General features: G+C 42.4%; 1 protein-coding gene across 2 annotated transcripts; it reads left to right on the forward strand.

Annotated features, from left to right (window-relative positions):
* Positions 1–384: 384 nt before the first annotated feature.
* On the forward strand, positions 385–119,643 carry FCHSD2 (FCH and double SH3 domains 2). 2 transcript variants are annotated; one of them, XM_059466595.1, is made up of 21 exons: positions 385–573; positions 2,734–2,831; positions 25,870–25,915; positions 60,374–60,450; positions 61,523–61,667; positions 64,498–64,631; positions 65,489–65,543; positions 65,918–66,046; positions 87,658–87,780; positions 91,463–91,558; positions 92,613–92,684; positions 99,864–99,980; positions 100,679–100,783; positions 110,390–110,551; positions 113,229–113,363; positions 113,647–113,730; positions 113,838–114,015; positions 114,677–114,897; positions 115,839–115,968; positions 116,100–116,182; positions 117,292–119,643. In XM_059466595.1, the coding sequence occupies exons 1-21, from the start codon at positions 553–555 to the stop codon at positions 117,373–117,375; spliced, it is 2,295 nt and encodes a 764-aa protein (XP_059322578.1). In that variant the 5' UTR covers positions 385–552; the 3' UTR covers positions 117,376–119,643. The 2 variants fall into 2 exon arrangements, with proteins under 2 accessions (XP_059322578.1, XP_059322579.1); XM_059466596.1 differs by lacking the exon at positions 92,613–92,684.
* The last annotated feature ends 473 nt before the right edge of the window (positions 119,644–120,116 follow it).

The raw sequence follows: 120,116 nt of genomic DNA on the forward strand, positions 1-120,116 counted from the left end.
CTCCGCTCCCGCTGGCGCCCCCCCGCGGCCGCCGCGCGCCCCCTCACCCCCGGCGCGCGCCGGGGGCGTTCCCGCCCCGCCCCTGCCCATGGCGGCCGCCGGGGGCGGCGCAGGCCCCGGGGAGGCCGCTGGGGGGCGACCGCGGCCGCCGCGCTCCTCTCTCTGCGTCGGGATTTTTATTTTTCTCTGGTTTTTTTTTTTCTTTTTCCTTCCTCCTTTTATTTTTTCTTTTTTCTCCCCCTCCCCACCACGTCTTTTCCCGAAGTCTCTCCCTCCGCCGCCTCGTTTCCCTCCCCGCTGCCCGGCGCCGGGGCGCCGCTCGTGAGGAAGAGGCGGCCTCCCCCCGCCGCCCCTCCCCGCCTCCATCCCTCCCTCCCTCCCTTCCTTCCCCGCTCCTCCCGCCGACCGGGACTCGCCCCGAACCGGGAGGGAGACGGTCGCTGCCCGCTCCTCCTCCTGCCGCCGCTCCTCCTCCTGCAGCGGGGGCCGCATCCTGCTGCCGGGGGGGAGGGAATTGATGTGGATACCCAGCGCAGCACCACCGCCACCACCATGCAGCCGCCGCCGAGGAAGGTGCGACCCCCGCCCGGCGCAGGGGGGCCGTGCCGGAGGGGCCGGGGGGCGGCTCGGGGGGGTTCTGGGGGGCTGGGTGTGGGCTCCGGGGGGATGCGGGGCTCCGAGGCCCGGGGAGGGGGCGCGGGGTGGGCTGTGCGCTGTGGGAGGCTGCGGGAGGTTCGGAGAGGGAGCGCGAGTGTTGGGAAGGGAATGGTGGGTTCACGGCGAGCTGGGGGCCGGGAGGGCTTTGGCCAGGGTGGCCCTGCAAGGTGGGTCCTGGGGAGATGCCGGGGGGTGCTGGGGACTGGGTGCGGTGGGATGGGAGGCAGGACAGGGCAGCGATGGGGACGCGGTGGCGCGGATGGAGGTGCAGGGGGGCAGCGCTCCGTCAGGGACCCCCTCTCCGGCGGGGGCTCTCCAAAGGCACCCGGAGGGCTGGGAGGGGGGCACTGGCTGCGGACGGCTCGGCTGCACGGCGGCGCGGAGGTCGTGCTGCTTGTGGGGGGCTGCCACGGGAACTTGGGGGGTTCGTGCGGCGCGTCGGTGCCAGCAGCGAGGGGTTGGTTGTCTTGGGGAAGAAGGTCACGTCTGGAGTTGATCCAGGGACGCAGCCTGTCCCGGCGTGTGCCAGGAGCACACACATGAGCAGGGGCAGCGGGAATCGAGCGGCGTTTTCCCACCGGTTCCCACGTGCGATGGGAACGAGCTGCCGATGCGCCCGGGAGGCTCTTCGGGTGACCCTGCGCTCCGTGGGCATGTGGGGCGCTGCCCGCCGGGGGGACTGGCGTGGCATTGGAGGCAAGCGGGGATGGAAATTTGGGATAAACGCGGTGCCCCGTGTGGCCTGTCTGGCTAGGCAGGTTGGTATCTGGAGAGCTGAGCTGCCTGCAGCTGCTCCGCCGTGGTTTTTGGGCTCCTCCTGGGGGTTGTGGAGAGGGTGGAGAGGCTGTGCGGGCAGCAGTTCTGTGGGGCTGAGACCTGTGCCTGCTCCATGTCCCGCTCTGGCTGTGATGGAGATTTTGGATGTGGGATTTCTCCGTGGGGAGAGGGGATTGCCCAGCTCTGCACCTGGCAAAGCCGTGCCACAGTGCCCGGGAGAGGAGCAGGATTCCAGGATTCCCTTGCCATGCCCAGAGCTCCCCAGCAGCCCTGGCAGGCAGCTGCAGTGAAGGGCTCTCATTCCTGCCTCCCGGCCTCTTATTTCAGGGGCTGACTCTGCTTTTGTCAAACAAAACCAATTTAATTTCAATTATTTCACTTTTAATTTATTCATTTTCTTTGCCTGTACTATTTCATTTGAGCTTATTTCCATTACCTGGCTTGTGTCGTATGGGTTTATTTATTTTTAATTTGTTTTTTTAAAACATACAGATAAAGCCAAAAATGCTGAAAGTTATTAAAAATAGTAAATTTTTCAGCTTGAATTCAGGGGCGTACATTTGATTTATTTTTCTGGTGTCGTGTGAAAAACTTGTCTTTAGGTGATGTTGTGATTAAAGGGTGCTTGTTGCTGGGGCATGGTTTTCAGAGTTAAAATAGGGAAGCTGATAAGATCTAGGGTTTTATTTTTTTTGCCTGGCTAGTGAAGAAGAGGGAGATGGGTACCCTCTTCCTCTGTGAATGTCTCTTCCCTCTGCAGTAACAGTTTGGCGTTTCTGTCCTCATGCATGCGTAATGTGCTCAGAGATATTGGTGATCATTTTTTAGGCCGATATGTGGATTCCCTGTGATCACTAGAGGGCTTAAATACCAAGAACTCATTTTGAATAAAAACCCAGAACAAAACAATTCCAAGGTTCCCTTCCAAAACCAAATCCTTCCCAGTACCTGGGCCATTGGTGCTCCTTGCCAGTTACCAAGCAGGTTCCCAAAGTATTGGACTTTTGGCTGTGCAGGATCACAAGGCTCAAAGGAAAACTATAACGGTACTAAAAATGTAAAGCCGCCCTTCTGAAGCCTCTCCCAGTTTGTTTGTTTGTTTTCTTGTTGAAATGTGACTTAAAGTACAGAAAATATAAGTGGTCCTTGGGTTGGTTTGTTTGTTTCCCTGATGAAATGTGACTTAAACGACAGGAAATATAAGTGGTCCTTGGGCTTGTTTGTTTGTTTTCTCGCTGAAATGTGACTTGAACTGCAGAAAATATAAGTGGTCCTTGGGTTTGTTTGGGTTTTTTGTAGGTGAAAGTTACGCAAGAGCTGAAAAACATTCAGGTGGAGCAGATGACAAAACTTCAGGCCAAGCATCAGGCAGAATGTGACCTACTGGAAGATATCAGGTAAGGCTACAGAAAATGTTACCAAAATTCCTTTAAGGTCCAGTTTTTGGAAGAGCATTTGAGTTACAAAATTCAGGAACTGACGATGGAATTTCCTCTTTGGATTTCCTGCTTTTAGGCTGTTAAAGTTTTGACACAGCTGGAAATTATAACTGGAGCTAACACAATGCAAACCCTTTTTTTCTTCTCTTCAATGGGGGAAATGTTAAAAGAAACTCACAAACAACATCCAAAAAAGCATTGGTCTTTTCAGCAATATTTATTTACATAATATGCTGAGACTTTGATTTGCCAGTTGTAAAAGGCTGCTAAAATTACTAAAATATTTTAAAGCCACTGATGATTTATGTGTCTCTGGAGATAGCTTTGAAAAGCACTTTCAAGCAGATTGCATTTTTTTACCAGAAAGTTACAAGAAGATATCTGCATTTATAATTTAAAACTCTGCATGGGTTCAAAACAATAGAGAAAATCCACACAGCATCCGTTGTGGGGGTTTCATTATTCCTTTTACTTAATGTGATTTGCTTCTCCTGAAATTAAGGGTTTGCTTTTAACAAAATATGGTGGGAGTGGGTACCTGGCATTATATGGAGGATTAATCATTCCATTTCCTGTAAAATATTCAGCAGAAGTCCATGGCTGCCCTGCTCTTTTTGGCAGTGGATGGTCCACATGTTAATTATTTAAATGAGATTTCCTGCTTGATGTTTGTGTATTAAATGCAAGTGTTTGGCTTTGACAGATGAAGTTCTGTTTATCGGTGTCCTCCATAAATCAGAGTGTCAAGGCTGGAGCCTTTTCTCCCCCTTGTGTTTTTGGGTGTTGAAACACTTGTTTTTTGCCTATGGGAAAGATCACAGCGTTCATTTCCTCAGATTAAGATTATTCTGGAGAGTGTGTAACACGCAAATGCTGAGTAATAAGTAACAGACTGATCCAAGGAATTTCTCCCCCTTAGATGGAAACTTATTTTTAGAGCATCTAGGCCGGGTACTGCTGCCGTAGCCCAGGTTTTGTTAGCATTTGCTGTTTTTCAGGAGCTTATGATCACTTCAGCCTGTATTCTGCTGAAAGATGTCATAAGCCTGTGGATACAAACCCAGGAAAACGTGAAAATGCCAGCTTAAAATATCTTCCTTTAATGTAATTCAATTTCTGCGGTTAATTAAATTTCTGGATTTTAATGTTGGGGATTAGGAAGCTGGGTTAATATGTTTAATTCACTGCCGTGGTCACTGAGTGTGCTCAGCACTCTGGTTGCAGAAGTGCTGTGTGGATTTACAGATGAAACATTCTTTCAGAGTGGGGTGATGAGATGGGCCATGGCAGCTCAGTGCTGTCAGTGATTTGTTCCAGTATCAGACAGGAGAATCAGAACCAGGGAATTTGGGGTTAAAAGCATTTGCTGCACCAGCCCTGATCCTGGTGTGTGATGCAGAGGCCTGTGGATTGGGAAGGGGGCAGCTTTGGGGGCTCCGTGGCGTTGGTCAGGGTGTGATGCTCCTGGGGGAATTCGGGTGTCAGCCCCGCCCCAGTATCCCATCCTTTCTGGCTGCATTCAGGATGTGCAGCCACCGCGGTTCCGGAGCGTTCCAGAAAGCTGGAACCACACACAGGATCTTGCTGTCTCTGGAAGGAGGGTTTGTTTTCACAGAAAGCCCCTGCTGCTATCCCAAAGTATGGAATTTGAGCACAGTGCCATTTGTTTATCGAGGCTCACAAGAGTTTGGGTCCTTGGGTGGCGTTTCTGAAGCTTTTGGGCACTGCAGGAGCACAGATTTGTGCTTGGAATTCCAGAAACTGGAGTGCTGCAATGGCAACAGGAAACACTGAATCAGGGCTCGCAATCCAGTGATTAAAAATGCATGTTTGAAAAAGTTACTTTATTGTGAATAATTGCTTGGTTTGTTGGCACATAAACGCAAGCGTTCAAATCACATTTTTTGTATCGCTTGGGTTGGGTTTTATGTGCAGCTAAAGAGAAGTGATAGGAGGAAAAGATCAGAAAGTTCTCCAGCAGAATGCATCTATTGTCTGGTGTATTAGCAGATGATTTTTGGCAGCCTACCAGCCCATAAAGCATGCTTGCAGTACCAACAGCTTTGATATCTTTATGCAAAACTGGGGAATCTTGGTCAGGGTTGAGGTTTATGTGTGTAACTACCCTTTTTTTTTTTTTTTTTTTGATGGCTTTTGACACTATGTAAAATTCTAGTATTTATTTCAGTAAATACCAAGTGTCCATTTCATTCTTAACAAACTGTGTTGTTCCTCTGTGGAAGCTCAGTAGCACTAAAGCTGGAGTATCTTTCCATGACTTGACAAGACTCTAATAAAGAATGTGTTGAAATGTGTTAGCAAATAGATTTAAGAATACATTTCTGTGTTTATACTCTCTGTTTGGCTCTTCTGTTACGTTTCTTCATGCTCAGTGATTGGGGAGTTTGGGGAACAAGTGATAAAGGATGCTTTCAGGGTCTTTGGCTTACTTTCAGGCATGACATGTGTTTATCTTCTGTAGCTCACTAAAGCTATCTCCTGCCTTCATGTGGGAGATATGTGTTGGCATTACCATAAAAAAGGTTGTCTTTCTGCCACTGGGATGGAGGAAAAGGGTTTATTCCTTGACAGGTAAATGTAGGTTTTGTTGCTGTGGTCTAGAAACCCTTCAACATTCATGGCAAGGAGTCCTTCACTCCATCCATACTGGCTGCTTTTAGGCGCTAAGTTAATTATTTTTTGGTGGCCTATGAATGGCTGAATTTATTAGAGGTGTTAGCAATATTAATGTATTTTATTTTAGTTTTAAGATTGCCTTATTTGACTGATGGTAGTAATTAAGTCACAGCCAGGGGCTGCAAATACTCTTGGTTTGCTGGGACACAGGGATGCTTTCCTTTTGTGTGTGTACCAGTGCCTGCAGAATTGTGAAGAACTCTGTATGATTCACATTTTAATTCAACTTGGCATTTCTGTGAGGTATTTATGTGCTACAGACTTTATAAACTCATGAAGTGATAATTGCTTTACATTAAGCATTGGGCCTTGCTCTTTCAAAGGCTTGGGGTCTGCTTTTCCAAAGCACTTGTGGTGCCTTTTCAGGTTTTGCTTTAGAAAGGTATCCTAAGATGTCCTTTCTAAAACTTCTTCACATTTGTGTTTAGCTAGAGAGAATGAAGTTGGGTTTGCGTGCCTGTTTTAATTTTAGTCTGGACTCAAGGTGTAAGGCCAGGTCTGCTGGCCCAGCTGATTCTGCTGCAGCACAGGGTGGGTGAATTCTGTGGATCAGGGAGCTCCCCACCTGAAATCAAACCTTCCCTGGCTTTTCTCCCAGGTTTTTGGATCAATCCAGTGGTCCAGCGTGGCAGGGGAGGGAGCAGGGATGGTGAGCACCTGAGGGAGCAGAGGGAAGGCGAAGCTGCTCAGCAGCAGCCCAGGTTCACACGGGTTTAAAGTCACTGTGTAAGCCCGGCCTGATGCCCCTGTGGAAGGCACAGCTGCTGCTTTGTGAGTTACAGCTCTGGAAAATTCACCTCATTTAAGTCTCAACTCGTTTTGGCTGTCTGCATGTGCTGATCTACGTTGCCTCATCCTTTTAAGTCATTTGAAATGAGATGTAAAGATTGCCTGATTTCTGGCTGAGAAGGAGTAACAATGCAGTCCTTTCATTTGTTGGCTTCTGATTTTAGTTTTTTTTCAGGCGTTTTTTTCCCTCATTCATTATTTAAAAGGAATTGCCAAAAAGAGAGGCTCACCATCCCCTTGTGCAACTGACAGAGATGTGAATCTATGTACAAATACTTGCTTCTGCTTCCTTCCCTCTTCTGTCCTTGTGGTTCCTGCCTCCTGACACGTTCTTTCTGATAAAGAAGCATTTCTCTGTGTTATTCACCTTTCTTCTGCTGCCTTGCATTTGTGGGGTGTCCTTGTGGGTCCCTTCCAGCTCAGAGTATTCTGTGATTTTCTACCTTCCACCCTCTCCTCCAAAGCTCTGCCTCCTGGCAATTCCTTCCCCCTTCCGATTTGTCAATTTATTTTCTTGTTTTTTTCCTCCCAGGTGCTTCATCTCCTCCCTTTCTTTATCCAGTTCTGACCTTGTGAATTTTAATTAGTTCTCTATTCCTGAGACTCTTTCCTGTTTAACGTGCAGCAGGGCCACTGAAGATGTGTTAAGCCAAGTGAGGAGATGTTGTGGCCCTTCCTTCCCAGCGTGAGCCCTTCCCTGTCTTGGATGCTGTCGCTGGGCTGTCCCTCCTGCAGGCGGGGAGGGAAGCAGCAATTCCAGGGCAGCATTTGTGTTTCTGTGCCCAGGATGAGGACAGAGAGCTCCTTTAACTCCTCAGCCTGTCATAACAAGCCGGAGCGAGCAGCGCAGGTCTTTAAAAAAAGAAAGTAAAAGTATGAATGAATTTACATCTGTAGCCAGCCAGTTCCTGCTCGTTTTAACATGTCGTTTTCTGTGCTCAATTATGCTCCGTGGAAGCTTTTGCTGTTGGATACACTTTGTACTCCCCGGTGGAATTTGTGCTCCTGGAATCTGGCTGGCTGTGCTGGCAGGTTCCTGATAAGGTTTATGGCAGCTGGGGCTGAGTCTGGAGCAGAGACCAGCAGCAGTTCCATTTTAAATACTGCAAATCTACGAGATCCCTTAAAGGATTCTGTGTTAGGGAAGAGCCTTGTGGAGCCGTGGAAGGAGGAGCAGATGGAGAAAAAAGCTGTCAAATAATATGTATTTACATGTGTGTGCAGCCATGTGTATTAGAATCCGTAAGAGATTCTGAATAATTTGGAGAAATCTCTGCTTTTCCTGCCCCCAGGCATGGTGGTGGTGAGGAGTTTACCCTTCTTCCTGTTCTTTGCAGTCTCCAGCTGCAGGGAATGCAGTTTATTTGGGTATTCCTGAACCTGGGCTGCAGAGCATGTTTGCCTCTGGCTAGTGGTGTCTGATAAAGCCCCTTTTTAAAAAATTCATCTATGCACGAGCAGGTCCATCTCTTTTTCCCTTTATCCTGCTGAGAAATGTGTCCTTCCTTTTTCCCTCAAGGTCATTCCCTGCATTCAGCAGATGCAATCCTTGCCTCTGGTGTTTGGGGCTTTATTTCAGTAGGAGCAGAGTGATTTGCTGTGCTTACAGTTCTGAAACCTGCAACCTGCCAAAGAGGAAAGCAGCAGAAAAATCAGAAAAATTCCCCGAAACAATGTGCAGAACGTTATTTTTCCTGGGTTTGACTCGCACTTGAGGCTTTCCTTCTGTGACTGGAATATTTATTTCTTTAAAACTTCCGATCTTCTTACGAGCTGATGACATTTCTTTCTTCCTGGGTTGATCTTTCTCACCACTAGTGATTATTGTGACTTTGTTTTGTACTTTCTTTTTTTTTCCCAGGCTCTGCTAATTAGTTGAGGACACAAAATTCTTTGCTGTAACACTAAATAAGCAGAAATTTCAGAATTTTTGAGAGAAGTTGGTGCAGTTACTTCTGAACAATATTCCATATAAAGACACCACAGAATCTGTGGTCTGGGCACATTACCTATAATTAGGCAGGGCTTTAATGAGATGCTCACATTCTTGACGGAATTAAAATCTGGTGATGTTTTGACTGGAACTGTTTGAGGGAAGCTTGGAATGTACTTTAAAAAAAGCTGTTGCCTACTGGGTGTGGAAATCCAAGTTCTGAGCAAAAAAAAGAAGAGTTTTATATAAACATGGCCACAGTGTAATGATTCAGGCCTGTCTTGGCACAGTAGAATTGAGAAATGGACCACATTCCTCCTTCTTTTTTTTCATCCCTGACAGACAAAAATTAATGGACCCCCTGTTTTAGTGTTTCTGAGTATCTTTGAACTGATGAAAGTTAAATAATCAAAAGACTTTTTTTGTTTGCCTTTTTTATAGCAGAATAGTGCAAAAAGGCCCAAAAAACCATTTCTCATATCAGAACAAAAATTATTTTTTCCCCATTTTTTTTTCTCTGAGGTTTGCATTTGAATGAGGTTTTTGTTTTGGTGGTTTTTTTTTTTCTTAAAGCAATTCCAGCACATGCTCTGGAAGTTTGATTTTTAAGGACTTTCAGGAGACCCTGGGCTTGTTCTGTTAAGCTGTGGCTTTCGTGTGAGTTTGTCTTCCAAGACATAACAAGAGGATTTGGGTTCTGAGTACTCCTTGCCAAAAATTGCATTTTCACTTTTGACTCATGCCCCGTTTTTTATGAAGGAACTCTTTAGTTTGCACAAAGTCCTGTGGGTTTGATTTCTTTTTTTTTTCCTGATCTGTATCCGAGCATGGCTTTTCCTGGACCCAGCTCTTGTTTTTCACCACGATGAGCTCTGGGATGCCAGCAGCTGCCATGGAGTTCTGCAAAGTTGCTTTTGGTACAGATTTTCATGGGGACAATTGCAGTGTGTGTTAAAATACATGGCACAGGGTGGTTCTAAAGGAACAGCAATTTATCCTTTTGATCCACTTGTTCAAACTCAAGGTGTTCTTGGGTTTACTTTCTTCTCCATCACATCACTTCTGTGGTGAAGGCTTTCCCTCAAGGCTTTTCATCCCAGCTCCTATTGGAAATCCCTGTGTAAGGGGAATTGCAGGGGACATCCCACAAAGGTCAGGATGGGCTGTCATGGGGAGAGGAAGAGCGTTCTTCCCATTCCAGGCACAATCAGGGTGGCCTGGCCTGATTCCCTGTGGTGGTGGTGAGTTGTCACAGGGTCATGGAATGTCCTCATGGATGTGGAATGGACCCATCAGGATCATCCAGTCCAACTCCTGGCCCTGCACAAACACCCCAAAACCTCCCCATGTGCCTGAGAGCATTGTCCAGAGGCTTCCTGAAGCCAGGCTTGGTGCTGTCACCATTCCCTGTCCAGTGCCTGCCCACCCTGTGGGGGAAGAGCCTTCTCCCAGCACCCAGCCTCAACCTTCAACCTTTGGTTCTGTTTAGTTTGGTGCTAAAACGTGTATTTTGCAGATTTTGCTGCCTTTGTCAGTATCCCATCAGGACACCTCAGAAACCTTGTGCCTTGTCAATTCCAGCATCCTGAAAATGATGGGAGTGGGATTACCAAATCCTACACCATGTAAATATTCCTGTAGGGAAGGCAGAGGTAAAAAAGATCTTGTGGGTTTGTTTTGTTGGTTTTTTTTTCCCAGAAAAGGACTGATGTACCATGGTTATCTTGGCTGCAGAGAACTTGGTGTCCTTACTTTTCTTTTCATTCCCAGCTGGTCCTTGAGATCTGCCTCTCCTTCTCCCAGTCAACTTTTGACCCAACTAATATCTTATCTTACATGTGGTGAATTTGGTTTTCTGATGAATATGCATCTGATTTTTAAACTTTTTTTTTTGCTTAGTAAAATCATTGACCTTGTTTAATCATCTTGATTGCTTTTTGCATATGAAAGCACACAGAAAATTGATACTTACACTGCATTTATACTTTTAAACACTGGCAGTTAAAAAAAGGCTAAAACCTTATTCAACCCAAGTTGCGCTGGTCAAATGTTTGCAGTATAAACTGGTTTATAATGGCTCAATGTGGTACTTTTCTGACTGGTTTTTATAGTAGGTTTTAAAATTTAATAACATTTTTCCTAAATGCACAGTAGGACTATATTAAGTTGGGGGCTTGTTATTGATTTTAAGCTTGTAAGTGTTGGGTTGTGCTTATTTATGGAGTAAATGCAATATTTCCAATTAAAACTTGAGGAAAGAGAGGGAAAGTATGGAATTAATGGCTGTAAGCCTTGGCTTGTGTTTATTTAGGAAGCAAATGGAATATTTCCAATTGAAACTTGAGGAAAGAGAGTAACTGCAAAAATAATCTATTGAAATCTAGGGTTGGTATTTTGGTTTTTTTTTCGGTGTGTGCTACTGTAAGCATGGAGATTCCATTCTCAGACTTCTGAAATGATTGCTAACCTTCGGAGCCGCTCCTGTGAGAGCCTTTGGGGCTGTTTTGAGCGTTCCTTTCTTTGTGGCACGGTGAGAACGGTTTGGGCCAATCCCCAGTGGCTCTGGGAAGCTTGTTCACGCACTCCTCTCTCCTCCTGCGCCGGCTCCACCAAACATCCCTTTAATGAGACACACAAAACGTGCTGGTGTCTGATTTTATGAGCAGGGCTCAGCCATGCAGAAGACTTTGGAAGATTTATGGTGGTAGAGCCACTGAGCAGAGTTATTTCTAGCCAGATGCAAGCCAGTCTTAGTGGGGAAGATGTTGGCGCTTATGGCCATGTTTAAATGCATACAATCCTGAGCATAAATAAGATTTTTTTTGAGGGGGCTCTGCTGCGTTCTGTTTGCATTTTTGAAGGAGAAAGAAAAAAAAAAAAAGGGAGGAGGCAAAAAAACTGAGCAAGCCACAATTTTTCTTGAGGGTATGATACTCTGAGATGAGCTCAGATCCGAAGTGCCTTTGAAGAGCTTTGAATGTAAGAATGAATCAGAGATTTGTGGAGGGGTTTTGGGTGGGAGGGGGATGTTAAAACTCATCCATTCCCACCCCTGCCATGGCAGGGCCACCTCCCACTGTCCCGGGCTGCTCCAAGCTCCATCCAGCCTGGCCTTGGACCCTGCCAGGGATGCAGGGGCAGCCACAGCTGCTCTGGAAATCTGTGCCAGGGCCTGCCCACCCTCCCAGGGAGGAATTCCTTCCCAATATCCCATTTATTCCTTCCCTCTGGATGGCCCCGTCCTTCCCTTGTGTCAACTGCGCTGCTCAGCTTGGCATCATCTGCAAACTGGGAATTTGAGAAATCACTTAACTGTGTGAAAGGTGGAATTACTTTGCTCTTATTTCAGAGTGACAGAGATGAGGGGCTGAAGTTCTTGAAGAATGAAGTAAAATTGACCCCTATTTACTCCTTTCAGCAGGGAGTAAAGTGGTTGTAATCTCTTGACATAATTGGGAATTTCTGTCTCGAAACATTGCCATGGGCTAGGCTGCTGAATTTCTGTTAATGTTTGACCTGAACATCATTGCCTTCCCATCCTAAAGCCAGCCAGAGGCAGAAAAGACAGGCTAGATTGCCTTGTGAATGAAAAAGAATATTCAGAAAAGCAATAATAAGCCATGTTATGATGCCTTGATTCTAGCACCTGTTTTTTCATAGTCCTGGTGTGTTCCCAGGCTGGTTTTAGCCTGTCTTATCTTTAAATGTACTTTTGCTCGTTTTCAGCTGTGTTGCCACTGGTGAGAAAGGGAGTAGATGGCAGTGGTTTCCCATGTTATTTTAATGTGCTTGTTGTTTATGAAGTTTTCTTTCATGTTAATTGATTTTGTGTGATTGTTTCTAATTATCTCTCTGTGATCTGAGCTGGCTGAGTAAGAGGACAAGTACATATCACTGCCTAATTAAGAAAGAGGTCCTGCTTTTGAAATTCCTCTTTGTCTTCTCATTCTTCCTCTGTTCTTCTCAACGCTGTTGAGCCAGAGTTGTGTGAAGAGAGACAGGACAGGGAACGACTGGAGAGGATCCAGCAGAGGATACAAAGATGTTGAGCAGGAACGCCTCAGTTCTGGGCAAAGGCTGAGGGAACTGGGCTGTTCAGCCTGGAGAACAGACAGCTGAGAGAGGATCTTATCAATGCATGCAAATATTTCAGGCCAGCTGCCAAGGGGAGGGGGCCAGACTCTTTCCAGTGACAGGACAAGGGGCAACGGGCACCAACTGGAATGCAGGAAGTTCCCCTTGAATATGAGGGAAAAAACTGCTGTGAGATGACAGAGAACCTTCTCAGAGAGGTTTTGCAGTCTCCTTCCCTGGGCTTATTCCAAACTGCCCTGTGTGAACCTGTTTTGGGAGGGGTGTTGGATTGGGGGTCTCCGGAAGTCGCTTCCAGCCCCAACCATTCCATGGTTGTGTGATTTGGTGAGATTAAGAGAGCACCATCACAAGGGTGGGGTTTTGCTTGACAAGAGTCACAGCAAAGCACAAATATTTGAATTGAACCTGTTTATTGAACCATCTCCTGTGGCATTGGCTTAAGGTGGTAAACTTAAGATACCTCACTGTACCAACAATACCAGGGTGCTCTTTAAAAGTAAATTTGTCTCCAGGGCACACCTCAAAATGCTGTCTCATCCAACCCTACAAGGCAAAGGAGCCTGGATGAAGTTACCTCACATCTGTGTCTTGAAAACCTCCACAATGGGGACTCCATGCATCTCTTGGGAGTTTGTTCCAGAGACTAATGCTCTTTCTAAAATGTGGCAATTTGGGAGCAAAAGATTCAAGGCTCATGATGTGATTTCCTCTGGATCTCTGAGCAATCTCATCTTTTCTTTGCAGTTAAAAGATCATCAGTTCTCTGTAGTATTAGCAAACATTAGCATTTTTGGGTACTTGTACAACTAGTGTCTTTGGGATTGTTAGTGGAATTGCAGCTATTCCTTGTATCCGACATTTCCCACACAGTAGCAGGAGACAGATGAGAGAAAAGTAATTTCTGCAGTTGCAGTAAGACTGGTTTGTACCCCCTTCTTAGCTCTCGTCTGTGCATTTCAAATCAAAGCAAAGGCTCAGAATTGTAACAGTGTGGGAGGTGTTGAGTCTCTCGAATCACTATAAATAGTGGCAGACTTGAGAGGACTTGGGGAAGCTTGGGAAGTGCACTGGTTCTCCTTGGGAATCTCATTTCTTTTCCCCTATGATGTACAGGCTTTCAGGGGAGCATCTGCCTAAACCCTTCTGATTTGGCTGAATGTATGCAGAGCTTGAATGATGTACATTTGTTCAAATAGGTTAAAAGTGCAAACAAAAGTTTTGTGGACGTTGTTTGTCCATATTTATATTAATTGATGTGAAAGCATGTTGTAGTTAATTGTTATGAGCTAATCAGCTGTGTAGAAAACAAAGAAGGCCCTATATTCTAGCTTTTCTAAGCATTTGGAGCTTAGGCTTTTCTGCTGAGGAGGTGAAGGTAATCTTTGTGATTACAGGAGTTTTTCATTTGGAAATATGCAGAATTTTGGTTGCAATATCCAAAAAGTGGTTGAAGTGCAGTCTGAGGTGATGCAATCTGCCTCTCGTCGGCGGAAAGTGGCTGAACTTGATCCCTAATGCCTGAGGAGCTGAATCTTGTGTCTCTTGGGCGTTTGGGCTCAGGTCCTCAAGACATAGTTTTAAAAACCTGTGTAAAGACTTTGATCATCCTCAAATGTGTCACTGATAAAAGTGTCCTTTGCTTGTCTGCGCTTGCTTTCCTGTGTGCTCCCTCTCCTTTTGGCAAGCACCCGCTCTCCTTCTGTCCATCCTAACAAAGCGCAGCACAAGGAGGAGCAAAGCCACGTTTCTTTTCCCTGGAACCGAGCATGGCCGTGTTGTTATTCCCATTTCCTGGGGAGTCCTGGCCCTGTGGCTGGCGTGTGCCGCAGCCGGGGCTGTCTGTCTGTCTGTCCGTCCGTCCCTCCCCGGGTCTCTGCGGTGCCGCAGGAATGCGGCTGCACGGCCTCGCTGCTCTTTGTTCCCGGCTCCTTCGGGGGTGCTTGGAGCACCCAGGCCCGGCTTATGAAGTGCCTGCAGCTTTGATCTGCCCTGAGAAGTTCCTTTGAGTTGGTGGGGGTGCTTTGATGTTCTCTGCTCGCTGCCAGGTCCTTCTGCTGGAGGTGCAGCGCAGAGATGCTGTCCGGTTAAGAACCAAGACCTCGTCTCTCCATGCATCCAAACACTTCTTTACTCTCAGGGAGCAAATGGGTCTCTCTGCTGGAGGAGTTTGTCCATCCTAGTTGTGATTTTCTGGTTCTAAATTTAGCAGGTTAGCTCGATACTGTGCTAGAGGAGGGCTGGGCCCTTTTGTTGACACAGCTCGGTGGATGTTTGAAATGCCTTTTGCCTTCTCTGCACCCAGCTGTGCTGCTGAACTGGCAGTGTGGGAAAGGCTGGGGGAATTGGGATTGTTCAGTCTGGAAAAGAGAAGCTTTGGGGTGACCTAATTGCCCCTTGCAGGACTTGAAATGAGCCCATAAAAAGATGGAGAGGGAACCGAGACAAGGACATGGAGTGCCAGGATAAGGGGCATGATTCTGGCTGCTGAAGAGCAGGGGTCGTTGGGTTTTGGGGGCAAGCTCTTCTCTGCGAGGGTGGGCAGGCCCTGGCACAGGTTCCCAGAGAAGTTGTGGCTGCCCTGCATCCCTGGAATTGTCCAAGGCCAGGTTGGATGGGGCTTGGAGCAGCCTGGGAAAGTGGGAGGTGTCCCTGCCCGTGGGACTAATGATCTTTAAAGTCCCTTCCCACCCAAACCATGCTGGGAGTCTGTGATTCTGTGGCAAACCTTCACTGACAGCCGTGTTCTGGTTTTGCTGGAGCTCAGGAAGAATGGTTTTAACTGCATTATACTCTTTTATGTGATTGGAGCAGGCAGTGGTGCTGCAGGTAGTAAGCAAGATCAATATTCTTGTCAGTGGCAAGAAGACAGGGTGCCTTGACCCATTTCAGATATCTTTTCCCTATCTTTTTTTGGTTGGCAATAGACCGAAATTTCTCCTTCTGGGGAAAAGTTTATAAGGAATATTGGTGTTCAAGGAATGGCTTGACATGGCACTCGGTGGTGGCAAGGTAGTAATCAGTCAAAACTTGGGCTCAGTGATCTCAGAGGTCTTTTCCAACCTAAATGATTCTGTGGTTCTGACATATATCTACAGATGGATTTCAGAAATTGTGCCACATGTTTTCAGTGAACTGTTACATTTTACTGACTTTAAAAAAATTACTGTACTCTTCTAAAACAGGGTGATTGTGCTTTGAGGAAGAAAATCCATTATAGTAATTATTATTACCTGTGGAATCCATTAGAACACAGAATTTGACTTACGTCAGTGTTAGTGACAATCAAACCTTGTGAAGGGCATCATTTAAAATTGAAATGCTCGTATTAAGACTGTGGAAAAGAAAGGAGAGAAGTCTTTGTGATAAACCTGGGTGGCACTGTCAAGATTTCTAAAATGTGACAGATGAGTAAAGGAAGAGTTCCAAGGTGGTTGTTGCCTGCTACAAAACCTTTTGCAGATCCAGGATGAAATAAGATGCATAGATGATGAAATGTGCCTTGGCTTCTTGCTGTTAAGCAAATGGGGATCAAAGAAACTCCTCATATTCCTGTTTTCTAAAAGCTCCTGTAGACAGTCTGAATTATAACATCCTAGGTTTTTTTTTTTTTTTTTTTTCTGGAAGGGAAATGCCTTGGATATGATGAATCAGGTCTGGGGAAGCTATAGAAAAATACCCTTGCATTTGTATAAATTGTATCTCTCCCTAATGTTTGCTTAGTTTCCCATTTTAAAACAAAAACTCATTAGTGATCATTTTAAATACACTGAAGCTCTGAAACCAATCCTTGTATTTGTTGTGAATGTTAATGCTCTAAAGAGGGCACGCTTTTATTTTGAAAAGGGTGAATGAAATCCTCACACACACCAGCAGCTTTCTGGCGGTTCTTTTTGTTTTCTTTTTTTATTCTACTGAAGGAAAAACGATTGTTTTAGGGTTGTTTTGTGTCTGGGTGTCATGTTCCTCTGATCACATGCTGGACTGCTAATACTTCTCTGAGACAAATTGCAGAAAACATTGCCTACGTTTGAGCTTGCAAGAATTCTCTATATATAGTGGCAGAATTGATTTTTTTGGCTCTGTTGCTAGTGGCAACTCATCCTAATCCCAAACTGTACAGTAATGTGATTTATGGGGAGTACATTGCTCGCTAGGGAATGTTGTCTGGAATTTTTTTCTCTGTGCATTGCTACAGGGCCACTGTTCAGGCATGAGGTGAAGGTATTTCATGGTTTATCATAGGCTGTGTGCATTAGAACATTTAAAATTATGAATAAATTTATAGCTCACAAGTGCATTTGGGGAAAAACTGCTTTGTTATTTTTGATGGATTTATGGAGAAGAAATTTCTTATTAATTGGGAGCTTGTGCTGATAAAAATCACAGCTATCTCCTGTTGAAGGCCAAATTTGCTTGTGGGTACTTTCACACCAAGAATTTTGCATATGTGTCAATATTTTTTGTTTTAATCAAATACATTTTACTGAGCATTCAAATGCTTCAGTTAGACACGTTGCCAAGATATGTATGTTCTAATATGTTCTGTATGTTGTAAAGAGCACTTAAAATTGGCCTGTGCCAGTTGGGACTGACCTCTAAATATCCTGCTTAAAAAAGATAGTGACTTTATAGCATATTGTGTGGGGAAGTTTCAGGTTTGAAGTGCATCATTTAAACAACGGTGAGCTCTGTAAGCAATGCTGTCTTGAAAATCCAAATGGGCTTTTCAGGAAGGGACTTTTGTAAGAGTGGGAAATCATTCATGGTTGGTCGTGATGATCATCAAGGTCTTTTCCCACCTGAACTGTTCTGTGTGTGAGAACTTGTGAAGTCAAGATGTTTAAAGTTAGACTTTGTGGCTTTTGTTTTTCAAAGCAGGGGCTCATTTATCTGCTCTCTGTGGGCATGGAAGGCAGAGTTATTACTCCTTTGAGATGAACAGTAGTGCCTTCACTTGCTGGAGGGGATGGCAGGAAGGATGATCCAGGTTCTGAAAACTGTGTGTGAAAACTGGAGCAAAACCAATTGTAGGTGGATGGATGCTGGCAGGACAGGCAGGAGACTGCTTTTGTCACAAAGGTATTGTGCCCAGCTTTGATTCCTTGATTGTATAGCTGGCTGTATCCTGATACATTGAAATATTGGTTGAAATATTTTCAGCTTTAATACCTCTGTTTACACTCAGGAGAATTTCCCTTCCGTGTACTTTTATCTTAGTTGAGGATAAGTGGAGATTTAAAGGGTAAGCATTCCAAAGGACAAATGATAGCAAAGCTGTCACAGCTGATTAGTTTTAGGTGTGAGACGAGCAGGCTTCTAATTGCAGGGCAGAGATGGAGAATCCAGTGCAGGTGTGAGTTACTGTAGAATCTCAGTGTAGCAGAAGGATGGAGCAGGGCTCCTCAGGGTGGTAAAATGTTCTGTAGTAGCTGAATCAACAAGGGATTGCTGTGTGCTTGGCTATAAAAGGGATGGGTGGATATTGTAGCTGCTGTTTGCTCGGGGAAAAACTGCTAAAAATCATGTGATATGCTGTAGAAAGGAATTTGTAGAGGAGAGAAGAGCTCTGCTGTGGTACAGGATGGTTGAGTTGCCAGCTACTCCCTTTCTGCACGAATTTATGAAGCTCTGTTCAGAAGAACTATTTTAAGACTCAAGAGGAGACAGTACAGAGTATGTACATTAAAGTCAAGTTTAAAAAAAGGCCACTTCTTTATTTCTTTTGTGCTTGCCAGGGAACTGGAGCAGTGCACTGAGGTAAGCAGAAAGCGAGGGCTGCCAGCGAGCTGCAGGAAGGAGAGCTGAATTCCTTGACTCAGCAAGCAGAGAGAGTTTCCTGATGTTACAAATATTTGTGCTTCCCGAGTTGTAAAGATGCCCTTCACACGTCTGCTGAGATCAGGCAGACCTCAAGTGGGTGCACAAGCAGGAAATGTCACTGGCTTCTCAGAGAACTTCTCTGTGGGCAGAACTTGAGCCTGTGGGTGACCTCGCCAGGGTGGTTTGAGTTTGTCCTGCTGCCTCGTGTGCTTTCACAGCTGCTGGGACTTTGGCCTGCCCAGCAAGGTTCTTGTTAAAAATCTTGGCCTGGAGGCCACGTTCACCCCGTGTTGGGATGTTTGTGGTGTGAGAACTCCACGTTGTCCGTGCTTGCCGTGGGAGGGGAGGCTGGTGTTGGAATCCTGTCCAGACTGGTGGTGGCTTGGGCTTCTGTGACCACGAATGGCCTTCAGGACCTGGAGATGCACTGTCATGAGAGCAGAGTTCGGCAGTGGTGGGCAGAGTCTCCTGGGAGGCAGCCAGGAGTGATGGGTTCAGCTTTGTTTTCCTGAGCAGGACTGGCAGAGGGCTAAAGAGCACCCAATCCCATTGTGTGGGAAGGTCAGGAGTCTGATGGCTGAGCAGGGAAAGCATGCAAGGTCCCTGGGCAGGAAGGGAGGAGTGTGAAGGCTGTGCTTGGCTGCTGCAGGACAGTATCAGTGACACCTCCACCTGATCAGAGACATGAGGAGTGGAAAGAGGCATGCTCTGGGAATGGGAGCAGCAGGACATCTTCTGCATGAAGGCTCTTCCAAGGGATGGGCTCTAGAGAAGGGCTGCAGTGCTCAGCAGCTTCATTTCCCCCACTCAACCTTTTCCAGGGAAATCTTTCCCTTTACTGATCTCAAGGAAAACCTTAACGTGTAGTTTGGAAAGAAGAGCCAAGGTGATGCTCTGATATAGAAATATGTTCATTAACAAGAGCTGGGGTAGAGTTCCACGTGTGTATCTCTGGGCTGAAGGGCATGGATGTGATGTAACGTGGGAGGTAGCAGGTTTAATTGGAGACCAGGCAAATAAAGCCAGCCCAAAATCCAGGCAGCAAACCAGTGTTTGAACAGTGCTGTTAACTGCCCAGCACAGTGGAGTTTATTTAATAAGTGGTACAAAGTCTCCAGCAGGAAAGGCAATAGTGCTGATATTATTCAAAGCTGACATGGAACTTGTGCTCTGTGATAAAAATGCAGCTGAACTGCCTGTTTCTAGCAATAACATAACCCTGGCAGGTAACAGCTTGCATATAAAAGGGTCATCTTTCTAGGAAGGGATCTCTTTCATTCAGATGGTATAAAACCTTTGAACAAAAGAGAGTTTGTTATTTTTAAAACCAAACATAAAGGCTGTGATTTGCTGTGATGTGACCTCTGGTGATTTTTTCCTTGGAGTGGCTGAAAAGGAACCTGAAGTATTCTGTGCAAATGAAATTGAAATTACTTTCTCCTTGCTTACAACTTCCTAATTTCTTCAGTTGCCTTTTTGCAAGAGCAAAGGCATGAGATCAACTGTTAGAGTCAGCACTGGTTTTATTGAAATTTGGGGGTATTTAAATCAAATACAGCTAGACAGAAAGTGATTGGAGGCACCTGGATTCCCTGGTGAGGTTACTTTGCTGATGATTTTGTGGTGGTCTGACATACAGAGAATTGTAAGAAAGGAGTTAATTATTTTACATGATGTAATTAAGGTGAAACTTCACTTGCCGTGCTTTGTCTGAGGTGAAGTTTTTGATGTATAAATAAAAATTATCATTTGTGATGTTCAGTGATGATCAGTGTTGGAGGAGTTTTGCTGGAAAAAGGGCAAGTCAGGCTACAAAAATCTATGAATTTGGAGTCTTGAGTGGTTTGTGACAGGGTGGACAAGGGAAATGGATTTGGACTGAAAAGAGTAAGTTTATATTAGATATTAGCAGGACTGGTATTAAGAGGAGGTTTTTCCCTGTGAGGGTGGGCAGAGCAGCTGTGGCTGCCCCTGGATCCCTGGCAATGCCCAAGGCCAGGCTGGATGGAGCTTGGATCACCTGGGATAATGGAAGGTGTCCCTGCCATGGCAGGGTGGGGAGTGGGATGTTCTGTAGGTCCCCTCGTACCATAACCATTTTGGGGTTCTGTGAAGCATGTTCTAAATTTTAATAACCTGGTTGTTGCACTGCCGTGCTTTCTGCAGCCTGTGTACAGATCAATGCAGAAATTGTAGTGTTCTGAAAAATAATTTGCCCTTCAGCCGCTCAGAATTTTATGCAATCCTTGTAAAACATTTCTGTAGCGGTAATTCTGTTTAGTAAAGAGAAAAGCCACGAAGAGGAGCTTATTACATGCAGTGTTTGAGAGTGTTGTCGTGATGAATAATTTCTGTAGATTCATTATTGCTCCAGGTATGTTGTCTTTGTGTCTGCTGGACACGGGCAGGGAATATTAATGCAGTGTGTCCCTGCATGCATGGGTGTTCCTGGAGTCCCTCATTAGCCATGCAGCTGCTGCTGTGTTATCTTATCTCAGCATTTATTGCCAGCCCCTGCCCTGAACAGAGCCACAGCCATGATTTATGTTGGCTGGAGTAGTTGGGAATCACTTGTGCTTTTGTTAGTGGCACACCTGTCCTTAAATTAAAAACCAGCTAACAGCAGTTATTTGATTGTGTGGTGCTGATTCATTATAATGGTGCGTTTTTCATGTATGGTGCTGATTCATTATGGTGCGTTTTTCATGTTGCTGGGGAAAAGTGAGAGGAGATATCCACGTAAAAGTGCTGAATTAAACCAAACAAGGTCAACCCAGAGCAGCTGTGGCTGCCCCTAGATCCCTGGCAGTGCCCAAGGCAAGGCTGGATGGGGTTTAGAACAACCTGAGATAGTGGAAGGTGTCTCTGCCCATGGCAGGGGGTGGAACAAGGTTATTGTTAAGGTCCCTCCCGACACAAACCATCCTGTGGCGTGAGGAGCAGGAAGGGCTTTGAGCTCTGTGAACACTGCTCAGCAATAATGGGAACATCCCTGAGTTATCTGTGTCCAGAACTTTGTGTTCTCAGCACAAATCCCAGGCACAGCCACTGTGCAGAAAATTACCTCCATCCCAGCCAAGCATTGTGAGCTGTCCAGTGGAACTGGACAGAGCAGGACTTGGAGCTTCCTGGGACTCCAGAGCTGCACTGGGATAGTTCCCTGGCACCTTGGAAAGGTCATGGCAGTCAGGAGAGCTTCCTGATGGCTGCAGGAAGGCAAATACTGGACTCATTTTCAAAGGCTGCCGGCAGGAAGATCTGGGAACAGCAGCTTTACCTTCATTCCTGGGTAAATACACAGAAAACTTCCTGGAAACAATTTTGAGGCTTCTTTTCCATTCCTTCAAGGGGCTCAAAGGTGATTTGGAGCAGCCAGCATGGACTCCCAAGGGCAAAAGGTGCTTGATTGGCTTTTGGGAAAGCTGGCAGTGCTGTGTTGCACATGGTGGCTTTGGGGAGACCTCTGGCACAGTCCTGGAGCACCTCCAGAGCCACGCTGGGGACACATGGAGTGATAGCTGGGTGGAAAGCTGGCTGGCTCCCCAGATGGGAGTGGTGGGGAGCAGTGCCAGGTGCAGCTGGAATCCCTCTGAGCTCGGTGGGTCGGTGCTGCTCCGTGGCTCCTGTCACAGCCTGCATGGGGCGTGGGGCTGTTGGCAACTCGGAGGAGTTAAACTGGGGGAGAACATTGACCGGGGCTGGCAGGAACCTCTGGAAGGTCAGCAAAGCCATTCCAAACTCAGGGGCATCCCAGCCCTGAGCAGCAGGCCAGGCTGGGACTCCAGGCTGGAATTTCAGTGCCATCCTGGGCAGAAACACTTCCCTGCATGTCTGCACCATTACAGAGATTGGTCAGGAGTGATTTGTGGACAGCAATTCCTAAATTTCACCTTTATCCTGCCAGCGGTAATGCAATATGCTTATTTATTCCCTGTGCCCCACTAAAAATCATTCAAAACCATTTCAAGTCTGGGATGGTTTAAAAAGAAGGCAAGAAAGAATAAATACAAAAAAAATCAACATTATTTGGGGTTGATTAAAGCTGATGGAGTGGTTTTTGTCACTGAGACAAAAACAGCTGCTCCCCTTTTTCTTTTATTTTCTTTTTTAATAATGAGAGCTGTCTGTTTTCATGTTTTTAATGGAAAATTTTGGAGTGAGTGTATACTAAAAAAAAATCAGGATAGTATTACTTTGGATATGATTGCACACTGAGTGTGTGTGCTCCCAGTGTACATTATAAGCACAAGTTGTAAAGTCGTATTTTTCCACTGCTCTGTGTTCTAGCTGTCAGGAATTATCCTTGATCTGCTTTCTGGGAAGCTGGAAATTTTTGAGTATTTCAAAATTCACTGATTCATCTTCTCGAGTGGTGCTGGATTGAGTCAGTTTTAACCCAGCTGCAATGTGCTCTGCAATTCTTAGGGAGGTTTACTTTGGGAATTTTTGATGGGGTGAATTAATTTCAGGTCAAGGTCAGTCAAAAGGTGTGTTTCTTTAGCCTAATTTTTTGGGTCTTTTGGGTGTGATATTTATCTGTTTTCTGAGGCTTTGTATTAATTGTAAGGATTTAAAATTTTTCATTAAAATTTTCAAACAATTAGTCTGAATGTTCATAGCCAAAAAACCCACAGACACAAGCTGCTGGTGTCAGGTGAGCTGTATGAATTTTCCAGTTAATACCTTGGGTTTTTGATCATTAACTTCGTCTTGCATGAGAAATTGTTCCAAATGGGATTCAGGCCTTGCCTGGTTCCTTGTTGAATTTCTCAGCCTTTGAATAGAAATACATTCACAGGTGCAAATTTAGCCTCTTCTTTTATTCAGGAGCCCTGAACATGAAGTGTGTGTTTACGTTTTTGCATAGCTCTGCATGGAATTAAATTTTGATACAGTGACTAATTCACTTGCTGGTTTGCAGGGTGTCACTGGGTTTAACTTTCTGCTGTGCAAGCTGTGACTTTGATCTTCAGATTTGTACAACTGCACAATATTGGCGGATGGAACATTGTCTTATAAAACACTGATGTGTATTTTCATGTTCTTGTATTGATTTCTCATGAAGGTGTGAGCTTTACACATTTCCAGCCCAAGTGGACATCATGAAATAATTAAACCCATCTGTTTCTCCTGTTTCCCTGTAGGAAAACTTAATGAAATATGATTCTCCACTGACCTGACTCTTTAATTCACATTGTTATGCTCTTCTACGATGGGAATATAAAGAGATAGCTCAATATTTCATAGCATCTGTTACCTTTAATGGGTATGAGTGATGGAAATACATGCCAGTGGTTGAAATTTGGCGTTGGGAATTTGCAGTGAGGGCTCAACACTAGAAAAAGTGTTACTAGCAATGTGGGGATAGCAGGAAGAGAAGTTTTCTTTCTCCTGCTCTCTTAGAATTCTCTGGTCTCACAGAGCCTGAGTGAAAAGGGGGAGAAGGGAATAAATGTATTGCATTGATGTTGATAGGATAAACAAGATATGTAGGAATTGCTGTCCTCAAACTAAAATGCCTTTTTGGGGAGTGCAGTTCTGGTGTTTCCTGCACTTAGTTAATGGTTACTTTAAGAAAAAGGTGTAAAAGTAAGTATTAATGCTCCCTAGTTTAAAAAACCACAAAATAATGTTCCTGCTTTCTTGCAGACTCACTAACTCATGTTGTAAAAAGTTACCAGTAGTTAGAGAACATTTTATTACTTCTTGGAAACAAATGTTTCCTTAAATGAATGGATTTGAAAGCCCATCCTGAAGGGCAATAAGGTTAAGACAATCCCAGCTTTGCACATAAAATCTGGACACACACGTCAAAGTTTTCACAGTGCCCAAGTTAAGAAACTATGATGCATTTATTAGTCAGAATGCTCTTTTTCCCTGCTCAGAATAATTTTCTCCTGGGAAAATGTGTTGCCTTCAGTCTCCCCTTCCATCGTGTGTTGTAATCCATTCACAGTTGTCATGGAGGGGTTGCTGGATGAGCTGTGCCGAGGTTCAGAGCAGCTTTGTGCTGGTCCAGGGCGGGTAGCACGGCCCCGAAGCCACAGGGAGCACCAAGGAATGCAGGCAGCTGATCCCAGCAGCCTTTCCATGCTTAACCTCCTTCTTCATCCAGCAAAACAAATTTCAGTATTGCATACAGCATCTTGCCACCTATTTCCCCCTGTCAAATACAGAACAAAATCTAAAACTGAAACATTTCTCATAAGGAAGTGCTGCTGTACAATCCATTCCTGCCAGAGCTTGTGGTTGATCCAGTTCCAAGATTTCAGTTGGTTTTGGGAGTCAGTTTGATTCCCATGTTATTTTGTAATCCTACACAAGGGTTGGTGGAATGTTTTTGGTTTTCCTCTCTGGTGCAGAACTTTTAATGTAGAAAATTTTGGGGGGGTATCTGGGGCTTCCCGCTTGTCACAGTAATTGTTTTGCAATTAATTTAAGAGGAATTGGTTTGAATGGGGTGGGGGAAAGCTCAGGTGAAATACACAACTTCATATCCTGGTTTGGTGTAACTCAGCCCTGATTGAAATGCAGTTAGCTGAGAATTGGAACATGTCTTTATTTATCTAAATATGCCCAGATTTCTGTTCCAAAGACTGGCACTTGTTTTCTTCTACCTCTTCAATATTGATAACACATTTTGGTTATTCCTCGGAGTTACTTGTGCAGTTCTTTGTACTTCTGATAGAAAAGTGAACTTTTCAGAGGAATTGTTGTGGTTTCTAGGTGTTTGCTAAACTGACTGGGATATTGGATTTTGGAACAGGAGATGCTAAAAGAAATTGGGTTATAGTATTAGCTGGAATACTTGGAATGCTTTATAAAGGAAATTCATTCACAGGCATCCCAGCCAACTTCACTTATTCCTGTCAAGGTGTTTCATATGGGAATCAGCCAGATCTTTTGGGCTGTCATTGCTCTGGGAAGAATTTTAAGCAATCATGGTGCATTTAAACTTTTGTTTTTACATCCCATTGGGGAAGCTGAGCCTGTAGCATGTGGATGGATACTTTTCATGGATGAAGTGGAGTAGGCAGGAAAAAAAGGAGCCTGTCCAGACTCCTTTTTATTGAGTTAACTTAATTACAGGATGTTCCTGAGGTGTAATTTTTTTTATTGACGTTCACCAGAGTTATTGTGTAACTAATTTCAATGTAATTAGATTTCTTTATGCCTATGGTGTAGCCTTAAGCTGAGTAGCTTGTGGTATAGCTTAAAGAAAATAACTCTGATCAAAATAAGTCTGAAGAAAATTGAGCAAGTCTGTCTAGATACATAAAGTCAAATCCTGTTCTGTGCTCCCAAATTGCTCCCTTGGCTGTACCACTGGAAAGCTGACGAGCTTTCATTAAGAAAATGCTATTTATGCCTGGGAACTGAGTAGTCCTGGGAACTGAGTTTGCCCAATAAAACTTGGTAATTCAGCCATCACACATGTGAAGTGCACACACAATCGTTGCTGGGCTACTGATGTGCACTTGTCAAACCATTTCCCTTTTTTGTTGCTGTTTCACTCTGCAGACTGTCCAGCAGAAGCTCCTTTTAAAGTAAATTATTGAATTTGTAGAGTTTTGCTCTCTGTGTTAATGGATTTTGACTAAATTATTGAATTTGGAGTGATTTGCTTCATGTTCTAACAGAATTTCTTTGCTTTTCTTTCAGAGCATTCAGTCAGAAAAGAGCTGCAATTGAGAAAGAATATGCACAGGTAGGTTCTGGAATAATTTTGATAGCTGTGGCATTGTTCTGTTGGAATGATTTGTTAATCAGCAAATTACCATGGTGTATGTTTTTATGATTTATCTTTCCATAAGTTACTTACCATGGAATGTGTTGAAGTTCTGAATGAGATTGATTTGTACAGGACTTAGGCCCATTCTATATTTTCATGTATTTTGACTGGAGGAAGTTCTCGAGTACAGAAAACATTTTTAACATTTTTTCCCAATTGTTACAAAGTCAAACTCCATGTGGTTTTCTCAGAAGTCAGTGTGAAATTTGAGTGAAAGGTAAAATCAGGTCAATTAGAGGGAGAGGAAATGTTCTGGCTTCTTCGATCCAAAATAAATTTAAATTCACATTCTTCAGTAAGAGCAGCTTCCCATTCATCTGAAATAAAAGCGGATTTGGCCTCATGCTTGTGATAGGGAGTGGAATGAATTTTGATTTGTTTGTGAGAAAAGAGGGAGGATTGCTTTTTCTCCCCCAGTCCAAAATTAGAAAGCATCTAATAAGGGGCAGCTGCCTGTTTAATTTACAGTAAAGGCTCTTGGAGCTTAAGTCCAAGTACAACAGATTAAAAATACATTAATTTATTTTAAAATAGATTAAAGGTAGAATAAAATCCAAGGGAGTGAGCTGGTGGAGCTCAGTGTGCCATAAATCCAACTGGAGATGAGCCTGACGTGGAATGTGAGAACACAAGCTGTCGCCAGGCTGCTTCCAAGTGCAGTTTGTAGGATGTCATGTTAAACATCCTCCCAGCCCCCAGTGCTGCATCACCCCCAAAATACTCAGAGCACGCTTGTTCTGGGGCCAGGCTCCACTGTCAGGGGGGAACAGATGATTCCTGTGCCTCTGATGGATGGGTTTTAGTGCTGGGTTTTCTGCATGTCTTCTCAGCCTAAAACCCATCTGAAAACCCTTCCTGCACCACGTGGAATTTGTGCTGAAATAAGCCCCCTCACTGACATTATTGCCATAAATTATTGGTGCTCCCATTCTTCCTCCAGATACGAGTTTACCGTGGCAAGTATCGATTCCATTGGCAGCTGTATTAAATTTGATTAAATACCTGAATTTTTCAGTGATGGTGCCTCCTGAAACTGAGGTTTAAAAATGTGTTCTTGAGTGATATTTTTTTAAATGATGTAAAAAATGTAACACCAGTTCTTAACGCATTTATCCATTAGACACTGGGAATGTCTTTTATATGCAGAGACACAACAGTCACTGCATTTAGGGAATAGTCTTGATAAGTTGGAAAAATAATTACACTGCACTTCGGAAAGCTCCGACCTAACAACTGAGGCTTTCAGCTCCTTGGATTGAAACCCCCCAGCTCTGCAGCAATGCAGCTGCAGGATTTGAGAGTCACTGAATAGCTGTTCCTGTGAATGAAGTCTTGTGGGATCGCTTCCTTGGGTTGCTGATAAGTGCACAGCTCCAAAACAATGTTGGATGCTTCTTCTAAAAGGGTTTCTGTTTTGGAGGTGGTAATAAAATTTCACATAAAGCCTTTTGGGGAGCTAAGTTTTGCTCCAAATAAATGGGAAGTTGCGTTCATCAGCAGTGGGATATTCCTTTTAAACCACTTCTAAAGGGAGCTGGAATTGCTCAGTAGTTTATGAAGCCAGATTTCTAAATCTTTTCACAGATTCTCTCCAAATGCCTCTTGTCACCTTAGGGAATTTGGAATATTCTGACATCTGACTTTTTTTTGGCAAGTGAGAAGCAGTGGAAGGGTGGCCAATGAAAATCAGTTTCCCAGAACTGAAGGCTTTGTTGGTTTAAAAAAAAAATTGTAGGTTGGTGCCCTGCACTTGGGTGCCAAGTTTCTAAACACAGAGTGCTTTTGTTGGGAGCAGGAGAACCTGTCCAAAGGCAAGTGAAACACCCCAGCCCAGTGTTTATAACTTGCCCCTAATTACATGGTAAGTGGTGCAAATGTATGTCATGAATTACAGGGCCTGGATTTAAATTTCCCTGCTCTTATTTTGTCCAGTGTTTTTTGCGTTGTGTTTTCACCTGTTGCCTTTGAAGGTTTTTGGAGCTGTTTTTTGCTCATTGCCCATCTCCAGTGGGCTCTTTCCTGGCTTTTCTAGGCTGTGTAAAAATGGGAGAAGGATTCAGTGTATCAGCAATTCTGCAGTTTTCTAGTGATCAGTTGGGATTCTGCACTCAGCTCTTCCACTTGTATTTTTGGTCCTGCATTATTTAATATATGCTTAGAGGCTTACCTTAATATTCAGAAATGAGAGCTCAGAAAGGTTCTCATTTCCCACTAACAGTATGCCTGCTAATAGCATTTAAATTGCAATTTTATGTTGTTATTATTAGCTATTCTCCATGATTAATAAGCTACCTGAAATCAGTGCCTGAGAATACTCATATGGTGAAAAAAAGTTTACTGAATGTGTGCTTTTGCTGCTACCTACGAAAAAACCTGTTTTACCCAGCATGTTTAATAGGTAAAATGTTGGTTTTTTGGGGGGTTTTTGTTGAGATTATAAATACATTTCTGCTGCAGTTACTATTATTTCACACTTTTAACTCAGGAGACCAGTCTCTAACAGTCTGGGAACACACAGATGACCTTCCTTGCCATGTTTTGGTTTTGCTTGATGTTTCATGATCGTTGTTTCAGAGTAAAACGTGACTCCAGGCAATCAGCATGGCCTGGCCCCTTGGAATTTGCAAGTAACCTCAAGGAGGTTGAGTTTCCCTGCATGCTAATGAGTTTCTAATTGTAGTACCTCCACCAAAGGCACTGATGTTCCACAAAAAAGGTGGGAGAGCCCATTCCCTGAGCTACATTTCAAGGGAGGCACAAGTAGAAGTGTCTGTTCAGATTTTCTTTTTTAAAGAGGCAGTAATTGTTAGGATTTTTTTCTCCTCTCTGTGTTTTTCAGAGGTTAAATTAGCAATGAAGAGCTGTGGGTGCTCAGTAAAACCAGCTTATCTGTCATCAGGAGGGGACAGGGCACTCGGTGTTGATTGCTGTGGCGCTGAGAAACTTCATGCATTTAAAACATGTTCAGATGTGGAGAAAAGAGAATTTAATGTAGTTTACAGCCACAGAGTCCTGTTGGCAGCTGCTGATATCCATGGTAGTGGTCAGGAGAGGAGCCTTAAATAAGAAGAAATGGATGTGAGAGGGAAAAGCAGCTGGAGGTGGAGTGAGAGGAGCAGGAAAGGTGGGGAGGTGGATGTAAGCAGACACCGTGGTCACCCTTACCCATTTCCCTCACCCTGTGTCTCGCCAGACCTAGAAAACACACTCATTTCAGAATACATGCATTAATATTTCCTAAAAAATTACGATATTGCTATGGCACTTTTTGTCAGTATAATGTGTGCATGTGTATACATAATATATAAAGCAGATACATAGCATGATTTATTTTATAACTTTATATATGTATTTTATATGTAATTTATGTATTTGCTGGAATGTACTGGTTTTCCATTGTTTAAAAGCAAAAGAGGAGCTGACCATTGTTTTTACCATGTTCTAACAAGGTGCCAAGTTGTCCAAAATTTTGAACAATTTTTCAGAGGATTAAAATAGTAAAGGGTTAAAATCAGACATTCCCACCATGTCTTAGTAACTTCTGCCGTGGATCTTTTTTTTTTTTTTTTTTTCCTTTGCTGTTCTTTATCATGTATTCCAACACTTGGTGAAAACTAACTTTATGATGTGAAGACTGGAAAGGTGATGGGGGTACCCTTGTAAGGAACGAGAGGAGAGAAAATGAGTGAATTTTACCAAAGTACCACAAATCTCTGATAGAATGGATACTAAACCCTTTTGAAAATACTCTGGTTTATGGGAGTGTTCCAGTGGTGGCTGTAGGAGCAGAAGGATGGCAGACACTGCTCAGGAACAGCTGGGATATTTGGGGATGGTGCTGGGGAGCTCTGTAAGTAGAACCCTGTCAGCACGGAACCCCAGTCACCTGGGTCCATTCCTGCATCCCACCGGGCAAAACAGCTGCAGCCTGGCAAACACAGCCTTGCAACAGGCTTGGAGTACAAAACAAAAATCCCAGGGAGAAGCAAGTTCTTTCCTCTGCCTCCGAGCCACGGAACCCTGGAGCGGCAGGAAGAAATGACTGGAGGCACCTGCAGCAAGCAGCTTTCCATGAGCTCAGGCAGCTGGGGCAGAACGGGCTGCAGTTTAGTCCCAAAGGATGCGGGAGCTTGCTGTGGGAGAGCAGGAAGAGATTGTGGACTTTAAGGGTGGGTCCCCGACCTGGGGACAAACAAGGAGCAGCCATCGTGGGCTGACTGCTCAGGAGCTGTTTTGTTAACAGGTGAACTGAAGTTACTTGTTTCTTCCTCTGAGGATGATTTTAGCGTTGCTGCAGTGCTAAACCTCCCTCTAGAGTATTTCTTTATTACTTAAGATATTTTGTCTTGGTTTTGTTTTGTGGTGAAATTGATGACTTTTGTAGTCAAGCAGTAATTTAAAAAAACCTGGGAAATGAGGTTTTGTGTGTGTATGGAAGATGTGTTTTTAAGACTGAAGACACTTCATCTTTTAGGGAATTGGAATCTTCTGTATTCCAGATCCTGTGAGGAGAGTTTAGTTTGTAATTAGCCCATATGCAGAAACCAGGTTGGTTTTTCTTTTATCTCAGGCTTATCTTTGGAAGGAATTTAGCTGTCATTCTGTGATCTCTCTGCAGAGAAACTTTCACTTGTACTATGTGAGTGGATTATGTTGAAATTTCCATCCTGGGTATCCTGAGCTGAATGGCTGCTGTATCTGGATATATTTGATAGCAATTAATTTGAAAGACAACAAATTACTTTGAAACCCATCCGTGTATTTATTATATTTTCAAACTTTCTGTAGGAAACAGTAGTAAACACTCAGAGTGAAATCTTTTTCCAGGAATGAGCTCACTGAGTGTCTGCAAGCATTGGTTTGTGTCTGTTTCAGAAGACAGGCAAAATATTCCAAAACCAGCCAAACAAACAAACCCAGCCTGTAAGGAGTGACCTTGGAGACCTGAGGTGCTCCATGTGCGCCACTCAGAAGTGTGGCAGGGCTTTGAGGTACCTTATTACTACTTTATTGGTAGTGTTGCAAACCATTTTAGCAGTGTTGGTTTAATTGCGTGTGAAAACCATGGTTCTGTCCACCAGTGCTGGGGAATGTTCTCCTGGAGGAGACTTTGTGCTGGTTTTTATCCATAAAGTTATATTTTTTCCCAGTGGCGGCTGTGTGTGTGAATGTGGCACCTCTTTCTTTCAGCAGAGTTCATTTCTTACCTGTGCAGAGAGGACAGCTACTGAAATCCTGCAGTCCAAGGTCTGACTTGAATATTCCACCTTTCCTGCTGTGGGAGAAGGCAGCAGACCCAGGGAATCTTTGTGTGTGATTTTATTTTGGATGTTGATGCCTGAAGCTTGGTTGGCACGTCTGCTTGGGGGAGTGGGAAAAGCTGTATCCAAGAAACCTCTGGATCCAATAACAAAAATGCCAGAGCCATTCAGGCCTATTCCTGCACTGAGTGATGTTTCCCTATGGATCCTTAGGGTTGTGAGGCTCCTCTTTTTCCTTCCTTTGGAATCTTGCTGTGGTTGATCCCATCTGTCACAGACAACCATGTCAGGCAGATATGTTTGTAAACCAATGGTGCTGCTTTCCATGGGGCTTCCTCCTGCTCTTCATGGACCCTGCAAACCAGAGAGGGTGGGGAGCCTTCAGAGGGGGCTGATGCTTGCTTGGAGATGATGTCTTTGGTTGATACCCATGAACTGTTCCCTGTGAGGGTGGGCAGGCCCTGGCACAGGTGCCCAGAGCAGCTGTGGCTGCCCCTGGATCCCTGCAAGTGCCCAAGGCCAGGCTGGACAGGGCTTGGATCAACCAGGGATAGTGGAAGGTGTCCCTGCCGTGGCATTGAATGATCTTCAGGGTTCCCTTCCAACCCAAGCCATTCTGGGATTCTGTGACTTAATTTAGGATATTTCTTTTGGATAATCACTGCTGTTTTCTAAACGAGCTTTGGATTCATGAGGTAAAAAAACTCAGAGCAAGACCTGTGTTTCAACCTGGCTTATGAGCACTTCAAGTTTTCATTCCTTGCCATATCCTTGAAAAATCTCATGTTTGGTGTGGAATGCCTGTGATTTCAGATACACTTGGAACCTGGACTGTTTTGATAGTTTGTTTTAAATCTCAGCACAGCCAACTTTCCATTTTTTGGGAGAGGATTCCAAGCGCCCACAGTTCCCACTCCCAGCGTGGCGTGGAGATCATGCATATTGATGGCCTGGTTTGGTTCTTTCTGCCATGGTGGTGCACAATGCATCAGCAGAACTTGCAGCTTCCAGAAAGAAAACACCTGCCTGGTACCACCTTTGGATTATGTTCTCCATTCAAAGCACTGGGATATCCATAAGCAGGGCAGGAAAATGAAGTGTAGGACCCCGTGGCTATTCAGGCCATTCTTCCCAAAAAACCATGGAGAATCAGTGGCCGTGAAGGCCACAAAGACTGAGCTGCTCCATTTCATAAATGGTTAGGAACACTATTGTGAATTTTAGAATAACTTGTAGAGACAAGTTTGACAACTCAGATGTTATAATGGGATTATTGATACTATTCTGCACTTGTCACAGTTCAACCTCTTAGTGCGCGTTTCCCTTTTTCCCCCCAAACAAGACGCTCTTTAGAATTCTCTATATTAAATGTCCATTTAACATTTAATATAATATAGTTTGCCTGGAACAAAGGCTGTGGGTCTATGAGTGACATTCCAAACAATATTATCGTTGACCTTCTCTTTTTATGTAGATTTTGCATTCAGTTGTTCATGTACTTTTCTGTCTCCAAAAAACACGTGTCAGAACTTAAAGTGGGGGGGAAAGTGGGATATCTGATTTTGGTCTTGTCTCACTAGTCGTTGTGTTAGAACGAAAATGAAAATGCCCTACACTGTAGCATTTAAAAAGAATTTTAAAAGGAAGCCTTTTAAAAATGCTAAGCTATCTGCTGCAGTTTTTATGGAATTCTTTAGGTTAAAATAATATTTCTCTAAGAACAGAGGATGACTGTCAGCTTCTATTTTCAGTGAAAACATCTAGTTCCTTATAAAGGGGCTGCTAAGCTTAGAATTACTCTCTTCCTACAAAGAAAGCCCTTCATAAAGAAACCCCATTTTTTGCTGAACTGATGCAAGCAAGTTTCTCTGAGCCTGCTTTTAGCCGATATTTTTCTTTCCGATTACTGCGCTCAGAAGCATCCAGGGCCTGGAATGTGGATCCTTGTAAGTGGTTCTGCTTGCAGATGAAAAACTTCATTCTTCAGAGCTGCTCTTTGCTTGCCATGCAGCCCCAGCAGTGCGCCAGGCAGCGGATCCTGCAGCCTGTGGGGTTATCCCTGAGTTCCTTTTGTTTTTCCTCTGCTGCCTCGGTTTTTCTCAAGCTTCCTCAGTGTTTCAGTTCTTTCCACACACATCCAGCCCTTCAGCCTCCCATTCCCAGCAGCTGCTTTTCTTTTTCCTGGGATTTCAGAGGGCAGGCAAGTCACAACCCAAGGCTTTCAAAATATGCACAGTGGAAACTTTGGGCCTCTGAAGTAGCAGCAGCAGCAGCGCTGAGTCATGAGTCCGTGCCAGCCAAGGCTGCTCCGCCTCTCTTTGCAGTTCTTTTCCACCTCTTTCCTTATGTCTTGTCCTGGGAATTCAATACTCCTTCATTTCCTAGCTCTGCACAGCTCATACACATCTCAAAGTTCTTTGGATAGAGGACATTCCTGTTCCAACCTCCTTAACCAAGCTGTGTTTTGCTGAGGCCCTTTTCACTTTGAAACTTGGAAAATCTTTAAGTATCTTGGTTCCCAGACTGCATCCCTCATGGAAAACATGTCATTGTTCTCAGAGAGAGCCCAGGCCTTGCCTGAGCCGCCTGCTTGGCCTTTTTCCCTGCTCCTGGTAATGGTGCCGCCGTTACCAGTGCCCTGGTAGTGGGGGTGCCGTGCTCTCCTCCCAGCTTTTGGTTGGTGTCAGTTCCTCAGGAGATGCATCCTGGTTTGCACACCACTGCTGGACAGGGCTGTGCGGGGATCTACAAGCAGTCACTGCATCCAGGAATGCTCTGGATGTGGGTTTGGGGGTGTTTGTTTGGGGATTTTTAAATCCCTAAAGCTTCGAGCTTAGAAGGCAAATATTTGGTGCATGAACATCATCCCTTGTATTTTCTAGTGGGCCATAAACAGCTCAAAAGCTGTTTTTCTCTTAAATTTCTTTTGCCTTTATTTGCATTTTTGTACCTTCTCTGTTAGCCCTGCATTTGTTCTGGAGCCATCAATTGAAAAAAAATCCTTTGTATCCAACATAACTCTGCCTCTGTGCCTAATAATAAGCATCTTCTCTGTTACAATCAAAAGACCATAACTTTGGGTAAAGTAGAAATCACTGGTTTGCCTGAAAATGGTATTCAGGAGAGTGTAATTAAAAAGAAAATAATAATAATAATAATAAAAGAAAATGTATTGATTAAAAAAAACCCCATGTAGAAATAAAAGTATGGGGAATGTCATTCTTTGTAGAGTTCAGTTGGTTAATTCAGCTGATTAAATTTTCTCCAATTGAGCTGGTTCAGGTGGTTGTCAAATGTTGGGCACACATAGGTAATTCATAGGAGACAGTGTTCCTTTTTTTCCTCTGGGACTTTGAAAAACTGTTTGATTGCACCTCCTGCACAGTAACTAAAGTGGTTTTGGGCTATGTGTGATTGTATTTTAGGTAGTGACATTTCTGAAAAGTTACTCTTCCTTTTCTGTGTCTCAGACCTTAATTTTACTGTTGGAAAGGTCTCTATTGGTTAAATAATTAAAAAAAAAAAAAAGAGAGAAGAGCTCATTTTATTTACTGTTCAATAATTAAACACCTAAACTTGTGTTCACACTCTAAAAAGATTGAACATGGGTTTGCAGGAGCAGCCTGTCATCCTTTCCATCCCACAGCAATCCCCAACCCCAGGGATCCAGATTTCATGTTGGACCCTCAGGAGTTCATTACAGGGATGTAAGGAAAACTGGGCAGAGCTTCTTGGCTACTGAAGCTGTTTATCTCAGGGGATTATTTAAAGGGTAAAGTAGATGTGTTCTTAACTATTTTTAAAAACTATACTCCCTTCTTCCTCTTTCCAGCCTTGGAAGTTTGCTTTCAGACCTGGATAAACCAGGATGTGTTGACAGCTCAAAAAAACCCCAAAAAACCAAACCAACAGGGAATGTTTAAGTCAAATCTCCCCTAAATGATTATTCAGTGTCAGACCCTGCATCCACAGTGGGTGACTTGTTCAGTTTTATACAGAAAAAGGCCTTTAGCCAGCTTTCACTCCCAAAAAAAAGGAGGGAGAAAGGAAAGCCATCAACTTTTAGATCCTAGGGATTTATTTCTGAGACTTCTCCAAAACTGCTGCCTCAAACATTTATTGTTCTGTTTCGTGGTGTGTGTGGCCAGCAGTGCAGCTCAGCTGGGTCATTCCCTTCCACATTGTGTTAGAAGGAATAAATAGCAATATTTGAACACCTTGGTGCTTTAGATAAGGAAAAATGCTTGTCCAGCTGGATTCTGGAAAACTGTAGGTGGCTGGCGTCCCATACAGATGATGGACTCCACTTGATTACTGGATTGGTGCTATTTTATTTTAGTAGTGTTTGGTTGTTACTCATTAAGTTACTTATTAATCAGTTTTCTGTTTTTTTTCCATGGAAGATAAAATATGCCAGTGCAACAAGTTGTAGATTTTGAGATTTCCTTAAGTTTAAAAATCAATTAATTTCTGTTTTATTGAGAAAACATTTTAAAATTTGATGGGAAAGTTAATGACATTACCATCAGTAAACACACAGGAGGGGAAAATCCAGTGTAGGTATAGTGCAGGAACAGAACCTTAACGTAGATTTACATTTTAATTTATATATTTTTTATATCTTTACATATATATATATATGTAAAGCATTCTTTTCAGTCACCAGAATTGTGTTGATGATGGCACAGAGTTATTCCTGCTATCCCTTGTTTAATTTTCAGTATTACTCCATGTTTTCTGCTAGGCAGATATCCTGCCTGCTGCTCATTTCTCTAGCAATATACTCTTCACTGCCTTTTGCTGTTTAAAGGGTAGTTTGTCGTATTTTTAACAAAAATAAAAGCATATTTCATACTGGTTGCAAACAGAAACTAATTGAGTAGGAGGAAGCCTACAGATTTATGAAAAAACCATCTCAGCACTGGTTTTCTTAGCTCTGCTTGTGTCCAAATATGGCTCAGAGCTTTTTTTTACTTCGCAAGCCATAACGAGGTAATTTTTTAAAAAATAAAAATACCGAGGGCTGATTACATTTTTTGAGATGTGAAATTTTATTTCTGGATTTATTTCTCTTCAGGATGCCAGACAGATCTGTGTTTGCTCTTTGATTGTCTATCCAAATAGGCTGGCCAAAAATTTGCATTTTTCCTATCACATGGGGTTTTCTTGTATTTATAGCATCTTTAGAGATATTTTCTGTCTCGTGTTGGTTTTCTGGTTTTGTTTTAAGAAATTTTTTTCTGATAATTTATGTTCACCTAAGGTAGAGCAAAGCATCTCTATGAATGCCCTCCAGTAAATGTGGTTGGGGGTGGAATTTGTAAGCAGGATTATTTTTTCTGTGTTCATAAAAGGTAATAATGCAGATAATACACTGCCTACCTTTTAAAAAAGAGCTTTCAATTATACAGCTATTACCAGGTGTAATGATGCTAAAATTGTTTATTTTTATATAAGAATAATAATATAAGCTCTTAAATATAATAAAGGGGTCGTGGAAAGTCATAAACAGCTGGAATACATCAGAATGTTTATTTTTGATTATTCTTGTAGCCTCCAGGCTGTGTGTTAAACCTTTAGGAAGCAAAATCCCCTCATATAACAAAATCTGGAAATGTGATCCAAGGTGCAGGCAGCTCCTGGGAAGTCTCCTGCAGAAGGGTTTTGGTTGAGGGTTCCACCAATAATTCTTAGAAATACCTTGGAGAAATACTGAGATGTTGCTAAAATTGCATCCTGTCACTTTTTTTTTTTTCCCTGCAAGGAGTTCTCTCCTTGTTCCATAGGCAAAGAACAAAAAACATACAGAATATTGAATATATGTGGTAGAAATATATCTTCTTTTCTTCCAAATAATAAAGAATTTGGTGATCCTTGTGATTCCAAACACCCAGTATTCTATGATGCAAGATTTAAAAAATTGTAATTTTTGACTTCAAAGTTGATTTCCTCTGTAGCAATAATTGCACTCCAATAAATGGTGAAAATTGTGGGGTTGGGATGGGTGGGTTGTGCTTAGTTTTCTAGCAGTAAGTCTTGTCACCAACTTCATGGTGACCTTCATGCTTGTACTCCTTAGTTTGTTAGAACTTCTTTCTGGGGAAAAATCCATGAGAAGAAGGGTTTTTGCTGTGTGTTAGTAAATTGAGCTCCTGAATCCTTAAAAAAACCCACCCTCACACTATGTATTTTGCAAGTTCATATGGTTTATCTACTGGTTTTGTTTGGGTTTTTCCCCTATGTGTGTCAGGCACAAAGAAATGAGGCAAAGAACTTGTGAAGGAGAAAGGCTGCGAACAACCTTGTGGGAAATAATTTCAGTTCCTAAAACGTGTGTTCTTCTTGGGAAGCCACAGAGCTGAAGTGAGGCTCAGCTTCCAAATGCAGACATTGAATGTCTCTACATTTGAGTCACATCGTTAAAAATAAAATACTCTCTGCTCCACAAAAAATCCTTTTCACTCAGCAGTGATATTTTCCTCTCTAAGTTGTAAAATTCCACCAGCTGCAATCCTGCCAGGGTTGTATATAACAGGAATAAACAGATTTACTCTTTCAGGCACTCTGTGATGCCGTGTTTGACAGCGTCTCTCCCTGATTATTCCTGCAGTTGATGCAGGCTCAGGAGCGTGGAATGTTTGCTGATTCATGGCAGGATTAGGATGTGCTGAGGAAGCACTGCTGGAATTTGGCCTTGCTGGGAGCAGGGATGGGGCCTGGCTGCTGATGGAATCAGCCTCTGGGAATTCTGCTGCTCTGCTGCATTCACAACTTCGGGGTGTTTTATGTTGGCTTTTTGTTTCTCACAGTATCTAAAGCTTTAAGTGTTCCTCACATTTAAATAGCATTTTCCAGCAGAAATAATAGAACATCTGAGTGAGTGTATGTTCGAGCTTATTCCATAATTCTGTCTGGTTTTATTTTCCTGAAAGCACAGTGCAGCTCTTCTAGAGGTATCACCTGTATTGGTTCTCCTTACTCTGCTCAGATTTGTGAGGTTGAAATTCACTTTTTTTCACCAAATTCAGGGGAGGATCCTCAGGAGCTCGTTTGGCTGCTGCACTGAGTCACTTGGCAGGTGGTTTTGTGGGATGTAAATCCCATTCCACCCAGGTTATGAGGGAGGCCACACATCATTTTTGAAATGTCAGGTGTTTAAATCCATGACCAGAGGCTCCTGATAAGTAAGATCAGAGATGTTTTTCCATCATTTAAAAAAGAGCCAACCCAGCCTTGAAATAAATAGAACTGGTAAACCCTTTAGCTAGCCTTTATTAGCCAATAAATATTTGTACCTTCCACTGGTGTGTATCTGATGTGTTTAATCAGCCCTCTTATGAGTGCAGGAGATGTCCTTTTAACTTCTGTATCTTGTTTTTGAAATAGGGCTTCACCACAGGAATTGATGGACTATTGAGGTGTTAATGCTAAATTAATACTAAATAATTACTCAGGGTGAGCTTCCTCTCTGCTGAAGAAAGCACTTTGGTTTGCCAGCTGAGAAACGAAAATAAATAGCAATTGTACAGCATCAGAGTGCTCCATTGATTTGGGCTTTTTCTGTCTCAACTTTTTCAGTGTTTTCCCTCTCTAGCTGCACTGCCAGCTGTCTCCCCACTCCAAATTATACTGTCACCAGTTCTGTAAACACCAGAGAAAACCACTTTTATATTAAATTCCTTTCCCTGCTGAAGTGGTCGATGGAGCTGGTAACCAAGTTACTAAAGAATCAAAAGCAGAGGAGCTTTTAATTAAATATAATTTGGCAAGGTGCCCAGAAATTTCCCTGTCGTGGGAGTGGGGAATGACAAACAAAATGAGGAGCTGCCTCTGCTGCCTTTCAGAGTGCCTGGAAGATGTATTTGCTTGGATGTGCACATCCACTACCAAGCAGCAATAAAAATAAAACCCCACAGAGCAGCTCCAGTGCCAAGGTGACCTTGTGCAGGTGGGTTTTGTAAGCTCAGGATGAGGTGTGATCGCATTTCACCGGAGGCAGAGGAATGGGATACAAACCCCAAGTCCTGTGTGGTTTTAGGCTGTTGTTGTTTAAAGGTGAGAAGCAATTCAGTGCCGTGAATTGCCCCTCATTTACATCAATTCCACTTGATGCCACATTATTTTATAATTATCCCTGCTTGCATGTGGGCTCATTAAATCATTCATGGGCTGCTGCTTAGGTGGGATTCTGTCAATGTGCTTTTAGTTTCTGTGATTCCTGATTTTTTCAGAAAGCTTTGCCATAGGTGATTCAGTTTTTGATCATCCCTGCCTTTTTGTGCCCACATAATGAATATCTCATGTTGATGGGTTCAGTGAATCCTCTTTTGCTGTGTTCAGTGTTGTGATTTCAGGTACATCTTCCCTGCCTTTAACCAGGACTATATTTGTTTTTAACTTCTAAATCTGCTTTTCTGGCTTCCTTTCCCAAACAAATTAGATTCTCATTTGGAAAAGAGGGAGATGTCTCAGTGATTTTTTTTTTCATATTTCATTTGTTTTGATTCATTTTTGCCTCTATATTAGTGCCAGAATGGCTTTCTCAGTTGTCAGAGTCCTAAAATCTCTTACTAGCAATGACATTACTTGAACTGAAACTTCCAATATTTGCAGAAATATTTGATACAGAGCATTTTTCTGTTTAACTTTTTACACTTAAACTCACTTGTTTGTGAAGCTCTAAAGTACCAAGCCCTTGTGTATTAACTTTCCACGAGGTTTTAGTTCACTTCTCTCAATCTCTTGCCCGTTTTGCCCTCAGTGATGTTTTCCTGTGCCCCCGATTTCTGCAGCTGCCCGGTCACACCAATCTCTGATTTACCCTGGTTATTGGGGGGGGGTTATTTGTGTTCTAAGTGCTTCCAGGTAGGGAAAGTTTCCTGCTGTGTTTGTACAGCGCTATGTAAATTTGCAACAGTATATAAATGTTTGCTAATGACCCAGCCCTGTGGAAGTCAGTAAGTCACTTCACACAGCATTGATGTGTTGTGTTCAGAAACACAGGGTTTATTTAAAGAAAATCAGGATTTAAAAAGGTTGGAGTGGAGAGATGAGCCCAGACTGCAAATTTGAAGCTTGCCCTGGGCTAAATAAAAGTTGTTTTTAAAAATCTATTATCCACCAATGCTGATTTAAATATGAATGCAGTTCACTTTGGTCCTGATTCTGTTTCAGATCTTTTTAAACCAGATTTCATTGGTTTTCCTTAGCAGAAATTTGCTCTTGATGTGTTTGCTTAAAACAAGAGAGAGCCCATCTGCACTCTGCAGGCTCTGTGTCAGCACTGGCTTCTTTTTGGCTCCAGGCATTCCTGTGAAGAGCATTTTCCTTTGCAAAACCATGGAATTTTAAACACACATTGGCCAGTGTGTAAAATACAGTACCAAATGAAGTTAGTTTTATTTTTTTCTGAGTGATCTATTTAATTTCTCTGCTTGATCTCAGTTTTAAAGCTTTATTCACATCTTTGTGTCTGGGATTAATTTGACTTGGCACACTGCAGTGTCTCTGTCTCCCTGGAGCAGCTGATAATTTACAATGAATTTCTTTTTCCTCTTCTCCCTATGACTTGTAGCAAAGGTTTTTCTCTGTAGAACTCTGGATAATATGCAAGAGCAAAAATATTTTAAGAATGAATAACTGAGTTACCTGTGATGATTGGAAACTCAAACATGGCTCAGCTTGTAATGAGTCCAAAACTGTTATTTACCAGAACATCTTTGGTTTGCAGCAAGGAAACCTTTGAATAATGAATGGTGCCTCTATCAGTGTAGCTGTACAGAAAATATTGGGCTGGAGGCCTGCAGTGAAACAAGGAGTTGACAAACGTGTGTTAATTATATGCTAAATGAATCCTATAATTCTGTGTGAGAGAAGGAGAAAATGTGTTTTCTTTTAGGTATAATAATGATGTAAATTTGAAGTTTGGAACTGATTTTTGAATGATAATTTGTTATAATTTTTATTACTGCTTCCTTGTCCTGTTTTTTTAAGTGCCTGTTAATTTTTGGCAAGGCTGAGGCTGATGTGGGTGCCTGTAAGGGCCTGTGTGTGACTGGGCTGGTGACCCTGAGCTGGAGCCAGGACATGTCCCTGGCTGTGTAAATCACCAGGTGTCCTTTCATCACCTGCATTTGTCAGGGAGTTAAAAGGAGGAGTGGGAGGAACATCTTTGTTACCATAAAATCATGGAATGGTTTGGGACCTTAAAGCTCATGGGCATGGACACCTTCCACTATCCCAGGTGCTCCAAGCCCCTTCCATCCTGGTCTGGAACAATTCCAAGGCTGGGGCTGCCACAATTTCAGGGTGTACACCCAGTGATGTACCTGTGGGATGTTGAGAAACCCGGTCCTGAGAGGGAAAGTGAAAGCAGCGTTGTGGCATCTTAGTGGTGGGATTTCTGGTCATGGTTATGGGAATTTTGGGCAGGAAAATGCCATAGGGACATGACTCTACTAAAGCAAGCTGGATTTGTTCCCTCTTTTATTGTCAGTATTGTCTCTGTCCCCCTATTTATATCCTAAATGCTTTTTGTCCTTCCATCAATGTTGTGAATACCTGGAACAAAAGCCCAGTAATAATTAGTTTCTAAAATTGAGTAAATGAAGGAGCAGAACTTTTAGTGAAGTCCAATTATGTACCGTCATATATTAGGCTGGTAGTGGTGTTCTCATATCCCAAAATCAATGGCATGCCCTGCAGGCATGTTTTAATTAAAATAGGAAATATATATATTATGTTAGCCCTGCTAAAATAGTTAATTCTGAAGTTCCTGATTATTTCCCTGAACGAGTATAAAGTTCAGTCCCTGCATAAACCCCGTCCTCTGAAGGCTCAGTGAATTGCACCTGACAGTGAACAAGGACTGGCAATCCAGAGGGAGTTTGCAGTAAATCAGGGCATGTTCCTGGGGCTGTCCAAGGCTTCCTCTCTCCCAGAGTTACCTCCAGAGCTCCAGTGAGTGCTGGCAGCAGCAGAGCTGAGAGCAACCAAAAAAGTGTCAGGGATGCAGATCTATGGTAAGTACAGATGGAAAGAGCCAGATACAGGAAAGAAAACAAAGCAGCTGGGGGGTGGAATTTTGTCCCTGGTGAAAGAAAAAGTGAGTGGTGAGGAGCTGTGGAACAGCATAAAAAATGAGATTATGGCAATGGCTGTTCAGGTTTTGTGTTGCCAGGCCAAGACAAAGAAATAGAAGTGGGAACTTGTAGAAATTGAAGGGGAGAAATGAAAAAGGAGATTGAAGAGATGGACCAGACAGTTGGTGTTGAAAATGGAAATACAGAAATGCCTGGCTGGGGTCAGAATGGTCAGAAGAGTGTGTGGAGAAAAACTGGGTTGTATGGCAAGGTAGGAGAAGTCTGAAGTGGAGTGCTGGAATCAAATATGTCAGTGCTGAAAGACAAATAACAATTGAGAACAAAAACACAGAGGGTGAAAGATATTTGCCCAGAAGCCAATAGATAAGCTGATCCCAGAGGAGATTCCTACAGGAAGCAGGGAGAGAGAACAGTGGAATTACTGGAAGTGCAAAGCACTCAGTGTCTTGGCAGAAAAAGGGAGAATCTGAATTCTGGGTGTCAGAGAAATCCTGGAGGAGTTCCAGCCAGGCAGGAGACATGATGAAGGCTGTGTACATCTGATGAACACATGAGCAATTACCCACAATTTATCTATAAATTCTGTTGAATGAGGAAAAGTAACAACAATGTCACTGATAAGAGGAGGATTTGATTAAATCACTTTAAAGCAATGTCAGAAACTGCCCAAGACATTATTTTGAATTGAAGTTCAGTGGGAAGTTGTTGGGATCTGAATGGAAAAGAGGTGGTGATGGAAATGAAGCCAAATGTCCATCAGCTGGGAAAACAAAGCATGTGGGCTTTGGAAACTTGCTTCAGGAGTTAGGGGATGTTGAGGTGAAGCAAAAAGGAGCATGAAAAAATAAGTTCTGAAACACTATGCTTGAAAAATTTTTAAAAAACCAAGGCAATTGCCTCCTATATAAACTTTTATCTTTACTGATTCCAATTACAGAGCTGGAACAGAGTTAAAACCTGTGAAGCAAAGGAGCTGTTGGTCTTTAAATCTGAATTATCCCTAACATTGCTCCTGTAAATTCTACACAACCAGCTTTGAGGCCCACTCTAAACTGGATGGACATGTCCTTTTTTGAGGAATAAGTGAAGATCTAAAATTGATTTCATTTTTATTTGAGCAGGACTCAGATGATTATTTCTTATTTTAGTCTCCTGATACCAGCTGTAGAAACCTGGCTCCTTCAGAATCAGTCACAGGCTGGAATGGGTTGGAAGGGACCTTGAAGCTCATCCTGTTCCACCCCTGCCATGGGCACCTTCCTCTGTCCCAGGCTCCATCCAGCCTGGCCTTGGACAGTGCCAGGGATCCTGATTTCTTCAGTAATACTGAGAATAAAGAATTCAGCAGGAGAGCTGAATCCTCAACCTGTGTAAAAGTCAGTGCTAATGGCTCAGGTTGCTCATCTGTGACAGCTTCTGACCCATTAATGCTGCTCTCCATCTATTTAGTACCTGGTGCTCTGTGGGAAGGGAAAGTCCTGCCCTTAGAATTATAATTAGTCATGCCTAACTTATAATTAATGAAGTTGGAGGCTGCTGGTTACTTGGATCACAGTCATTTGCCTGCGGTCTTTTTTGTGTCCTGCTGAATCCTGGGATTCAGTGGGACAGCAGAAGAAGAGCTGGGTTGTCTACAGGAGTACTTAGGTGGAAAATTGATACTTGGGAGAGGTGAAAAGCATTTGAGGTAAAAAAGACTGATTCAAGCCATGGGCTGTGGTTGAAATATAAGAAACATTCTAGTAGTTTTTAAGGATAAATTTTACGTATTTTAGTAAAGTATGTTAAAATTTGTAATCCTGGAGGACTGAAGTGGAGCAAATTCATTGTCTGAGATTCCATATTGGTATTTTATTTATTCTGTGACCAAGATGTGGAATTGCAGTAAACTCAGCAAGAATCCAGGCTCCCAGATAAGCAGATCCTGCCCATCTTCCCCCAAATTCCCATTTGTGCCAGCGCTCCCTCTGGAGCGCTGCCTTCCAGCTGAAGGGGAGCTGCCTCTCTCAGCCGCTTTGTCCTGACAGAACACAAGGAAAATGTCCAGTGGGATGAAGAATACATTTCCTGGGCTCTGAACTCGGGCTCTGACCCCTGCTATCCCTGCTCCGCTAGGATCATTCCAGGCATCTCCCCGCTCGGCCAGGGGATGTGTTGCTATCTTCCGTTCACATTCCCTCCCTTCTTTCTCTTGGTTTGTTTTCCACATGACTGGGAAACAATTGCTTCTTCCACATGGAGCCCTTCTCCCATTCCTGGGAAAATAGCGGGGAATGGGGAGCATTTGCATAATCGTCTTTAGTGCTATTGTGGGCGGGCTTTGGATGCCGGCACGGAGTTGCAGACTGGCCACCTGTCCAGAACAAATGAACTTAGCTTTTGTATAACGTTATCTGCTTTTCCACAGTGTTATTTTTGAGTAATGAATAACTCGATTAAAATATTATAAGACCCCATCATTCAGTAAATGTTTGTGTTGGGTTTAAATCCCCGCTGGCAGGGATGGGGAGGGGGACGGAGTTTCCTCTTCCTCTGTTAGCACAACTATATTTTCAAGCTGCCTCTGACATAGTTTTATAACTGCCTTTGTGAAATTATCCTCATGAATATTAATTAGGGGTGTGGGAAGGAAAAAAAACCATGGCCCCAAACCTCGAAATGATTTACATTCATCCTTGTATAAATGATAAATTAAGTGTTGTCTAATGTTTTCTAATGGTCCATTTCACCTATGTAAAACAATTAATTAAACAGTTGGCCTCTCAGGGAAGGAAGAAGAGGAGGGTGCTGAGGACACCACTCCTGCCAGGGCTGCAGCACGAGAATTAAGCTTGTTCACTGTTCACATGTGTGACTTTTGAATGTTTCAATGTTAGTCTTTGATCTCTTGGACTCCTGTGACTGAAATGATAAAAAACTAATTCTAATTTCTGCTTTTGAAGGAAAAAAAATAGACAGTGTGTTCCTATGTGCAGGTTAGGGGCTTTTGCCAGGCAAGGTGTGGGAAGGACAAACTCTGGGTGCCACATTTGATTGCACCTCAACCTTTGCCCCACGACTGAGTTTCAATTGCTGTGTTATGAGAAAGCAAAACAAACACTTCCATACTTTCTGTTGGCCATAAATAACATGCAGAGCTTAACCCGGACAGCAAGATTTCCATATTGCCCATTTTACTTTCATGCTTGTATCTTTTATTGCCCATAGTAAAAAAACAACTGGCCAAAGTTTGGCCAAGTAAGCACTGCTAAATTGTGACCCAGAAAGATATGGGTTTATTCTTCCCCTGTATTTCTTTCCCAGAGCAGTTAAAGGTAAGAGCTCATTGACCCAAAGCACATTATTGTTATTTTGTTTGTGTTTTTGAACTCTTTCTCAGTTCCACAGTGGCTGTGACATCGCTGCTTTGCTGTTTGGTGGCAGCAGATAAGAGAGGGGAGTTTCTGTCAGTCAGCAATTGCAATTCCATTCCTGAGACAAGAACATCCATCATGGACATTGTCCTACCTTGTTTGGCTTCTGGCACATTCCTGGTGCATGTGTCCCGTGGATTGGGTCCAGAGCTCCTCCTGCTCTTTTATTTCCCTTACTTAGCAATCGCGTGGAAATGCTTCTGGTGGACATTGTAGGTTACTGTGATTGATTTACGTATCAGTGGCATCAGCTTTGGAATATTACTGGAATTATTATTATGGAGTTTGGTCTGAGCTGCTCAGGAAGAGGCTGATGTGTCCCTCGTGTAGCTGTCAGTCAGCAGCGTTGGTTTAAAACAAGCTTGGAATATCTGCCAAGGAATCTGCCACAGATCCTTTGCCGAGGGGGAACATTAAAATCAGGCAGTTGTGTTTTGCTGGAATAAAAGAAAATGTCATTTTAGGCAGCAAGGAATAAATATTGCAAGTCTGTAAATGAGGAAGTTTAAAGCCAAGTCTTTCTGCTTCAGCAGTTGAAATTTGCAGATCCCTTTTCATTTTGTGTGAATGAATGATTTGTTTATGTATTTGATAAAAATATGAGTGCTGTTACTATAACCCAGTTAAAAAACTGCTTTGTTTGATTTGCTACCTCTGCTATGGTTTGTAAACCCTGAGCCATTAAAGGTGTGTTTTCTTTACCTTTTGGGTTTTAAAACCCAACAAACCAATGAGCTGGAAAATGGGGGCACGTTGATGAACTGGACGTACTTTTTAAAAATCTTTTTCCTGCTTTGCTTATCTCTCCTGTAATAACTGGGGATTGATTTCACATTTTATGCTCTCACCCAGTGAGTGAAGACCTAGAAGTTGCCTAATTCATAGCCCAAGTTTCAGATTTACAGCCATGGATCAGCGCAGTGTTTACAGGAGCAATTCTCCAGATATGACTGAATTTGGAGGATTTAAAGTCAGGCTGTCGAGTGCAATCTGATCCCTTTTGCCATTACTTATTGATGAGGTTTCCTAGGTTTTCCAGTTGTCAGCTTGCTGATGGAGCTCCAAGATTTAGGATGTTATGTGGGTATGGGAATCTCTCTCTTTGTTTTCTGATTAGGAGCCTGACCTCTGGTACCTCATTTTAACATTAGAGCGGACTCTGGTGAATAATGGTCTGTGTTGAAAGTGCATCCAGCTGGAATTGCGTCTTGGGATGGGGGTAGGGGGAACTGCAATCTTTGGATGCCATCATGAAGCAATTAGACAAGCTACTTAATAATTTATAGCTTGCTGTCTTAAGGGTTGTAAGCGTTTTGACTGAAGAGGGTTTTGTTTAACCTTTCGGGGCTCTCCGTGAGGCCGAGATTGAGCTCAGAAATTATTTTCCTTTGAAGAGTGGCAGAGAATCCAGAACCAGATGACTTGGTCATCTATTAATTAATGCTTTGTCTTGCTACCTGAATATAAGAGTTTGCTCAGCTCTCTTAGAGCTTCGGTGTGTTGCGAATAGAGAAAAACCTTTGGGAAGCAGAAAGCGAACAACAGGATTTTTTTGCAAATCTTGTTGTTCTTAAATTCCTTTTTGTTGAATTTGCTTGTGACTTGGTGACTTTTTAGTGTTCTTTCACTTTAAATATTAACTATTATATTTAAAATAAATATAATATTTCCAAGGGAAAATGTAATGCTGGGGAAGGGAGGAAAGCAATGGCATGTGTACTAGATTTCAGTAATCATGGTGTAATTTCAATATTCTTGGTGTTTATGTGAGTGACTTAGGAATTACAGAGACACTTTTCAGTGAAACAACTAGTAATTTAGCATTTAATGAAATAGTGATTTGTCCAGTCTTTGTTATATCAAAAGAAGAAAAGCCTGCCTGGGTTTTCAGATGCAAGGGATTGAGGGGCTCCACTTACATGAAGATGTACAAAGGCCAAGAACCAGAAATAAAGTGCAAAATACTGTCTGTAGGAACTGACTCCACTGGCTCTTCTAGAAATGTTACAAAATTAAAAAGTTAGGAGAGATTTCTAATGATAGTCTGTCAAGCATTTGGCTGGAGAAGAAAATATTTGTTAAATATGTTGCTGATATTCTGGGATGTGACTATTTCACCTCCTGTCAATGTGCAGCTGCTCAGATATATAAATATATATATTAATATATACTTAAATATAATAAATATATACCTACAGTCACTGGGAGATATTTTGGATGACCAGAGGCAATAGCTGGGGTTTTTTAGTTTATTCCCGTTGTTGTAAGGATATTATCCAGGGTTTGGACTTGTATTTGCTTTATATTGCTTTGAATTCAAGTCTGAAGAGTGGCACAGTTTCCTGAATTACAGTGTGGATTCATTTTTCTCTACATTATTCTGTGTGTTCCCTTTTTGCCATCAAGCTCATCTGTTTTTCCAAGGATACTTCACTTTGGGGGAGCTTCATTACACAGCATCTCTTGCAATATGAGTGTTAAATGTCATTGTTTTCTCCTAAAAACTTTCAGCCTTCCCACTTTATTTCTCCCTACTCACCTTGTGAGTGTGCTTAACAGAACCCTTTGGATAATGCTATTTCTATTTTAAGGTCTGGAATCTGCAGTTTTCCCCTTCCTTCCAGCTCATCTGCTTCACTTTTAATAGGAATAATTTGTGGCTTTCTTGTGCAGGGCTATTCCTGTTGGAATAACCTTGTAGTTGCTGATACTTATCCATGGAAGTTGTGGATATTTTTTCCCCCCTTGTATTTTTTTAGACCAAGGATTAAAAATAATATCTACTGATGTCTGCAAAGTGCAAGTTGCTGCTTGATACAAAATAGGAATTCTCAGTACTCATCAGGGCTTGACTTTGGATAGTTATGCTCAGTGTACTGCAGGGTGAATAGTGCAGCCTCGTGTAACTGCTGTGTAATCTGGGATTGAATTAAGGTGCTGATGTGCTGAGATCAGTGTAGTGGGGACTGATGTGGTCTCATTCCCTCCTGGGCTCACTTCATTTGCACTATGTTAACCTTTGCATGCCATTTTTTGCTTCAGATGTGAGTTGTTGTTGCTGCATTTGATTTTGGGAGGTTTTGGTCTCTGTACTGCCTGGCCTGATGTTACAGAGTGCTGACCACACCCAGGGCACTGGTGCTCCCAGAAACCAGAGCAGAAAAACCTGCTGCAGTCTGCCTTTACCTCATTTAATTTGCTGATGTGGAACTGTAATGGAGAGCTTCCATTTATCATTGTAGCAAAACCTTGTTCTAAACAAGCTGGACAGAACCACCCTAGGTGTTGTCTCTGAACACTCGTGTGTGAAATGCAAACCTCTTTCCAGGGACCTCATTTTCAGCCCTATTCTTGGCTAATTTTATGGTAAAATATATTTGTTATCAGCATGGACTTGGAATTTCAGGCTTCTATGGTTTATTTTATTGATATATGAGTAAACTTGGGGCTCAAGAGTTTGTCTTGTAGATATCAGTAGATACATAAATTAAAGGTTGCCGTTGCTATTTTAAGAATAGGAACCCAAAGGAATTTGGTCCAAATAATCTTACTTTGCTAGGATTTGAGCCTTTGCTTTTTAAAGGACAAGAACGCAAGCAAATTGGTCCAGATAATATTAGTTTGCTAGGACTTCAGTCTTCCTTTTTTTCTTTCCCTCCCTTTATTTGGGACCTGCCTTAGAAGCGGTTTGGGAATTTTCCAATTTTGAAACCAGAATAGGAGGACGTTTCATATCTCTGGTGAGAAATTAGCCCAGAATCCATTCAGAGAGCCGAAGAATTGCCAAGGCACCAATCTGAGGGGATGGCAGAGGTGGCAGCGCTTCACGTCCCCTCTCACCCTCCTTGAGAACGGCCCTGCTGTGCTGCTCTGTGCCTCGCTTTGCAGCCCCACAGAGCTGCCCACCAACCCCACACAGGCTGGGGGGCTGTGGCAGAGGTGGGGGGAGGCAGACGGTGCCCAGTTGGGAGGAAATGTGCCATATGCTGCCCAGGCCCGAGCTGCCAGGCCGCGGCCTCGCCCTTTGTGTCGGCGCCGCGCGGAGCAGATGGTTCCTTTCCCCGGCTCTGCCTTCCCTGCCTCGCGCTGTGTGTCTGATAACGCCAATTCCTGCAGTTGCACGTGGGAAATCGTGTATAAACCCCTAAAAACCTTCCTCTGGGTGGACCTGTGCTTAGCAAACATTGAGCCTGAATTAATGCGTGTTTTATTCTCCCTAAGACAAGCTTTCCTTCTCTGTCTGTGCTTTCTATTGACGTGATGATTTTTTGTTTTTCTGAACTGTTTCTGTTAAATTCTTTCTTAACTGAGCAGGAAGGAATTTCTTTTTCTTTCTTTTTTTTTTTTTTTCATGTGAACAAAGTCAAACTGAGTTGGACTCTGATGTTCTTGGCAGCTCTTGTAGGGTTGGCTTGTCTTCTGACTTCAGAGAAAAATTGCTTTCTAATAGACTGTTTTTCCCCTTAGTGAGTGCTTTGGCACCTGTATCCTGAGTTGTGGAAGGGTTTCTATTTTTCTACAGATGTTTGAACATGAACACAACCTTTAACATATTTGCATTATTGCTGCCAGCTTTTCTGTCCTGTTGAAAATAGAGATTTTTTTTTCTAAAAAATAATCCTTGATTTAAAGTACTACCATACTGTGAAACAGTAAACTTACTCTATAAAATACTATTAAAGACACTTTAAGATGGCTACAATGTTACTTAAAATTTTGTGTTGTTTGCGTAACTGTGTTCTACAGCCTTAAATTTTGCTTTCAGTCTCTGCTACTGTTTGATTTACAAAGGACAAAACAAAACCATGGCAAATCCCTGGAAATATAGGCAATACTTTAAAGGTTCAGCTAAAGGAATGAGGATGTCACATCCTGTGTCCTGTAGGATATATGAGGTGTTAAGGAATGTGCTGTGCACTAGGTAATTTTATTGTTATTACTCCAGGGTTAATGTGGAGTCTTGGAAAGGTGGGACATTTTCTGTGGTTAATTAAAGAATTACAAAGGCTGTGATCCCTGGGCATCACTGCTGCTTATGGGAAGCTGGATATGAGCTTTGGAGCCCCCTTGCCTGGGAATGTTGGTATCAGTGATCTCCTTTGCACCCAGTTTAATTATTAATGGTGGTTCTGGTGTGCCACATTCACCTGGGATCTTCTCATGGCAGCCTTCCTGTGGCATCCCTCCTACTGTGGGCACTGTGTTTACTTTTTCTATGGGAAAAAAACCCTGAGAGAGTTTTAGGATTTTCAAGGCTCAAAAATGGATTAGGACAATGAGGGGCTGGATGGTGTCCAGGGAAGGGAACAGAGCTGGGAAGGGTCTGGAGCCCCAGGAGGGGCTGAGGGAGCTGGGAAGGGGCTCAGCCTGGAGAAAAGGAGGCTCAGGGGGGACCTTGTGGCTCTGCACAGCTCCTGACAGGAGGGGACAGCCAGGGGGGAACAGGGACTTCAAATTTCAGGAGAATTTTTTTGAGATTATCTCTTTCTTCTGTACTTCCCTGCAGGACACGATCCCACCATTTTTAATGTTCTTCTATGAATGGGTATTCTTCCTAAAAAAACACTTGGCTGGAATTCCCCTCACCCAGTAATAAATAAAGTATTTATTCTTTTTTTTCCCCATTGAAATGATGAGTTCTCCCATCCTTTTTCCTGCATCAAGTCTCAGACTTTACTAACCAAAAGAATAACGTGGCTTTGGTGTCTGCTGACTTAGAATGCTGAAAATGTTAGGTACAACTGTGTTCTTACTCTGCTCCTGCTCAAGCTGCCTGATCAATCCAGCTGTTTCATGTAGGAAGTCCAAACCTTTGTTTTCCATAACTGGAGGGTGGTGCCAAAATTCCTTGGCGGATGGAAGCGTGCACACTTGTCTCCCTGATTTCCAGGGAGCTCTTGGGTTGTTTGTGCAGCTGGAAGAGTTGTCCAGCCAAGGTGAATCATCTTCATGTGTTTTTCAGAAATTTAGGTCTCTGTCTTCTAGCCTTGACATTTGTAACTCTGCTTTTAGTGCAGGTTTAGGGGTTCAGAACAAACCCAGAGTGTCAGGTGAGGGATCAAATTCCTTGGCTGTTGAAGAGTTTGTGCTACATTTAATTATTTTTCTGCTCTGAGCATAACTAGGTGAGCAGTGGCAAACCTTTGCTCATGAAATCATGGGATGGGTTGGAAGGGATCTTGAAGCTTACTGTCATCAAGGACATCGTGGGGCTGTGGTGGGACCAGTGACACTCGGAATGTGTGGCTGCAGCATCCCAGAATTTCTTTTCCATGCCACTATGCCTTCCCTGAAATGTTTGATGAAAAGGGGCTTTGCTAATTAGTCTCAAACTACATAAGTTTATGAATCTGTAGAAACTAGCTGCTGTGCACAATTTTTGTTATCATCTTCTATTAGAGGAGTTGGTTTCAGCAGGGCTTGAAGTAGACCTTTAGAGGTTAGTGTTGAACAGAATGGACAAGAAATAGGAATCTAAAAATTATTTAATTAGTAAGTAGTGAATTCTGAATAGTGGTGATGCTTTCAGAGCAAAATTTGTTCATGTAAACTTTTCCAGACAGACGAAATGTACCAAACTCCTTAAAAATATTGCATTGCATTTTCAGGTTGATTTCTACTTTTTACCTCATATTTTGATGTACACAATTAAATTTATGCCAAAACCTGACTTAATTGCAGGTTCCATATTCTTAAGATAGACCAAGCTCAGAAGCTAATTACCAAATTCAAAATTAATTTAAAAACTTCAGCATGATAAACTTCAGAGTTTGTAATGCTTCCACTGTTACAAACTGATCAATAAATATTATGTGAAGCACAACCAATTTCAGAGTTATCTGCCAGATGTTTTAGGGTGGGGAAAAACAATCAGCTTTGTGCTCCATAGAGCAGGAGCTGTGTCAGTGCTTTGTAATCATGTGAACCTTTAATTAAGAAGTTCCCACAGAATAGGAAATGCTGACCTGTTGGAGGCACTTCCAGGGAATAACACAGAGCAGCTTCAGTGGCAGCACTGTGGAGAATGAAACAAATTCAGAAAGGTTTCTCTCAGATTAGTAAATATTTAAAAATTTAATCCTCCTAAATGGGACTATTAAAAAAAAAAAAAGAAAAACAAACAAAAAAACCCTACACATGCTGTAGTTTGGTAATTATGGCTTGTTGTTATGGTCAGTGCCAAGTCCTAGAGGGAGGATGAGAGAAACACAATGTTGCAGCCATGACTTGTTGGTCTTAAATACATATTTTTTAGCTCTTTGAAACAATACAGAGAGGTCACTCAGCATTTCTGGTTTACTCTGATATTCTCTTTGTAGTTCTTCAGTGCTTCCCTGCTTTTTTACCTAGTTCAGATGTTTTGAACTGGTTCCATGAGGCAGGTGACCTGGTTAATATGGATTTTTAGTCCGTAGTTCAGGCTTTGCTTAGGAGATCCCATCCTGATCCTCTTTTCATAGAGCAGTGGCTGCACAGTGTTCTCCAGCCAAGAAATCCTGTGGAAGGTGAGGTTTTTGCCATCCCTCATCAGCCACCCCAGATCTGAGTTACAGGAAATTTGGAAATTATTGCTGTGCACTTCACATGTTACAAAACTGGGAAGTATCTGGTTTTGGTTTCGCTCAGCAAAACAGAACTCATTGAGGTAATTATGGGGAAGGTGAGAATTTGAGGAATTAGACTTTTTTTTAGTCCTAACTGGGGCTTTCCTTTTTTCCAAGGCTCCACATCATGATCCTCTTGTCTGTCTTTCTGTCTAGCAACACAGAGCTTCAATTTGGGTGGGGGAAAGGGAAAATCAGCATTCCAGGAGTCAGTTTGGTGCTTTTTGGAAGTGCTGTTTCTTAGCACTCAAACCGAGAAGAAAACCCCCTGTACCTGACAGCAGTGCTGGTTAAAACCTCCAGACATCCCTTCAGACTCACATTAAAGGGATGCTCCTGGCTGGGATCCTGAAAGCAGCAGGGAATGGTGGTGAGGAGGTGGCAGACGTGTCCCCATGTCCTGCCTCAGCTGAGGTGTGAGACAGAGGAGGGATGTGGCACTGGTGTCCCCGACGTGGTTCCTCTTTGGGTGAATGGCAGAAGTGCTGCTGTGCCATCTCTGTGGGATTTGGGTGGCGTTTTGTGTTTGTGTCCTGAGAAACTTCACTTTGAATTAATGTTGGCAATCTAACCTGTACATGGAGGAAAAGTTTGCCATGACTTCACTCTCGTCAGTCCTTTAATTTCAGGGAGGGATTTTAAAAATCACCTCATCCCAGCCCCCTGCCATGGGCGGGGACACCTCCTATGATCCCAGGTTGTCCAGCCTGGCCTTGGACACTTCCAGGGATGCAAGGGCAGCCACAGCTGCTCTGGGCACCTGTGCCAGGGCCTGCCCACCCTCACAGCCAGGAATTCCTTCCCAAAATCCCATCTGTCCCTGCTCTATGTCACTGGGAATCCATTCCCTGTGTCCTCTCATTGCTCTGACCCATGTGCACAGCCTTGCACTTGGCCTTGTGTAACCTCATGAATTTTCCTATTTTTAAGCTTTAGATCCATCTAAAGAGCAAGGTCCAAAGTTGTTAAAAGTTTACCTAAAAGTTAAAAATTAACTCAGCCAAAAATGACATGGTCTAGTGCAGTAGGGTGGAAAAGAAATCTGGTTTATAAGGAGCAGTGTAAAGCAGTGGTTCCCCATCTGAAATGTGATCCAGGACTTTGGTTTATCTGTTAGGAATGGGATTTGCTCAGGAAGCACAGACTTCTGAACCAAAAGGCAAACAAACTTCTTCTCCAGAGCTGCTAATGTGCCTTTGGCTCCAGGGAGAAGTGATGTGGTGGAAACCTCCTGATATCTTGTAATACAACCTGGGGCTCTGCCCCTTCCTGAGGTTTTCTAACAGCTTCTTAGGGACTTAAAGAAAGCCAACTCTGAAAAAGAACTCTGAGTTTATGCAGAACAGCTTCACAATCTAGGAGAAGTTATTTCAAGTATAAGAAGGAATAATTTTAGATGGTTTAAACAGGAGCTCCTTGTATTTTGAAGAATTAAATCAATCTTCAGCCATTTTCCAACTTTCATGCTCAAAGATGGGGGGAATTTTACTCAGATTTCCTCACTGGGTGCCTGGAAAGCTCGGGGATTTTTATTTGCTTGGATTATTGTACTTATTCAGGGGTTGTAGAGCTAAAAATTGTGAGAAGAGAGTCCCTAAACTTCAGGCTGTCTGAAATAGTCTCACTGGATAAATACTGGATGGTGCAATCAGTCAACACAGTCATTTTTAAAGGAGCCATTTAGCCAAAGGCCTTCAAAATAACCTGGAGTGTTTCCAAATAGCAACACATCCTTAATGTAGCAATTTAAAATATGTAATTTAGAAAGTGAAAATAATTTCTCCACATGAATACTGAGCTTGGTTGGTGTAAGTGGATTTATGCTGGTTTGTAACCTGCCTAGAGTTGGAAGTATCTGTAATTAAGCTATGGCCACGATGCCACATCATGGAGATTACAATTAATTTTTCCTGATGCCTGAAATCCTAAAATTTGGAAGCCGAAGACAGGAGAATTCAGAGAAAAAGCAGTTGGAAGCTTAGTGAAATGTGGTTCTGTTACTCAAAATCTGTCAGTGTATTCATAATAAGGGAGACTCTTAATAAGGCAGAGAAAGAAACTTCCAACACTGGTTTTGTGCCAAGTAATACAGAATATGAATCCCTAGGTTAGCTATGGATCCTGGCCTGATGAAAGGTCAGGAAAATAATAGGTGAGAGGATATTTTGATGAATAAATCTGAATTGGCTTTAGGTCTAGTCAGCTTGGCTGCAGTGGATTTATCCTCTGATCATTTCCTGTCTTAGCTCTGTGTTGTCTTTGAAAACTGTGAAACCTTTGGAAAAAAGGGACAAACTTAGTGCCAGTTTTTTTTTAAAGAAGGGCTGGGAAAGGAAAAGCTAAATTATATCTCATTCAGGTTGTTTTGGAGAGAATTAAGATGCTGCAAATAAAGCAGCAGTTTTAACAGATGAACAAAGTGAATGAGAAGAGCTTTGACGTTTCCTTTGCTAAACCTGATTGTAGCAATGCCTGAGGTGATATTTAACTGCTGTACATGAATTTTTTAGCTTCCCACTTTGTTTTTCTTTGCTTTCTTGTCATGCTTCAAATATCTGAAAATAAAAAGAGAAATGAAGCAGCTTGGAACAAAATTGTGAATGAATAAATGAATGAATGAAACTCCATATTTTCTTGGAGTCATCTGATAGTGGGAAGGGACATCCCATCTTGAGGAAGGAGAAGCAGCATGGTTAGGGGTGCAGCTTCACCTTTCCTAACATTTCCAGGGAATTTTGCAATTGATGCTGCAGGCACAGGGGAACCTCTTATTTCTCATTAACTGTGTTAAAGGCAGTGCAGATCAGCAGTCAGGGCACCTTTTGGGAAGCCCAGGATGCACTGGAGAAGTTCTTGTGCTGCCTGTTCCTGGGATTGTTTTCATTTTCATTTGGCCATGGGGCTGGTGCCTAAAACCCTCTGGATTGTGTCTGACAGAGCTTGTGATGCCAGTGGAGCCCCATCACATCCTCCCTGGAATCCCTGCCTCAGTCCCTTCATTCTCATTAAAATATTTAATCCAGCTCTGGTAAATAAAATGTCACTTGAAGCAATCACTATCCCAGACTTCAGTACTGACACTGAATGGTTCTGCTGGATTCGGGAACCAGAGTTCTCACCTCACAGGCTGTACTGCATTTTCTGCTCCCTTCTCCCTGTCCAGATGTTTCCAAGAGATTGGCAAGGGTGTAAAATCTCTTCCAAGTTACTCTGGAAGCTTGTGAGGCAAACATCTGTGTGATTGATGAAGCTCCCTCCTGAGTTTTTGGCCCCAGGTAGCTGTGTTTGAGTGAGTCGGGCTCCCTGAAGTTGGGTCAAATCTCACTGGTTTGAGAAAAAAAGCTGAGGGCATTTGGGAAGTGCCTGAAATTTCTTGGTTTGGATGCACCTAATTTCTTCATTTGTGTAGTAGGAGCATTCTTCAAAATGTAGACATTCTGCATTTTGGTTGTGTGGGGTTTTTTTGCCCTTTTTTTTTTTTTTGAGGCGTCTCTGTGTGTGACAATTCCCCTTCATCCTCATCCAGTCCTCACAGATTGCTTCATTCATTTCACAGAATATACTGGGCTGGAAGGGCCCCACAAGGATCATCACAGAATGGCCCATACAGTCTTGCTCTCTTACAGCTAAAAATATGGGTTTGAAAATATCTGATATCAGTCACAAGGCTGTTTTTACAGTGGCAGGAGAGTCTTGGTGTAGCTGTCAAATTTATTTTGGAAGAACCAGCAATACTGAAATAAAACAGAATTTTCCACAGTGCCTGCACTCACAATAATGACCAAGTGCAACATTCCCAACGCTTTTTTTCCCATTTAAAAGTAAAATAAAGCAAAGCTTTTTAGTACATCAGCAATGGATGAGTCTGATAATAGGAATTAATACATAATAAAACTGTGACTTTTTCTAGGTGCTGGTAGAGTGTTAATTTGCAGCTGTTGATTAGTAAAAGTGGCTTCCACACTTCCCATGAAGTCAGTTTAATTGGGAGTAACCTTGCTTTTCCCAGAGAAGAAGCAAATTAAAAAGATACTGAAGCCTCTCTGTTGTGGAGTGTTTGCCTGCCAGAAGAGGACTTAGCAAACAAAATAATGAAAAAAAGAAATAATCATGTCAGAAAGCTGCTGTGGTAAAGAGAAGGGATCAAAATGATGCAAGATACTGAAACCACCTAAATGAAAAGCAGCCCTGAATTTGGCTGCCTGATAGTCCCAAAACTCAGTGTTACATCAGCTGTGTCTGTCATGCTTTCTGCTATCAATTATAGGGTTTTTGGGCACCTGCTGTCATCAGCACCTCTCAGTTATTATTACAGATAAAAACCTTACAACTGCTTTGGAAAGTATCATTAATATGACTTCTAAAAAGTCTTCCAACAATGATCTTTTTATTTAGGTTATCTCCCTCTTTCCTTTTCTAATGGTGATCCCTTTTGTAAGTATTATAGCAAATATTTTAAAGTTTTTTCCTCCCCAATACCTGCCACAACTGACTTTATTAGAGAATATCAATAAATAGACTTGAGGTGAGGTCTGGTGATAGAAAACATCAAACAGGAGCTGCAGGCCTGGGAAATACAAATCTGAGTGTGTGTGAAATTGTGCTGATTTTTTCCTGGATGCCAGAGCTCCAGGGGTGTCTGGACAAAGCTCCCAGGGTGGGATTGTTGGACTGTGCAGGGCCAGGAGTTGATTTTGTGATCCTGTGGGTCCCTTCCGGCTCAGGATATTCCATGATTCTTGTGTCCTCCCCGTTCTCTTCACTTTTTTGAGTTGTTCTGTTGCTGAGCTTGTTCAGTTTGGAAATTAATGGTTAATCCCTCTGGGTTTATGGTTTATTTGCTGACATCAGTGATAGGATTTCTCTGGGCAAAAATAGCTTTATTTATCCCTCTGGTGACTTTTTCTGCATCTTAATTTTGGCAGAGCTTGTCCTCAGCTGCCAGTGAGCTTTTTTTGCTGTTGGGGAATGTGTGTTCGGCATCTTGAGGCAGACCTTGTAGTGGAGTCAAAAGAATAAAAGGTGGAAAATGGAATTAGCACCAGGTGGAGGCATCTCATAAAGCTCCAAATCCCGTCACAAATCACTCTGCCAGGGTTAAAAGGAAATGCTGTTTTTCCTTTTATCTGGGGTTTTTTTAACAGCTACCTGATGGAATTCACATTTTTTTTTAAAAGCATGAGGGAGCATGACTTTGCTACTAGTGATCTATTAGCAACATTTAATTTTTCTATGTGAACACATTGATCAAATCATAGCTTGCTGATAAATTTCTACCAGTGTGTGGGCTGTGAGACATGAATAAAATCTTGTGGTGTTTCAGCTACTCATGATATTTTTTCTAGGGGTAATTCAAAGGTTATTGCATGTTAAACATGGTATGGAAAGTGTAAATAAATGACACTGGGCAAAGATGTCTCACCCCAGGCTCTTCCTCAGGACTGCTTTTCCAAAATCCTCCTGGGGCATTGATTCTTAGCTGGAGAGGGAATTTCCACCCAGGTCTCTTCTTTGCTGTGTAGGCTGACATGCAAAAGCTGGAGGAGTTTTTGTGGTGATGGTCTGGGTTGCAAAGAATCTTCAAGGGCTTGTGTCCAGCTGTTGTCCCACCAGCAACCCGTGTAAGCAAAATGGGATGTGTACTGATATATTGAGGAAAATGGAATATGTATTGATATATTGAGGAAAATGGGATGTATATTGATATATTGAGGAAAATTGGATGTATATTGATAAATTGAGGAAGATGGGAAATATATTGATATATTGAGGAAATTGGATACATGGTAAAGAAAATAGGATATATATGGATATATTGAGAAAAATGGACTATATATTGATAGATTGAGGAAGTTGGGATATATATTGAGGAAAATGGGATATAAATTAATATATTGAGGAAAATGGAATGTATATTGATATATTGAGGAGGCTGGGATGTATATTGATATATTGAGGACATTGGATATATATTAAAGAAAATGGAATATATATGGATATGCTGAGGAAAATGGAATATTTATGGATATATTGAGGAAAATGGGGTATATATTGATATATTGAGGAAAACGGGATATATATTGATAGATTGAGGAAGATGGGATATATATTGAGGAAACTGGGATATATATTGGGGAAAATGGGATATATATGGATATATTGAGGAAGATGGAATATATATTGATATATGCAGGAAAAAGGGACCTATGTTGATATATTGAGGAAGGTGGAATAGAAATGAATATATTGAGGAAAATAGGATATATATTGATCGACTGAGGAAAATGGGATCTATAGTGATAGATTGAGGAAAATGGGATGTATATTGATATATTGAGAAAATTGGAATATATACTGATATATTGAGGAAAATTAGATATATATTTGATATATTGAGGAAATGGGCATATATATTGAAGAAAATGGGATATAAATTGATATATTGAGGAAAATGGGATCTGCAGCCAGAGGAGGGGTCGGTGTGGAGCAGCTCCCCTTCCCTGTGTGGTTATAAATGAAACCCTGCTGCTTTCTGACCTTGAGCATGAAAATGTTGTTATTGATTTCCTGAGGCCGTGCAGAAAGAAACTCAGGGACTGAAGGGTGCAATTAACATGAATAATTAAAGATGAGCTGCGTTTGTCAGTCTCTTGTGTGGTGAAATGCTGTGGGCAATGGGCTCCTCCTGGGAGCAGCAGAGCTCCCGCAGCCTTGCATGGTCCAGGCTGGGCATGTCGGGGTGGGCTCATAAGCGATGATCCAGATGTTTCCTGGGCGCTGGGAGCCCCCTGTCCTGATCCACAGAAATACAGATTGGGGTTCTCACAGCTGGCACAAGTTCAGCCTTTTCCCTTCCAGCATTCCCAGCTCTGAGTGCGGGAATTTGTACATTTGCTGAGCTGGAGATTGTTTGCTTCTTTGGGTTTTCATTGAGCAGAAATTATATTTTAATTACCTTTTTTTTTTTAAACTATTTCCCCCCTTCTTTTAACAGAGCATTCAGAAGCTGGCTAGCCAATACTTAAAGAAGGACTGGCTTGGAATAAGAGCTGAGGAACGAAGTGATTATAGGTAATTTACCAGTTGGATATCTCAAAATTGCTGTATTTATCATTTCAATTTGTGTCATTATTCTACTTAACAATGAATCACTGCTTTTCTGTAGCTAATTTTTCTTTTTTCCTTTGTAGTAGAGCATTGCCAGTTAAAAGAGAAGCTTTGTTTTCCTGAGATTAGTCTTAAATAGATGTTTATGACTTGAATATTTAGGAAGATGGGAGAAACAAAACAGCTTGACAGGACCACAACTGTAATTTGCATCTATTTGGGTATTAATGCCCGTGTCTGAATATAGATTTTAGTAGGTAACTTTAAGGCTAGAGGGATAAGTGTGTGGATTGTTTCACAGGAAAAGAGAGGAAGAGATCTCATTTTATGAGGCTGTTCTTTGTGAAGATGAAATCTGACAGCAGGGAGGAGGCAAAGCAGGAGCCAGTTGTTTACAAAACTTTATTTCATTAACATGAAAGGTGGATAAAACATGAAACCAGAAATAACTCAGTTGCTGAAATCCTTTGAACAGCACCTCTTAAATATTTGTAATAAGCTTTCAGATGTTTTGTTTTAATGTCTTCTTTGTATTTCCACAAGTTTTATTTCAAGCAGGAAGAAATTGACAGATTTGTGTTTGGGACTTTCAGCACCCTCTCGTTGGTTGTGTGTTTAGAAAGAAATAAACTGAATTATCAGTCTCAAGTGTACGTGAAACACTCCCTTAACACCCATGAGATCCCACAGTGCCAGAGATCTTCTCCCAACCCCTCAAGTGCTGAACCCAAAAGGTTTGGTAACAGATTGAATCACAAGAGAGGAGCAGGCAGGAAAATATTTATTTTTGGTGCAACTTCCATTAAAGGTTTTGTTAAAAGTGGAGATGTTTGCTAAAGGATTGTGCTTTAGATTTTGTTTAAAGCAGTTCTTGGAAAAATGTGTGCTGCTGTCACATAAACCAGCCCAGGAGCTGGATTCTGATCCTCATGGAGGATCCTTCCAGTTCAGGAGATGCTATAAATCTGAATTTTCAGTGGAGCGCCTGACCTCCCTTTCTTCCTTCCCACACCCTCTCTGTGTTTCATTGTTTCAGGAGCATGTACTCAGTTTGGAAATCACTCTTAGAAGGCACCATGCAGGTGGCCCAGTCCCGACTCAACATCTGTGAGAACTACAAAAACTTAATTTCTGAACCAGCCAGGAGCGTCCGGTGCTTTAAGGAGCAGCAGCTGAAGAAGGTATTTGTGCTTTAAGAAATCCGCTAAACTATTGTTGTTTTTATTGAGGAAAAAAAAATATATTAGGAATCTTTTATTGTGGCACTTCTAAAATATCTAAGTATTCTTCATCTTATAGGTCTAAGATTGATCTTATAGTACTCTTCATCTTAGGCAGCTTGTTGGAGAGAGATCAAAATTCTGAGCTGTTATCCCAAATTATAACTGCTTGGAACTGAGTGTCCTAAAAATATTATATCAATTGGTCAAATATATCTCAGCAAGTCTCTCACTGTGCTGTAGAAATTGCATTGCATTGGGTTTGCAGTGACAATTGCAAGTGGTTTTTGTTAGAAAAAGTTCTGATTTTGAGAAAAGACTCATCTGAAACAAGGAGGAATGGCTTGAGCAATCTCCAGGGTGGAGTGGAGACTGTCCAGCCACCTCCTGTAACACTATCACAACTAAGTGCTCCAAAAGCCGCTTTAATTATCTTTTTAATTATCTGTAATTGTCCCTGCAGAGAAAATAGTGTAGTTGCAGTGAGCTGGATATTAATTTAATTGCTTCTTGCATTTGTAAGTCATTTATGAGGGTGGGCAGGCCCTGGCACAGGGTGCCCAGAGCAGCTGTGGCTGTTCCATCCCTGAAGTGTCCAAGGCCAGGCTGGATGGGGCTTGGGGCAGCCTGGGACAGTGGAATATTTCCTATTAATTAAAAGAGAAAAAACCCAAACGACAGACATGTTATCTGTCCTTGTTACAAAGTGACAACAATGACCCAGACACGCCTGGTTCTGTGTTCTAGAGGAGTTTTTTGTAAAATACTTGGTTACAAATTTAAATAGATGTTCATGTAACGCGAGCTCTCAGTTTGTGAACAAATTATTCTACTCCTGGAAACATGTGCAATATCTGTTTTGTGAGAGAAAAATTAACTTTATTAATGCTATTTTATTGTCCTGTGGAATTTTATTTTCATGCAAAGCTTTCCAAACAACACTGTGGCAATTTTATGGCATTCTTACTGGTAAATAATTGTACTTTATTCATCTGCAAGTGGTGATAATTCAGTGTTCATGAGTCAGCAGCAGAAGTGGGATCTTTACATTCTTAAAAGTCATAGAAGTTCCTTTATTCCTGCACTTGTGAATCAGCAGAACCAATTATTACAATTATCGGGGCAGTATTCTGGTTCAGAGTATTCTAACAGTGATATGCTTTTCCTACAACATGGAATTATCATCCACTTGGCAGGATTAATTTTCCTACACAACCAGTTTATTGTTTTACACAGTGCAGCCTCTCACCCTTCCCTTTGAATTCCCAAACAGATACATAATGGACAGAGCAATAATTGTTCTGACCTCCATTCAGACAAAAGCTTATCAAAATTAAAATTCAGTCAGCAAAATACTTGTGAGGTTACATGGGAGTACCCATCTAAAGTGGCATCCAGTCTAATGATAATTTTTTATCCTACAGGGATGCAAACCAAGATTATTTAACTCTTCTCAAATGATCTTTTTAACAACTGGGGTTATTTGATATTTTAATTTTTTGATGCTTGCAGGAGATTTTGGGGATCAAAATCCCCACTGATGTTGCAAAACCCCAGTCCTTTTCAGAGTCTTTTAGCTCTTTGTCAGCTATGCATTACGTACAGATTGTTTTACCTTTCATTTTTCACTGATGCAGACAGAGGTCTCCAAAAATCCAAATTGTGCCTTCCACCACTCTCCAAACCAGCCTGTAGGGAAGGCACCCTCTGGAGCCATGGCTTTATTGGTCTGCACACATCAAACAGTGCCTTTGGTGGGAATTTTTTGTAGCAATTTGACAGCTTCAGGGAGGGCAGGATTGTGTGGTGAGAAGAGCAGCAGTTCCTGTTGGCTGCCTGTTTGTTTTTTCCAGGTGCCTGGGTGTTATTTTTGAGCAGTGGAACAGGGGCAAGTCAGTGTTAGGTTGTTGGATCCCAGCGCCCCCTCAGTACTGCGCTGCTCCCAAAGGAGGTTACATTAATTATGCATTAATAATTAGTGTGATGAAGGAGCTGGGGTCTTTTGCAGGGGTGTTCAGCACCTGGAATGAGGGCAGCCAGGGGAGTGATGATGATATGAAAAGAGCTTGGACTTTGAGTGGTGTTTGAAGGATTCAAAGGTTTGAACTCAGCCCTGGGTGCTGCTGGAGCCTTCACTGACCACATCCAGCCCATGGTGTCTGTAATTAAACAGAAATCCACTGGACTATCAATCTCCTGCATGCTTAATCCACTTTGGGTAAAGGAAAATCTTTAGTAATCTCTTCCAAAGAGAGTTTTAATTCTAGACACTGATGATTCACGTTGGTTTTCCTACCTAGATCCTGCTTAGCACACATCCTTTCCCACTTTGTTGGGGTTTTTCTTAAGCTGGCAGGGTGTCTGAAGAATTGCTGAATGTAATAATTTTTCTTCCTGTTGTGTTTTGTGTGGCAGCTTTTGCCTCATGTTTTAAATTTTAAAGAAGGAAAGGTTAATCATTTTTTTGGTATCACTTCCAGTAGATTGCCTTTGGATTTTTCCCAGTTGTATTCCGATGGCTTCAACTAATTACTGCATCCAAAGCTTTCAGAACTTTTCTGTTTAATTTGTGGGTTATCCTAACACTTTAAACAGCAGCAGAAAGAAAGGAAGAGAGAAGGTTTTGTGCTCTGATCAGTTTTAAAGGACCTGCATGAATAATTGACCAGAAGTGACTTGAAGCCTGCATCCTTCCCTATAAAATACCATGAAACGCAGCAAAACGATGATGATGATATTGTTTGGATGCAAAAAAAAAGTAATATTTTCTTTCCTGAATGCTTTTTTTCAGTGTGTGGACCAGCTGACAAGGATCCAAGCTGAACTACAGGAGACAGTCAAAGATTTAGCTAAAGGCAAAAAGAAATATTTTGAGACTGAACAGATGGCTCAGGCGGTGCGGGAGAAAGCTGATATTGAGGCCAAGTATGTTTTTCTAATGGCATATGCAGGAATAATTGCAGCCCCAAAAAGCACATTTCTATTAGGTTTTGCACTTGATATTTGGCTTTCAATGAGATTCTGCCAGGTTTTCTCTGCATTTTACTTCTATATATTTCTGTAGCTATTTCAAGCACACACTGGGAGGAAATTGGAACTTGTTTGTGTTGGTTTGTTTAGGAAGGAAGTTCAAGTAACAGCTTTAATTTGACATTTTCTATGGAACTGGCATTTTTGTGATATTAAAGCCTCCTGACTTCCTTTTCTGTCCACATATCTCAAATTTTGGATCAGTCCGTTTAGAGGAGGAGAGGCAGCAGGACACTGTTTTTCATTTTTTGAGATAAATTTTGGAGGCTTTAGGTTTTTTCTGTTCCTAAAGAGGACGATTTCCTTCCTTCCAGGAAAACCAGTAACACATGTTTTGGGTTTGGAGTCTGGCCTGTCTTATGGGAGTTCACCACACCCCTTTTGCTTTATTTTCCCTTTTAGTTTTATTTTTAGAAGTTATTCAGAATTGCTCTCAGGGAATGAAATGATGATTTCCTTAGAGATCTTTTCAGTCTTTCTGAGGGATGATGAAAAGAACTTTAATAAAGTTACCTATAATACCTGAAGAAAGTTAACAATCATACATAAACAAACAAAAACAACCAAAAATTTGAGTTTGGGGGTTTTGGAGCAGATTTATCCTGCAGTGTTATTCAGATTAAAATAGCTATTTACTTGATTTTGTTTTCTTATTTATTTTTCAAACCACCATCCTTCAGACAGCGAAAAAATACTTTTGTAAAAATGGTGTAAGGCAATCATTCAATTTCTTTTGCTCTTTTCTGTTCCAGGTCCAAACTTAGTCTTTTTCAGTCAAGAATAAGCTTGCAGAAGGCAAGTGTGAAGGTGAGTGTAAAACTTGGATTTTGCTGCTCATTTCTTGAGGCAAATTCCCCAAATTGTCTGGAATGTAGAGGTGAGGGACAGCTTGGAAGGGAAATTGGTGGGACAAAGGATGATCTAAGAGCATTCTCTTAGAATTACAGAATTTTAATTCTCTTAGAGTATAGAATTATATATGGAATATATGCAAGGAATAATTTGTCTAATTAGAGTTAAAACTCTTCTTTGAAGACCACCCGTGAAATTCTGATTGCAGGAGACAAAAATCCATGCTAGGAAGACTTAAAAGCCATAAATGCCCTAAAGTTTTCACTGTATTAACACAATATACACACAATGAATTTGCCCCGTGTGAGCTGTGTTTTCCCTTGTTGCAGTTAAAAGCCCGACGATCCGAGTGCAATTCCAAGGCTATTCACGCCAGGAATGATTATCTCCTCACTTTAGCAGCTGCCAATGCCCACCAGGATCGCTACTATCAAACTGACCTGGTGAACATCATGAAGGTAAGGAAGCTGATTTCTGCCTGCTGGAATCCAAAATGCAAAGAATTGTCAGAACACTGAGCCTGTAAGCAAAGAATTAAACACAGGGTTTGGTCTGAGACCTTGGGAAAGGCTTCCAAACTTAGTGAGAATATGGATTTGTAGTTTAAAGCAGAGACTCATTGAGCTAAGTTAAAGAAAGTTGAGAGTTTAAGATATAGAAAAAATAAAATTAAGATATAGAAAAAATGAAAGTTTAGAGTTTAAGATATGGAAAAAATCAAGAGGTAAACAAGGAGTTGAGAATGCAGCACTGTATTTGCATTGTATTGCAAGTTGCACATTAACATGATTGGTTAAATAAGGCTTGCACTGTAGCATGGGTCCATAAGATAAAATATTTAAGGATTGAGTCAAACACATAAATATCCTTGTTGGCAGTGTTTTATTAATCAATAACTCCTTAAAAAGTCTGGTAACTGAGGGTTTTGTGACCTCCTGAGCCATGCAGTGAAGATGTGAGCCAAATTCCCCCTTCCTGCCTGTGTAGAAGATAAGAAAATGAACCACATCATCAAAAACAACTCAGAGGTCCTGTCTGGAATTCCTTCCAAAATTCCCCACAAGTGAATTATCACAACTGGGAACTGGGTAAATCAGGAAAGTCCAAAGTCCTGGATTGGCTTTTCCTGTGAGCTGCCACGAGTGAGAGGGAAGGTGGAGCCTGCAGTGGTGTCTGAAAAACTTGGAACCAGCTTTCAGGCCCCAAAACTGAGCAATCACTTCATTTTTTAATTCAGTGCCTTTCTGAACTCAAAAACTCAGTTGGATAAAACTCCCTTGGATAAAGGACTAAAAAAAAACCCAATTGGAAAACTCCCTTGTATAAAGGATTCGGGTTTGTCAAACTAAGCCCTGTCTTTCCCTCTTGTAAGGAAACTGGAGATTTTTTTACTTCCTTAGTACCATATCCCATAATCCTTTTGTGTTCTGATCAGAACACTTCTTTATGGTGTGATTAATGAGCTAGAGTTATTAATTATCTTGGTTTCGAGACCATGGGTTTTTGGGAACAGCATTCAGCATTCTTGTTCTCACCTGTGGCACTTGGCCAGGCCAAGCCTGGAGGAGCTCCTTGAACTCAGAGGAAATGACGCACTTCAAAAAGTTCAAATCTGATTGCTCACAGTTGTTTTTTCTTAAATATCACCCTAGAATTAATTAAATGTACGCTATTCCTGTGTCTTTGAATTGGAGAGTTACAGATAAATTGTAAAATCATCTCCTTCACACTTTATCTGCTTGCATTTCACATGTTGACATTTTCAAACTTTGCTTGAAATTGCTCTTTACAAATTATTTCTAGACAGGGTGACTTAGAAGTCTGTCATTTGCATTTTTAATTGCTTTATTGAAGAAATAGCGTAGTATTATAACAAATCCCTGTATTATTAGCATACCTTTGCATTTTGGGGGGGAAATACTGATATGAAAAGCAGGTAAGTGAGGTAAAAAATAAAAGCACCAAAGAAATTCTCCTGCTTTTCCTTCTGTGTGTGCTTTTCTGTTTGTAAAATGGGAATATTTTTGCTGACTAAATGTTTACTACATGGAAGTGCTTGTAAAGAATTTCCTTGTGCTGGTGCAGATAAAATTATTAATTGATGCTTACATAAGATAATTCCATACTTACATGTGCTTGGCTGTCATCACTTAATGCTCTTACTTGGGTGCAATTCCAGGAGGGAATTGAATAGGTTCACAAAAAAACAAACAAAAAAGGTGCTTGAAATAATTTTTAACAATGAGCAAGTAGCCTTGGAAATTTTTTTTCAAGCCTTTCTCAAGCTGAAGCTTTTTATTTTTCATGCAGAAAAAGCCTTAGAACTTATTCTTTGATATAAATAATTGTGGTTTACTGAAAGCCTAAGTGCTTTCATCCAGCCAAATTACTGTGGAAGGAAAGGACAACACTCAGGGTTTATTTCTCTGCATCTCTCAGATATTTATAGCATCGAATCTCTTTGTCTGGTAAACAGAAGTGTGTTTTTAATGGAGAGCTGTAAATTCAGGCCTCCTGCACTGTTGGCCATGAGCAAAACTCCCTGGGAACACACCCAGGTGTCCTGGGAATGGGGCAAGGCAGCAATCCCAAAATTGGAATGGCTACTGGAGATTTTAGAGGAGAGAGAGGGAAAATCTTGAGGAAAATCAAGGATAATGCATCCCTGGACTCTTAATTTTTTCATCCAAAAGCTGTAATGTAAATTGAAGGATAAAACTGCTTAAATATATAAATCAATACAATAGGAGCAGCAGCTTGTAATCCGGAGGGGGATTTGCTGGCAGGGTCCTGGTTTCTCATTCTGCAATTCCTAAGGGAACCACGCTGTATAAAGTACAGAAAAAATGGTTATTTTATTTAGCAGAATGATGTAGCACAAATGAAGAAATAGCTGGAGAGAGAGCTGACCAATTGAAGGTGAAGAATCATTCAGTATAAGCAAATGTACAGTGACTGAGAAATGGAGCAAGATCTTGCCAATTTTGGTTGACCAGGCAGAAAATAACATGTGAAATTAGTGTTAAAAAGCGAAATGCAGTAACTTGGGGGAAAAAACTTGCTGCCTACAGAATAAAGAACTCTGAATAGCCATTACTATTCTTGAAAGAGATGCTGGAACTGGAAAATGGAGTGAAGGATAAAGGAATGGAGACATCTGTGCAGTGTTTCTAATCTCCAGGTGACATCCCTGGGAAGGGAGGATTTTGGGAGGGAGTTTCTCCCTTCCAGCACAGGTTTTGTTTCAGTAGATTGAGTGGTGCTGTGACCCAGCATATTTTGCATGCTGTGAGCAGTTGTAGTGTCTAAACTAAACATCTTTGCTACTGTGTTGTGATTAAGATTCAGAAAATGTGCTTTTTATCTCGATATTAGTAAGCCCTTGGGTATTCCTGTGGTGTCACGTGCTGTCTGTGAGTGTTTCCCCATTTAGCTGCCCTTGAGCTGATTTTTGAACTGCTCAGGGCCCTCCACATCTCTAAATCACATCAAGTATCTCCTTAAACTGTTCAGATTTTGGACCCAATGCCTGGTTTTTCCTAGTTGTTACCCAAAAATGATAAAATCTGTAGAGCTGGAAAAAACCACATGCAAACATTTCAGCTGATGCTTGGCTGTATTAGTGTATGTAACACTTAGAGATGTGTCAGAGGCTGTTTCTGATTGCATCCACCATAAATGTTTCTCCATGGGTTTTGGGGTCTTGTTTCCAGAATTAGGATGGAGTTGAGTTGGTTTTGTTGCCTCTGGCTTGTTGGGAGCCAGGGCTGGCTTGGCTGGAGCACATCCAGTCCCTGGCCTGTTATCTTGGAGATACCAATTATTACCACTGTGTTAATTGAAAGGATTGAAGGGACCGCAGTCAGGCTAAAAATGATTTATTACCCAAATAAACATCAGCCTCAAAGGCTGTGAGATTTAAAAGAGCAAGCAGTCAGCCATAGCTTGAAGTAGTGACAAGTTTCTTCATTACAAGGCAATGTATAACATTCTAATCCAATAGAAAGTTGCCACAAAGTTGATTTTGTTTTTCTAACCTATCACCTTTACTTAATTCTGCTGCACTGTGGATACTTTTATCCAATGGGCTCCTACATACGATTCTCTTATAACATTTAAACTCTTGGCTTACTCTATGCATTACTTATTTCAGTAAGTAAATGCTTACTAAATTTTAGTAATTATAAAATAGTTACTTTAGTAATTGCATTATTACATTATAAAACCCTTCACCATCTTGCTCAATGTCTCTTATTTACCTAAGGTAAATTCTTACTTACAGCTATAGAAACATAAGTTTGTAATTTTTCTGCTTAATTTCTGTGTACTTTTATTTTTACATCAATCCAAGCTTCTTGCAAGGCTGCAAATGAAACCTTTCAGTGTCTGTGGAAGTTTTTATCTTTCGATTTCTTATACTGGCCATGATGTGCATCCAGCTGCTGCCTTTGGGTTGGAGCTGTGGCACTGCGCTCTCAAGCCATCCCTGTGCACCATCTGCATGGCAGACAGTGCTCATTTGGGTAGCAAACATGAGATTTTCCTCTCAGCTCTGACATGGCTGCACTGATAAATAGTGGGTTAAAAGCTCAGCTGATGGGGCTGCCTCTTCCCATCTGTTTTCTCCTTATATTAAATTACCTTTAATTTCAGTAGGCTAAAAGGTGTCTTACTTGGCATGAAATGGAATCACGGGCTGTTTATTGTTGCGTGTGGACATCAGGGGTTGGTGCTGGCATCCTGTGTGAGCTGAGCTGAGCAGAGACAGGTGGAGTTCCTGCACAGCCAGCCTGGGGAATGGATCTTGAGTGCTTTGGAACAGTAAAATCCAATGAGAGGCTGTGTAGGTGTTGGAGAAAGGAGGAGTGGGGATATTTTGCAGCCTCAGTGTGTGTTTGTGCCTGCAGGAGGGATTTCCAGGCTGTTGGGAAGGACAGAGTGATGTGTGCTGGGCTGAGGCAGCTTGGGCTGCTCCCAAGAGGAAGCTGCTGCTGGGTTTGTTCTGTGTCTGGCTCTGGAATTCTGCTGTGGTGCTGTCCTGTGACAGATGAGTCACAAATCCACCTTGTGGCCTTGTTTTCTTTTCTGTGACAGGCAGCAAAGGGGGTTTTTCATAGTTCCTGGTGCACACAGCTTCTCCTTGTTTTTGGTGGTTCAGAGTATGTGACTTTATTCTGCAACATTTTTTTGTAGAGAAGAAAAAATTATTTGCTCTGCTGTGTTTGTGACTGTGAAAGCCATCACAGACTAAACAGGGATGCTTGGAAAGAAAATAGAAAATTGCTTCCAGCTTTTTCAGTAGGATGAAGAATTGTTCCTACTGTGCCTTCCTAGTTTTCCAATTACAGCACTTAATAAGGAGCAAAGCCATTCTGGGTCTCTGTTCAGAAAAGGTTTGAATCCTTTTGCCTTGCTTTTTATCTGTCCTTTATGTCCATTTCAATCTCTGCAGTGAAATTAAAACCCCTCAAAGCCCTGACTAAATAAAGCCTGGTAATGTTTTATTCTTTGCCAATTTCCTGACAAGCTGCTTAGGAAGAGTTGCCATCACCTGAATGTGAAAGTACAGTCAACAAACCCTTTTAAAAATAAGTTGTCTGCCTGGTGCTTAGGTTTTTACGTTAAACTGAGGTCAGAAGGAAGGCTGAGATGATGTTTGAAGTCAAATCAGGACTGTTTTCTTTTTCATCCTTTTAGAAACTTTATATTTTTTAATGGTGTGCTCTTAATTCTGTAAGTTCCTCTCATGAACCACCTCAAGGAATGACTTTACACAGAAACTTGCTACGAGGAAATGTTGACATGAAAAAAGACAAGCAGGTGTGCTGGACACTTTAAGCAGTTCTGAGATTATTTAAATAGAGGAAAAAAAAGGGAACAAAAACTTTCATTGCAAAATCACAGGATGGTTTGGGTTGGAAGGGTCCTTAAAGACCATCCAGTTCAACACCTTCCACTACCCCAGGCTGCTCCAACCTGGTCTGGAGCAAGTCCAGGGGTCCAGGAATTGCTTGCAGGTGGTCTTGCATTTTTTATGACCACAGAAAAATTCTGGAGAAGGTAGCAAGGAGTAACAGCAGGTATTTCTAAACTGAGCTCTTTTAAAAGGAAATATTTCATGTCATTGCTCACGTGGGCTTTGGTGTTTGAGGGAGAAGACTGTCAAAAGCTGGTGCTTTGTCTTTGTGGTTTCAGTGGTTTCTTTTATCCTGTTGTAATTATCAGGCTGCTTTTCTGGTTTTTTCTGTACTTTCCAGCTTGCTTGACATGAGGAAGTGGAATTGTGTAATTTGGCTCTTGTTCTTGATCAGAGTTCTTGTGATGATTTGGCAGGTTTGAATAAAAACTTTGTTACATCATTGCAACAGCCCTTTGCTCAGGTGTGGGTGACACAACACAAGTTACAGCAGAGCTTTGTTAATTTGAGCGGTTGATTTATAAAATTACAGGTGAAGTGTGGCTTTTCCACACCCTTGTCTGTTTTTAAGGACTCTGATAGAGGAGGAGATCTGGCTGACTTCCAAGGAATGTCAACCTGGTGTACTTGACCCTGCTCTGAGGGCAGAGGTTGAACCAGTATCTCCCTTTTAAACCTGAATTTATAATTATAAATAGAACTCTGTCATTCTTTACAACAGCATTTTTTGGTAAGGAGGTTCTCCCTGGGATTTAACCTTCTGCTTTCTGGGTTTGTTTTTTTTTCTGCAATTAAGTGGAGTAAATGCATGAGTTCCAGCAGTGCTAGAACCTTCATGTGCTGGTGAGCCCTGGTTTTTATTTGTTGGAATGTTTGGGAGTTTTTGTGAAGCTGTGTTGACTTCTCTGTTTTCAGCATAGTCATCCATCACTTTTCCCATGCACTTTCAATGATCATTTAAAACAAATGGAAGTGCAGGCTCCAAGCATGACTTGCGCAAATGAGATTCAGCTGGAGCTGGCAGTGTTTATAAAAATGACCCCAAATTGAGGACTTGGTGGCTTCCAGTTAATAATTTGCTTTATGCCTTGAAATTAGTAAGATGTGTGTGGCAAAGGGTTCTTTCCCCTGGTGGCTCTGTCTGAATTGAAAAATAAGTTGACACAGTAGCTGAAAGTCTTCAATTGGCTCAGGAATGTTATCCCAGCACTGCTGTGTCCTGTAGAAATAAAAGGGTACCATTTGCATCAGCACATATTTCTGTAGCCTCTGGAACAAGCAGAACCAATATTATCACTGTAAGAAATCAATTTACGTCCATGGTATTGTTTCCAACTTTCTGGAATGATTTAGAAGCACCCAAGGGATTCCTTTTTTTAAAGTGGAAAGTTTGCCCCTCAACGAAAAAATAGCATTAAGATAAAGTAATTCTGAAGTCACCAGAGATTTCCATGTTCTTCTATAAATCTCTCTTATTATTTCAGTGCTACCAATTCTTTTAAGATCCTGTAAAACTCCCTTAAAACTGCAGAGGGGACTTGTGCAAGTGAAAGAGCTATTGTTTCACTTCCGCTCCTTGTCAGCTGCCGGCCACAAACACTCCGTAATCCCAGTTCAGGCGGCCGTGGATGGCATTATCTCCAGCCTCAGATGGGCACAGGGCTTTCCTTGCCAGGCAGCTCATGAGGGTGCTTGGCCTCCTCGTGGCCATTCCCACAGAGGGGGTGGCTGGAGGGATCACGCTCAGCACATGATCCCAGTGTTCCAGAAGGTGCTCACTGTGGCTTCCACAGCGGCTGATCCTGATCCCACACTGCTTTCCATCTGTCTCTGTGTTGGTGTGCACATCAAACCTGGGGGAAAGGAGTTCCAGGCTGTAGTGTAGTTCTGCATCCACACCAGATTATGTACATCATTAGTTGTGGTCTCTTGTTCGGTGTTTTTCTTAAGTGCTCGTCTCTCACCTTCCCAGCTGATACCTGAGAAGTGCCTTACAGAATTTTAGGTGTTCACAGTCCATGGAATGAATATGTGCTAACTCCATTTGGGAGTTATTGGATTCCAGCTGACTGCGAGCTCATGTTTGCAGGGAAGTGAAAAGAGGATTTGCGCTAGAAATGCAACTTTTGATGTTAATTTTGGTAAAACCACAAGCAAGGGAGGTTTGTTTGCTTTAACAGTGAATGCTCTTTGCACCAGTAACTGTGGTGTGTGTCTGTCATAGAATCATGGAATGGTTTGGGTTGAAAGGGACATTAAAAACAATCTATTCCACCCCCTGCCATGGCAGGGACAACTTTCACTGTCCCAGGGTGTTCCAAGCCCTGTCCAGCCTGGTCTTGGACACTCCAGGGATGCAGGGGCAGCCACAGCTGCACTGGGCACCCTGTGCCAGGGCCTGCCCACCCTCACAGGGAACAATTCCTTCCAAATATTTCATCTATCCCTGCCCTCTGCCCCCCAGTTCTTACATTTCCAATTATATCTTTATTTTTTCATAGACAAAATGTGGATTTTCAGTTTCAAATCCAGCACTCGCCCCCTGAAAAATCACGTTGCTCATCACGCAGACTTTCCACACTACCTTGAGGCACAGGAGTGGGGCTGAGTCACAGCTGTTTCTGTTGTGAAAATGAGAAAGTGTGATGGTCACATTGGCCTGGTGACAGTCAGTTTGTCCCACCTCGTGTTTCAGTCACAGATTAATCCCTTTATGAAGCATTTGACCCAAAGAAGTCCATTTATTTCAGCAATCCAGGTGTTTATTCCTCCATGGCCGGGCAGAGCAGCATGGCAAAGTCTAATAGAGAACTGAGGGCAACTTAATTTATTTCACCATGAAAAATGGTCATTGTTTTGAGATAATTATTTCTTGATAGTATAATTGGCTTTTCAGTGAGGTTTCCTTTGGTGTTTTCACAGAAATAACTTAAGAAAAGGGTTGATTGTAAAAGTGCAGTGTGATTTTTACAGATGCTTATGAAAGAAAGGCATTCCCTTGTCCTGTCCCTCCATCGTTGTCCCCAGTTCCTCTCCAGCTCTCCTGGAGCCCCTTCAGGCCCTGCAAGGGCTCTGAGCAGGGCAGAGAAGAGAATGATCAGGGATGAAATGAGGGATGTAAGCTGAATGTAAAACAAGGAAAATTACTGGAAAGCTAAAAAAAAAAATTCAAAACCCCTGCTAGAAAGAGGGCACCAGGAAAGCAGTGTAAGGATTAGGATTGGGAAGGAGTTACTTGAAAGGAATCTGGGAGAAATCTGGTTGAGGAAGGCAGCAGAAAACCTAAAAAACCTAAGACACTTTTCTTTTGTGGTTTTTTTTTTTCTTCATTTAAAGATTTTATGTAGAAATTGTCTGGGATTTGAATGGGGCTGCGAGATATTTTGGTCAGCTGTCATAAACCCTCTCAGTGTGAGCAGGAAATGAAGCTGCCATCTTGTTTCAAAGCCATGCTGCAACACAATGAGAGCAGCTCCCAAAACACCTCCCTGTGCCAGAGAGCAGCCTTGGAGCTCAGGAAGCACCTGGGCTGCTCTGTTTGGGAGGCAGGTGGGCATGCAGCGTCCCTGCCCTAGGATTCATGCAGAAAAACCTCCCAGACAAACGCTTCTCAGGGTTTTGTTTGCTGGAGGGCTTTGTTTTTAGCAGCTCCACTGGGAGAATTGAAGGAGCAGGGAAAAGTTACTTTTTTCCTCAGTGTTTTGGGGTTTTTTCTGCTGTTACTCGTAGCCACCCAGTGTGTCAGTGAGTTACCTGGAATGGACGTGATTCCATTGAAACCAGGGGGAAAACTCGTGGATTATTCTTAAAATTGCATGTGTGTGCACAGGTTTTGTCTTCTTAATTAGATATTAAACTGATAATTGTCCTGTTAAATAAGATGTTTAACTGTAAAAGTTACTGAAAATGTGGAGACCTCAGAGCCCTTCCATTGCCTAAAGGGGCTCCAGGAGAGCTGAGAGGGACTGGGGACAGGGGGTGAGGGACAGAACACAGGGAATGGCTCGCACTGCCAGAGGGCAGGGATGGATGGGAGATTGGGAATTAGGAATCGTTCCCTGTGAGGATGGTGAGCCCTGGCACAGGTGCCCAGAGCAGCTGTGGCTGTTTCATCCCTGGCAGTGCCCAAGGCCAGGTTGGACAGGGCTGGGAGCAGCCTGGGACAGTGGAAGGTGTCCCTGCCATGGCAGGGGTGGGATGAGAGCAGTTTAAGGTCTGTTCCCACCAGCCCATCCTGTGATTCTGTGACTCATCTTCTGTCGTCAGTGGCAGGACAAAACATTTCTGAGTGACTTCGCTAATGAAAGCAGCAGAAGGATTATAACAAGGAGATGAGGCCCAAAATAGCACAAGGCCAATAAGTGTGAGATGGAAAATGTCACACTGAATTTGAAGTTTAATTAAATCCCTGAAAACATTATGGGGAAAATGGGAAAATGGTTTCTAATCTACAGCTGTCTTGCCAAGAGGGAGGCGAACCTGGGCAGCTGACAAATTTAGAGGTTTATTCTTTCAGCTTCCAAAGCTCTGCTCTGTTTGGAGACCATGTCGGTGTTTTGGGGTGGCTGGAGGTGTGGAGATGCTCATTCCCTGTGTGGACAAGGGCTGATTGAGCTCTGGTTTTTGCACAGTCTTTAGAAAACCTTCTTGCCTTGGAATCCCTTCCTGCAGCTGAAAATTCCTATTTAGTTTTTACAAATTGCTAAGGAGATAAAGGATTGCAAAGCTGGCCCAGAAGCTCAGTCATGCAAAGAGCAGGAGGAGGAGTGGGAATGCTCCAGTGTGGTTTGTCCCCCTACCTGCACCTTTGATCCCCAAAAAGAGAATTCTCATCTGTTCAAGTTGTCATCTCTGCTTAAAAAGCTTTGCAGCCAGGCTAGACCCCCTTGGTGTGGAGGGAAGCAAACATTGCCTGCCAGTGGCTTCCTTAAATCCCTCATTCCTGATGGCTGACTTGTGGCATGGTGTCATCCAGCTGAAGGAGGATATTATTTTATAATGTTTTACAAATTATCAAAGCCCTAAGGTAATTGCTCCTAGGCTTGGAATGCTAATTAAAGGAATTAATCTCTCTCTGGTATTCCCAGTGTTGCTCATGAATAATGGGAAGAACATTTTCCATGCACTTTCCTTGTGATACCAGCATTGTCCAGGGCATCCAGCAGCACCTTCCAGCTTCCATGAGGACCTTCTTAAAAATCCTCATGGAATTTTTAAAACTTTGGGCAAGTTTCAGTGCTTGGGTTCAAGGCTTTTAATCTCACATAAAAGTCATGGGGAGCTGAAAATTATTCAAAATGAAAATGAAAAAAAAATTGTTAGGAAGAATCATGACAATATTCTGGGATTTGGATGCCTGAATTTTCTTGGGGATAATCTTCTTTTGACTGGAGTGTTATACCAGGTACATGGAGATGTTAAAAATTAGGTTTCTAGTTAAAGCTCAAGAGTATTAGAAATCAAAATTTTAAACAGCTCCTATTAATAAAATTGTACAGTGTTTACTATACTAGATCTGTATATATTGAATATAATAATTTAACAGATGAGAATTCAATTTACTAAGAGATAATTTTCAAAACCACAGAATTCCAAGAAAAAAGTGCATAAGAAGATGGCAAATCTAAGAAATGCCTTTTTTCCTACATAAAATGTTCACAGATGTTTGTGGCTCTGTGTGTACCCAAATAATTCAACATTTTTTGATAGCTGATCCACTTCTGTCAGGCTTTGCTGTTCTCACTGGGCAGTTGGATTCAGTCTCAGTTCCTTCAGCTGGATTATTTTAGTGTATTTTTATGGTATTCATATCTGACTTCAGGTCCAGATCTCTGGATTCTATCTCAGGATTCCCACTGAGCACAGACCCTTCTCTCTGGCTGGGCCTGGGAGCCCCATTTCTAATTTAAAAGGGGATATGAGAGCATTCAGTGAATTAACTTTGCTGAAAGGCTCAATTTATTTAATAGCACAGACCGAGCACTGAAAACAGCCTTGTATCAAAGAAATGCCAGCCCTGCCAGATCCTGGGATGTCTCTTCCTGTGGGATTTCAGTCTCCTGCTCTGCTCTGCCCACACAGAGTCAGGAGGGCCTCTGAGCTGTGGCACTGTCAAATTAAGGAGTTTTTAAAAAGGTTGGAGTATTAATCCCACAGGGATGAAATAAGTTTGAAAAGGAGCTTAACTTTAATGCAGTTATGTTCCGCAAATACTGTCAGGAGACCAAAGTATATTTAGGTATTCTCAATCAGGCCACACTTCAGGAGTGATTTAATTAAAAGATTCAACAGAACTAGATCCCATTTTTCTTCTTTTTTTTTTTGATTGATTTTTGTTACCTGTAACTGTCCTGTCAAACAGTAGAAGATGAGAAAATCCTCTCAGCTTTTGGAGAAAATGGCACAGCTGGTGATTGCATCAATCCTTGTTCAGGAATACTGCTTGGAATGGGAATTCTGTGCCAGGCTTTGGGATGGGGGTGGGGGGAATCTGTTTGTGAGAGGGAAAAACCTTCCACAATATTTTTAATTATGGACTTGAGGCTCAAATTATCTTTGTCCTCACCCACTGGTGCTTACAAGGAGTGCAGGCATAAATGGTTAGTGTGATTCCCCTGGAGATAATTGAGAATGGACTCCTAGAAGTAATAAAGCATAATTGGCACCCAGAATTCCCGAGTGGGCTTTGGGAGCCCAGGATTAATCTTCCTGCTGCACTGCAGCTGCCATACCTTTGGCATTACCCCCACCATGTTTTCCCTTTACTGTGGGACATAAATGCTGTCATTGTTCTGTGATTCCATAATTGCTGCAGATAATCACAGTGCTGTGACTCTGGGCCATTTTCCCTATAAGAGCACATTTGTGCAGATTGCAGAAGTTCCTAGAAATGGTTTTGTTGGGTTTGGTCCTTGCATTTTAGTGTGACTGGCAGAGTGATGCTTTTGTAGGGTGCCTGTTCAGGAATGGGGGGTTCCCTGTGTGAGATGCACTCTGCCCTTTTCATATTGCTGAATTGTCTCATTTATTAGCATAAAATTTAATTGAATTTGTAATTTGAGTTGGAGAATGCCTGAATAGTCTGAATACCCCGACAAGATATTGGGTGAGAGAGAGCAGTGTTACAATTGCAGGACCACATCAAGCTGCAGGTTGGATCTCTTTGGCATGATAAGAACCTGAAAGGCTTGGGAATATATTAAATTATTGGAATTTTTAATACTGGGATATTTCCATCCCTGAACCTATTCTGTGAGTGGCTTTTGAATGGCCTGTTCACTGAATGCAGGTGACTTGAAACCCACATAGAGAAAAAGCAGATGGAAGTGATAAATCCAAGGAGCAGTTGGGAACAACAGCCTGTGCTGGGGCAGAAAAGGTTTTGTTGAAGAGATTTATCTGAAGAAATAAATGAAAATGGTAATACAGAGATGTAATCAGCTGAATTAAAACTCAAACCCAGCAAAATAGGTGGTTAAAAAACCTGTAAGAGTGCAAAAGAGTAAACACTAGCTCCTGAGGAATGTTTATGCTCAATATCTGATTATTTTATATTTTTTATACTCCTTTTTAATACATTTTATCTTTCAGGGGAGTATTTTTAAGAAAGTGCTTGTTTCTTCATTTTTAGGAACATATTAAGAAAATAGCTTAAAAATATTTGAAGGAAAATGTTTATTAAGAAACATTGAGATGTGTTGTGAAATGCATTTTCATGTGCACATCTGTGTCAGTTTAAGGTTTCTCTCTCTTGTGTTGTTGTAATATAGAAAAGATTTGGACTTTGTGTCTGAGTCAGGGATGGTTCATCTGTAGCATGAGAGTTCCTATGGAGACCTCCTGGTAAATCTGGAATTCTGTAAGGAGGAATTCCCAGGGCTGGTTTTCTGTGTGAGATTTTGTTTTGCAGGAGGTAAAAATAATCAGCTCTGGCTTATTCCCAAAAAAGCAAAGTGCATTTCTTTAACTTAGCTTCCAAATCATGTTGAAATATCAAAATATTTGTTGAGCTGAGCAGCAAAATGATTTATTTTTGGGTAAGAACTGAAACTTCCAGACAGAGCACACACCCCTCCCCTCTGCTGTTCCTCAGACATTTTGTGATGGTGACGATGGTCTTGTGGTCAGCAGAGGAATCCTTGAAGAGCAGAAATGGTGTCAAAGTGCTGAAGGATTGAAATGCACATTTTTCCACATGAGGGAAGCCAATTATTACTGGCATGAGCAGTGTAGAGCACTCTGTACTCTCCAGATGCAAAGATTTCATCGTGGTGACAGCTCTGCCACAAAGTTGTCTTGCAAATGTTGGATTTGAGCCAGAACATTTTTTTTTTTCCCTCCAAGAATGAGGAAGTACAAAAGCAAAGATGCAGTTTATTAAAAATTCATCCTGTCAAAAGTGGAATTCCCCTGGGATTTATTCCAGAGCTGTGCAAGAAAAAGCAAACTAGATCCAAAAAGTCTTGGGAGATACTTTTGGGGAATGTATTTCTAGATATTCCTAGAGTCTGTTTTTATCTTGCAGTGTTTTTTAAGCAAGCCTTACGTGGTAGAATTTGAAGATCTGCTTTTCCATGCTTATGGCAGTCTCACATCAGGGTGTTCTCACTGATTTCAGTGGAGTTCTCCTTTAACCCTGCAGTGTTAATTTAGTGCTGCTTTCACCAGGTAACTCTCAGTGCTGTCAGCCTTGTGGCAATTAAAGGAATTATAAAGGACATTTCCTTCCAAGCCTGTGTTCACCTACCAGACCCTCATCCAGAAATTATTGATAATAACAAGATTTGCCTCCACCATCTCAATGGCACTCCCATGAGATGGTGGAGGCAAATCTTGTTATTATCAATAATTTTGCTTATTCTTGTTCTAAAGGGACGTTTTTTCCAGCACTGGGGGAGGGTGACAGGCATCTGTTGGTGGCTGTTCCATATTTCTGTGTGCTCAGAGGAGGCTGCAGCTCCCCAACAACAAAGGTTTTGTCAGTAAAAACAATGACCCCGGTGAGATTGTAAAGGAACAAAATGATGTGCAGAACAATCATCAAGTGACTAATGAGAGCAAACAAAGAACTTGCAAACAAGCCCCAAACTCCTGACAGCAGAAAACACAAAGCTCTGGGGTAAGGGAAAGTGCAGAGAGTGTTCGTGGGCACCCAGCTGAAAGGAACTTGGGGCTCTTGTGGTCTTCCAGTGTCCATTGTTCCCCTGTCTGCCTGGTGAGAGCTCCTGCAGGGTGTGGGAGAAGAGGGAACTCCGAGTTTCATCAAACCTTGTCGAGTTAAAGAGGTTTCTATTCCTGTCGTCACATTCTCTTCCTGCCTCTTGGTCTGCTGGTTTTATTCCCAGGTTGTCATGTGTCTGCTCTTCAGCTGGAATATCTTGTGCTCCCTTGTTGAGAGGTGGTTTGAGCAGATGCACTCCAGGATAGCAGGATGTGGATTTGGGGAAAACAGAAAGAAACAGGAGAAATTAATTACCCTGACAGCAACAGGACAGTGACACAGTTATAGAAATTCCTTAAAACCGCTTTCTGTGGGAGTTCAACGAGGAGCAGAGGCCAGAGAGGGTTTTTTTGTGGAGACTCTTAAGTTCTTCTTCACTCAGACCTGCTGGCATCCTCTGGGCCTGCTGTAACAGCTCCATGTCTTTCCTGTGCTGAAGGCTCTGGATTTGGATGCAGTGCTCCAGGCACTGGATTTCAGATATTCCCAGGCAGAACTAGGTAGTGATACTTCAAGAGTGAGTTGCATCTGGACCTCACTAAGGCAGACTTTTCAGTACAGCCTTTGGATGTGTAAGATTATCCTGAGATACGGATAATTGTACAGCTTTAAATTATCCCTGCATTGCTTTGGATGCAATTTCTGTTAACCTGAAGTCCTGATTTTACAGAGCTGAAATTTAGGTGCTCTCCCTGCAGGCTGAGGAAGTCCAGCACTCACATCTTGATCCAAGGAAGAGAGTTGGGGTTTGCCCTCAGCTTTTCCTGGGAGCTTTCTCTACTTGCACAGCTCAGCAGAAAACCAGGATTTTTCCCCAAGAGGGAGCCTGCAGAGGGCAGGCTGGGCAGCAGTTTCCTGTCACTTGGGAATCAGGCTGCAGCCCTGCAATCCCTGATGGGCATTGACAGGGGGCACTTGTTCCTGCAGGGTCTCTGGGAATGCTGGAGCCTGCTGCCAGCAGCTCCAGCTGCTCCAGGGACCCTGCTGGGGCTTTGTTGGGAATTCAGACATAAATGCTGTGTTTTGTTGACAAACACGGCCCTGATTTACTTCTGCATTGTGGGAGATCTTGATGGAGTGGAAGGCATTTCAGCAGAGACAAATGCTGCAGGGATGGAAGAGTTAAAAAGGAAAAATAAGCAACTTTTCTTGTGTATTAGGAGAAATTGATGCCAGGAATCAGCATTTTTAAAGGAAAATGATTGTGGAATGGAGCTGTTACCCAGAAAGGATGGGTTCTGCTGACCTTCCTTCCTCCTTCTCCTGCCGTCCTTGGGAAGTGCTGTTCCATTTCACGGCTCTGAATTGTGCTGAGTGTGGCAAATCCAGCTGAAACGGGCTCTTGACTTTGTTCTGAGTTTCAGATGAGTTTTTAAATGCTTTATCCTTCACTGTCAGATAAAAGGAGATTTGTTGCTCTGTTTGGGCTAAAATACAGAGACTTCTCACCGTAGAAAAGATTGAAGTTGATGCCTTAATTCTAACTTAATTCTTAATTCTGAGACTACCTGTTGACCAGTTATTATTGTCTCTACCCCAACCTTTCCTTTTAATATTCATTTTATCTTTTCTGACACATAAAAATGAAAACCCTCAGTGGAGTGTCATTTACCACAATCATTCAGCTGAAAATTCCCAGTCTGTGCCATCCATGAGATTGCTCTGTTTATTTAGTGGATTGGAGGCAGGAGTTTCAAGCACAAGCACTCAAAAAGCTTCACTCAGCGTGTTTGTTCTGCAATTCAGATTGTTGGGCTTCTAATTTTAAGTAAGGAAAAGTTTTGAGTAATATTACAGAAAATAAAGGGTGAGAACTCAAGTCCCTGTTCTTAATGGATTCCAAGTGGTTTTCAAAGCAAAGCAGATCAGGGATAGATAAAACAGGGGGTTAAATGCAAATGAGAGCAGGGTGGTAAAAGAATTTAATTTTAGTTTTTAATATAAATATATTCACATACAAAATTAATATAAATAGAAAATAGAGAGTGGAATCTATGATACAGATCTCCCTTTGGATTTAGGAGCTGAACAGGAAAACAACTCACATTACCAGGATGCAATCCCATTGACTGCACAGAGAAGTTACCACTCCACAGACACAATGATTTTTGTTCATTTCTTCCCCTTATCTTTCAGTTTTCAGGCTGCAGCCCAGACAGGGGAGGGTCAGCTCTAATTTTGTGCTGTTCCCTCCACCCATGTGAGGAAATTCCTTGCCTTCCACATCAGTTCTATTGTTTCCGGTGGCAGCTCAGGGAGCCTTTGCCAAGGATTTCAGTGGCAAAAACCACCCCCAAAAACTGCTGGGTGGCACCAGCTCAGGGAAGAATGGGTGTTTTGAAATGAAAAATTAATTTCACAGAGCCACAGGATGGTTTGAGTTGCAAGGAACCTTAGAGATAATCCCATTCCACCCCTAGTTCGAGGATGTTGGTTCTTGTCACCAGCGTGGGGTGAGGGAGTTTAAAATGCATAAAAAACATAAATGTGTGTTTGCAAATATCCAAATTGTTTCTAGCAGTGGTGATTCAGATGAGACTGGTGTGAATTAGTCAGTGAAACCCACGTGGCTTTACAAGTGTGCCTGTAATTGAGGGTTTTAGCCTAGCACTGGTTTTGGTGCCTGGTGGTGAAATGAGAGGTTTAGTTTGAACCCCTGAATTTAAAGTGTAGAATTTAAAGTGTAAAATTATTACCCACAGCTTCAGGATGGATTTTAGGAGTTTCTGTGCAAGACAAACAGGAACAGAATACCAGGAGTATTTCAGAAATAAATGGGACAACAGGGAAAACTCGCCTTGGTGGCTTCACACAACTCTGCTCTGAGTTGTGTTGGGCAGAGTTTCCATTTTTAATTTCTGTTTGCTTTTTATATAAAAAATACAGAGTAGTTCAGCTTGTTCTCTGCCTTCTCCAAGATACTGAAATGGTAATTTTTTAGTAGAGTGTGGCTGAGACCTGTAAATGTTTTAGTGAAGAGGCCAAAGTCAGTCACAGAAATGAAGATGAAAAATCTACATAGGGTCTGTTGTGCATTGTTTTAAATGTGCATTATTTTAAATGAGTAACAACCTCCCAAAGGCAACCAAATGTCCTAATAATAGCTAAAATACTTTTATTTACATATTTGCTTTTGAGGGAATTTTCATAGAATGTAGAATAATTAAAGCTAAATTCCCAAAATGTTTGGTATCATCTCTTGAAACAAAAAAACTCTCCTGAAAATGATCTGAACTGGGACTGAAGTTTTGTTTCAGGGAAAAACTCTCAAAGTTGTACAGGAATCTTCGATGTTGAAATCAGCAAAATGTTCTTGTCCCATTCCCGCTGTATATAATTTTATTGGTTTGAGTTAATATATAGGATTTCTTCTAAAAATAGGCTTTAATTTAGTTGTGTGTCCGTTGTGTTTATTAACAGCTTCAACTCTTCTCAGCCCTAATTCCAGCTTTTATCTTCTCAAGCTTGGACACAGGGGAAGTAGTTTTGTATCTTTAGTATGGCAATTCTGCTGTAAAGAAATGATTTCTGAAAAAACAGTGACTTTTTTCTATCCTTGGAAATTGTAATTTTGTGCTACTTAACTTCGTATTATCTTGGGTTTGATGCCAGATTTGTTTTTTAAAAAAAACAACCTTGATTTCCTTTTGAAGTTGACAAAAAGACAGGTTTTTCAGTGGGATTGTAATACAGTAAGTGATTTAGTGCTCTCTGGAGAGTCAGAAAGAGAACAAAAGCCATTGTAGAGGAATAATGGGTGTTGGGTTTTTTGATTTTCTTTTTTTTCCCCAGTTTCCCCTCCAAGTTGTGTGATGAGAAATTTTGAAAAGACTTTTCCTTTCAAACCCTGTGATGTTCAGTGGTTTGGGTCAGAGTGTTTGTGAGTGAGTGAGATTCAGCTGATAAAACCCCACGTGAATGTTAATTTATATCCTACAGTTCAGCAAGTCAAGTCTTTTGTTTTAATATGAACACATGCTGCTCGATGTAATAATTACCATTTTACAGAAAGGATAAATCCATTATTGCTGCAAGTCTGGAACCAGCCAGCTCTCCAATGCTGTGGCTGATGGAATGCCACCTTTTCTGTGCTTTTTAGCCTGTGTTGAGGCTGCTTTCTCAGCACTGCCTGTGTGATATTGCAGTGACTTTCAGAACTTCAGTTCTGGCAGCTCTCATCGGTATTTAAGAACTTCATCATGTTGAAACTGCTTTTACTTAATGAAAGGAGCCAGCCTGTAATGCAGTTCTCACATGCTGACATACCCATGTGCTCCCTGATGTTTTGCCACACTTTGCTCTGATGTCCTTTCTTAAATATCTTTATTTTTTATATCCCGCTGTGGGGGTTTCTGCCATCTCAGCAGAGCTGTGGTCATTGCAGGAGGAGGGGGGAGATAATGAAGTTGATATTACTGATATTTCTCCCCTTTTTGTTTTTGGGGTTTTTTTTACTATTCCTTGAAGTGCAGGCTGCAGCTGGACATGAATTAATGCCCAGTGCGGTGTGGATCATAATTGGAGGGAATGAAGCCGTGTGGGGCTGGGCGGTGTGGGCTGATTGTGGGGGCACTATTCACGGTCAGTGAAGAGCAATGGGCCCTTGGCATCCTGCCTTTCAGCTGACCTATTTTAGCCATCTATCTTGGAGAGGGATCAATCACAACACACAAGTACCAGCTTCTCTCCACTGGCTCTGCAGAGCACCCAGAGTGTCAAAAGCCAGGGCAGAGCTCAGCATTTCAGACTGAAATGTAATGGCACGAGCCCTTGGTGCGGGGGCTGACATAAAAACAACATTTGGGTTCGATATGGAGCTGTGAAATTCTCTTTTATGGCACCGTGGGATGAAAAGAGTCACAGCTGCTTTGCAAACGGAGCACTTAGAATTGCTTTGCCAAATTGAAATGGTTTCTTTACATTTCGTAGCAGAGTTGCGCTCCAGCCCTGGTGTTTGAGCTGAAAAGCTTTAGGAGCAGATAGAAGGTGACAGTTCTCTGTTTTGGGGGAGTTTCAGGCTCCCCGTGGTCCCCCAGGGAGAGCACAGGCAGTCTTGGCAATTTTACCATCATTTGTATTCTCTGTGAGCACAGGGCTGAGCTGCTGTTGGGGTTGGATGTGAAATGAGTGCCCCTGGAATGGGGTGGTGACTCTGGCACTCGTGTGTCCCTGCAGGGCTGAAAGCACAGGGAATGTTCAAATCCTGTGAATCCACAGCAGCACAGGCAAGAACTGAACCTGTGTCTGTGTATGGCTGCCTGCTTTCTGTGCATTTGCTGCTGGCAATTTCCTGATGCTTTCCTCAATTGGCTCTAAGCTGGTATTACATAACTCTTGAAATAAGAATTTTTTAAAATTCTACATAACAGTGATTGGTGGAGCTGACACCACTGGCAGGAGGCTGGAGCAGTTATCCTGTGGCTCTTTCCCAGCCATTCTGGGAAGTCCTTCGTGGGGCAGGAGCTGCCCTGGCTTCTGACCCCTCAATCCAAGCCTGAATGAACCCCTGAGTGACCCAGCTACATTGTGGGGGCTTGGAAGGAATTCCCAGTTTGCCACTGGTTTGCCATAGTGGCTTCCTGATGGCCACAGAACTGCTAGGTTTGAGGCAGGTTGAATGGGTAAGGCTGGAAGAAACAATCTGCTAAAAATTCCTTTACACTTGGAAGGTGCAAGGTGAAGTGTGTAGTGTGGATTTGGGATGTCAGAGTTTGGATGTGAGAATTCCAGTCCCACAATTTAATTGTCCCCTCAAAGCATCCCTCACTGAAGGTGGCTGTGTGCTGCTGGGAAAGCTTTGCAGAAGAATGATCTCTTCTGCTCTTCCTAACTTCTGAGGAATTCCATAAAACCATGCAATGGTTTGGGTTGGAAGGGACCTAAAACTCATCCAGTTCCACCCCTGTAATGGGCAGGAACACCTTCCTCTACCCCAGGCTGCTCCAAGCTTTGTCCAACACTCCCAGGAATTTGTGTCTGATTTTTTGTGTCTCTTCACCTCACCTTAAACATCGGTTTGATTTTTCAGGGCCAGAAACTATTCTTTGAGTCTTGCACAATTTCACTCTTCCCCCCCAAGTTTTCAAAATTATTTAAATAATCAAATACAATTTCCTAGAGAAGCACATTCGTGAGTGTGTTGGAATGGAATGGAGATTCCATGAATACACTGTTTAAATGGATATCTGTGAAATATGACCTATTTAAAAATCTATATAATGAACATTTAAATACATCCTGAGTTAACTATTTAAATGACATTGTCAGTCACTTGCAAAGTCATATTTAACACCATCATATTTAACATTTAACCTGCCCTGTGTGATGTTTTACATGATGTGATTTTACAGCTCTGCTCACAACAGAGCTTTGGGATTTGAACTTCTCTGTCGCTGCTAAATTTGGGATAAATTTGTGTTCCTTATTTTGTATCTCTGTGCCCAGAACAGCTGGGATGTGTCCCATACAGATGTTGAGGAATTCTCTGGCTGGCAGCACCCGTGGCCTGGCAGTTCTGGGTGTTTTCCTTGCCCTCAGTGACATCTCCCTGAGCATTTTCCCTGCTCCAGGGCTGCTCTGCCTCTGGGAACAGCTGGATGGAGATGCTGGGATGTTGTTGCAGTGCTTTGTGCTGCCATCTAATGGGGCCCAGCACTGTCACTCCTGCCAGGAGTGAGGGATTTTCTAGGTGCCTTCCCACCCAAACCACTCTGGGGCTGTGATTGTATCAAAATGCAGTTTAAGTTCCTTTTCACTCGAGCAGTCTTACTCAAGACTTGTACTTCTTGCATTTCTCTTTCTGTCCGCTCCTCACGGGTGTAAATCTGCTTTAAAAAAATGGTGTGAGCATCTTGCAAGTCCCAGTGTGATAAATTGTATACAGGGTTATTTCCTGCTTTTCCTGATTTTTTTTATTTCTTTCCCTCGTGCAGGCTCTTGATGGAAATATATATGATCACCTTAAGGATTATTTAATGGCATTCAGCAGGACTGAACTAGAGACATGCCAAGCTGTACAAAACACATTCCAGTTTCTACTGGAGACTTCCAGCAGGGTAAGTTTGAGCTGCTGAATGATGCTTTGTAACTGAATCCTTGCAGCATGGACAAATCCCCTGAGATTTGCTTCCAAAATCATGACAGAACTGAAAGGTTGTTATTTTTGGTTACTCCTGAGTGGTGTTGAGTTCAAAGGCACCAGACAGTTTTCTTGGGAGGAATTTTTCCTCCAGCACCCAGACTGCCTTTCCCTGAGTGTATTTGCATCCAGAGATGCTCTGCTCTCCTCACCCTGCACGTTTGGGAGGGGAAATTGCAGCTGAGGGTTCTGCAGGGTGTAATGTGGAGCAAAGCCCCAGGAAACTGCTTGGATCATTCCTTAATAATTGTCTGTCAGCTCAGAATCCAAGCTATTAGGCTGTTTTCTCCCTGGAATTAAGAGTGGCAAACACAGCAAACAAATTAGAGCCCTGTTGTAGACGTGGTTTGTTTGCTTTGTCGAGCTGCCAGACTGAGAGAGGCATGATCGCTTCCAGGGTGATTTTGATACTTAAATAATTCATCTGCTGGGCTAAAAGAAGGGAAAAAAATTGCCATTGAGCTCAGAAGAAGCTGCTCATAATATTCCTTTTTATGTTTCCCTTACCCACCCACCCAGAAACAGAGCTCATTCACACAGAGATGTGGAGCAAAAGCTTATTTAACACATTCCTTATTTACCTCCAAGCAAGTGATCTCACACCTTCAGAGATCTAAAGGGAGGGCATGAAAAATGGGCTTCACCCTCAGCTTTGAATTTACTTGGCAGCAACTGTAAAAATAATCAGAACACCATTTTCTCTTCAGTTGTAGAAGGACTTTCAATAATTTACCTTGGGGTGTATTATTCAGGTCTGCTTCAAATACCTTCCCCAGAAATGCTGGCTTGTAATCTCTCAGCTAAACAGGCTTCTGTATAATGTTTGCATAATTAATTTTTCACTGTTGTATCAGATCCTTTGTGTTCAGAATGCTCTGGGAGCTGCCTGGTTGGGACTTTGATCCATTTCTAAGCTGCCATATCCAAACATTTCCTTGGAGCAGGAATCCTTTCCTCAGATATTTGTGTGTGCTGAGGTTGGGGTGCTTCAGAGAGCTTTGGGTCTGGCTGATTTTGCACAAGCACCGAGTCAGGCTGTGTGTGTGAGCTGCGTTTCTGTTTTATGCCATGGGCACAAGGCCTGGGGAAGGGACACAAGTGTAAATGCAGCTGGCAGGTCTCAACAGGGCTGTTACAGCTGGTTTCTGCAACTCCATTTGCTTCTCTCCTTGTGCTTCAGGAATGTGGAGAAGAAAAATTTCTGTTGCTTTGCTACTGAAAATATGTGCTTTTCTTTTAATATATTGACTGGTGGATTTTTCCACAGGCTTTGCTTATCCTTTCTTTCCATAACAAGTTGCACTAATCAGCCCCAAAAAAAAGAACCCAGAAAAAACCATTTTCTCTCCACCAAAACCCATCCATGTCTTTCAAAAGCAGCTTGAGTTGTTAAACATGTAATAAATTTGTTAGCAATTTAGAATAAACCTGTCATCAAAGCAGAGGTTTTAAATATTTATTGGGGGATTTGAATGCTTCACCTGTTCTTTGTTAGTTTGCAGCACAAGCTTGGCAGGCTCTGCATAGAAGAGACACTTCAGGTCATTGGGAGGAATATTTCTGCTCTTCCATCTGAACTCCATTTCTGTTTGCAGGATGGAAATAAATTATATTTGCTTTAGGAGCACAAGTGCCAGGGATGGCTCCTTGGATCAGATGTCCCTGATGCCCATGAGAGGGGCTGGAATAAGATGATTTTCTAGGTCCCTTCCCACCCAAATCAGTCTGGGGCTGTGATTTTATCAAAATGCAATTTAAGTTCCTTTTCACTTGAGCAGTCTTACTCAAGAATTGTACTTCTTGCCCCTCTCTTTTGGGAAAAAAAAAAAATCTGATTTTCTTTGGAATATTTTCTGAAATTCGATGTGCTGTTTTGAGTAACATTTCTGTGAGGTTTCTGGTAAGAGGGCAAATAATTTCCTTTATGCCCATCTCTAACTGTGCCTTGTTTCTGCATATGGGGCATATTTAATGTTTAATTTCAAGTCTGTTGTAACCTGACAATTGACATTGACTTCAGAAAGAAACCATGTGAAAACATTGATTTAATTACTGAATAACAGGAAATCTATTTGGAAAAGTGGGAGCTTAACCCCAAGGACACTGTTGCTTTGGAGTCTTTTTATTCTCTTTTTTATCAATTGTCCAATATTTTGTGCAAATGCAGGGTTTCATGTGCTGGGCTTGCACATCCTCCCAAACCTCCTGTTCTGATAAAGTTGTTTTCATTTTTAACCATTTATTGTTGTTTGAGGGGAAATCTCCTAGGAGTGCTGTTGGAAAAATGAGTTTTCTGCTTTGAACTGATTTGCTTGGGAGTCAGATTTCTGTGGGGAAAGCACATAAAAATACCTGTGGAGGTTTTCACATCCTCAGTAACTTCATTTTGGGGGGGGTTCCTAATAGAGGTTAAAATAGCTCCACATATTTGGCATGGCCCAGGGTTGTGTGCCATGGTCAGTGTTCACATGGAGCTAAAGGCCAATTCAATGGAATAGCTGCTTAAATTAAATAATTCTGATGCCAGATCAGTGCTGAGCATCCTCTGAAGCTGCAGATGTTTCCTTCTTTAGTATTTTCGGAATTTCTATTTCTGGGAATTGGTGATGCAAATCCCTGTCTGTTTTCTCCCCATTTGAGAGTGTTTATGTTCAACTGCTCAAATTGGAGCAGTAATTATGTACTTTTCTGGTTTAGATGAGAGTGTTATTGGCCCTGGAGGACTATTTACTTTCTTTAACTGGAGATTAATTTTTTACAGTTCAGTATTTCAGCAACACAAGCATCAACATTTTGCTGCATTAGAGAACAAGTTTTATTTCCCATTGTCCATGCAGCACAGAGTTCTTGGTCATGCACAACGCTGCTATTTCTGGATAAATACCATCTTTATTATCTCCTTTGTACATGTAAACCCCTAGTTTGGTAATAAATTGATATAATTTTGATGCATTTTCATCAATTGAGGCAGTGAATGCTCTGTAAGAGGTCTTCAGCCAGTGATCCTATTTTTTCATCTTGCAATCACAGGGTATTTCTTTGTAAATCTGTGTAAATTGTGACATAAGAGGTTTGTTTAGGGATCTGTGTCATGCTGCCTGAAACGTATCATTAAACAAATTTGGGAGCTGAAGGAGTTTTGCTTCAGCAAAATGGAAGCTTGGAGAGTTTTCTCTGAAAGCAATTTAATAAAGAGAGATGAAGTTTGTGACTGATTTTGGATGCATTATTCCAAATAAGTCTTTTCAGCTCCCACAATTAATAATTTCTGCCAAATTAAGACTTTTCATCTCAAGAAACAGCAGTGCACAGGAAATTACCCATAAGACGAGGGGAAAATATTTATGGCAGTGACAGCCTATTCAGTAGTTGGTGTTTTTCCTCTATTTTGTAGGTAAATGGCAGGGATGTTTTAGGTCCTTGTCACCCCCTGTGTGTCCTGCCAGTGCCTGTGAACAGCTCAGGTCCTCAGTTCCCTGCTGGTGCACCCAAGCTTCTGCTGCAGGTTTAATCTGAGTTGGAAACTGTGCTGGTTTTGCTCCCCAGCTGTTTTTCAGTTCACCAAACAAGGAGTTTAAATAAAGCTTTTCTTTCCTCAGGTGGTGCGGGATTACAACCTCCAGCTGTTCCTGCAGGAGAACTCCGTGTTCCACAAACCTCAGCCCTTCCAGTTCCAGCCCAGTGACAGTGACACTGTAAGAGCCCTGTGAACCCCTGCACTTACTTGCTCCTGCTCTATTTTAAAGCAGATTGTTCTAAATGGGGAAGAGAATCGCTGGTATCCCAGTCTGGTTTAACCTCGTGCTGGTATTTTTGGGAAGGAAAGGGAGAGTGGCCTGGTTGCAGGAGGTGGGAGATGGTAAAAAAAGCATCAAATAGGCTCTACATCATCCACAAAAGAGCAGAATCTTTTTTTGGCTTCCAGATTGTGACTAACAGTCCTCTGTTTCACTGCTTTCAACCTAATTCCTACTAAATTTTCTTGCCTTTTTATCCTGCTGGTGAGGTTCTCATAATATTCACTAATACTGGGTTACAACTGTGCCAAAGAAAGTGTCCCTGCACACCTAAATTGCTTGAGAAATACTTACTGATACATATAGAGAGTGTTACTAAAAATAATACTGTTAAAACACTGCATTCCAAAATAATATGCAAGAATCTTATCTTTCTGTGTTGCTTCCAAAGCAATCATTAATGACATTAAAAGTGGGTGAATCAGAGTATGTAAGTGCATTTCCAAACAGCACCTTGATTAAAGTGGATTCTTGATGTCCCATTGACATTACTGATGGTATTTTAAGAAACAGCTGTTTAAAATAAGTTTGGATCTTTAAAGCTTATAAACTTTTTCTGGCTTGAATTCTTTATTGAACTGACTTGGGCAGTCCTGATCTGTGTTCAAGTGATTCAGATCAAGACCTGCAGAAGGGTGACTTTCCCAGTCACCCTGACATCTCTGACTGGCTCTCCTTTGTATTTCCCTTATAACAAACTCTGATTTTGATTTTTATTCCAGAAAGAGCCATTTATTCCCATAAATAAATGTTCGGACAATGCTCTTGGGTGGGATTGTTGGGGTGTCTGTGCAGGACTGGATGAAGCTGATGGGTCCCTTCCAACTCAGGATATTCTGTGATAAATTTTAGGTTGTTCTTGATAACAGTGAGCAGAATCTTTCTGAGTCTTTGCTGTGCCTCTCTAACCTTTGCTGCTGTGTTCTCATCCCTGTGCACTCCCTGCATCCAGAGTTTTAATGCAGTTCAGCTGGTGGAGATTGAGCCCTCACCTGTCAGTGCTATGAGAATGACCATAGCAGAGGTACCTGGGGTGTTTCTGGTCAGCCCTGTGTTATCCCTGTGCATGTGGGATGCTGGATTTACACTCTGGGCAGGTGGCAACAGAATGCGCTATCTCTATCTATATAAAACAGAAAAGGTAGGAAAAAAAAAGCTTTTTTCACAATGAGACTTCAAGGAGGAAAAATCAATTTAAGGGTGTTATTAGTGGGGGGCAGCTTCACACTTCTCCTTTTGTAATTGATATTCTAATCAATTTGGGGGTTTGTAATTGATATTCTAATCTGCTGGGGCCTGAATTAAAATTTCACAGCTCAAGACAGTGCTGTGTGAAATTGGTTGCTGCTCCTGTGTGAGAGCTGCAGGCACTGCTGAAATGCAGCCCCATTGCTGATTCATTTGGCTTTTTCCAGGGGGCCATTCCATGGCCAGGAGGGCTGGAAGTGTCTCCCATTAAAGTCCCCAGTGTGAGGAAGGCCAGGATTCTGTGCCATGGCACTTGTGTGGGCTCACAGGGTCCACGTGTGCTCCTGGTGCTGCCTCGCTCCAGGAGTTTCTGGGAGGCAATGGATGAATGGGTCCTTCATGTCTCAGTTCCTCCTCCTTTGCTTGGTTAACCCTCTGGGGCTGCAGAATTCCTGCATTTCCTCAGTGCTCTGCAGCTTTTTAATCTGCAGCTGCTTGGGCTGTAACCAGTTTTCCCCAAAATAATTCAATTATGCTTCTTTAGGATCCATGTAGTTCTGCTCAGCTGACAGGATCCTACCTGGGCAATCCCATTTTTAATCAATAAGTACAAGAGAATGAAAGCTCTTGCTCAGGCTTTTGAATTGGTCAGAAATTGGGTGTTTTCTAATTGATGGTGCAGCATTTAATTGCAGGAGAACAAGCACCAAGCATTCTTTTGCCACATGTTCTGTTTCTAAATGTTTTGCAGAGGTTTCTCAGTTGGCTTAATTTCTGTGGGTTGTGCATGATAATTTTCACACCAAAGACTGAAAGAAAAAAGTGGAATCATAAATATATCTCATCAGAAGTTTAATGTGAACCTCTCCCAAGAACAAGTTGTGGGCTCTGTTTGGTCTGGTGCACTTGGACTGGGCTCAAAATTCAGCTTATTTATTACTGGAATGGAGTTGTGAGGGCTGTAGGCAGGAGGAATTTTATAAACAATATGGATGTGGAGCTCTGAATGGAGAGATCTGAATTCTGGTGGAAATTCCACTTTTCCATGGTCCATCCCAAACTTCTGTTTTATTACCAGGATTTCTGTGCAATCATTGAGTCAGGGACAGCCCAGTTTGCTTCCAAAGTGATCCCAACATTCACATTCAGAGCCTGCAAAAGCGTCTGTTCCTAAGAAAGGAAGGCATTAAACAATTTTCCATCAAGTTCCCAAATTTTTGATCCCAAAAATCCCACTTGCTCTAGGCAAAATGTACACTTGAGTGGCCACCAAGAGAAAACCACTTCAAAATGTTTTACATCAATCAGGTATTTTCCTTTATCTAAAAAAATTGTTTTGAGCTGGAATTTAATCAGTTGTTGATGATACTAAATTAATTAAATTACTTCATTGTTTTTGCTTCGTTTTGATGGACATAAATTATTATTTTTAAAAAAGTTTTCAAAAGTATCCCTTAAACAAACCACTTACCCTAAAAGAAATGGTTTGTTTTCAAAATAGTCAGAAAGAAAAGATTGATCAGTTCCTAGCAAGCTTTAATCCTCCTCAGAATAGAATTCCCAACATGGATTTATAGCCAGCAAAGCAGAGAATGGAAAAGAATATTTTAAAATTCCTTTATCCTCCCAAAGAACTGCACTCAGCACATCTTGGCCTTCCACAGAGGCTGCTGTGATTCTCCAGTTTCATCATGCCCAGGAGGGAAGGGATATTCCTGGATTCCACAGAAATCCAGTGCGTGAAAAACGCTGCCCTGTGCTCACAGATAAGCCATGAGAACAGGGAAGAGGAGAAAGGAAATTTCTCTGTTTCCTGCTTGGAAAAGCTGCTTTTTCCTTGACCCCAGGGTTATCACATGAGAAAAGCAGGCAGGTGACACCAAAGTGTCCCTGGAATGGGAGGAGAAGGGCTCTGGAAAGCTGACATTTCATTTTTGGGGTCTTTTTCCTGTTTTTTGTTCACTGTTTCCTCAAAGAACGTGAGGAGAAGCTGCGGCCCAGCTGATTTCTCCCACAGCTTCTTGACATGAAAATAATATTTTTTTTCCCTCTCAATTTGTACAAAAACACCTCAGGAAGTTCAGAGGAAAGTTTTGCAGTTTCCCCCCACATAACTTGGCTGTTTTATGGGTAGATTGTGAAAATAGAGATTAATTTCTCTTCACTCTCAGAAGAACATCTTGGAATTTCTCAGCATGAAGGAATTTTATAGAAGTTACATTAAAAGGGCCCGTATTTCTATATTTACAGCGGTCTGTACATTTAATACCAGAACAGACCAGGTTTAACTATAATTTTCTTGAACCTAAATCTAAAAAAAAAAAAAAAAGTATTATTTACTTTGATCAACCTTTTAATACTGGAACAGACTGGTTTCAAGTATAACCTTTTTGAGTCTAAATATATATTACAAAGAAGTAATTATTTAATTTTATTCAGAATTAGGAGTTCTTTTTGAGGAGAATTGCAGCCATTCAGGTAAAGAAGTGATCAGTGGGTGTGAGTGGGCAAAGCTCTGCCTTCCCTCTGTGCCTGTCTAAAACGCATTTTATTTAATCCCTCCCACCCCATCTGTGCTTCAAATAAGATCTGAGATCTGATATTTATATTTGAGGTTGATACTGAAGAAAAAGGAAAGTTTTGGATCTACTGGGGATTTAACTTAGGTTGAATGTGAGGATCATTTCTGATTTCCTCCTAAGTGTAATGAGCTGAAATTGGTTCCTAACCTAATGGATTTTATTTTAATTTTCACTGCCTAGTTGATTTCATTTTAATTTGCACCACCTAATTTTAATTTAGAGAGAATTCTTTGGCTTTTAGCAGTCAGGAAACAAAATTGAAGCAAAGCTCTGAGAATTTTCTAACAACAAAAATCAGAGAGCAGAAGTTGCTCTTTCAGAACTACAAATTTGTTTATATTGCATTGAAAATATCCACAAAATCAATTTTTCTGGGTCAAAGTTGATTTTAAAAGTTTTTTTTTTTGCCTTTGATTACCTAATGAGGGCAATTTTTTCATATTTCTAGTACTAATAGATTTTTGGGAAAATTGGCTGGGAATGCAGCTGCTGTGAGAGCTGAGGCAAATGAGGATAATTATGAGGGTGAGAATAGAAATAAATGAACAAAAATACTCGGCACTCTAATTTCAAGATTAATTTCAGTGAGAACAATAAAAACCTTTAGAAATAAATAAGATTCAAATTAATTTTAACAAAAGGGTTGTGCTTTTCATCTCTTGTATACAACAGAAGTTCTTAAAGCAGAAACATCAAGGCCTAGGAATAACAAAGCTGTGTTGATCAGAGATATTTAATAAAAATAATTACTTTTAAGATTCTAAACTTCCAAAACAAAAACAAAAAATTTAAACAAACAAACAACAATAAAACAAAAAACCCAAACCAAAACATCCCTGCCAGGTCTGATGTTCCCTTTCCTTCTGCAGCCCCCTCATCAATTTATTAGATTTATATAATATTGTCTAGTATTAATAATATATTATAAATTTGTTGGTTTAAAAAGTAGCATGTGGTTCTATAAAGCAGCAATAATAGGTTTATTTGGATTTAGCCTTATTGTGACATATGTGATAATAATAACAGTGGATTTAAGTCATTTTTTGTTATTCTGATGGGAAAAACATCCCCTTTATGCAAAAAAAATCTGAATTTTTAGAGATGAGGAGTGTCCAGTTTGAAATGCTGGAAATTGACTGAAATATGAGTCAGCCCCAGCTCACTCTTGGCTAAATTAAAATTGAATGAATTCAGCAACAGGAGACTGGAAGGAGCCCCAGAGTTGGCTCACGATTTTCTCAGAACTGCTGAGTTTAGCAGTGAGTTGTGTGAAAAATGTCATGTGTGCTCCTTCCTCCTCCCCAGAGTGTTCCTCTGCAGCATTGGCATGGAAGCTTCTTGTTTTCACCCCTCTTTAAAAGGCATGCCTGGTTTTTAGCTGTGTTTTCTGTCGGTGCTTTGCATGCAATAAATGTCCTCTGCTTTTTGCCTTGCTAGAAGTGAACTTTTTCAGGCTTCAGCCACAAAAAGAAGGAACTTTGAGGCTCAGAAGTTGATTTTTTTTTTTTTTGCTTTCAAGACAGCTCTGTGCCATCTGCATCCGGTATACCCAGATAAATAAGAATACAGGCTGAGTTTGGCCTGTTGGAGGCAAACCCTGCACCTGCACCAACATTTCAGACCAAAATGGAGAAGTGACATTGGGCTGCAGCCTGAATGCTTTTGTTAATTTAAGAAGCAGCATTGCTGCCCCTAAAGCTCTTTAGCTGCTTGGAGCCATCCAGAAGTTTGTGTTTGGTTTACTGATGGAATTTTTAGCACTAAACACTGTTTTTGTTGTAACCCAAGCCCTGAAGGGAGCAGCAGGGTGTCCATCTATGTTTAGCTCAGGTTTTTTGGCTCTGCCTTCATTCCTTGGCCACCAGAGTGGGTTTGGTTTCCCTCTCTTTTTGGAAGAGGTTAAATTGAGGCATTGCAGGCCTGAAAACACTTGAGCTTCATGGAGTAAATCAGGATCAGGCCCTTCAGTTCCTCCACCTTCTTCCCTGCAATTTGGGCTTTAATGTCCGCAGGAGATAAATCTGGTTTGGCTCCTTTCTTCTCACCTATTTAACGGTTTTCATTTTCTTGATGTTCCTGTCCAGTCCGTCTTTCCCTGAGGGTACAGAATTCAGGCTTTTCATTGCCACATTTTTATTTTTGTGTTATTTTTAGAACTTTAAGCAAGGGTGAGGTCTGCCTGGGTGCAATACTGCTTTATAAATAACTAATAAAAGTCTGATCCTACAGAATTCCTTTATTTTTTAGGAGGCCTTAAAGAATAGCCACAAAGTCCACATTCATTTTTCTGGTCAAGTGCTTTTGATTATAAATAGACTAAAGCCCAAAATCACACTTGGGGTAATGGAGAAGATTATCAAGTGACTAAAAAGTCTGGATTTTTTCCATATGAAAATGAGCTGTTGAGTAGGAGCAAGAGCAGTGGGAATATTAAAAATATGTTATGGGCTCAGATGTGTGATAGGGAACAGGGAATGTCAAAGATTCTACACAGGTTTAGGCTCAGGTGGAAGCTGTGGAAGAAGTTATGTGATAAACTGGAAAAAAACTGAGGTGAAATGTTACTTTAAGGATTGGATGTGCCTAAATAAATCCATGTGTCGTTTCCTTCAAGTTTGCAATGGAGTAGCTTAACAGAGGTAATTAGAGAAGTCAGTAATGAATGAATATGATTCTCTAAATCATATTAAAGAAAAGCCAGTTTATTAGTTAAATTGAGGGGATGGGTGAAGAGATATCCTCACCTGAAGCTTCACCTTCCTACCTGATCATCCCAGGGCTGGCCCTGTGCCTGTACCTCTCCTCTTCCTCTTCTGGGCTGCTCCACACCTTGCCTGGCAATTCCCTGTGCCAGGAAAAGAACCCTGGCTGCCATTTCAGACACTCAGAATAAAGGCCAGTTCAATTTTGGCAAAGAACTTCACTGAACAAGCAATGAGCTGAACCAATTTTGCCTCTTTTTCAATTATATCCCTGATAGGCTGTCAACCAAAGGTAGTAATTTTTGTCTCTTCCACGGGGCCAGGAAAATCTTGTTTTCAGTATGACTTCCTGGTGTCTCTTGGTTTTACCCCAGTTTGTGCCAAATGCTGGTGTAGATGATTAAGCTCTCATCCTTCCTTGACACAAGTAATTCCACTTTTCCTGCTAAAATACCTGATAACAGCATCTCTTCTTCTGCAACAGCTGGAGGCTTCCCAGCTACTCTGCGAATTATTCCATGTCTTGCAGCTCTCTTACCCTTTTCTGATGGCTAACCTTGGATTTTTCCTGCCTAAACAACCTTTTCATCAAGCCCATTTTCTGGGCTTTTTCTCTAGTTTCAAACTCCACCTGATGAAGAAAATTTGTGTCATTTGAACCACACAGAGTGAGAAATTTGTGACACGGGCATTTCTTTCTGTGCATATTCTCTCTTCTTGAGTCAGTTTATAAGGGATATTTTTTGGTTGATCTGAAAGGCTGGGCAGGATTATTTCAGGACTTGTGATTAAAAGGAGTGTAGGGAGTTGTGGATTGCAGTGATTGGATCAGAAAAATAATCACAGGGACTGGTTGAGGTTGGAAGGGATCTCTGGAGGTTTACTGGTCCAGAGCTGGTGGTCCAGGACTGTATCCATATGGCTTTTGGATATCTTCAGAGATGGAAGATGATTCTGTGACTCTGTTACAAATGGAAATGATGGAAAGATTGGGAATGATTTCAGTAATTCCATGCTGAAAAATGTTCCTGCTCAGTTCAGCCTACAGACAGCAGAGAACTATTTCATCTTACTCTAGTTGGAACTTCTTGAGGGGGACAGTTTTACTCTTTGTCATTGACACAACAAAAGCATGAGTAAGATAGAACAATATCAAAAATGTGATTGGAAATTTCAGACTCTGTTTTATAGACACAAACATTTTTGGGCAGAAACTGCTGTGCTGTGCTAAAATATTTGATGGCTTTGTGGTTAGATCACAGTTTACAAAGAATGAGCCCCTTGGTCACACTACACCTTTCATCTTTAGGAAGAAATTGTTCCCCATGAGGGTGGTGGGACCCTGGCACAGGGTGCTTGAGGAAGCTGTGGCTGCTCCATCCCTGGGAGTGTCCAAGGCCAGGTTGGACAGGGCTTGGAGCATCGTGGCACAGTGGAAGATGTCCCTGCCTGTGTCAGGGCTTTTAAAGATCATGATTCCATGATCTTTGCTTCCTACAATGCCTGTTTACTTTGGAAATGGGGTTCTTGTGAGCTTTTGCCTTTTGGAGTTGCCTTCGCACAACCTGGTCCCACCCCGAAGTTCACCAGCAAGTTCTTGTCACACCTTCCCTGTTTCATAAGAAACAGGATCCCAGGCTGATAAATGTGGCACAAAGTTACCCTGTAGGCCAGCCCAGAGGCAGCCCAGGGTCTGGGCCATCGTAGCTCATCCCCTGTTGCCCGTTGCAGAGCCGGCAGCTGGAGTCAGAGACGGGAACCACCGAGGAGCACAGCCTGAACAAGGAGGCGCGGAAATGGGCGACGCGCGTGGCCCGCGAGCACAAGAACATCGTCCACAGCCAGAGGGTAGGTCTGGGACAGGCACATCCCCTGGGACAGGAGCTGCTGACAGCACCAGGGACCCCCCTGGGGCCTCCCTTCATGGGGCTGTCAAAAGTCAGTTCCACACTGGGAAAATCCGTGAGGGATTGGTTGTTAAATCTAATGCGAAGATGTAAAATTAGATGGGAATTGATACATTTATTTCTTTGTCTGTGGCTGAGCTCTGAAGAGCTAAAGGCTGTGTTTGGGCATCAGGCAGCTGGGTTTTGGAATGTGTTGAATGTGTCTTTTAGGAGGGAGAGTAAAGAAAAAAGTTCCTTGCTCTTCCCCCAAAAAATCCAGCCATGAAGGACTCTGCTGTGCTTTCACCACACCCTGCCCAGTTTCCCGGTGTTCCATACAATTCCAGCTCCTGAGCACACCATCACCTGGAGAAAATCAACATCCAGAATGCTCTGACATCTCTGGGAAGGCTCCAAGGAGAGCTCAATGCCCCTTCCAGTGCCTAAAGGGGCTCCAGGAGAGGTGGAGAGGGACCTGGGACAAGGGGTGGAGGGACAGGACACAGGGAGGGCAGCGTTAGAGTCACCACATTTTATTTTTTTTATTTCCTGGGATGGACCTTTGTCAGCAAAGCCCAGCATCCAAACAGTAACTGATTGTCACAAATTGCTGTCCTTGGCATCTCCTGCACCTGTGGTGTGTGTCCTTGTTCCTGGCAGACCCTGGAAGAGCTGGAGTGCCACGGGCCCGTCATGTCCGAGCAAACCCGAGCGGAGCTGGAGCAGAAAATAGACGAAGCCAGGGAGAGCATTCGCAAGGCTGAGGTACAAAGGAAATTATTTTGGCATTTTCACTTCCTTCCCACAGGTAAATCTCGGTTACAGCTTCATTTGGTTGGTGGAAATGTGTATTTTTAGCATCAAAACCCAGAGATTTTTAAGATCTTTTTTCTTCATTTGGTATTTGTCAAATCACTGACTGAACTTCATGAAAGTCCAGATCAGAAGAGTGATACTAAAACACCTCCTGATGAAGAGTGAGTCCTCTTGCTGCATTTTTCACTGTCAAAGGTCAAAAATCTCTATATTTAGGGACTTTATCTGAAACAGGTTGAAGAACAATCTCATTGATTTTTACTAATTTCCTTCTGCTTGAAGGAATTAATACTAGAAAATGTTTTTTTATCTGACTTCATATCTTTAGATTATAGAACTTTTATGTGCTGTTGTAGTGGGTTTTGATACACTAAATCTGACTGTTGATGGGGAAACATTGGAAATAATCCTTGTATCTAATTTTAGTGTGAGGTGCTTTTAAAAGGGTTACAGAGATTTTTGAGACGTGTTGTGGGTTAAGACTCATGAAAAAATGAACTTCTTATTTGGCTGCCAGTGTTGGGCTGGCAAAAGTGAACTGTTTTCATGGGCACTGACTGAAAAACCCCATTGCAGGCAGCAGGACCTGATCTGCTGGGTTTTGGGTGAGTGGGTTGCTTAATTAAAACTGTAGGAGAAACCTAATTGTTTCAGTGAACTGCTTCTCATACTTCAGAGTACCTGATGTAATTAGGAATGTGATTTACAGGTGAAGGGGTTGGAAAATACAGAGCAAAATCATTCCTCCTCCTGGCAGGAGAACTATCAGGCTCCCTTTTTAAAGCAAATGCAGGATATGGTTTTTCTAAAAACCTAATTCTTACAGAAAGTGGTTTAAAAACTTGTTTTGAGTAAATAATTTCCAAGAGACCATACTCCAGAATACTTGTGTATATACATACATAGTTAATAATTAAATCTGCAAGGATAAAAGCAGCAGCAAGAAATAAAGTAAGGATAAGAAGTTGCCAAAGAGCAAGTTCTTGCAGCAAAATATTATAAAAGGTACAAATTAAACCAGTCTGGAACTGGATTTAGGAGAGAGGGAAAGTGCCAAGAAGAGGAAATTTTATATATAATTTTCTCCAAGACGTGTGTTTTATCTAATTCAGACGAATAGTATATTTTCCTGGTTTTCCAGTGTGTTGGAGTTAAACCACCCCTTATCTTCCTAATATTTAACACATGCCATGTTTTACAAGGGAGTATGGTGCCAGTGCCAAGTACTTGAGGATGAAACTCAGTGATTGAGGGATTTTTGCCAACTTCTTTCTCTTCTGTTGCACATTTTAAAGACATGAAGTTATCCCTGAGCTTTTGGAATGGTGTGGAAACCACTTTGTGGGAGTTTTCTGTATTGCCACCAAAGATGTTCATAGTGTAGCATTGTTTATTTTTTTCAGATAAACCAATAAGTGAATTTAGGGAGATTTTACTTCCATTTGGGAGTGGCTTTTTCTTTTAGCCCTGTTGGTCCCCACTCCTCTAAGACTGAGCTCAAGACCACAAATCAGACAAGAGATTTTTGCACACATGAAATCCTGGAGGAGAACAACCTGAGCTTTGAGCTAAAACCTGTTCTTTGGGAATGCAATTATAATTCCTTGCAGTGTGTGAAAACCAAACATTCCTGCATATTTAAGTGCACCTGATGGAGATGGAATTACTGAGGGTTGGGTTGGGGAGTGGTATTTGTGCAAGAAGTCATTGAGGCTGTAGAGAGGCTATGGAGTTTGTTCTGGTCTCACATCTGAAGCTGTGTGAGGATGACACAGAGATTTGAGGGTTTTTTTATTTTTCTCTTGAAATGCTTGTTATTTTAATGGAATTTTTTATGCCTGTTCTATCCCATTTTGGTTTCTTGACTTGTTAATTTTCCTTTGCAAATCTACTTTTCCCCTTTTCTGTCCTTGTCATTCCTGAAGGGGAAGACAACTTCACAAACACATAGAGATTAATTCTTTCTAGTTTGGTTAGAGGGCATTTTATTGGTAAAGGTTTTATTTTTCCAGGGTGTATTGGGCATAGAAGTGCTCATCTCCCTGCCCTCTTCCTTGGAGGCCCCGAATCCAGGGAAATCTAAGCCCTGGGAGGAGCTGAGGGGCTGTTCCATATGGCTAACTGGATTTAACAAGTATAGGGATGTGGAAACAGGTGTCATTTGAAAGTACAGCAAAGGAATTGAGTAAAAATATGCTCAGGATCAGGAAATATTGGAGAATCCCAATTGTTTTGTCTTCTGCAAGACGAATATAAACCCTCAGATTGGCACATCCACAGCTCAGTGGGTTATTTCTGATCTTTTTCTCCCTGGGATAACAGCTATTTTTCCTTGTGATGTTTTCAGGGAGCAAACTCCTTGATTAGAGTTAGGGAAAAATTAGGATTTTCAGCAGAGTGCTGCTGTGCAGATGATACATGACAGATGTGACTGTAACTGATAACCAGAGCACACATTTTTGTGTTAAAATTGGAAAATGTGGGGTTTGTTAAAGGAGGTTTTTTTTTTGTTTTGTTTGATTGCTTGTTTTTAAAGGAAATGTTAAAATAATGTTAGAATTGGAGTGATAATACCTCTGGCACTGGCAAAGAAGTAAAATTGACTGTAGTTAATGACACACTGTGGAGTTCAGATCCAGAGGGATTCATGCTTGTCCCTGCTGCACTGAACCACTTTGATAAAGACAAGCCCTGAGAGCACAAGGTGCTCCTTCAAACTGAAAGTGGCACAATTCAGGCATCAGATCAATTAAAAATTGGGGAATTGATGTTGAAAACTGATTATTTGTGACGATAAGCCATTCTTGGAGCTCCTCTGTACTCACTGACCCAATTCAGGTAATTGAAGTAGAACTTCTGTGATTTCAGCTTTTATTTCTGTAGCAGCAGGGAGGAAAGGAGGGAGGAATTGAGCTTTCCATTTTCCCACTGCCTGAATCCCTTTATCTGTCAATGACTGGAGACACAAATTTACTGGGAGCAGAGCCTGTTCGCCCTGGCTGTCCCCTCCTGGCAGGAGCTGTGCAGAGCCACCAGGTCCCCCCTGAGCCTCCTTTGCTCCAGGCTGAGCCCCTGCCCAGCTCCTCAGGGATTCTGCAGCCCCTGCCCAGCTCCTCAGGGATTCTGCAGCCCCTGCCCAGCTCCTCAGGGATTCTGCAGCCCCTGCCCAGCTCCCTCAGGGATTCTCCATTCCCTTCCCAGCTCCCTCAGGGATTCTCCATTCCCTTCCCAGCTCCCTCAGGGATTTTCCATTCCCTTCCCAGCTCCCTCAGGGATTCTCCAGCCCCTTCCCAGCTCTGTTCCCTTCCCTGCACACCCTCCAGCCCCTCCATGTCCTTCCTGTCCTGAGGATGCTGGAGGTGCCTCAGCAGTGCCAGCACAGGAGATTTCTGTTTCTCATCTCCTTTTCCTCTCTCCCACCAAAGGCTCCAGCGTGGCTCTCCCCAAGCAGTTCAGTTGTCCCAGGGCTGACAAGATTCTTCTCCAGGACGGTGGCAGAGGTTTCCCATTTGCTCTCAGGTCTTTGGGCCTCCACAGCAATTAATCCCACTTAATTACTGGGGGATGTGTTTTGTCTCCTCATCAGGATACCTACAGCTCTCCAGAGTGTGTTTTTACCAGATTAGATCTGGTTAAGGCTCATTGTGGTGCTATTTGCTCTGTTTGATCAGCTCAGAGGTGCAGGGCCAATTTAATTGTGTTTAATTGGGGGGCTGATTTCTCCCTCTCCTTGTATTTGGCTGTGGATATTTATTGCTGGATTGTGGCACAGTGGGAACAAAGGAAATTCCATATGCTTCAGGAAAATAAATGAAATGGAGCCACAGAAGGGTTTGGGAGGGAAGGGACCTTCAGGGCATGGGCAGGGACACCTTCCACTAGACCAGGTTGCTCCAAGCCCTGTCCAACTGCCAGGGAATAAGGCTTCTAATCCAAAAAAGTGAATTTGTAAAATGCCATCCCTGGTTGAGCTCAGGAAGCAAAGGCTGGGGAGCAGTGCAGGGAGCCAGGTGCCCTCCCTGCAGGAGATGTGTGGGAGCTGTTGGCCTTTCCAGGTCAGCAGATTGAGGACTGGCCTGGAAAAACCCCAGTGACATCCACAGAGCAGGAATTTCAAACTGTCTTGCTGAAAAGCAGTTTAGTGAGGGGGAGGATGGCTTTTTACGTGGTGGGTAGTGCCAGGACACAGGGAATGGCTCCCACTGCCAGAGGGCAGGGATGGGTGGGATGTTGGGAAGGAATTCCTGCCTGGGAGGGTGGGCAGGCCCTGGCACAGGATGCCCAGAGAAGCTGGGGCTGCCCTGGATCCCTGAAGTCTCCAAGGCCAGGTTGGATGAGGCTTGGAGCAGCCTGGGACAGTGGGAGGTGTCTCTGCCATGACAGGGGTGGAATGGGATTATTTTCTAAGTGATGGCTCTGGGGTGTCTAATCCAGCCTCTGCCTCAGTCTTACTGAATGTTTTGGCTCTGAAGTGTCCATAACATTTTTCACTCCATGAGGAGCCAGTGTTCACCCCAGGACTGCAGAGAAATGGGATATTAAATGTTGGCATACAAAACTTTTACAGACACTTACTTCCTTACAGAATTTGGGTGCTGTCCATTCAGGGCCTGTTCCCAACAGCTTGTGAGCCACTTTTTAAACCCTACAAATTCAATACTTAGGGATCTTTAATGTTCTGTGTGCCTAAGCTTGGGAAAAACCCATCTGCCACTTGGGCTGGAGCTGTGCAGGTGGATTCTTCTCCAGGAGCAGCTTCCCCTCTCTTTCCTTAACCTTGGAATTCCCTTGGGAGAGGTGTTATGTGTGCCAGTGCCTTATTTCCTGCTTGCTTCACGTTGGATCTCAGTCCATGCAGATTATTTAGCATATAAATTAACTGCTGGAATAGCTGTACAAACCTCCAGCCCAGCCTCCCACTTAGAAAAGAAATTCACTCAGTGTTGTGGTGGAAAATGTAATTTATGAGCTAATTCCCCACCCAGTGCAGAAAAAGGATCCAGATTTTAGGTGAGTTGTGTTGGACAGGGTTTGTCTTTTTGGCTGGGGTGGTTTTGCCAAAAAAGCTTTGGGTTTTCCACCCCAAATTCCAGCAGAGCAGTGCAAGTTGAATTTTTTGGTTTATTTCCCCATACACCCTTACTTTAACACTGTGATTTAAAACTGAACTGCATGGAATAAGACTCACTTTGGGTTTGGAGAAGTTTAGGCCATTCCAAGACTTAATTATAAATCAAATTGATTTATAGTCATGCCTATCACTGTATCATAATTCCAGTGGCCCAAAATTTAACTTTCCCTGAAGAGAATTACTTCATTTTGATATCTTTTTTTAAGAAAAAAGCCTAGAATTTCAACAAAAAGTTTTTCTAAATGGGGACAGAAATAAAGATAATGGCTTTCCAGAATGTTTTGCCAGAATGCCTCCACATTGATCTCTTCCTGGCTAAAAGAATTTGCCAAATGAGAGTGTCCAGCCACTTGGGGACATGGTCAGTGGTGGCCTTGGCAGTGCTGGGGGAACATTTGGACTCCATGATTTTAGAGGGATTTTCCACCCTAAATTATTCCTATATGTTTGGGTTTTTTTTCCTGCCACTGAAAAAATATTGCAGTGGAATAAAACATTTCTCACAGAAGATGGTTTGGGTCTCCTCATAATCCTAATTTAATCTGATTTTAGTATCTGACCGAGCTCCTAAGTGCAACTTTTGTGTAAAAGAAATAAATCTGGATTCTTCAGGAGAAAAAAACATCTGTGCATGGCACAGAGTTTGTTCTGTACCTTGGAAAGCCATGGCAGGTAAAGCAACTCTGCTCTCAGGAAAATCCATTTAGAAGTGACTTTTACAAAAACCTAAACCAGAATATTGAATGAGAAACATTTGCTGCTTTCCTGTGTAGTTTTTGCCCCAACACCTTCATGAATGGCTTTGAAGGACTTGAATTCGAGGTGTTTGTGGGATGTGAAGGAACTCTGGGTTTCTTTCCAGCCCTTTTCTCTCCTGGGAATGGGGAACAGCTCTGTAATGTTCCTGCTGCATTTCATTTCCATGCCTTGCAGAACAGTTGTGTATCTTCATCTTGAGTAAGCTGTGGGTCAAAAAACCATTGCTTAATTAAGCCTGGAACAGTAAATAAACAAAATTACTGCATCTCCCATGTGGAGCAATGTCAGGTATGTGAGGAATAGATAACAGTGTTTATATTTTCTAAAACTTGGGTGGTTTTTCCTTTCATCTTCTTAGATCCTCCCCACAGAAAGAACAGCTCAGAGGAGCAGGAACCCCCCATAAGAGTTTGTACATTTTGTGGGTGGCTGATGGTTTTTTAATCAGCATAAAAATACCCCAGTCCTCAGCTATTAACCAGTAATTGGTGGCTGTAAACAGCAATTTGACTGTTTCACAGGAAAATGTTTGTCCTGCAGTGAGATTCCCTAACAATGAAGTTTGGGCAGCACCCAGATTTCAGAGCCAGTGCTGGATTCCAGCATTCCTGGGCTTGGGAGCTCAGCTGCCTTCCTGGAGATGCTCAGAGGTGCTGGGGCTGCCAGGGGTCACTTGATGGAAGGTAATTTTGAGGCTATCAGTGCAGGTCACTCAGTCCCCCAGTGTCCCTGGGGATTCCAGTGGGAGCCAGGGAAACCCAGGGTTAAAGCCTGGTTTGGTTTTTAGTGTTATGATCTCTCAAGGGAACAAGAGTTGGAGAAAAGCTTGTGACGCAAAGTGGTGAAATCGCCACTATTGCCCTGTTTCCTTCTTGCTTAACATTTTATTCTGGCATAATGAAAGCACCAAAGCCCAGCTCATTCAGATGGAGTGATGCTTGAATGAAATGTTTGTATCTTTATAGAAGCACAGAGTCATTGAGGTTGGAAGGGCACTCCAGGACCATCAGGTCCATCCCAGCACTGCCAAGGCCACCACTAAACCATGTTTAAATGTGTGAGAAGCAGGCTAAAGTTCTGCTCCTCAGTGGTATTTTATTTGTATTTTTCCTACAGGTAGGAAGCTGTTAACTCTGGTCTACCAGCATAATTATTTAGGTAAAAATATAATTTCAGCTTGTAAATAACTTTCAAGTGCAGGCCTGACCTAATGCTTCTGGTGCTTTGGAATGCAATGGAATGAAACCCAAAGCATTTGTGGTTTGGAACAAACATTTGTTGACTGTTAAGGCTCCTGGGTGTAAACAGGGAGGGGGAACTCCATTGGATTTGCTGGGTACATTGAATTAAAACCTCTTGTAAAGTACACTCAAGGATCTTGGAGCAGCTTGTTTATTTTAGCTCACAGTTTGTACAAACAAACTACAGCAGAGCAAGGACTAACAGCAACTGCAGATGTTTGCAGCAGCGTGGACCAGTGTTTATTGCTGTAGCATAACTCAGCCTCATTGGAAATTGCATAATGAGGTAAACAAAAACAACTGGGCCGAGCAATTCCTAGGTGGAGGCACAGGGAAAGTGCTCCTAAGTGGATGTCAGGATGTAAAGACAAGTTATGGGGAAGCTGCTTCACTCTACAAGTAAATATATACATTAATATATGTATTTATGTATTCTACTTCACTCCACAAGTAAATATATACATTAATACATATATTTATATATTCAAGGCCAGGCTGGACAGAGCTTGGAGCACCTGGGATAGCAGAAGGTGTCCCTGCCCATGGCTGGGGTGGCACTGGAAGATTTTAAGGTCCTTCCAACCCAAAACAATCTGGGATTCTGTGAATAAGTTGCCTTTGACAAGGTTGTTCTCCCTGCCCTGTGCAAGTTGGAGTGGGTTTGTTGGAAATCTTGGATGCTTGGGAACAGGAGAGAATGGATGCACATTAATGTATTGAATGTTTCCTCCTTTTCTCAGCTCTCTGAACACTATCTGTTGTTAATCATTCACCTGGAGACCCCTTGCATGAAGAAGTGGCTCAGTGGCTTTGGCTTTTCATGTGGGAAACACCTCTCAAAGTTGTCCCATCCTCCTTTCTCCATCCATGATTGCAGGGCAGAGCTGCACAGAGCTGTAGCCATATGAAGTTTCATCTGACATCATAAATTTCCCTCTTACTACTGACCTACTCCTTAAAATTCACATTTCTTCTACACAGGATTTAAAATAATGTCTCTCAAAAGTGGTTTGATTGAGATAGGTTTAAATCACCTTCGCAAATTAACTGAAAATGGAGGCGTTTTAGGGGTTCAGCTTAATAAAGTTAAATTGTTTCTTTTCTGATTTAGTTTCTCAGTAGAAGGATAGAATTCTCTGATTCTGTAAGTGCAACAGCATGTCAAAAATGAGAAAAATACCTGTATCACTTCAGCTCGACACAAAATTTTTTATGGAGTAAGGATTTATGTAAGAGATAAATACCCACCTGACACCCATTGGCATTTGAATTTATTGGACACGTGTTCTGCATAGTCTGCTGTGCTTCAGCCACTACTGGAAAGGGAATTTCCCTCTTAATTTTTGCCTGAACTCACCTGTTTTTGCTGTTTTTTCTTGGATTCCCAGTGCTGCTGAGTGTTTGATCTGGAGCAGTGAGGTGCTTCAGATCCCTGTGGGAAGGGCTGGAAGGGAGAGAAGGGAGATGAAGCTTTGCTACTTGCTAAAAATGACCAGTGCTGTGAAGGGGAATGTGGGAAGGATTCCAGGGTGGTTCAGTGGGTTTCTGTTGCTGCCTCCATCAGTGACTCACTGAAGGAGTTTTGGGAAATCACTTGATTTTTGTTCCTCTGATGAGCAGTGGCAGCAGGGGGTGTTGAGAGGGCTGGTCTGGACAGAAATACCCTCAGTTTTATCGCTGGGTGCCCTTCACTTCTTGATGCAGATCTGCTCTTGCTGCCATCCTGAATTTCTTCACACTGCTCTTCCCACCCCTCCTGTTTAGACTGTGAACTAATTTGGATCAGGGTGGTGCTTTGCCATGAAGTTGTTAAATCCTTGGCTCCATCGGCCAGCCAGCCTGCCAGGATGCTGAAGTGAACCCAGCTGTCAGAAAACCTCCATTTCCATTCTGGTCTGAAGACAAAAATCGTGAAACTGTTTGTTGGAGTGCGATTCTTACTTAATTTGGGGATTATTAACATATTGTGTTTCCATAACAAATGAGTTTCCTGTGATCTCTGGCACGTGCTGGTGGAAAAGAGCCTGGCTTGGGAATTGGTGGGTTGGTGTGTGTATCCTGTCAGGTTTATTTGTGTTTCACATCCAGCTTAGTCACCACCTGAAAGGGTCTGCACTGTGGATGTTCCTAATTTTAAATATCTTGGGTTGTTGGACTTCAAAGCTGCAGTGTGCTACTTAAGGGTGTGAATTGGGAGTAGGCATAAACTCAGAGGTGATAATTTAAAAAACACCAACTGGTGAGACTGGCTGAGCCTCCAGAAAACCATTGCCTGTGTCTTGGCTCACACCAAGGTGAGGGAATGAGGAGTGGGGCTCGTTTCCACAGGAAGCAGCTTTGGGAGCCATCTGGATGGTCAGAAGGTCCATGGGGCAAGGTGGGACCCTGAGGAAGTCTGAGCTCTGTGTGTGTTTGTGTCCCCAGATCATCAAGCTGAAGGCAGAGGCGAGGCTGGAGCTGCTGAAGCAGATTGGGGTGTCCGTGGACACGTGGCTCAAGAGTGCCATGAACCAGGTGATGGAGGAGCTGGAGAACGAGCGCTGGGCCAGCCTGCCCTCGGTCACCAACAACGGCTCCGCGCACCTGGTACGGGTTCCTGGGGGAAACATCTCACCAGGGCTGGGGATCTCGGGTTCCTGGGGTGGAAACATCTCCCCAGCTCAGATTCCCAGGGAGAAACCTCTCCCCAGGGCTGGGGGATCTCTCCAGGGGCTGCTCCTGACTTTGTGTGGGACACAGCTGGTCCAGAAGAGGCCATGGAGCTGCTCCAGGGCTGGAGCCAGGCTGGCAGAGCTGGGGGTGCTCACCTGGAGAGGAGAAGGCTCCAGGCAGAGCTCAGAGCCCTGGCAGGGCCTGAAGGGGCTCCAGGAGAGCTGCAGAGGGACTGGGGACAAGGCATGGAGGGACAGGACACAGGGAATGGCTTCCCAGTGCCAGAGGGCGGGGATGGGTGGGAGATTGGGAAGGAATTCTCCTGTGAGAGTGATGAGACCCTGGCACAGGGTGCCCAGAGAAGCTGTGGCTGCCCCTGGGTCCCTGGAAGTGCCCAAGGCCTGTGTTTCTTTGAAGGTTCATTAATAGTTTATAATGTTACCCTGAGCTCTTTGAGTTTGCAGATCCAAGTGTCAAAAATCCCAAAGGGAGTCCTGTGCTGAGTTTCACTTCAGATCCTCTCTGGTCACGACAGATGCAGATTTGTTGCATGGCTGTGTTACACAGTGATTTTATTTCATTTCTTTTTGCACTCCACCTCCTTTAACTTCCCTCTGTGCCTGTTGGGCTGCTCCCAGTCCCCCATTCCCAGTGTCCCCCTGGAGCTGAGCCCCCCGTGCTGGTCCCAGGCAGTGCCACAGCCTGGGAGGTTCAGCTGAGTCTCATTTTCCCCTTTTACACTTACGTAGGCTCCTGCATTTAAAAAAGGCTCTGTTGACCTTGGCAGGCCAGACGGGGACAGCCCAGAGATGGAATTCTTAGAGCTGGGACCAAAATTATGCCAGAATTTAGAGGAATTACTGCAGTTTGTAACAAGCAGCACTTTGACTGCAGCCTGGAGGAGTGGGCAGTGTTTAACAGGGCTGGGGAAGGGAAGGCAGCTGGGCAGGGGCTGAGCCTGGAGCAAAGGAGGCTCAGGGGGGCCCTTGTGGCTCTGCACAGCCCCTGACAGGAGGGGACACTTGGGGGGGTCAGGCTCTGCTGCCAGGGAACAGGGACAGGAGCCATCTGTGTATATGTGCAACAAAATTTTTTTTTTTTAATATATATTGTCATCATTTTTCTCATGTATATAATCTGCTTTTCTGTTCATCTCCCCTTCATTTCTCCTGTGTTTGCTGCGTGTCCCACACGTTTATTGTCCTTCTGTCCCATCCACTGATTCCTTGCTGGTGCCACCCTCCATCCCAGACCCTGCAGCAGCAGGATGAGCTGTGTCAAGCCAAGCTCTCAGTTTCCTGTTTTCCCTCTCCATGCCTGCTTCCCAGATGATTCCAGCTGAGGAATTGAGAGCAGCCCACATGCTGAAAATGAAGGAGTGTTTTTCCTGCTCGTGCTAGAAAAGCAGGAGCAGATGGTGCCCAAACCTTGTAGACATGATTTGCTGATTTCCATGATGTCCCAGCTGGATGTCAGCCCTGGCTGCGGGGACCATGCACAGCAAAAGGCAGAGAAGCAGGAGGGGAAGCCCCAGATTTGCCACAATTTGTGGTTCTTGCTGATCTCCCAAAGCATTGCCCAGCTGTCGGACAATTTTTTGGTTATCCCAGCATCCATGAAGGATAGACGGGGGCAAACTGCTCTTGGGTGAGAGTTAGTGAGGAAAAAATAATCACCAGGACTGCAAGCATTTGGTTTGGAAATAGTAACATAAAAACTAATTAAGTCACAACATGATGAAGCTTTGTGCTCTCCTAGTCCAGGCCTAGAAGAGCAAAGCTGGTTTAGGGAAACTGCACTGGGAATTGGCAGGCTCAGCTTAACTTTTTTTTGTTTTATTAATCTCTCACTTTTCTGGGGAGCACCAGATTCACTCCCAAATTAATAGGAATAAACACAGGGAAGATGGCTCTACATACAGTATTGTGTTTGATTCACAGAGCTGTTTTCACAGAATAATTCATAATTTTTTACATGAGATAAAGTTATTTATTGAAAACATAAACTGGGCACCAGGCCAAAGCACAGCTCCTGGCAGTCTTACCCAAACTTGTATTTTTCCAGAACATTGACTTCAGGTTTTATTTAAACTTTTATAGCAAGTTTTTACAAATCTTCCTGTCTCATAAGAATTTTTGTAATAAACTGCAGCAAATCTGTTGTGTGGAATACACCAGCTAGAAGGTTGATTTGGAGGTTTATTTTTTTAAACTCTAGATTTTTAAACTTTTTAAACTTTTCACTGCAGATTTATTTTATAACACATGGTCACAGGTACATTAATCTTTCAGTAGCATAAATTCCCTTTTTTCCAATAAACTGTTTTTTGTGCCATTGCAATGGCATCTCCAAAGTTCTTTAGTCACAGATTATGTGAAAAAATTATTTTATAACTGTCCATTAGCTGAGTTGGATCTTCCAAAATCTTCTGCAGTACTTCTTAAAGTCCAGGTGCTTTTGTTTGAACAAAGAAATCCAGCTGAGTTACTTTCAATAACAATAAACCATAAAAAATACACACTGAAAAATATTAACCAGCTCATTTTTATTGTTATTCCTTCACCAATTTTTTAGCAGCTGCTGTAATGCCAACTGGAATTTGTTTTACCAGGTCAATGCTGATGCAGAAAAGGAAGAAGGTGAAGAGTTTGAAGACAGCATGGATGTTTTTGATGACAGCAGTTCTAGTCCTTCTGGTACTCTCAGAAATTACCCTCTCACCTGCAAAGTGGTTTATTCCTATAAGGTTGGTGATTTTTTAAAATTTATTAGAAAAATGAATTGCATAAAAATAATAAATGTGCCTTTGGGAGCTCGAGGTTTGCTTTTGTGATAGGGTGAGATTCAGGGAGAAGGGTTTTTGTGAATGGCAGAACCTTCATTGTGATGTTTTAAATCATGTTTTAGCTTTCAGTTTTTTAACAAACATAATTTCTAATAAAAGTCTAGATGGGAATGTTCTTTCCCCTGCCCCTGCTTTGCCCTTAAAGTCACTTTTCCTTTTCCATCCTTCCTGTCCCGCATTGCAGGCTTCTCAGCCAGACGAGCTGACCATAGAGGAGCACGAGGTGTTGGAGGTCATTGAAGATGGAGATATGGAGGACTGGGTGAAGGTATCATCCTCTCAGCTTGTTTCCATGAGGTTGGGGTGGGAGGGAACGCTGGGGTTCTCTCCAGAGCAGTGCCCCAGGCAGAGAACGCTCCTGTTGTTGGTTCGCAGGCGCGGAACAAGGCTGGGCAGGTGGGATATGTGCCAGAGAAGTACCTGCAGTTCCCAACCTCCAGCAGCCTCCTGAGCATGCTGCAGTCCCTGGCTGCGCTGGACTCCCGCTCCCACACCTCCAACAACTCCACGGAGACTGACCTGCTGCCAGGCAGCCTCAACGGGGACTCCAATGGTAAATCCCGCCTGGAAATACACAGGGGATCCAGCTGGCCCTTGGGAACACTCTGCGCATGGAGTCTGGGAGGGTTTCCCAGATTTCATGGAGTCACAGAATCATTAAAGCTGGAAAAGATCTCCAAGATCAGGAAATCCAAGCTTTGACCAAATCCCACCATGCTGCAAAGTCTGCTCATTTTTTAATCCTTCCAGGCATGGGAACTCCACCATTTCCCAGCCTGTTCCAATGTTTTAATCACTATTCCAGGGAAGAAATTTTCCCTAACACCCAATCTGAGCCTCCACTAGTGCAATTTGAGGCTGTTTCCTCTTGTCTTATCTCTGGTTTCCTGGGAGAAAAGGCCCCACCAGCCACAACCTCCTTTCAGGGAGTTGCAGAGTGAGACTGACCCATATCTGAACACAGCCATTCCCAGTAATTATCTCAGTAATTATCTCTCATATTAAATCTGCGTAATTCACCTCCTCAGCTCATACTGAGATTAAAATTAAGGAAATTTTAGCTGAGACCAAAATTAAGGAAAACTGGAATAATCTGTCCCAGGAATAACAGAATCTTTAAAAGAACCTCAAAATCCCCAGCTCCAGCTATCAAACTTGCTGTAACTTCCATTTTGACCTTATCTCATTGGCTTTTTTTCTTTTCCATTTTGCAGTCTGTTTTGTAAAAGCACTTTATGATTACGAGGGGCAGACAGATGACGAGCTGTCCTTCCCAGAGGGAGCCATCATCCGCATCCTGAACAAGGAGAACCAGGATGATGATGGCTTTTGGGAGGGGGAATTCAACGGCCGCGTCGGGGTCTTCCCCTCCGTGCTGGTTGAAGAGCTCACAGCCTCAGAGAATGGAGAGACTCAGTGGATTGGGGATATCCAGGTATGGAAAGAGGTCTTGGCTTGGTTTATTATTTGCTAAGTTCTGTCACTTCTTCGGGGAGAAAAAAAAATCAAAACTAGTTTAAGAGGAAAAAAAAAATCAGAAGCTATTTAAGTTAAAAAAATCAGAACCAATATAAGGAAAAAAAAACAACCCAAGCCCTCAGTGCTTGCATTTTAGTTTCTTACCCAGCCTCATGATGTATTTTTGCGAATTTGTGAATAAAGGCAGATATTTGGATAGAAAGCAATCAAAGGAGAAAATTCGCAGTTTACATCCTGTCATTAATTTATGAGACTGAGATGTCAGACCCAACCTGGCAAAAAGAGAATTACAGGCTCTTTCAGCCCTAATTTAGTATCTTCATACTTAAATCTGTTCTGCATTCTCTCAGTTTTGAGGGGCAGGATACTGCCAAGTTTTGGATTACAGTAATTTTTGCAGCAATGTCCTCATTTCTACAGCGTAGTTTTATAATCCTTATATCGTATTAGAAAATCAGACACATTCCAGTGTGGAGTTTGGAGATAGAAACTGCACTTGCATGTTTCTACAATGGAATTTTTGAGTATTTTTATTTCTTGATTTAAGAATACCACAAAAATGCACATCTAAATGCGTTTTGAGTGGGGATAAAGCTCACGATCCCAGCACTTCTGTGTGAACCCCACTTGGCCGAGCAACCTTTTTGTTTCGAATAACCTTCAAAAATCCTCTCTGAATTACCTGGGAGAGGCTGAAAATTTCTGTTCAGTGGCAAGCTGTGATTTTAAAAAATTGAATCCCTGTTGGATACCTTGGCTTTCCTTCCCAGACTTGCCTGCCAGCTGCTTTTGCTCTAGAGGGAACTTGCTGGAGTAGGGATGGGTTGGAAAATTGGTGTGTGTGTGTTAAATGTGCCAAGGAGGATTTACTGCAGCTTCTCCCTCTTTTTGGCACAGGTATCCCCCACTCCAAAGGCCAACAACTCCCTGCCACCACTGCCTCTGTATGACCAGCCTCCCACCAGTCCCTATCCCAGCCCGGATAAAAGAGGATCCCAGTTTTTCCCCAGGTCTCCGTCGACGAACGGTGAGAAATTTGCAAACGTTTTGGGAAAAGGCTTCCTGTAGAAACCTTTCAGAAAAAAGGAGCATTTTTACAACATAAATTCAGCAATACTGAGGGGCTTCTTTGTAATGGGGTGTTGCTTATTCCCTCAGAAAACAGCTTTGGTTCAGAGTCTCCTGGATTCTCTCAACCTCCACGAATTCCTGCAGAAAGTTCCTATGGCAAACTGCGGCCTGTAAGTGACCAGCAAATTCTATGGGTTGTATTGATAAAATATTTTATAAAATATTATGTAAGGTTATATTATTACATTAATAATATATTATAATAATTTTATAAATATTATAAAATATTGATGTTCAAAGGGTAGCATTCCCTAAACAGAGCTGAAAAAGAGGTGGAGAGCAAATGCCAGAGGAGGTCAGTCCTATGGTTTATACAGTTCCTTTCCTGTATATTTGGGATTCTGTTTATTTCCACCCCCTTTGGTTTGAGGAGTTTGGGTTCATGATCCCTAATGATGAAGATTTTGTGTTGGTTTTGCTGCCTGGAAAAGGGAAATTTGCCAGAAAAGGAAGGGAAGAATTAAATCACTTAGAACTTGACAAATTCCATCTCCTACGATTAACTTTGAAATCAAGTTGTGGGGTTTTCAAATCCCTTAACCAAATCATACTAAAACATAACATTTTCCTTTTCTTGACTTTCTCAGTGAATGAGGTTGCAGAAAAAGAGCATTTTTGGATATTCAAATAATATATTCTGAATATTGAGGTAGTATTGGGCAGTTTGGTGGAGGATTGCTCCACAGGTCACATTTTCCACAGTAAGTCTGGTGTATTCTGAAATGGTGTCCTGAAAACCCTGTTGGCACCTAAAGTGATCTGTGTCAGGAGCAAGAATAACTAGTGTGGCAGAGTGTGAAAACAACATCACATTTTGGGTGTGTATTGCTGAGGTCAGTGATTGATGAAGTATCAGTGAGTCAGGTGCAGCAGAACATCCTGGTAGTTCCCTCTCCACAGAAATTGCAGGCAAAAGCACCATCAGATTCAGCATGTGATGAGCCTTTCCCAGGTTTCCATCCTGGTTTATCCATGGAATAAATCTGGGATTGCACCCTGGAGGGGGTTTGTGACAGGCCATAAGGAAAATCCCTGATGGCTGAGCTGGGCAGCAGTGGAGCTGCATCCCGCTGGACACACGACCTGTTTGTTTGCATCATCCCTAGGGGTGCAGGAGGTGCAGTCTGCGTCATCTGGAGCTCAGTGCAGGAAATGCCAGGGGTTTCTGGTGGAATTGGGCCATTCTGGGGTGGTCACAGGCTGGTTCTGAATGTTGCAGGTGCGAGCAGCTCCGCCGCCCCCGACGCAGCACCACCGCCGGCCCACGGAGAAGATCGAGGACGTGGAGATCACTCTGGTGTAACGAGGGGACTGGCTCATTAGTAGTGCTACAATCAAGGCCAAACACAGCTTTTGGTCAATCTCGTTTTTAGGCACCTTTGCATGATGAAGACTTGGACTAGAGCGAGCGATAGGGAGGATTTTATGTGGCAGTGACCTGGCGGATTCCTTCCCACAGTCATGAATATTTTGTGCCTTTTGGTTTTTTTTGTTTGTTTGTTTGGATTTCTCTACATCGTTCTTCTTCTCTTAGCACAAACCAAGACAGGCCAAGATTGGCTTTTTTTCTTGGCTGGAGATGCTCCATTTTGATGTGGAGACAAAGAAAGAACCCCGTTCATGCAGCTTAGTCTTAGCATCCTTTGCTCCTGTGCATTAGTACAGTATATTACTGTTGCCATAGGAATGTGTTAAAGATTGTGGATCCTTCCAGTAGCATCACCTGCCTGATCAGGTATTCATCAGAAGAATGAAAAAGGGAACAGAAAAAGAAGTCTAAAGGAGAGGCTGGCTCCTCTTGAATCCCCCTGCAGAAAGGAAGAGACGGGAAAATGATCTCCTGGAGAAGCAAAAGTGTTCATTCCATGGGTGCTCCCCTTGTCAGTGATTCACAGCTGAACATTCTGCCTTTGGATTTTTGTGTTTACTCAGTGCATTTACTCATAGAGGATCTAACATGGAGGTGCTGAACCAGCAGCAACATCTTCTTCCACAGCAGAAACCAACGGGTAGAAAAAGCAAAAAAGCAAGTGAGATTTTTGTCTAGATCTGGAAATTGAGCTGCTTTTTCTTTTCTTTTTTTTTTTTTTTTTTTTTTTTCTCTCTTAGCAGATTTTGGGGATTTTGGTTGTTTTGTTGGGTTTATTTTATTTTTTTAAAGCATTTGGGTCACTCTTATCCCAGCTATTGCCGTGTACTTTATTATCCAATGTTAGCAGTGTATCTTTGTCATCAAACCACCTGAGTTCTAGAGTTAGCAGTTCCATTTAGAGTATTTACATGCATTTAGTTGTTGCATTGGATGGCCCTGTAGCCTTTTCCCACCCCAATCCCATTAACCAGCCAAAGCCAGGGAGCCAGGAGCAGCTCCAGGTTCTGCCTTCACACCACCTTCGTGCCCAAGATGTGCCCGGTTCCTCTCAGGGAAGAAACTGAAAGGAAAAGAGTTTCACATTTCCCTCAGAGAGCTCTGAAAAGGGAGCTTGGATTTTGGGTTTTTTTTGAGAGAAAAGGGCAAAGAATATTCTGAAGTTGAATGTGGAGCGGAATGGTTGGAGGAGAGGGAAAAACTGGATGCAAGCAGGTTTTTCCTTGGGTACTGACTAAAATATTGTCAGCATTCTCCATCAGATGAAAACTTCAGATCAAAGGCATCCCAAGGTTGGGTTTGGAGCTGTTTGTGGGTTCTCTTGTGTCTTCATGGTTTTTTTCTCAAAGCCAGTAAGTTTTCAACCTTTAGTTTACTAACAAGGGCTATTTTTTGAGGCTGCATTTACAACAAAAACCCAACGACTCATCTAACAAGATTTGATCATAAAGTTTGCACATACTTGGAAATCCCAGCCCAGGCTGGGTCTCTGGGACATCCAGTGCTTGCCAGTCTCCTTTCCCAGTGGGATCCTTAACCAAGAGTGGGGCTGTCTGAGAGCAACAATTCATGGATCAGTTATGGAATCAGTGACTGTCCAATGAAGTCTTTTCCATATTTTATTCCTTCTTTTGCACCTCTTGTCCTGTTGATCTGTTTGAGGTCTTTTTATGTGTTTATCAAACTTATTCTTAAGTTTAAAAAGAAACGTTTTTTTAAAAAAAAAAGGTTTAACTGTTTGCAAATATTTTGAGATCTTTACAACGCAGAAGAAAACCAAGTTTTTGCCATAATGTTCATGTTCAATTCTTTTGGCCAGTTTCAACAGTTTCATGTTCAGTTCTTTTGGCCAGGACACAGGTCTGTGTCCTTCACACCCGGACTTTCAAAAATCCAGAAAATTTTTATTTAAAAGTCTCTTTAGTTGTATTTTAAAATATTTTCTGTAAGAGCTGCTAATTTTATTTAAAAAACAAAAGTGAAAAAAAAAAAGCAAAAAAAAAAAGAAAAAGGAAGAAAAGTTGTAAAAAGATGCCTCCTTTTTAACTATGATTTCTTCATACAGGGCATGTATCGGCCGTCGCATCCTGTACAGCTCAGTACACCCTGAAAGCATCAGTGCAAATGCTTTCTTTATATTGGCTGTAAAAAGTTTGTATTTATTATGTATAAAAAGTTGAATAATAAAAAAGTGGAACTAAATCCCTGCTGCCCTGGGAGATTTGGGTGGTGGGGAGGTTTGAGGGAAAACCCAGGGATAAAAATCAGCGTTTTCTTGAGAGAAACTTGGTGCTTTTACACAGAAATTTGAATTTTGTGCTTCAGGAAAAAGACATCCTTAGAATCAGCTTTAAACATCTTTTGGAGGGGGCACTTATACAAAGAACCAAACGTTGCCAAAAATCGAAGAGCCGGCAAAAAGGCTCCAGTTATCAAAATAATTGCTTAATAGCCTTGATGCAATTAGGATAATTGCCTAAAGAAAGCCAGGGGAGTGATTGATAACAGCCCTTAAGAGTGATTGTCCCTTAATAGGCTTGATTTGCCTAATTGTGCTAGGAGCATTCCCTCTCCAGCTCTGGGATCCCTCTGCAGGCTGCATTTCCACGTTGGATTTTCTCACTGCACTCAGAAGCTGCCTGTCACTGACCTCCTCCTTGCTGGGCCAATTCCAG

This window comes from Ammospiza nelsoni, chromosome 2, assembly GCF_027579445.1.
Source record: "Ammospiza nelsoni isolate bAmmNel1 chromosome 2, bAmmNel1.pri, whole genome shotgun sequence".
NCBI lineage: Eukaryota > Metazoa > Chordata > Aves > Passeriformes > Passerellidae > Ammospiza > Ammospiza nelsoni.

What these genes read in the sequence shown, in the direction of transcription:
- FCHSD2 (XM_059466595.1), top strand. Translation starts at nt 553, where the DNA reads ATGCAGCCGCCGCCGAGGAAG. An exon ending in ATATGGAGGACTGGGTGAAG is followed by an intron (nt 113,731 to 113,837) that starts GTATCATCCTCT and finishes GTTGGTTCGCAG; the next exon opens with GCGCGGAACAAGGCTGGGCA. An exon ending in CAGGTCTCCGTCGACGAACG is followed by an intron (nt 115,969 to 116,099) that starts GTGAGAAATTTG and finishes TTATTCCCTCAG; the next exon opens with AAAACAGCTTTGGTTCAGAG.